The following is a 116207-nucleotide window of genomic DNA, read 5'->3' as shown; positions in this document are numbered from 1 at the left end:
GGGAAAAGTTGGACAACTAGGAATTATAAAAATGTTTATTATTATCTATTATCTAATGTTCTTGAATAAGAACTATGGACTTTCCTGGTGGCTCAGATGGTAAAGCATCTACCTACAATGTGGGAGACCTGGGTTCAATCCCTGGGTCGGGAAGATCTCCTGGAGAAGGAAATGGCAACCCACTCCAGTGTTCTTGCCTGGAAAATCCCATGGACGGAGGAGCCTGGTAGGCTACAGTACACGGGGTCGCAAAGAGTCGGACACGACTGAGCGACTTCACTCACTCACTCATTGTAAACTGACTTAAGAAAAGTCTTGGAAGAATTGCTGCACCTGGAATTGAATTCAATTTATTACTCAGTTAACTAAGAAGTTCGCATATATATAAGCCAATTTTCTACATACTAGTTTCATTTCCTTGCCGACACCCCCCCCCCCCAACTGTCGTTAGGTTTTAACAAATATGATCGCTTCACAGACTGGGATGAAATGTAACAAATACCCATGAAACTGAACGAGAGAAATAAAAGACTATGGACTTAAGTGGTAGATTTTAACCTTAGCAGTAGGGGCCTTTTGAAACAAACTATTTTATTACTTGTACAAATATAAGTGTATTTCTTATTATGTGATTCCAGTGTTATGTTCAAAGACCCTTTAAGACTTAGATGTAAAATAGTGTGTTTCAACATTCTGATTTTAAAGGTAAGTTTAAATCTCTCATACAAAAAGGTATGTACTAAGTCTATGAAAATCAGTTTAATTTCATGACTCTGAATTGGCCCATTGTATATATGTGTATATACAGCAACCCCATGGACTATAGCCCACTAGGCTCCTCTGTCCAGAGAATTTTCCAAGCAAGAATACTGAAGTGGGTTGCCATTTCATTCTCCAGAGGATCTTCCCAATCCAGGGATCAAAACCGAATCTCTTGAGGCTCCTGCATTGGCAGGCTGATTCTTTCAACACTGTGCCACCTGTGAAGTCCCATATAAATAAATTTATATTCACTGTTTTTGTGTTTGAATATAAAGTCTTAAAGGGACATTTCTAGTCCTAGTTTCAAGATAAAGTCAAAACAACTAGGGAATTAAAAATATTTTTAAACTACATATTTTTAAATTATCTTTTAATTGGTGGAAAAATGCCTTCCAGTTTTGTGTTATTTCCTGCCATACAACAACATGAATCAGTCATGATTATTTTAATATATATCCCTTCCTTCCTGAGCCTCCGCCCCCATCCAACCCCTCTAGGTTATCACAAAGCTCCAGGCTGGGCTCCTTGTGTTACTTAGTGATGTCCCACTACCTACTTATTTTATACACGATAGTATATATATGTCAATGATACTTTCTCAGTTTGTCCGACCTTCACCTTCCTCTGCCTCTGCTATGTCCACAAGTCCATTCTCTACGAGATTAATCAGTACCATTTTTCTAGATTCCATATATGTGTGCTAATATATGATACTTGTTTTTCTGACTTACTTTACGCTGTATAAGAGGCTTCAGGTTCATTCACCTCATTACAGTTAACTCAAATTTGTTCCTTTTAATGGCTGAGTAATATTCTGTTGTATAAATGTACCATTGCTTCTTTATCCATTCATCTGTTGATGGACATCTAGGTTGCTTTAATGTCCTGGCTGTACAACTACATATATTTAATATTCCCTACAGGAAACTATTTGGAGAAGGCAATGGCACCCCACTCCAGTACTCTTGCCTGGAAAATCCCATGGATGGAGGAGACTGGTAGGCTGCAGTCCATGGGGTAGCTAAAAGTCAGACACGGCTGAGTGACTTCTTTCACTTTACACTTTCATGCATTGGAGAAGGAAATGGCAACCCACTCCAGTGTTCTTGCCTGGAGAATCCCAGGGACAGGGAAGCCTGGTGGGCTGACGTCTATGGGGTCACACAGAGTCGGACATGACTAAAGTGACTTAGCAGCAGCAGCAGAGGGAACTATTATAAACTAACTTTAGATAAAGCTGAACTGGCCACAGCTGGAATTGAATACAATTTATTACTCAATTAACTAAGATATATTGCATGCATAGCTTTAACTAAGGATCCAGGGACAGCATGTTCTGCTGACTAGGAATGAAACTTAAAAAAAACCAAAAATTTCTGAATCTTAAAAAATTATATTCACTGTTACCTTAGAATTCTCCATCAGTCTTTCATGTTTCTGCATATCTTCTCATATCTTTTTGATTTGGACTATCTTTTCAAGGATATTTGTATAGCAAATATTTTTTAGAAATTTAACATCCCTCTTTGGGGTAGAGGGCAGATTTGTTGACTCGTCATGACAGTAGAAGCAATTTCTCCCACTGAAAAAAGATGAGGTTTTCAGAAAAGATGAGGGATAGGTTGGAGGGAAGCTCATGGGTGGGGCTACGAGCTGAACAGATTTAGTCATTCTACCCCAGTCTTTGGGAAGGTGCGAGACAAGGACCCTCTTTCAGGTTCAGGGGAGGTGAGTTCCCAGAGGGGGAGAAAAGATAGGGCTTTCCTAAATAGGATTCCTCTCAAGCTCAACAAGCTCAGCTCTACTCTACAAGCATCAGCTGGCCACCATTGCTTTGTAGGAGTCAGGGCTTTGGGAACAAGCACAAGTGTTACTATTCTGGCTGCTGATATTGCAATGATTAATAAACTTTCCTTTGATTCTGGCACAGGAGTCTCATAGCTTCTGCCAAGATCTATGATACTGTGGTATGCTGACTTGTTTTCTAACGAATAAGCAAAACTGTAGACCCTTCCCAGTTGTTGGCAGTTTCAGTGACAAAGATGGAACAAGACATGACTTCCTGGAACAGGAAATATAAGAACCTCTCCACAGTCCATTTAGTCCATTTAACATGATTTGGATTCCTAGGAGATCAAACCAGTCAATCCTATAGGAAATCAACCCTGAGTATTCATTGGAAAGATTGATGCTGAGGCTGAAGCTCCAATACTTTGGCCACATGATGCAAAGAACTGACTCACTGGAAAGGATTCTAATAGTGGGAAAGATTGAGGGCAAGAAGAGAAGGGGGCGACACAGGATGAGATGGTTGGATGGCATCATCAACTCAATGAACATGAGTTTGAGCAAACTCTGGGAGATGGTGTAGGACAGGGAAGCCTGGTGTGCTGCAGTTCATGGGGTCTCAGGGAGTCGGACACGGCTTAGTGACTGAACAGCACCAGCATGATTTGAAAAAAGTCCTTGGATTTAGTAACAGCTATATTATTCAATCCAGCAATAAATAATCTCTACTCTCACTGAGGAGGAACTAGGGATAAGGCTGTGAACTGAGCACTGGGAAGCAGGTTCAAAGACAGCTGCCTGAACAGTGACTTGATTGTTGTTATCCTTGGTATGAGGGCTAGAGGGTCCATATGATCATATGATCAGCCTCACACCCATCCTAACCAATGCTAAGCTTCACCCTGGCTTAGAGGAAAGTTCTGATCCTTTTCAGACAATAATTACAGAGACACTCACCTATGCCAAATGCAAAAAGAGGGAAATTTATGTCTGCTCTAAGTAGAAATCTTGCAAATTTACAGAACTTTGACTGATTAGCTTGGGAGATATTCATACTATTCGTTAAGGAGTCAGATGTGTGAAAAGGAAGGAGTAGCTCTTCCTAGGGTGCTGTAAGAGACAGTTTGGTTCAGCACTCTAGGCAGAACTATTTCTTTTCACAAGCTATTTGATGGGAATAGCTTGGCCCTCTTAACAACTCAACTTCTCCTGAATTCTATCAAGCCAGTATCAGATCCTTTCAAAGATGACATTAAAAAGCCTCAAAGTTGTTGTTGTTGTTGTTGTTGTTGTTTGAAGTGGGTTTTGGTCATAAGGGCACTCTGGTCCTCTTAGTAATAAAAGTTCCCTGAGATAGAAAAATCCATGAGAAGTCACAGATGAAGCACTGCATAGTATTTGGGCATATATTGTCCTGTCTTTTGCCTATATGCTCCCCTATACTGGCCCTCATGGGCTGAAAGACAGAGACATAATGGATCTTTATAAGTTTTATAAAAATCCTCTTGTCGCTCTTGCTCCTGACTAATTCTTCCAGATAAAAACTTGAGTAACAGTAAAGGATTATTGGAAAGACGTAGTTATAGTTCCTGGAATGGGACACATGAATTTTGTGGCAATGGAAAGATAGGGGCAAAAAAAAATAAGCATCTGGGGAGGGAGCAACTTAAGCACTGAGAAGTAGAGAGAAATGAAGGGACATTAATATTTTTTTGTCTTTTAGAACAACTCTAGGACTCTTCCCCACAAAGGAAAATGCCTTAGTGCATCGCTCCCAAACTACTGCAAGCTCCTTGAATTTAACTGACTCCTGGGTTGCTGTCTGTTAGACAGCTTTGATTTCAGTTTGACCGCCGTTCTCTTAATCTTACTTCTCGGTATTGGAAATAGCAGCAAATGGCCTGTTTCTTCACCTCCCATGGTATCTTTAAAACTCCATTTTAGCTCCTTTTTACTTTTGAGTCACTGGTTACAAGTCTTTTCTGTGTTATTTTATGGTTCACCTTAGGATCGGCTAGTAAAGACCCTGCCTGCAATGCAGCAGACCCAGGTTCAATCCCTGGGTTGTAAAGATCTCCTGGAGACGGGAATGGCAACCCACTCCAGTATTCTTGCCTGGAGAATCCCATGGACAGAGGATCCTGGTGGGCTACAGTTCATGGGGTTGCAAAGAGTTGGACATAACTGAACAACTAATACTTAGGTTTTAGAGTATCTGTCTTTAACTTACTACATGTATTAGTTTCTTATAGCTTCTGTTCCAAATTATTACTTGGTGGATTAAAACAAAATAATTTCTCATGAAATGTGAAATATTTAACTGGGCTAAAGTCATTGTGTTGGCAGGATTACACTACCTCTAGAAACTCTAGAAGGGAATTTGCCTCTTTCCTCTTCCAGTTCCTGGTAACTGGTGACAATCTTTGACTTATGAACACATTGCTCCAATCTTTGCCTCAATGGTAACATTGCATTCTTTTTTTTCTACGTCAAATCTCCCTCGGCCTTTTATTTCCCCCTTGGCCATGCCTGGCGTCATGTGGGAACCTTAGTTCCCTGAACAGGGATGGAACCCACTGTGCCCCTTGCAGTGGAAGAATAGAGTCTTAACCACGGACCATTAGGGACGTCCCCCTTTGCCTCTTTCTCACTTGCTGACACCCAGATTATCCCAGATAATCTCCTCATGTACATGTACAGTGATCATGTACGGATGTGAGAGTTGGATCATGAAGAAGGCTGAGTGCCAAAGAACTGATGCTTTTGAATTGTGATGCTGGAGAAGACTCTTATTCCTTGGACACCAAGGAGATCAAATCAGCCAATCCTAAAGGAAATCACCCTGAGTATCATTGGAAGGACTGATGCTGAAGCTCCAATACTTTGGCCACCTGATCGGAAGCGCCAACTCATTGGAGAAGACTCTTCATGCTGGGAAAGATTGAGGGCAAGAGGAGCAGGGGGGTGACAGAGGATGAGATGGTTGGATGGCATCATAGACTCAAAGGACGTGAGTTTGAGCAAATTCTGGGAGATAGACACCACTCTCCTCCATCCGGGCAACTTTTGATTGCATACTTGACTGATTTTGACCTTGTTGGGTACTGGATGTTTTAATATGCCTGTAAATATTCTTGAGCTCTTAGTCAAATTATTGAAAATATTTCACTCAGGTATTACTTTGAAGATTCATTTTTGCCAGGTCGAGGGAACTGTTTAGTGTAAGACTAGTTTTGACCACCTCCTGAGGCAAAATTCTTGTGAGTACTTAATGAGTACCCATAAATTATATGCTTCTCAGGCTTCGCTAGTGGTAAAGAACCCGCCTGCCAATGCAGGAGATAGAAGAGACATGGGTTCAATTCCTGGGTGAGGAAAATCCTCTGGAGGAGGGCATGGCAACCCACTCCAGTAGTCTTGCCTGGAGAATCCCCATAGAGGAGCCTGGCTGGCTACAGTCCATGAGGGGTCACAAAGAGTCGGACATGACTGAAGTGACTTGGCAGGCAAATCAGTTATTTCGCAACAAAACATTTAGTGGTCTAAAATAGATAAAGGCGTGGCAACTGACTCCGCAACACCTCCCAGTGAAAACTTTAGCTAGTGCCAGAGGAGGGCCTGGGACTCAGGTTTTGCCAGTTAAGCCCAAGCTGCCAAAGCACCACATAGGAGGTGTTTTAGCTCTCCAGGCCGAAAGCCTAGAAGCAACTGCGCACAGGAATCACCTGAAGGAATCAGCTAGGAAAGGGGGCGGGGCGAGCGAGTAGGGGGCGCGGACGCCCTCGCCTCTCCCGCTCCCACAGGTGATTCTCGGCTCGCGCCGCCGGCGCTGCTACTGGAGCGACAGCGTCGTGACGTAGCGTCAACGGCCGTCGGGCGACGGCTGGCGTTCGGCGCTGGTAGCTGCTGCCGCGGGTCGTGGGAGCCCGCCCTTTCCTTCCATCACAAATGTCCGTTTGTAAAACAGCAGGGCTGGCGTCTGCAGGATTTGCGGGCTTCAGTCCTGCAGGAAGTGCGGGAGGCTCAGAATTTCCAACGTGTTCACCTTAGAGCCAGCCAGGGCAGCGCCAGCCCACCCAGTAACCTGAGTGCCCGCAGCGTCAGCAGCTACACCGAGGGGTGAGCTACCTCCCTTGTCCTCTCCAAGCGTTTCCACTAGTTTCTCTGGCAGAAGCATCCTTGTTTTTCTCTCCGTTTTCTTATCTTGATGCAGACTTTAAGGCCAGTCGTCCATGGGCTGTACCCACATCCCGCCTCCCCTCGCTCCCCCTTTTCTATAATGTCTCTTTAAAGTATCAAGGGAATCCTTGAAGGAACACCGTACATTTGTCTTCGTGGTGAAAAGTGACTGGTGGTGGTTGTTGCTCAGTCTGACTCAGTGTGACCCGGTGGGCTGTAGCCCGCCAGGCTCCTCTTGTCCATGGGATTCTCCAGGCAAGAATACTGGAATGGGTTTCTTTGTCCTCCTCCAGGGGATCTTCCAGACCCAGGGATCAGACCCGCATCGTCTTCATTGGCAGTTGGTTTCTTTACCACTGAACCAACGTGACTGGTAGCCTTGGGTAAATTTCTGGTGAGACAGAATCAACCTCCTGGCACTGTTCAGTTCAGTTCAGTCGCTCAGTTGTGTCCGACTCTTTGCGACCCCATGAATCGCAGCACGCCAGGCCTCCCTGTCCACCACCAACTCCCGGAGTTTACTCAAACTCATGTCCATCGAGTCGGTGATGCCATCCAACCATCTCATCCTCCGTCGTCTCCTTCTCCTCCTGCCCCCAATCCTTCCCAGCATTAGGGTCTTTTCCAATGAGTCAGCTCTTCACATGAGGTAGCCAAAATATTGGAGTTTAGGAGGGTTAGATGGAACAGAAGTGTAAAATTCTTAAGTATTTTCTTGTAAGTATTCGCTATATGTAACTTTTAAAAAATTATGGTGAGCTTGATGGAGTGGTTAGGTTAATTAGTAGCACCTGCTGAATTTCCCATCCTTTTCTGTTGGTTTCTTAAAGTAACCCATTATCTCTGCATTCCCGTCTTCTATTTTAGGTGAACTTACCCTGTTCCCTCCTCTAAAGTGTGTTGGCCCATTGTGCCTTAAAACTCTTTTCTTTTTGTTTACGCAAGGACTTCTTCACAGCAGTTCCCTCTCAGTCATACTTTTTTCTTTCTATTGAATCATTTCAGTCAGCAAATTACTTTCTAGGACTGTGGTACCAAAGTGCCACAAATAAGGTGACTTAAAACAATTTATTAAAATTAGTTTAAAATTTATTTGGTTGCGCGGGGTCTTAGTTGTGGCAAGTGGAATCTTTAGTTGCTGCAGGGAGAATCTTTCATTTCGTCATGCAAACTCTGAGTTTCAACTTGTGAGATCTAGTTCTCTGACCAGGGATTGGGGAGCACAGAGTCTTAACTGCTTGGGCCACCTGGGAAGTCCCTGAAACAATTTATTGTGAGAGAAATTTATTCTTTCACCATTCTGGAGCCTGAGTCTGAAATCAAGATGTTGCCAGGGCTATGCTCTGCTTAAAAGTTCTAGGAAAGAATCCTCTCGGTTCTTCCCAGCTTCTGGTAGATGATGGCAATCCTTAATATTCCGTGGCTTGCGGCTGCACCCCTCCAATCTCTGCCCTTGTCATTTCATGGCTTTCTTCCTTGTATGTCTATGTGCAAGTGTCTTCACATTCCTTTCTTACAGTGAAAGTGAAGTCGCTCAGTTGTGTTGACTCTTTGCGACCCCGTGGACTGTAACCTACCAGGCTCCTCCATCCATGGAGTATTCTCCAGGCGAGAATACTAGTGTGGATTGCCATTTCCTTCTCCAGGGGACTTTCCCAACTCAGGGATCAAACCCGGATCTCCTGCATTGCAGGCAGACGCTTTAACCTCTGAGCCACCAGAGAAGCCCCCTTTCTTATAGTAACACCAATCAATGGGTTTAGGGCCCACCCTAATCCAATATGATTTAATTTTAACTGGATCATTATCTACAAAGACTTTTCAAATATGATCATATTCCCAGGTATCAAGGGTTAGGACTTGAACATGTGTTTTTAGAGGACATACTTCAGATCACAACTCTGAGACAAATTAGGTGTGGAGTGCTTCAGACAACAGGGAACCAATGCTATTTCATCTTAATTATGCCAGTCTATCAGACAACTCCCAGGGTCAAGCACATGCTTTTAAATGTTGGGGAGGAGGCATTGTCCTGAATGTTAATCACCTTTGGACAGAGAAAAGTAGGCGGATGAAAATTTAAGGCCTGCCTTGTCTTACTTCCTTACTTATTCCAGCATGACTTTGGTGTTGCCCTGATAATTGCTCTGCTGAAAGGCTATTACTTTCTGTGGAAATAATAATATGCATAAAAGGCATGTGTTAGCTTAAGAATGGGAAAGAGGTAAAAATAAAATTTTTAAGTTTTCTAAATACATTATTTCACTGTTGCCACTGTCTTCTCCTGCCTTTCAGCACCTGTCCTAAATGCCCACTCATAAATCACACGTCTAGGGGTTTTTCACAGGGGTTTTAGTTGTTGCTGTTAGGAATGTTTCCCTCTCCATTTTGTAGTTTCTCCAGAGTTGATTTTAGGATTCACCATCTTCATGTCAGTTGATAATCCTGCTACCCTTTTTGTTTCTTTAAAAATTTTTTGTTTTATATTGAAGTATAATTAATTTATAATGTGTTAGTTTCAGAAAGTTAGCACTTAGCAAATTGATTGAGTTAGTGTGTACATATATATCTATTTTTCAAGTTCTTTTCCCATTTAGGTTATTACAGAGTATTGAGTCGAGGTCCCTGTGCTATACAGTAGGTCCTCGTTATTTATTTTAAATATAGTAGTGTATACATGCCAATCCTAAGCTCCAGATTTATCTGTTCCCCCCACCTTTACCTTTTGGTAACCATAAGCTTGTTTTCTGGTGATTTTGCTTCTGTCTTGTAAATAAGCTCATTTGTTGTTTTTTTTTTTTTTTTAAGATTCTGCAGATAAGTGATATCATATGGTACTTGTCTGTCTGACTTACTTCAGTTAGTATGATAATCACCATGTCCATTCATGTTGCAAATGGTATTATTTCATTCTTTTTAATCTGCCATTATTTTTAATCTGAAATCTTAATGTTTTATTCACAGGGAGGAATACAAATTTTTCATCCATAATTCAGAAGCTAAGTAAATAACAAAATGAAGCCAGTAAAGCGTGTGTTGACCTCTAGTAGTAAATTGGTAAACGTTCCAGAATTAACATTTAAAAAAGGACTATTTAATTCACCATTGTCACCTAAACCAAAGGAAAAACATAGTGCAAAATTAGCACGTGAGAAACTTGAACCGATGGTCTTAAGATCTCCACCAACAGGAGAATCCATTGTAAGGTATGCTTTGCCCATTCCATCAAGTAAGACAAAGGAGTTAATAGCAGAAGATGAATTGATCAGGAAAATTACCAAACATCTGAAGATGGTAAGATACTTGTTGATGCTTGATCCCCATAACCATTTCCAGGTTTAGTGATTTCCTGAGAAGACTCACTGGACTCAGCATATGGTCATATTGATATCTAAGATATTGTGAAAGAAAAGGAAAATCAGCAAAAGGAAAAGGCACATGGGATGAAGTCTGGAGGAAACCAGGTCCAGGCTTCCTAGATTTCTTTACCTTTGGAGTCACACAGGACATGCTTAATTCCCCCAACAGCAAATTGTGGCCACACATGTGAAATGTATACCAGAAGAGTTTATTAGAGACTCAGTGCCCAGGGTTTCACTGGAGATTGGTCACCTTGGTACTCTCTGCCTTTTTGTTGTTAACTAGCTCAGTTGTATCAGATTCTTTGTGAGTCCATGGACTGCTGCACACCAGACTGCCTTGTCCTTCACTGTTTCCCAAAGTTTGCTCAAACTCATGTCCATTGAATCAATATGCCATCCAACCATCTCATCTTCTGTCGCCCCCTTCTCCTCCTTCCCTCAATCTTTCCTAGCATGAAGAGTCTTTTCCAATGAGTTGGCGCTTCCCATCACGTGGCCAAAGTTTGGAGCTTCAGCATATGTCCTTCCAGTGATTATTCAGGGTTGATTTCCTTTAGGATTGACTGGTTTGAACTCCTTGTTGTCCAAGGGACTCTCAGAATCTTCTCCAGCACCATGATTCGAAAGCATCAATTCTTCAGTGCTCAACCTTCTTTATTATGGTCCAACTCTTAGATCTGTACCTGACTATTGGAAAAGGCAGAGTTTTGACTCTGCAGATCTTTGTGGGCAAAGTGATGTCTCTGCTTTTTAATACACTGTCTAGGTTTGTCATAGACAGCAAACATCTTTTAATTTTGTGACTGCATGTACCAAAATTCTATACTCCCTGAAGGAAAGCAGGTGTTCAGCATAAATCATACAGTTTGTACAGTGAATTTAGGGACAGTGAGCCATTATCATCAGTCAGTAAACAGTGGGAACCCTTCTGAAATACAGGTTCTGAGACATAAGCAGGTCTTTCTAAGAATAGGTCTTTCTAAGTTTCATGCTTGCTCTGTTAGCTCTTCTCTGCACTTTAGAAACTCTAGCTCTCAGTGATGGGGAGGGAGGTGGTGGTAATCTCCCTTTCTCTGAGTTTCTTTTTTGCACATTGATCCAGAATTGAGTTGTACATGTACCCAATACCAAGTGAGAACAGTGAGGGATAGCACAAATAGGCAAAAAGTATAGATCATCAAACTTCCAAAGTACAAGTTTGCTCAAAGTTCAAAGGGTTATCTCAGAGAATTTCCTTTAAAAACGTATTGCCTTGTGGTCTCCATCTCTCTATTTTCCCTACTCCAAGGAAGAAAGGAAAGTCAAGTCAGATTTTGAGGAATACATTGCTGGTAAGTAAAGTTGATGCTTCAGCTGTTCATAGACTTCCTTCAGTGCAGAAATGGAAGAGTCATAGGGCCTGTCTTCATTGAGAGGAATCAAGGACTATGGCTTATACTGCTTCTTCAGGATGATATGAGGTGGGGCATGAGATGGAAAATTTAAGTGTATGGCACTGGCAGAAATAAGTCTTACTGCTAAAATGATTCTGACATGGTTGATTAAGTACATTTTTATGTTTAATGTATTAATAACATTTTTACACCGTAAGTACATAATTTGCTTTGATTTTTCTCATAGGTGGTTTCTAGTTTGGAAGAAGCCTATGGATATGGCACTCAAAATGGAGAAAAAGCAGTTGTGAAGCCTGAACTTGAAGGATTAACCTTTTCTGTAAGTGTATGTAATGCTAATGTAGAGACATTAATGCTGTAAAGGGCTGAGATTTTCTTTTAGAATCTGTGTATGTTCTCAGAATGAATTCTCCATCCAGGAAAATGATCGTCTTCGGAAACCTGAAAGTACTGTACTGATTTTTTCCATCCTCTGCCAAATACTTAAAGTTTAATTAAAGCATATCTGTATCTTGAGCTTGCTTTTGATGCTAATGTATCTCCTGCTTAATATTTAAGCTTTGGTTGGAGTTGATTTGCAAATGTATAGTCTTAATTGGGTTAAGAAATTATTTTTCTATTTTTTGGTTTGCTAAATAAAAGAATCCCGAATATTGAAAAGGTTATTGAATTTTAACAAATATCTTTGTTGTATATATTGAAGTGATGTAACTATTAAGGTGATTCAATTTTATAATTAATTTTGTTAGTTAGGGATTGGGTTTGGCTTCATGTAATAAAACAACTATGTTGGATCTTTCAAACCCAACCACTGTGTTGGGTCTTTCAAATACAGTATGTTTCTTGGTTTATTTGATTTCTTGTTTGATTTATTTTTTCAGCATTCTGTATTTTCATCATACAGATCTGGTATATTTTTCTTGAGATCTACACATTAATATCATGCTGCTTGGAATGATTTTTAATGGCATTGTGTTTTTAATTTTTTCCTTGTTTGTTATTAGTGTATATAAATATGATTGATTTTCGTGTGCTGATATATCTTGCACACTTGCTCAATGTACTTTTTTTCATTCTAGGATTTTTCTATAGATACTTTGGGGTTTTGTACATAAGCAATTATGTCATCTTCAAATAAAGACAATTTTACTTCTTGTCCAATCTGAATGTTTTTATTTCCTCCTTTCTCTCTCTCTTTTTGGTCATGCTATATGGCATGCAGGCTCTTAGTTCCCCCACCAGGGATTGAACCCCACATCCCTTTTATTGCAAGGCAGATTCTTAACCACCGGGAAAGCCCCTATTCCCACTTTCTAAAGAGTTTTTTTTTTTTTTTTTTAATCATAAGTAGATGTTGAATTTTATCAGAAATGTTTTCTGCATCTGTTGAGATTATCATATGGTTTTTATTCTTCAATTTGTTAATATGGTGTATCACATTGATTGCAGATACTGAAAAACCCTTGCATCCCTGGGATAAATCCCACTTGATCTTATTTTATGGTCCTTGTATTGTTGGAGTAGGTTTGCTAGTATTTTGAGGATTTTTTAAAAAATTTTTTATCTATGTTTATCAGTGATACTGTCCTATAATTTTCTTTTTCATGGTGTGTCTGATTTTTGTATCAGGGTGATGATGGCCTAGTAGCATGAGTTTGGAAGTATTGTTTCTTCTACAGTTTTTTGGAATATTTTCAGAAGGATAGGTGTTAATTCTTTAAATATTTGGTAGAATTCACCTGTGAAGTCATCTAATCCTTTTGTTGGGAGTTTTAAAATTGCTCTTTCAATTTCATTTCTGATAATTGTTCATATTTTCTATTTGTTTTTGATTTCTTTGAGGTTGTCCATTTTATTGGCATATAGTTGCTCATGGTAGTCTCATAATCTTTTGTATTTCTATGGTTTGGTTGTAACTTTTGCTTTTTCATTTCTGATTTTATTGATTTGTGTCCCCTCCCTTCTTTTCTTGATGACTCTAGCTAAAAGTTTATCAATTTTGTTTAATTTTTCAAAGAACTAGCTTTTAGTTTCATTGGTCTTTTCTCTTTTTTTTTCTTTTAGTCTATAATTTATTTCAGCTCTGATTCTTTATGATTTCTTTTATTCTACTAACTTGGGATTTTATTTGTTCTTTGTAGTTGTTTTAGGTATAAGGTTAGGTCGTTTGAGATCTTTCTCCTTGCCAGAGATAAGCTTGTATTACTATAAACTTCCCTCTGTAGAACTGCTTTAGCTGCATTCCATAGGTTTTGGGTCATAATGTTCTCATTTTCATTTGTCTCTTGGTATTTTTTATTTCATCTTTGATTTCTTCAGTGAACCATTGGTTGTTTAGTAGCATATTGTTTGGCCTCTATGTACTTGTGTTTTTTGCAGTTTTTTTTTTCCTTGTAATTGATTTCTGGCATCATAGTGTCAGACAGTTTGCTTGATATGATTTCAGTTTTCTTATATTTAGTGAGGCTTACTTCGTGGCCTAGCGTGTGTCCTGGATAATTTCCATATTTACTAGAAAAAGAATGTGTATCTTGATCAAATTTATCTTCATCATCTCTTTGTGACCTTAATGTAGGTGGGAGGAAATCCCCAAGTATTCAAATGGTCTCATTTTCTATTGGTGAATAGTAATTCTGGTTAATTCATTTTACCACTCTCCTGAATGACTAGTTTCCCCCTCTGTCTCCTATATGACTGTAGGTTTTTACCATGATAAAAAGTATGAACTTGAGTGTGTTTAAAATGTAATGTTGAGGGAACATATTCCTCCTGGAGAACATTCTGTTGAGAATGTTGTAACTGTGCATCTGAGATTTTTAAAAAATCTTTGGTCAATTGTCTGATTTATAAATCAGTGCTCTACTAAAAGAGATTCAGTCATTGTGACATTTTAATATATAACTTTTTCTTCAAAAATTTCTATTGCTCATTAAGAGAGGATGAAAAACTATACCTCTTGGCAAGTATACTTATAATCAGAAGTCATAGTCAGCATTCATTTTTAACACAAAGCATTATTACAATGCATATTTAAGTGTATATATATTTTTTGCTACCCCTAAATTTCAGGAGTCTGAGGCTGGAATGCCTGATTTTCTGCATCTGTGTAGAGGAAAATGTAAGGAGAGGCATAGTTGGGTTTATGTCATTATTGAACCACTTCTCAGAATGTACTTTCTTTGCGAGAGAATTTGCTTGTGTAGTGAACATGGTTTCCTATCTTGATGCATTTCAAGGGACATAACTTACACATACAAAACTATTTTCAAAAATAGTTAAATGTACTGAAATATGGATGGATATGCATATGAATTCCGAAATAAAAATGACTGTGTTTTGCTGCTTTTTTCATAGGTTGGGGATGATCTGACTTCATTATTAATATGTTGTTCACAATTTGCAACTCAGTTAGAAGCAGCAGCTAAGGAAGAACATAATGTATGTATTCTGTGTAAATTGCCAAGTATAAGATATTACTTAATATTTTAATCATAAGTTAAAAACAGTATTAATAATAAAACAATATAAACTGATAATTACTAATTAAATTATTCGTTATTAGTAACATTTTAGTAAAAAAAAATACTTAGTTATATTTGCTGTTTGATCTTAAATATGACAATCCAGTCAGCAATATTAGTCTAGATATAGTGCCTTTAGTTCAGTTCAGTCGCTCAGTCATGTCCGACCCTTTGCGACCCCATGAATCTCAGCATGCCAGGCCTCCCTGTCCATCACCAACTCCCAGAGTCCACCCAAATCCATGTCCATTGAGTTGGTGATGCCGTCCAACCATCTTATCCTCTGCCGTCCCCTCTTCTTCCTGCCCCCAATCCCTCCCAGCATCAGGGTCTTTTCCAATGAGTCAACTCTTCGCATGAGGTGGCCAAAGTACTGGAGTTTCAGCTTCAGCATCAGTCCTTCCAGTGAACACCCAGGACTGATCTCCTTTAGGATGGACTGGTTGAATCTCCTTGCAGTCCAAGGGACTCTCAAGAGTCTTCTCCAACACCACAGTTCAAAAGCATCAATTCTTCAACACTCAGCTTTCTTCACAGTCCAACTCTCACATCCATACATGACCACTGGAAAAACCATAGCCTTGACCAGACGGACCTTTGTTGGCAAAGTAATGTCTCTGCTTTTTAATATGCTGTCTAGGTTGGTCATAAAGCCTTAAGCTATTATAAAAGGCATTGGAAAGCATTATTTGTTATCATAGGCATTTATTTCTGTGACTTTTCCTTTGTGAACAGCATTGACTGGGTCATTAGTATTTTCATATGTAGTATTTACATTTTATTGTTTTTAAAGTAAGTATGGACTGCCAGGAAAGTCCCTATGCTTATTCTGATTTCTTTCAGTGAAGCAACTTTTCTTCTGCCTGAATGTATGTAATAAAATTTTTCTTTAATAGTGTAATTCGGAAGTTTTACTTGGTTGTGATTCACTTTGGTTGTTTTTTGTGGCAAAGGTTATCAGTTTAGCATTACATTTTGAAAGTGGTAAATATTGGTATTTTAGACTGTGTGACGGGTTTTGTGTATTCATTTTCTCTCAATCTCCCAAACTAGTTCTTTGCGTTTTCCACTAAAGAAAAAGCAAGTAGTAGTGTAGTATTTTATATCTTGATTCTTAGACCTTTTAGTATAGCAAAGTTATATTTAAGAAATAGTGATGATAAGATATGCTTTTCATTGTTGTACTATCTGCTCTGGGGAAAAAAATAATGCTTTTTTGAGAGGAATTTAAATTTTATTTCTTACCTATATTAAGAAAATAACATGAAATCATAAATGTGAATGGAGTTTTTTAAATATAGATCTATAAGGATGGAAAATTCTTTTCTTAGAACTAAATTGTCTTGGCAAGATATGCTAAAAACCATCTGTAAATATAAAATTGTTGTGATTTGGATTTGTTTGTGATTGGATTATAGATTTGTTTGTGATTGGATTATAGATTTATAGGTGTATTTTAGTAACTAGTGTATTTTGGTGATTAAAAATTTCAAGAGACTTGAATTAGATATTTTATGTTGTGAGAATTTTATTTTTAAGTGTTTTAATTAAAACTTTATTTTCCAGATTTTGGAATCTCTGTTTAAGGTATGTTCAATATATTGCTTACTATAATTTAATACAGAAATGCATATAAATGAAAGAGTTTTCTAAGTTTTGAAGAAATAAAAAATAAAAGCTTGCAAGCTTGCTGCTATATATATTTAAAAATTTTATGTTTCAGTTTTGTGTGGCATCAGCGCCATTCTGAACACTAGGATAAAATGATATTTGATGTAGGGCTAATATTTGATACACAGACACACACATACACATAGATATATGGACTCATTTATTTCACTGCAAAAATTAGGTTGTCAATATTTCTTTTTGTTTTTGTTTTTTTTTTAAAGTGGTTTCAGCGACAGGTCAATCAGATGGAAGAGGTAAGCATAGCATTTCTTATTAATTAAATTAATATTTTGTCTCATTTGAAAACCAGTGTGAAGTATAAATTTAAGAATTTTAATAACCATTGGTTATAATCTTTTGACTTAGAAAGAGGAGGAATAAATAGGTAGAATACAATGTTTTTTAGTGATTTATACACAATATTCTTGCATTGTCTGGCCTACTCTGAACTTGACATTATTTTTTCCATAATTTACTTAAAATAGTAAATAAGTGACAAAAGGCCTTATCAACTTAAAGATTTCTCCTGTGTAAAAATTAATTCATAGTATGATATATGCTTATTCATAAAATTTTATATTTGTTTTTCTTTGAATTTAATGTTACTTTAATGATTTTTTAATACTTTCATTTTCACATTTTTGCCACCAGTTTGAAGAATATTGGTCCCTGTCCTTATGGGCTTTAAATTCTACTTTGAAAAAAGATTTTATATATGTTATTAATACAGCAGAATGATCTCCTGGGTAGCTTTAGGTAGTTAGAGAATTATACTAGTTCTACCTTGGCTGTGTTTATTGTTTAGTCCAGTTAAAGTTCTGAGAGAAGATGCCTGTGGGGAATGTGTCATACCAGGGACCTGCCAGAAAGTCATCCATGGGGGTGGGTGCTGTTAAAACTTGCTGTAGGTGAGTACTACTAGTTACCCTGTGTACTGCCCTAGGATTAAGCAGAGAGAGATGACAGAACTTGGAAGAAAACCTTCTTCCTCCTCTTAAGTTTTCAGGACCCTCTGCTGACAAAGGTTAATATCATGTTGCCTGTCAAGATAGAGATGTTCCACTGCTATAAACAGGGACAATGGAGAGTGGATTTTTGATGACAGGCAGTATATGGATAATTGTAGCTGATTGCTTTGTCACTTTTTAGGTTAGTTTATAACTGGTGTCCTCTTATTTGGGATCTTGCCTTTGTCCATAAGGTATTTATCTCCTGCTTCCCTTCCATTTATTCTTCATCCCACAATCTCAGACTTAGAGTACATTGCCTGGTACTTGCTTCGTGCTGTTACATCTTTAATCCCCTTCCAGGTAGCTGTTACTAGGTGAAGTATCTGTTTTTAAGTTCCCAGGGTTAGAATTTCTCTTTGCTATGCCCCCAAAACTATGGCTTAACTACTTTTTTCCCAACTTATCCTCTCATCACAAGGATTAGCATTCTTTTTTAAATATTTTGAGTTGCCTTTAACTGATCCTGCTAAAATTGTTATTTAACATACTTAAAATCCCTATATATTAAAAAAATAGAAGATTGGATTTGAGTTTTGACATATTAAAACCAACACTTACTGTAGTTCTGTTGCTAGGCAGTTGCTCATATATTTGTAAAATTAGTATTTGATTATAGCTATAGATTGACAATATAAAATTTACTTAGATAAGTGATATGATGAAGTTTTTTGAGTATGGGAGCAAAATGTGTATTTCCCAAGTAACTGGATAATTTTATTATTTTTAGATAAGCAAAGATCAAACTTTTTCAGAAGCAGAATTTCCAACTCCTGATAAAACAGTCAGTTTAAGCATTGCACAAATAGTAAAGCAGGTACACAAACTTGAAGAACTGAAAAATCGCCTTAAAGAAGGGTCTAAATACACCTTCAGAGAACTGTTGTCTAAACCCAAGTAAGTAAAATGTTAAAAGCGTTAAAAGAATTGAAAACAGTAAGAGTAGGTATATAATTAGTAACACATATAAGATAATGTTTCGGGTATTATACTGTACATAGAGCTTCTAAATCAAATTAGAAGATATAATTAGCTTGCTCCTACTTGAAATTTTTAGTAGTTTGAAATGGTTCTAGGCACCTGTGCCTATTAAAATTCAGTTTAATTAAAAAACCAATTTTTTAGTCATACTTGCCACATTTCAAGTGCTTAGTAGCCACATACAGCTATTGTTTGACAGTTCTGTTGAACGCTGCTGGCTTTAAAATATCTGGTTTATAATCTCTTTTCTCAGTTTGATTTGGTAGCTTCCATAATATATTTAAGGCATAGTGAAATATTTCATTGTTCAAGAACACCATCACTGGTGTTGCTTACGAACAGGGATATGTTCCAAAGAATGAATTACTACTGTTTAGTTGAGAAAAATCCTTTTTTTCGGTAGGTGGGAGGAAGATTAAAATGAATGATTACAAGAATATTTCTGTTGTCTGAGGTTTAGCTCTCTTGAAATGAAATAGATGAGTAAATCGTCATATAATATCTTCATAAGGTATCTTCATAGAATATTTTATACCTCTGTGGTTATTATTTTTCCTTGAGAACACTTCAGATCTACTCTTTCAGCAATTTCAGGTATAAGATAACAGTGGTATTATGAACAGTAAACACCATGCTGTACATTAGATCTTTAGAACTTTTTCAACTTATAACTGAAAGTTTGTACTTTTTGACCAACATTACCCCATCTTCCTAACCCCCTTCATTCCATGGCAGCCACCATTTTACTTTCTGTTTCTAAGAATTTGAGTTTTTAGCCTCTACATGTAAGTGAAGTAACACATTAATCATCTTTCTCTGACTTACTTCACTGGGTGTAACATCATCCAGGTTCATCCATATTGTCACAAATGGCAGTATTTCCTTCTATATTTGACATAAAATATTTTTACTCTGCTTTTATTTCCAACCCAAAATATAATTTTCCTTTTTAAAATTTTTTTGGTACTAGAAAAAAGTGTGCATGTGTAATTTATATTCTTTAGGCACATACTGTTTTGTTCTTGGTGGTAGTGCTAAATATGTGAAGAACCAGGATAATATGGGCACCAACTGATTATAATAGATATCTTGTATGTGCTAAGGATTACTCCTTTAGGTGCTGGATCCTGGGAAGGTTGAAGGGCCAGGGCAGTTGGCAGAAACTTGAATGGCTCAGGGCAGAGCTGTTTTCCAGTTGGGTCAGTGGAATTCCAGTGCTACTGTTACATATTACCATTGTATGAATATCAGACCTTTTCTCCCTTAGTGAGAAGTTAGCTTGAACAAAGTTCCAGTTTTGAGATATTTCACTTAGTATATCTGATTTATAATCTTCAAAAACTTCATAATTTGCCCAGTTATATCCAATTCATTCTGCTAAACTTCCTCAGTACTTTCTATCCCCTTTCACTGTAGCTTAAAACTATTTTTCAAACATACCTTTGTTTACATTATTGCAGGCAGCCCTGAAGCAGCAGCACAGTGGTAACTATGAGATTGGCTTATCATACTTCGGAATGTTAGGGTAGTATGGAGACAGTGGGCACAAATGGTCTTGAATTACTTAGGCCAACAGCAAGAGCAAGATCAGCACGGTGTCAGCTCCCTGTATTCCTTGTTCCACAGGATGACACAGAGCAGAAGGGACCAGATGGCAGGCTAGAGAAGCAATTTGTTGCTGAAATAAAGGAGCAAAGTCTAAACTAGAGCCATGCATCTTGATAATGTTTTTATTTTTGATTATTTTTTATTGGAGCATGGTTGATCTGCAGTGTTGTGTTAGTTTCTGCTGTTTGCATCTTTTTAGTCTTAACGAAAGCCTTCAGGTGGGAAGGCTGTAAGGAAGAGAGGGATAGAAAGCCCGGTGTTCAACTGAAAATAGGGGATAGATGAAAAATGAGTTTGTGTCAGTCTTCCATGAGACAGGAATGAGAAGCTCTTCACCAGGCTTATCTTCTCTTTCTCTCACAGAAGTTTTAGGGCATTCTACTAAGATTTGGATCTGGCTGCTGTCAAGTCTTATTTATGTAGATTTTATAGACCTGTGTAATGTTGATAGAGTGCCCTGGTAGAGCTTCTTTATAGCACTGATTCTCACATGGGGGCTGTTTTGTTCCCCAGAAGATACTTGTATGCAGACACTTTGATTGTCACAACTAGGGAGTGGGAGAATGCTCCTGGCACTTACTAGGTACAGGTCAGAGATGCTGCATTCTAAAATACACAAGACAGGCCCCTACAACAAAGAATTATCCAGTCTAAAATGTTGATAGTAATGGGGTTGAGAAATCCATCCTGTAGTGATCTCTTCTTTTTTTACTTTTTTCTTGTCCCCTATTGTTTGACAACAAATAATATACCTAATAGTTTTATTGTGAATTAATCAATGATTAGCTACCAAGTTAACTTCAGAAGTTATTAATTTGATTATTCATATATAAGTTTTCCTGTCAAGATTGTTAACTTTCTTAAGATCAGAACCAGTCATGCTTGTCTACATATTTCCTATCACATGTAATAAATAGTAAAGAAATAAAAGTTTTTATGGATACCTGAATTCAACTCATTTGTTCTCCATCCCTAACCATATCTGGTATAGTAACTTATCCTAGTAAAACTTTCCGTTTATCAACAACCATTTTTTTTTACATTAAACATTAACAATACCCTTTCACTTTACAATGTTAAAATAGAAAATATCCATAATTTGGAGAGGCTACTATTTATTATGCAGTAACTTCATCGATATCTCCATCTGTCAATGACTAGACTTAAAGGAATGAAGGGAATGATACTTGTGTTGGTTGACTTCAATGGGAACTGTATAACAGAGCCTTGGTTCTGAGGTTCAGTTATAAATTCACCTGTGCTATCTATTGTGAAGCATGGGACTAATTTCATATGTTACTATTAGTACTTCAAATTTAAGCATCAGATGTGTGCTAGGTATTTTCCTAGTAACTTTATGTGTGTCTTTTGGTCCTACAACTACTTTATGAAATACGTACACTAATACCCAATTTTGATAGATTAAGAAACTGAGGCTCAGGTTAAATAACTTACCCAAGATCACATAGTTAGTAAATGGATAAAACAGGTTTTGAGCCAAGCTGTCTGACTCTAGAAGTCTGACACTTGTGCTCTTAACAATTGATTACATATTAATAATACACTGTTACAAAGAAATCTCATGCTTATACCAAATATATTTTTACTGGTTTCATTTATGTGGTTGTTGGTATACCTAATTATATTCATGGAATACATCATATACATGGTATGCCTAATTATATTCATGGAATATGCCCAATTCATGGAATACATTCTGTGAATATATAGAGTTCATAGAATTACATAGTTTGATACCTTTTACTTATTTACTAAGTAATTTACCTTAATGTCTGAATAAAGGTTAAAGAAAACATTAAATTTTACTTTACTAACTGCATATGTCTAAAGCATGTATTCTGGTTCTTAAGTGTAATTTAAATTGTTTGATAATATGTTTTATTTATTTAAATTTTAACAGGGATAGGGAAATGCCACCAGAAGATGTGCAAACTTATGAAACTGTGAAGCAGAAAATTGAAGGTGATAATATTTTGTACAAGTCGAGCCTTTATAGGGTTTCCTAAATACACTAACATTTTGAGATTTAAAGTGTAAAAATTTATAGCCATATAAATTATACAATGATAAATTTAAAGATGTTCAATAGTAGTTGACCTTTTCAGTAAAAGTTTATGTTTCAGATTCTGGGAGTATACAAAAATAATAAAACTTGGTTTTTACCCTCAACATCCACAACATGATCTGGATACAAGCACATTGTGTATTATCTTAATATAGTGTAATGCATGAAAAAGATATGTGTTATTTGCAGTGATTCCACAGATAAGAGCCAACTTGTTCAGCCTGAGAGACTTAATGTTTTATGCAACCTTAAAGGGATTCCCTGGTGGCCTCAGTGGTAAAGAATCTGCATGCCAGTGCCGGAGATGTGGATTTCTTCCCTGGGTCTGCAACATCCCTTGGAGAAGGAAATGGCAACCCACTCCAGTTTTCTTGCCTGGGAAATCCCATGACAAAGGAGTCTGAAGGGCTACAATCCATGGGGTTGCAGAGTCAAACACAACGTTGTGACTAAACAACAATAATAGATCGGTAAGATTTTGTCAAGTTGAGAAGGGAGATATTTGGTATTTTAAGAAGAGGGTATAGCATGAGAAACAGCATGAATAGGGAATTACTGCGTGTGCATGCTCATTTGCTTCAGTTGTGTCCAACTCTTTGCGACCCCATGGACCATAGCCCTTCCAGACTCCTCTGTCCTGGGGATTCTCCAGGCAAGAATACTGGAGTGGGTTGCCATGCACTCCTCCAGAGTATCTTCCTAACCCAAGGATCAAACCCACGTCTTCTCTGTCTCCTCCATTGGCAGGTGGGTTCTTTATCACTAGCACCACCTTACTACTGGTATGGTATTCAAGTATGGAGTAATAGGAAGGGATAAGATAGGAGAAAGCCAATGCCAAGGGATTAAATGCTGTGCTAAGGAACAGTTTCTCCCCCCCCCACCCCCATATTTAATTAGGGAATCATTGAAGACTTTTTTTATAGGGAAGTAACATGTTGAATTTTAGATTATTCTGGCCACATTGAAAAGCTAGATTTGGGGGCTGGGAGTAAGAAAGGGAAGCTAACTGCTGTATCTTAAATCTGTGATAACTGCCTGTATTAGAAAAAGGGGGCAGATTTGGATATGAAAGGAAGGGAGATTAGATGATGGTAACCGTAACTGGGAGAATATTAGAGGAAAACCAGGTTTTGTTGAGAAAATTGTGAGTTCATATCACTCAGTTGTTAATGCACATTTTTTTAGATGTTACAATTTGTTGCCTGATTTAGAGCGTCTACAATATTGGCAGCTTTGTTGCTTTTCTTAGGCTTTTTGTGTTCTCTTTTTTAAAAAAATATTTACTTAAATTTGGTTGTGCTGGGTCTTTGTTGCTGTGCAGCATTTTCTCTAGTTGGAGAGAGCTAGGGCTGCTCTCTAGGTGCAGTGCACAGGCTTCTCTCTGTTGCAGAGCGTGCTTGGGCTTCAGTAGTTGTGACTCACAGGCTCCTGTGTTCAGACTCAGTAGTTGTGGTGCAGACTCAGTTGCTCTGCTCCATGCAACATCTTCCCCAACCAGCAACTGAACCTGTGTCTCCTGCACTGGCAGGCGGCTTCTTTCCCGGTGAGCCACCAGGGAAGCCCAAGAATTTTCTCTTGAATGAGTTATTAAAAAACTATGAAATCTAAATTCAATTGATGTATATGATTGATATTGAAACTTATAACTATTAATTATTTCAGAATTCATGAAAACACACTCAACTGAAGAAATTACAGATGTTTCTGTGACTGAGCCACGTAAGTTTCTACTCATTGAACATCACTCTATTAATAACCTCTTTATGTATATTAATTTCTATAATTTTCTATAATTCAAAATAATACTTGTTAATTTAAAACATAAATTCCCTGGAGTTTGGAGTCATACAGTTGAGCTGGCTATCAAGTAAATATTGAAATTCCTAGTTAGCTGCTGCCTACCAAAAATACTGTTTTTTTTTTAACAGACTCATTTTTAAGGAGTTCCATGTTATTACTTGGAATGGAGGATTTTTAATTATGATTAGACTATGCTACAAAAGTGTTGCAGAGGTGGTAGACCTTTGAGGAAGGAGCAGTGATAAATTTAAGAGGTCATTTGTAGACTCTGTTACTGTGAATTATAGATCATCCCATATATACTTATACTTTGACTGTAGCTGAGTACCTATCAATTCATGAATATAAAGATCTGCTAGAACTCAAACTTCTGACTACTTATCAACAGAAAGGAGAAACTGCCTTTTTTTATGTCTTAATACTGGGGAGAATTTTCAAACAATCATGTGTGCTGTGGAATACTGTTTTGAAAGTGGAAAATAAGACTTGGTTAGAAAAAGTTGATGGTAATCCTGTTCTCTTTCAGCTTCAGCTATAAACTCTAACAGTGTCATGTTTAAATGAAGGCCTGCTATACATTCTGCGATATTCCCAAGATCTATAGAGACTTCTGATGTGAGGCAGCCCTGACTGACTAGGTTGGACAGAAAGATATCTAGAGCTTTGGAGTAGACAGTAAAAGTCTCTGTCTGCTTTAGGGGGAACCGTTTGCATGTCTGTGGAGCTCTGTCTTCCTCAACCTGTGCAGCTGCCTTCTGTCTACTACTGCGCCCTGTGAATTCTGGCTGCTTTGGCCTCTCCACTCTCTAAACCTTGTCTCTGAACTCAAGGAGACCAGTAGTTTATCTGGGTTTCCCTTCCTTATGCTGTGGTCTGGGACTTCAGGCAGTAAGGTAGGCTCGTCACTGAGCAATTCCTTGTTTTCCTTCTGTGAGGGATTACTGCCTTGTCCCTTCTGTTTTCTGGTGTCTGAATACTATATCATATATTTGTCCAGTTTTTAATAGGTTTAAAGTAACTCTGGTCCCTGATGCACCATCATGGACAAAAACAGAGGTCTCTGTGCCCACTTGTAGACCAGTGGAACACATCTTCTAATCATAAAACCATTCTAAAATAATAAAATATACAAGTAGAAATTTTACTCATAATTTTTAAGGAAAAATTTGGCTGCTTTAAAATAACTTTTAAACCACTTTGTTAACCAGAGACACTCTGCTCGGAAAAGGGTCTTAACTATAATAGAACAGTTCAATGAGACTTGGATTCTCTGATCTTTTTTGTTCTGTTTTAAGGTCATTCATAATGAGGTCTTGAGGAAGATCAATTGAATGATTTCCCAAGCTGTTCCATATGGCAATGGATGTGTAATATTCCCATCTACATGTTCTATGCTACTGAGTTGAAATTCCTGAACTAGTAGAATTGTAGATATGGGCCCATTATAGGGGCTGCCATAACAAATTGCCATAGACTGAGTGGATCAAGCAATAGAAAGGTATTTCTCATGGTTCTGGAGGCTGAGAAGTTCAAATCAGGGTTCCATCCTGGTCAGGTTCTGGTGAGAGCTTTCTTCCTGTATTGCAGATGGACATCTTCTTGCTGTGTCCTTAAATAATGGAGAGACCATGAGGAGAGAGCAAGCAAGCTCTCTTGTGTCTCACATGGCTCTATTCTCATGATTTAATTGTCTCTCAAAGACCCCGTCTCTAATTATTATTGTATTGGAGATTAGGATTTTAACATGAATTTGGGTGAGCACAAATATTCAGTCCATAGCAGGGTCCTTTTTCCCTCTTGAGAACTGTTTTTCAGATTGTGGCATAAATAATGCTTCATTTTTTGTAATCTTTTACTGTATACAGTACATAATTTAAAATTATGTGCTATGCTTTTATTGGATTAATTTTAAAATATTGTTTGTTACACCATATTACTTTCTGTACAAGCATTATTAAATACTTTCTTACCTATAAGAAATTCTGAATTTTATCTTCTGAAGCTGACTTCTCTCAATATACTCTTTGAATAATCAGGGAGCTAGGTCTCTGGTTTACTTAGCTTCTTGATATACTTGATTTATTTGGTCCCCTTGTTATGTGTTGCATATTTCTGCTGTTTCCTCATTGTTTGGTTCTCACATATAGCAGTAAGTTTTGTCAGCATATACATATAGCCTCTGCCATTTGTAATACCTTTAAATGTTTTCCTTTTTTTTTTTTTTTCACAATAGAAACTTCTCCTGTAACAAATCAATTGAATACCATGTTGAAAATATTTGAAAATCAGGCAAATAAATTAGAAAGGTAAGCTTCTAAAATAAATCCTTTTCCTCATTATAAATATAAGTGCATATTTATTTCAGATAAATTGGAAACATAGAAAATGAAACTACTGTTAAACATTTTAATTTTGTTAATTTTTATGATATGTTTAATTTTGAAGCTTAAAATTATAATCATACAGATTATGAAGCTGTATGACCACAACAGAAAATAGTATGTCAATTCCTTAAAAAATATGATTAGTTTTTTTGGATCATGAAGTGGAGATACAGCAATTTCATTTCTGGGAATGTAACACCCCCCCAAATTGAAATTACAGTCTTGAAGAGATATTTGTACAGCCATGTTCACTGTAGCATCATTCACAATAGCAAAGAGGTGGAAGCAACCCAAGTATCCAGTGATGGATGAATGGATAAAGAAAATGTGTCGTCTACATACAGTGGAATATTATTCAACCTTAAAAAGGAAAGAAATTCTAACGTATGGTACAACATGGATGAATCTTGAGGACCTTAATGCTGAGTAATTATATGCCAGTCATAAAAGACAAAATTGTGTGATTTCACTTATGAGGCATTTTAAGTAGTCAGATTCACCCAGAGAGAAAATAGAATGGTGGTTGCCAGGAGGGATGAGGAATGGGAAGTTCTTTCTTTATGGGTATAGAGTTTCAGTTTTTCAGGATGAAAAGAGCTCTGAGAACTCAGAATAGTCAAAGAAATCTTAAGAAGAACAAAGTTAGAGGTCTCATACTTCAGTGGTTTTAGCTCTGTATACACTTATAGTACTCAAGACAATGTAATACTGGTGTAAGGATAAACCTATATAGATCAGTGGACTAGAATGAATGGAAATAATGTCCAGAAATAAATCATTACATTTATGGTTAACTGATCAACATGGAGGTCAAGACCATTCAGTAAGAAAAGAATAATTTTTTTTTAATAACTGTGCTTAGAGAACTGAATATCCACATGCAAAAGAATGAGGTTAGATCCTTTTCTTTGTGCCATACACAGAAATTAATTCAAAATTACCAGATGTAAATTTCAGAGCTAAAACTAAACCTTTTAAATACAGGAGTAAATATTTTTACTTAGAGTTAGCCAGTGGTTTCTTAAGATAGCAAAAGAACAACCAACTAAAGAAAAAATAAATGAACTTAAAAACTTGTGCTGCAAATAATACCATTAGGAACATGAGAAGACAATCATAGAATGTGAAAACTGTTCATAAATCATGTATTTGATATGGGACTTACACCCAGAATATACAAAAGCACTCTTAACCTCAATCATAAAAAGATAATCATATTTGACAATGGGCAAATAATCCAAATAAGTATTTTCCACACAGTATACACAAAGGGTCAATGAGCACAGGGAAAGATACTGAACATCATTAGTTACAGGGAATCAAAACTATAGTCATATACCTCTTCATATCAACTAGCACTGTGATGGCTATAATATCAATGAAAACAATGGACAGTAACCAGTATTGGCAAGGAGGTAGAGAAATTGGGACCCTCATACATTGCTGGTGGGAATTTAAGTGGTACATCTGCTATGGAATAGTTTGCCAGTTGCTCAAAATATTAAATATACAGTTGACATATGACTAAGAAATTCTGTTTCTATGTTTACACCTAATAGAAATGAAAATATTTGTCCACACAAAAACTTGGGCAAGTATATTCATAGTAGCATTATTCATAATGGCCCCAAAGTAGAAACAACCCAAATGCCTATAAACTGACAAATGAATCAATAGAGTGATTATATCCATACAATGCAATGTTATTTGCAATAAAAGGAACGCGGTACTAATACGTGTTACAAACATTATGCTAGGGAAATAAAACAGTCTCAAAAGACCACGTATTTTGTAATTCTTTTTATATGAAATATATAGTGACAGAAAATAGACTTGTGACTGCCAGGACCGAAGTAGTGCTGGGAAAAATGGCCAGTGAGTGCTAATGGCTACCACATTTCTTTCTGAGGTAATTAAAATGTGCTAAAATTAGGTAGTGGTAATAATCACTGTTGGGCTTTACTGGTGGCTCAGCAGTAAAGAATCCACCTCCAATGCAGGAGACACAGGTTCAATCCCTGGGTCAGGAAGATGTCCTGGAGAAGGAAATGGCAACCAACTCCAGTATTCTTGCCTGGAGAATCCCATAGACAGAGGTACCTGGTTGGCTACAGTCCATGGGGTCGGAAAAGAGTTGGACACAACTTAGAAACTAAACAACAACAATTGTTACTCAGTGAATATATTAAAAGGTATTGAATTGTATACTTTTAAGTGAGTTAATTTTATAGTGTGTTAATCATAATAAAACTTAAAAAAAATTCTGATTATAATTAATAAAAAGCTCATTAGTCCAAAAAATAGTTTATCTGTACTATGGAACAGTTGTCAGCAAGCTGCAGTCCATGAGTCAAATCTAGCTGGCAGCCTGTTTTTGTTTATAAAGTTTTGTTAGAACACAGCCACATCCACTGCAGAGCTGACTGGTAGTGACAAGACCAACTGGTTTGTAATGTGTAAAAGACTCACTATCTGGTTCTTTATGGAAAAAGCTTGCCAAATCTTGATATGGAATCAGAAGTTGTATTTAAAGGGAGTGAGAGGAATCTATATTTACTTATATAAGTAGATCTCAGAAGTTGTGTTAAGTGAAAAAAATGTTGAGAACAACATATCCAGTGATGTCATTTATGTGAAAAAGGAAACAAACATCCAGCTCATTAAGAAAAAGTATAGAATAGGAATGTAAAGTATCATATAAATCCATGGAGCAAGTCCTGGAAAGATACACAGCAATCGAACAGTGTCTCTGGGAAGAACATTGAAATTTTGGAATGCTAGTCAAAGTTTATATTAATTTTTTTGCATAGAAAATACATGATATTACATAAAAATAAAATTTTAAAATTATAATACATTATAGGTATTTTTGGTTTGTTTTTCAGAGCTATGAATGAGCAACTGATGTTAGAGGCTGTAAGTATAGTGCTCTCAGTTTGAATTTGCACTTTGTCCTTGATGTTGCTGATAGATTCTAGAAATTGTCAGGATATGTAATGTTAAATAAAGATCTAATGCTTAGTTTATTCAAAAGTTTTATGCATGTGACAGCTGGAAATTTTTGTCTATTCTTTTGATTTTAGTAGACTTTATTATCACTCAGAAACACTTAACTTTTGAAATACTGAACTATAACATCCCACAGTCTGAACTTCCATTGTCAATCATATTACCTTTGCCTCTTTCAGCACCTCTTATAACTTCACTATGCAGATTAATACCAGTGGTTCATGATTTCTATGAGTTAATAAAGACTTTTTTTACTTTAATAATTAAGCACCCAAATAACCTCTCCATATTAATATGCTTGTTTTTCATTATTAATGAAATTATAATATTTGTTTTTAGAAATACACACAGATTCAAAGTAATCTCCAAGTATTATCAGAGGAGAAACTAATGCTGGAAACTGAACTACAAAAGTTGAAAAGTACAGAGGTTGGTTAACTTTAGTGTCTGAAAATGGCTTACATACCAGTACTAATAATTGGTAGCCTGTGCTCAGTTATCTCCAACTCTTTGCAGCCCCATGAACTGTAGCCTTCTAGGCTCCTCTGTCTGGAATTTTCCAAGCAAGAATACTGGATCCGGTTGCCATTCCCTACTCAAGGGGCTCATCTCGACCCAGGGGATTCAACTTTGGTCTCTTATGTCTCCTGCATTGGCAGACAGATTCTTTCTTACTAGTGCCACTTGAGAAGCCCTATTAATTGGCAGCAGCTGTGTTTTGAAGAAAAAAAAATGCTGTGTTCTAAATTACCATCAGTCAGTTCAGTCGCTCAGTCGTGTCTGACTCTTTGCGACCCAATGGACTGCAGCACGCCAGGGTTCCCTGTCCATCATCAACTCCCAGAGCCTACTCAAACTCATGTCCATTGCGTCGGTGATGCCATCCAACCATCTCATCCTCTATAGTCCTCTTTTCCTCCCACCTTCAATCTTTCCCAGCATCAGGGTTTTTTCCAATCAGTCGGTTCTTCGCATCAGGTGGACAAAGTTTCAGCTTCCGCATCGTCCTTCCAGTAAGTCAGGATTGATCTCTTTTAGGATGGACTGGTTGGATTTCTTTGCAGTCCAAGGGACTCTCAAGAGTCTTCTCCAACACCACAGTTCAAAAGCATTGATTCTTCGGTGCTCACCTTTCTTTATAGTCCAACTCTCACATCCATACATGACTGCTGGGAAAACCATACCTTTAAATAGACGGACCTTTTTTGACAAAGTAATGTCTCTGTTTTTTAATATGCTGTCTAGGTTGGTCATAACTTTTCTTCCAAGAAGCAAGCGTCTTTTCATTTCATGACTGCAGTCACCATCTGCAGTGATTTTGGAGCCCCCCAAAATAAAGTCAGCCACTGTTTCCGTTGTTTCTCCATCTGTTTGCCATGAAGTGATGGGAGCAGATGCCATGACCTTAGTTTTCTGAATGTTGAGTTTTAAGCCAACTTTTTCATTCTCCTCTTTCACTTTCATCAAGAGACTTTAGTTTTTATTTGCTTTCTGCCATGAGGGTGGTGTCATCTACATATCTGAGGTTATTGATATTTCTCCTGGCAATCTTGATTCCAGTTTGTGCTTCATCCAGCCCAGTGTTTCTCATGATGTACTCTGCATATAAGTTAAACAAGCAGGGTGACAATATACAGCCTTGACAGAGACGAGATGGTTGTATGGCATAATGAACTCATTGGACATGAGTTTGAGTAAGCTCTGGTAGAGGGTGAAGGACAGGGAAGCCTGGCATGCTGCAGTCCATGGGGTCGCAAAGAGACACCACTGAGTGACTGAAAAACAGTCTGCTGACTCCTTATTTATTCCTTTCCTGTTATCACCTGACTTTCTCCTATAGCTTCCTAAATAGGATCTCCTAGATATGTATGGTTTGGTATGATGTTGCTAGAGAGTATCACTGCATAAAAAGATCTGTTTCTGCTCTCTGTATTCTTTTCTGTTGGCCTTGTCTCTTCCTATACCAATACTTGAGACCTTTAATGATTTCATATTTAGAGTAAGTCCTGATATTTTGTAGGGCAAGTGGATCCACCTTGTTATTTATGAGAATTTATTTATTTTGGGCCTTTGCACTTTCTTGTAAATTTTAGAATTAACTTGGCAAATTCTACACTTGCACTGAAGTTATACATCACATTCGAGAGATATATAGGCTATCAATATACATCTTTTCATTAACAAATAGTAAATGTCTCAATTGTTTCACAACGCTTAAAAGGAATATTATGATTTTCTTCTTAAAGGTCTTATTTGTCTTTGTTATCTTAATGTTAGGAGCTTTTATTTCTGTGCTAAGTTAGTTGGTATATTAAAATATTTTAAAGCTATTGCTAGGGAAATGTATCAAATTTTTGTGTATTGTATTTTGCATCTACAAACCTAGTCACACTATCATAATGGTTAGATTTTTATTTTCTACTTGCATAATTGACATATCTTTATTCAGAAGATATGGGTAAGCGATAGCCCAAATTTTCTTTCTTACACTGGCAAAGTTCTCTAGAATAATACTGAATGGACATGTTGAAAGTGGGCATTTTTTATTCCTGATTTCAAGGGGAATTTTTTTTTATTCTTGTGATCAGTCAGCCTGCCTTTCTCTTTCTCTCTCTGTCTCTCAAAACAATGTATCAGGTTAAAGGATTTTTTCTTTTGTCATATTATTTTTTCATGAATTTCTTTTTAACTCCATAAAATTCCTCCAACCTCTGCCCAATGCCTTATTTCAAAACCACTTCCACAGTTTTAATTGTGTTGCAACGGCACCCTGCTTTCAGGTAGCATTGTCTGTATTACTTTTTAATTTGCTGCTCAGTAGGTTGCTTTATTGATTGCTTTAGAGTTTGCAATCTTGTTTTTAACTTATTGTAGTCTCTATTCATGTGATATTAAATTACTTTATGTATAAGAACCTTAAAACATACTATCATTTGTCTCTTTCCAGCTTTTGTGCTATTGTTTTTAAACATTTTACTACTGTACAACACGTTGTTATTAGTTTTGTTGTAAAATATTGCCCTTTAAAGAGATTTAATTAACAGGAAAATAGTGTTTATATTTACCCAAATAATTATCATTTATTGTATTCTTTATTTGTTGATTTCCTTTATTTCCATCTGATATCATTTTTCTTCTCTTTGAAGGATTCTTTGTCATTTTGTTGTGCAGGGTTGCTGCTCTTTGCTGGACAAAATATTTTGCCTTCAGTTTTGAAAGAGATTTTTACTGAATAAAGAATTCTAGGTTGACCTTTTCCCCGCTTTCCAGTGCTTTAAAGATGTTGTTCCTATGGCAGTTCTATTTCCAGTTTTTTAAGAAATCTCCACACTGTTTTCCATAGTGGCTGTACTAGTTTGCATTCCCACCAACAGTGTAAGAGGGTTCCCTTTTCTCCACACCCTCTCCAGCATTTATTGCTTGTAGACTTTTGGATAGCAGCCATCCTGACTGGCGTGTAATGGTACCTCATTGTGGTTTTGATTTGCATTTCTCTGATGATGAGTGATGTTGAGCATCTTTTCATGTGTTTGTTAGCCATCTGTATGTCTTCTTTGGAGAAATGTCTGTTTAGTTCTTTGGCCCATTTTTTGATTGGGTCGTTTATTTTTCTGGAATTGAGCTTCAGGAGTTGCTTGTATATTTTTGAGATTAATCCTTTGTCTGTTTCCTCATTTGTTATTATTTTCTCCCAATCTGAGGGCTGTCTTTTCACCTTACTTACAGTTTCCTTTGTTGTGCAAAAGCTTTTAATTTTCATTAGGTCCCATTTGTTTATTTTTGCTTTTATTTCCAATATTCTGGGAGGTGGGTCATAGAAGATCTTGCTGTGATTTATGTCGGAGAGTGTTTTGCCTATGTTCTCCTCTAGGAGTTTTATAGTTTCTGGTCTTACATTTAGATCTTTAATCCATTTTGAGTTTATTTTTGTGTATGGTGTTAGAAAGTGTTCTAGTTTCATTCTTTTACAAGTGGTTGACCAGTTTTCCCAGCACCACTTGTTAAAGAGATTGTCTTTTTTCCATTGTATATCCTTGCCTCCTTTGTCAAAGATGAGGTGTCCATATGTTCGTGGATTTATCTCTGGGCTTTCTATTCTATTCCATTGATCTATATTTCTGTCTTTGTGCCAGTACCATACTGTCTTGATGACTGTGGCTTTGTAGTAGAGTCTGAAGTCAGGCAGGTTGATTCCTCCAGTTCCATTCTTCTTTCTCAAGATTACTTTGGCTATTCGAGGTTTTTTGTATTTCCATACAAATTGTGAAATTATTTGTTCTAGTTCTGTGAAAAATACCGTTGGTAACTTGATAGGGATTGCATTGAATCTATAGATTGCTTTGGGTAGAATAGCCATTTTGATAATATTGATTCTTCCAATCCATGAGCACGGTATGTTTCTCCATCTGTTTGTGTCCTCTTTGATTTCTTTCATCAGTGTTTTATAGTTTTCTATGTATAGGTCTTTTGTTTCTTTAGGTAGATATACTCCTAAGTATTTTATTCTTTTTGTTGCAATGGTGAATGGTATTGTTTCCTTAATTCCTCTTTCTGTTTTTTCATTGTTAGTGTATAGGAATGCAAGGGATTTCTGTGTGTTAATTTTATATCCTGCAACTTTACTATATTCATTGATTAGCTCTAATAATTTTCTGGAAGAGTCTTTAGGGTTTTCTATGTAGAGGATCATGTCATCTGCAAACAATACCACTTCTAGGCATACACACTGAGGAATCCAGATCTGAAAGAGACACGTGCACCCCAATGTTCATTGCAGCACTGTTTATAATAGCCAGGACATGGAAGCAACCCAGATGCCCATCAGCAGATGAATGGATAAGGAAGCTGTGGTACATATACACCATGGAATATTACTCAGCCGTTAAAAAGAATTCATTTGAATCAGTTCTAATGAGATGGATGAAACTGGAGCCCATTATACAGAGTGAAGTAAGCCAGAAAGATAAAGAACATTACAGTATACTAACACATATATACGGAATTTAGATAGATGGTGGCGATAACCCTATATGCAAAACAGAAAAAGAGACACAGAAGTACAGAACAGACTTTTGAACTCTGGGGGAGAACGTGAGGGTGGGATGTTTTGAAAGAACAGCATGTATATTATCTATGGTGAAACGGACCACCAGCCCAGGTGGGATACATGAGTCAGGTGCTCGGGCCTGGTGCACTGGGAGGACCTTGAGGAGTCGGGAGGGGAGGGAGGTGGGAGGGGGGATCGGGATGGGGAATACGTGTAACTATATGGCTGATTCATGTCAATGTATGACAAAACCCACTGAAATGTTGTGAAGTGATTGGCCTCCAACTAATAAAATAATATTTAAAAAAAAAAAAAAAAAAAAAAAAAAGATGTTGTTCCTTTCTCTTTAGGCTTGCATTATTTGTTACAAGAAGTCTGTGTTCTCCTTATTGTGTCTGCTTTTCTCCTCTGTCCACTTTTAAGATTTTCTTCTTATTACTGCTTTAAAGTAATTTGATTATATGTGTCTTGGGGAGTGGTTTTCCTTATACTGTTGTAGATTTGCAGATATATAGTTTTCATAAAATTTGAAAAAAATTGGCCATTATTTCTTCAAATATTCTTTTCCCACCTGTTTTCTCCATCATGAACTCCAGTTGTAAGCATATTAATCCATTTGAATTTATCTCATAGCTCACTGATGATATGTTCATTATTTTTTAGTTCTTTTATCCCTTTCATTATTTTAGTGTGTTTTGATTGCCCATATATTAGATTTTTCTAAATAGGAAATACATACCAAAACTCTGATTTAAGCTGGAAAACTATTTGGCAATATTAACAATTTTCATTAAAAATGTATTATTATACTAACTTTCTGTGTTTTATGGAAATTATCACACTTGGTGTTTAACTTGTGAGAACTTTGCTATGGTGAATTTCGTATCTGTTGGAAGTTGTGGTCTGAAATAGGAAATAACCTCTCAGTATCATAATAGGTCTCTATTATTAAGTTTGTCTAAAATTTTTAGTAATCTAATTTTCAAATTTTTTATACTTTCTTGTATAAAATAACCTGGTACTACATAGTAGTTCAAAAATAGTTTAAAACATGTCAGTTCTGCTATAATATTTGTTTTGAAATGCAAAACATGTTTGGTTTTCAACATGACCGAACAGTTTGAGCATAATGTGAATTTTACAATTGCTTACACACAAATTCATCAGCAAATAGTACTAGGTGAAAGTAGAAAATAGCTTCTGCAAGCTTCCTTAGTTTACCAGGTATAGAGTGTACCGCACCAATCCAGGCATTAGAAATTTTTGTTCAATTTCAGATAAGCTTCCTTCCAATACTGCTTAATATCTCTTAACTTGAAATATGTTTGATGCTCATTTCCACAAAGAAACTTGATTTCTTTTTCAAGATAAAGAGCTATGTTTCTCACAGTATCTTATTTCTTAATCATTTAACTATGTAAAACTGAATGAAGCAGTTCTAATGAGATGGATGAAACTGGAGCCCATTATACAGAGTGAAGTAAGTCAGAAAGATAAAGAACATTACAGTATACTAACACATATATACGGAATTTAGATAGATGGTGGCGATAACCCTATATGCAAAACAGAAAAAGAGACACAGAAATACAGAACAGACTTTTGAACTCTGGGGGAGAACGTGAGGGTGGGATGTTTTGAAAGAACAGCATGTATATTGTCTATGGTGAAACGGACCACCAGCCCAGGTGGGATACATGAGTCAGGTGCTCGGGCCTGGTGCACTGGGAGGACCCTGGGGAGTCGGGTGGGGAGGGAGGTGGGAGGGGGGATCGGAATGGGGAATACATGTAACTATATGGCTGATTCATGTCAATGTATGACAAAACCCACTGAAATGTTGTAAAGTGATTGGCCTCCAACTAATAAAATAATATTAAAAAAAAAAAAAAAAAAAAAAAAAAAAAAAAACTGAAGTAATGTTCCTAATAGGTTTTGATTTTTGACATGTATCATTGACAGTGTTTTTGCATAACCTAGACTCTTCCCCCCCATATATCCTGCAGTTTTTATCATATGATTTTTCACAGGGAGGTGATTTTCAAGATGGCATATACAATGTTATAGAAGAACTGACTGTAATTTGTCAGAGGAATTTGTTTGATATGTATTAGCTTATTTGGTGAATTATATTCTATATAGCACTATAACAAGCATTCTGGCTATATCATTAATTTTGTTTTGCTTTTATTTGATAATTTCCCTTGAAACACAGTGTAGTGATTCTCAGAGTAAAATGGAAATCTGAATAATGTATATTATCATGTATTTATTTATGATTTATTCTCTTCCTAACTTTATTTCTGGCATATATAAAACTACACAGAAAACAAAGGCTACAAGTGAGCGAACAAAGAAAATTATGAAAACAGAGAAGAAAAAGGACAAAGGAAAATCTGAAGATTCAGAAGTGTAAGAAAAAAAGATACTTGTTAATATTTTTTACTTATAAATTTATATTTTCATTTTATACAATTTCAAGTCATATAAACATAATTTATTAACAGGTTTCTAAAAACATGTATAGTTTTATAAGCAGACCAGGATATGGGTGAGAGAAAGCTGAGAAGGGAAGAACAAAGAACTAAAAATGGGTTAGAGAGAATTACAAGATATTCAGATATAGGTAGACAAAATTAAACCCAAATAATTTTAGAGATGAACGAATTTACATTATTTCACTGATGTGTTAGCTCATGATTTGTGATTTGTATGTTAACCCCTCTCCCCAGTATGGGCTGTTCCTATTTACTGCACTTCTTACTTGTCTTATTTTATGAAGAAAAGTATCTGATTTTAATGTAGGTTATTTTAAAGTGGCCTTATTAAGAGAATATTTTCCTTATTAATATAAAATAATTTATGCCACTGGAATTTTCTTGATCAAACCCTAACATAAATATATAGTTTAAAAAGGAACTATCAATTCAATCTTTATAGAGTTCCACAAAGTCTAAAAAGAAACTTACCAGACTAATGGCCTTTTCTTAAGAGAGGAAAAGAAAATCAGAGAAGAAATAATGACCAGTGTACTTTGAAAATCCTTTTCCCATCTCAGCTTAGCATATTTTAATCATACCAATGAGATGTTAGATTGACAAATGTTATTCAGCAATTTAATATTTAAGCTTTATGAATTTTATGACTTTTAAAAGTATGAATTTCTTTTCTTAAATTGAAGTATAGCTGATAAAAATATGCATTCCTTATGAAATTTTATTTCTTTTTTATGAAGTATCAATTCAGTTCAGTTGCTCAGTCATGTCTGACTCTTTGCGACCCCATGAACCGCAGCACGCCAGGCCTCCCTGTCCATCACCAACTCCCGGAGTTCACCCAAACCCTTGTCCATCGAGTCAATGATGCCATCCAACCAATCTCATCCTCTGTCGTCCCTTTCTCCTCCTGCCCTCAGTCTTTCCCAGCATCAGGGTCTTTTCCAGTGAGTTGGCTCTTCACATCAGGTGGCCAAGGTATTGGAGTTTCAGCTTCAACATCAGTCCTTCCAATGAACAACCAGGACTGATCTCCTTTAGGATGGACTGGCTGGATCTCCTTGCAGTCCAAAGGACTCTCAAGAGTCTTCTCCAACACCACAGTTCAAAAGCATCAATTCTTCTGCACTCAGCTTTCTTTATAGTCCACCTCTCAAATCCATACATGACCACTAGAAAAACCATAGCCTTGACTAGACGGACCTTTGTTGACAAAGTAATGTCTCTGCTTTTTAATATGCTGTCTAGGTTGGTCATAACTTTCCTTCCAAGGAGTAAGCGTCTTGATTTCATGGCTGCAATCACCATCTCCAGTGATTTTGGAGCCTGGAAAAATAAAGTCAGCCACTGTTTCCACTGTTTCCCCATCTGTCTGCCATGAAGTGATGGGACCAGATGCCATGATCTTAGTTTTCTGAATGTTGAACTGTAAGCTAACTTTTTACTTTCCTCTTTTACTTTCATCAAGAGGCTCTTTAGTTCCTCTTCACTTTTTGCCATAAGGGTGGTGTCATCTGCTTATCTGAGGTTATTGGTATTTCTCCCGGCAATCTTGATTCCAGCTTGTGCTTCCTCCAGCCCAGTGTTTCTCATATGTACTCTGCATATAAGTTAAACAAGCAGAGTGACAATATACAGCCTTGGCGTACTCCTTTTCCTATTTGGAACCAGTCTGTTGTTCCATGTCCAGTTCTAACTGTTGCTTCCTGACCTGCATACAGGTTTCTCAAGAGGCAGGTCAGCAGGTCTGGTACTCCCATCTCTTGAAGAATTTTCCACAGTTTATTGTGATCCACACAGTCAAAGGCTTTGGCATAGCCAATAAAGCAGAAATAGATGTTTTTCTGGAACTCCCTTGCTTTTTCAATGATCCATCGGATGTTGGCAATTTGATCTCTGGTCCCTCTGTCTTTTCTAAAACCAGTTTGAACATCTGGAAGTTCATGGTTCACATATTGCTGAAGCCTGGCTTGGAGAATTTTGAGCATTACTTTACTGGTGTGTGAGATGAGTGCAATTGTGTGGTAGTATGAGCATTCTTTGGGATTGCCTTTCTTTGGGACAGGAATGAAAATTGACCTTTTCCAGTCATGTGGCCACTGCTGAGTTTTCTATATTTGCTGGCATATTGAGTGCAGCACTTTCACAGCGTCATCTTGCAGGATTTGAAATAGCTCAACCTGTATTCCATCACCTCCACTAGCTTTGTTTGTAGCGATGCTTCCTAAGGCCTACTTGACTTCATATGCCAGGAAGTCTGGCTCTAGATGAGTGATCACACCATCATGATTATCTAGGTTGTGAAGATCTTTTTTGTACAGTTTTTCTGTATATTCTTGCCACCTATTCTTAATATCTTCTGCTTCTGTTAGGTCCTTATCATTTCTGTCCTTTATTGAGCACATCTTTGCATGAAATGTTCCCTTGGTATCTCTAATTTTCTTGAAGAGATCTCTAGTCTTTCCCATTCTGTTGTTTTCCTCTATTTCTTTGTGTTGATCGCTGAGGAAGGCTTTCTTATCTCTCCTTGCTATTCTTTGGAACTGTGCATTCAAATGTTTATATCTTTCCTTTTCTCCTTTGCTTTTCGCTTTCTGTCTTTGTCAGCTATTTGTAAGGCTTCCTCAGACAGCCATTTGGCTTTTTTGCATTTCTTTTTCGTGGGGATGGTCTTGATTCCTGTCTCCTGTACAATGTCATGAGCCTCCATCCATAGTTCATCAGGCACTCTGTCTATCAGATCTAGTTCCTTAAATCTATTTCTCACTTCCGCTGTATAGTCATAAGGGATTTGATTTAGGTCATACCTGAATGGTCTAGTGGTTTTCTCCACTTTCTTCAATTTAAGTCTGAATTTGACAATAAGGAGTTCATGATCTGAGCCACAGTCAGCTCCCAGTCTTGTTTTTGCTGACTGTATAGAGCTTCTCCATCTTTGGCTGCAAAGAATATAATCAGTCTGGTTTTGGTGTCAACCATCTGGTGATGTCCATGTGTAGAGCCTTCTTTTGTGTTGTTAGAAGAGGGTGTTTGCTATGACCTGTGTGTTCTCTTGGCAGAACTCTGTTAGCCTTTGCCCTGCTTCATTCTGTACTCCAAGGCCAAATTTGCCTGTTATTCCAGGTGTTTCTTGACTTCCTACTTTTGCATTCCAGTCCCCTATAATGAAAAGGACATCTTTTTTGGGTGTTAGTTCTAGAAGTATAGTTGATACATTAGTTACAGGTATACAGTGTAGTTGGAGAAGGAAATAGCAACCCACTCCAGTACTCTTGCCTGGAGAATTCTTTGGACAGAGGAGCCTGGTGGGCTTCAGTCCATGGGATTACAAGAGTCGGTCACGACTTAGCTACTAAACTACCACCACCACCATACAGCATAGTAATTTGATATTTTAATGTGTTTCAAAATAATCACACCTGTCTGTCAGACAGTTATTATGATATTAATGACTATATTCCCTATTCTGTACCTTATATCTCCATGACTTTTACTGATTTTATAACTAGAAGTCTGTACGTTTTAATTTTCCTTACCTATTTTAATTATCCCTCTGTCTTCCTCCCTTCTGGTAACGACCAGTTTGTTCTCTGTATCTATGAATTTGCTTGTTTTGCTGTGTTTGTTCATTTGTTTTGTTTTTCAGATTCCATGTATAAGTGAAATCATACAGTATTTTTCTTTACCTGAGTTATTTCATTTAGCTTAATACCCTCTAGGTCCATCCATTTTGTCACAGGTAGCACGATTTCATTCTTTTTTATGGATGAGTTATTTTCTGTCATATATATGTGTGTGTGTGTGTATGTATGTATGTATGTATGTATGGATACACACACATATATATATGGGGCTTCCCTGGTGGGTCAGATGGGAAAGAATCTGCCTGCAGTGTGGGAGACCTGGGTTCAGTCCCTGGATTGGGAAGATCCCCTGGACAGCCCACTGCAGTATTCTTATTTAGAGAATCCCCATTGACAGAGGAGCCTGGCAGGCTACAATCTAAGGGGTCACAAAGAGTTGGACATGACTGAGTCACTAAGCACATATACATATGTGTGTGTGTGTGTATTTGTGTGTATATGTCACACATACATACACTACATCTTTATCCATTCATCTGTTGATGGGTACTTGAGTACTTGCTTTCATTACTTGGCAATTGTAATTAATGCTACAATAAACGTGGGACATTTTGTGGAGAGTATTTTTGTTTTCTTTGGAAAAATACTTGAAGTAGACTTGCTGGATCATGTGGTAGTAGTGGTGTTAATTTTTTGAAAAACTCTTATACTGGTTTTCATAGTGACTTCATCAATTTACTTTCCCCACATCAAAGCACCATGGGTTCCCTTTTCTTTACATTTTTGCCAGTAATAGCCATTCTGACGGGTGTAAGGATATATCATTGAGATTTTAATTTGCGTTTCCCTGATGATTAGTAATGTTGAGCATCTTTTGTCAGCTGTCTAGATACCTTGTTTAGAAAAACGTCTATTCAGATTCTCTGTCATTTTAAAATCAGGTTTGGGGGTTTTTTTATATTAAGTTGTGGGAGTTTTTTGTATTTGAATATTGACCCTTATCAGATATATTTGGAAATTCTTCTTCTATATAGTAGCCTGACTTTTCATTCTATTGATAGTTTCCATTGCTGTGCAAAGCTTTTTAATTCGATGTAGTTCCATTTGTTTACTTTTTCTTGTTTCTCTTGCCTGGGGAGACATATGCCAAAAATATGGCTAACATCAGTGTTAAAGAGTGTACCACTCGCGTTTTCTTCTAGGAGTTTTACGGTTTCAGGTCTTATATTTAAGTCTTTGAGTTTATTTTTGTATGTGGTGTGAGAATGTAGTCCAGTATAATTCTTTTACATGTAACTGTTTAGTTTTTCCAGCAATGTTTACTGAAAAGGATGCTTTTTTCCCATTGTACATTTTTGCCTTCATTGTCTTAGATTCATTGACCACATACATATGGATTTATTTTTGGGGTTTCTATTCTGTTTCACTGAATTGTGTGTCTGTTTTTGTGCTCTGATTTCAAACTATATTACCAAATCTTGGAATCTGGGTACATGATAACCACCAGTTCTGTTCTTTTTTCTCAAGATTGTTTTGGCTATTTGTGATCTTTTGTGTTACTATAGAAATTTTAGGATTATTTGTTCTAGTTCTGTGAAAAATGTCTGCAGTATTTTTACATGGATAGATTTCTCTGAATAGTATGGTCATTTTAACAGTGTTAATTCTTCTGATTCGTGGACATGAACTATTTTTCCACTTGCTTATGTTATTTTTAATTCTTTTATCATTTTCTTATGGGTATCAAGGTACAGGTCTTGTACCTCCTTGAGATTTGTTCCTAAGTACTTTATTCTTTTTTGATGCAATTGTGACTGGGATTGTTTTCTTAATTTCTCTCTTTTTTTAACTTTCTATTTTGCATTAGGGTATAATTAACAATTAACAATGTGGTTGTAGTTTCAAATGAACAGTGAAGGGAATCGCCTTGATTTCTCTAATAGTCTGTTGTTAGTGTATGAGACACATCAGATTTCTGTATGTTTATTTTGTATCCTTTAACATTACTGAGTTCACTTTAATAGTTTTTTTGATAGCATATTTAGGATTTTCTAAATAAAATATCATGTCATGTGGAAACAGTGACAGTTTTTTCTTCTTTTCCAATTTGGATTCCTTTTATGCTTTGTCTTGTCTGATTGCTGTGGCTAGAAAATACTGAATAAAAGTGGTGGGCATCCTTGTCTTGTTCTTGATGTTAGAGGAAATGTTTTCATTTTTTTCTCATAGAGTATGTTGTTAGCTTTGGGTTTGTCATATAGGACCTTTATTATGTTGAGGTATATTCCCTCTGTATCTACTTTGTTTAGAGTTCTTCTCATAAATGGATTTTGAACTTAGTCAAAAGTTTTTCTTCATCTATTGAGATGATAGTATAATATTTATTCTTTGTTGTTAATGTACTTTATCATGTTGATTGACTTTTGGATGTCAGATTATCCTTGCAACAATGGTTAGGATTCCACTTGATCATGGTGTATGATCCTTTAAAAAAAAAAAATTATCTGTGGCTGCACTGGGTCTTCATTTCTGCCTGCAGGCTTTCTCTGGTTGCAGTGAGCAGTGTCTGCTCTCTAGTTGTGGTGCACAGGCTTCTCATTGCAGTGGCTTCTCTTGTGGCACACAGACTCTAAAGCATGGGTTCAGTAGTTGTGGTGCAAGGACTTAGTAACTGCACAGCATATGGGATCTACCCGGAGTAGGGATCAGATTCATGTCACCAGCACTGGCAGGCAGACTGTCAACTACTGGGCCACCAGGGAAGTCCTGTAATCCTTTTAGTGTATTGTTGAATTTGGTTTGCTAATGTTTTGTTGAAGACTTTTGTATCTATATTCATCAGTGATGTTGATCTGTAACTTTCCTTTTTTGTAGCATCTTTGTCTAGTTTTAATATCAGGGTTTTGCTGGCCTCATATAATGAGTTCAGAGTGTTCCTTTCTCTTTAAATTTTTGAATAGTTTGTGAAGGCTAAGTGTTAATTATTTCTTAAATGTTTGGTAAAACTAACCTATGAAGTGCTTTGATTGTGGACTTTCGTTCATTGGGAGTTTTTTGATTACTGATTCAATTTCATTTCTGGTAATCATGCTGTTTGTATTTTCTATTTCTTCCTGATTTAGTCTTGGGAAATTGTCTGTTTCTAGGAATTTGTCCATTTTTTCCTAAGTTGTCCATTTTATTGTGTATAATTGTGCTAATCTCTTATAACTTCTCTTTCATTTTCTATTTGGGCCCCCTCTTTCTTTTTTCTTTTAGTTTGGGTAAAGTTTTATCAATTTTGTTTAACTTTTCAAAACCAACTGTTAGTTTTATAGAGTTTCAAAAAAATTTTTTAAATCTTTATTTCATTTATTTCTGCTCCAACTTCTTTTTCTTTCCTTCTACTAATTTTTGGACTTTGTTCTTTTTCTAGTTCCTTTAGATGTAAGATGAGATTGTTTATTTGAGATTTTTTGTTTCCTGAGGTAGGGTGCTAGACCATGCCTTGTGTAGTGGCTGCTGGCCTTCTGGTGGACAGGGCTGGGTACCCAGGCTGGGGTTCAGGGATGTCTTGGATTAGTGTCAGTTGGCTGGTGAGTGGATAAGCCAATTAGACTATTAGACTAACTACTAATAGTCTAGAGGGAAGACTCCAAAATGGTTCTGCCAGCACTTTGTCCTCATGGTGGAATGAGCTCACAAAAATGGCTGCCACCACCTCTGTGTCCTCAGAGGAAGTCTCAGCTGCCTCCTGCTTCTCTAGGAGGCTCTCCAAGATCAGCAACTGGGTCCAACCCTGGCTTCTTTTAATTTTTTAAAAAATATTTATTTATTTAATTTTTGACTGCATTGGATCTTAGTTGCAACTTGCGGGATCTTTGTTGTAGTGCTTGGCTCTGTAGTTGTGGCATGCAGGCTTAGTTGCCCCATGGCATATGGGGTCTTAGTTCTCTGACCAGGGATTGAACATGTGTCCCCTGCATTGGAAGGCAGGTTCTTAACCACTGAACCACCAAGGAAGCCCCATGGCTTCTTTTAAATTACTGCCCCTGTACTGGGAACTAAGAGCATGTGAGATTTGCATGCTCCTTGTAAGAGTAGGCTCTGTATTTCCTACATAGATTCAGCCCTCTTGCTCTCCAATATGCAAGCCCTATTGTCCTTCACAACCAGATATTCTTGGGATTTGTCTTCTCAGTATAGCACCCATGGGGTAGGGAGCCTGATGTGGAACTCAGACCCCTCATTCCTTGGGGGAGAACCACTGCAATTGTGATTATGCTGCCATTTGTGGGTCATCTACTCAGGAGTGTCATTCTTCACTATACTGAGTCTTTGCCCTTCATATTCATCTCATTATAGTAATTAACTTCATTATATCTTTGTTGGTGGAAAATCTTCTCTGCTGGTCTTCATGTCATTCTCATCAATAGTTGCTCTGTAAATAGTTCTAATTGATGTGCCTCTGGGAGGAGGTTAGGTTCACAGTGTTCCTACTCCATCGTCTTGAGTGCACCTCTCAAAATTTCTTTTCTTTAAAATGATTTAAGTACTCATCAAGAAAGCATAGTCATCAGATATCATAAAACATTATGATATATTTAAAAATATTTCTTTTTCAGGAAGAAGTCTGTAGGGAAAGAGCTTAAAGTAAAAGAAAATGTGCCTCAAGTCCAGGTAACACAGAATCTCTCCCTGTGCATCTAAATTTGATTAATAATGCTCTGATAACTGTTTATATAGCCAACATATGTATGTGAATACAGGTGTATGTGCATTTGTGTGTGTGCATGTGTACTAAATTTCTTCTTATAATGCTTCTTTACTGTTGGTTGACTTTTTTCAGCAAGTTTTAGAAAATCAAATGGTGAATTCAGATATGTTTACTGTCAAGGTTATGAAAATTACTGTTATTCACTCAATTATAGGCAATGTCACAGAGGAAAGAACACATATTATGAGTCAGAACAGACTTACTAGTTAAGTGACATTGGACAAGTCCCTTTAACCTACTTAAACTTTGTCTTTCATCACTAAAATGGGTAAAATAACAGCTGTCCCATCTATCTCAGAAAGGTGTGAGATACAAGAGGTGAATAGAAAAATATTTCGGAGATTGTTAGTATAGCTCACTCTTTTTCATGTGATCCTTGTGTATTCTGAAAAGAATACAAGTAACCCTTTATTTTATCTTCTCTTTGATAAACTATCTTTTGCTGAAAGTTAAAACTTCTTAACCATCAGAGCATCATGTCACCCATTTGGTCACTCTCTTCCAGTGAATGACTGGACTTAAGTGTCCCACAAGTATATACCTGCATGTTTCAAGAATCAAATAACATAAATTTGGAAAGGAAATGAGAGTACTTCTTGAGATACTGAATATAAAAGGAACAGCTTTATGGTATTAGTTTTCTATCCCTGCATAACAAGTTACCTCACATTTTGCAGCTTAAAATAATTAAATTGTTTTCATGGTTTGAATGGTTTAGAAGTTTGACCATAGCTTAGCTGTATCCTGTGCTCAAGGACTCACCAAACTGTAATCATGGTGTTGGCTAGGCTTTTTTTTTTTTTTCCTGGTCACTTGGGGGTCCTCTTCCAAGCTCAAGTGGAAGTGGCAAACTTAAGTTCTTTGTAGTTGTTGGACTGGGGCACTTAGCCAGTGGCCTTCTCCACAAACAGTGTACATTATAGCATCTTATATCTTCTTAAAGCCCAGCTGAGTCTCTATCTCTTTCTTCTTTTTTGCTAAGACAGTCTTATGTAATATAACATGAATAACATGATCGTGAATGATACCTTTTCACGGTAGCTATATAATTGATCCTTGAACAACATGGGGGTTAGGGATACCACCCATTCCCTCACAGTTGAAAATTTGCATACTGCTATCTCTGCCTCAGAAACAAAAGAATTGATAAATGACTCACCAAAAGGCACAAAGGTAAAATGACTTGGATAGAATCAGGACTCAAATCCTAGTTCTTTTGATTCCACGTATTGTGATCTCTAACCAGACATAAACTTCCCCCACATTTAGTTAAACATCTGTAAAGTGAAAATATGGGTACTACATTCATTGAAAAATATCCTTGTATAAGTGGACTCATGTGGTTCAAACCCATCTTGTTGAAAGGTCAACTGTATAGTGCAGTCTAATAAAGAAAGTGGCATCTCATCACTGTGCAATATTCTGTTGGCTAAAAGCAAGTCTTTGGTGGTATCCACACTCAAAAGGAGTGGATTATACAGAGCATAACCTTAGGGATGGAGATCCTGGAGGCCATTTTAGAAATCTGTCTGGTGATTTTATATAGGACAGCATTTTGTGTATTTAAAAAATTATAATTCCATCATGTTATTAAGTCTTTAAACTGGCATGTTAGTTTATTTGAGCCATGTCTTAATCCCTTCAGACTGCTTTAACAAAATATCAGGGATTGCAGTGAACATAGAGGTGCATATATTATTGAATTAGTGGCTTTTGGGGGAAGGTGGTAAGTACCTAGAAGTGAAATTACTGGATCATATGGCCATTCTATTTTTAATTTTTTGAGAAATCTCAATTCTACCTTCCACAATGGCTGTACCAATTTACATTCCCCAACAGTGTATTTGGATTCACTTTTCCTCATATCCTTCCCCTTGTTATTTCTTTTCTTTTTGATACTCATGATTCTGACCAGGAAAAGGGAGTATCTCATTGTGGTTTTGGTTTATATTTCCCAGATTATTAGTGATATTGAGTATCTTTTTATGTATTGGTTGTCTGTCTGTCTCCTTTGGAAGAATGTCTGTTTAGGTACTCTGCTCAGTTTTGTTTTTTTTTTTAATTCATTTATTTTTTTAACTGAAGGATAATTGCTTTACAGAATTTTGTTGTTTTCTGTCAAACCTCAACATGAATCAGTCATAAATACACATATATCCCCTCCCTATTGAACCTCCCTCCCGTTTCCCTCCACATCCCGCCCCTCTAGGTTTGATCTTTTGATGTTGACTAGTATAAGTTCTTTATATATTTTGGATATTTATCCCTTATTGGATATATCATTTGCAGATATAGTCTCCCATTTGCTAGATAACTGTATTGTTTTGCTGATACTTTGACATGAAAACTTTTTAGTTTGATGTAGTTCCATTTATTTTTACTTTTGTTTCCTTTTGTTGAGGAGTCATTTACAAGAAATATGGCTAAGACCTATTTCAGAGAGCTAACTGCCTGTGTTTTCTTCAAGATGTTTCATGGTTTCAGGTCTTATATTTAAGCCTTTAACTCATTTGAGATTATTCTTGTATATGATGTAAAAGGTAGTCCAGTTCCACTGTATTCCAGTATTCCAAATACCAATTACTGAATAGGCTCTTTTTTCCTCATTGTATATTCTTGCTTCTTTTGTCATAGTTTAATTGAGCACATGTAAGCCCATGTTTAAGAGGGTCTTAGTTTTCTGTAGCACTTTGGGACCACTGGATGTCAGCCCTATTGCTTTTCAAAGCCAGGCATTTCAGGGCTTCCTCTCTCTGGTGTAGATCCAGGAGCCAGGGTTCCTGACGTGGACACCAGCCCTTTGCTCCCCTGGCAAAAGTGCCTGTCTGGTGAGATCTCTCTCTGTTGTGTGCCATCATGCTGGGGGTATGGTTTTTAGTGAGAGTGTTTCTTTTCCTTTACTACCTGTCTTGATGTAGTCCTTTCTATTCTTTGTTGTGGAGCATGTTTGACTAGTTCTAAGGTTCTTTTCACAGGGAGTTAATCTCTTTGCAGGTGTATATTTGTTGATCCATGGGAGGAGGTTCTTGCTATGCCCCATCTTCAATCACCTTTCCTGTAGATTTTCTTTTAAGAGTAAGTCTCATTTTCCTGTTTCTTCAAATTCGAATTACTCTTAATTATATGTTGGGAATGTCATGTTGCTGAAGCTCTGGATTCTGCTATATTCTTAGGAAAGTGACAGTGAAAGTCGCTGTCCAACTCTTTGTGACCCCATGGACTAAACAGTCTATGGAATTCTCCAGGCCAGAATACTGGAGTGGGTAGCCATTCCCTCCTCCAGGGGATCTTCCCATCCCAGGGCCAGGGATTTGAGCCCAGGTCTTCCACATTGCAGGCGGATTCTTTTATTAGCTGAGCCACCAAGGAAGCCCAAGAATACTGGAGTGGGTAGCCTAGCCCTTCTCCAGGAGATCTTCCCAACCCAGGAATTGAACCGGGGTCTGCTGCATTGCAGGCAGATTGTTCACCAGCTGAGCTGTAAGTTGTCTGTCATTGTGCCTAAGAAGTATGTAGTAAATGTTTGTGCTCAAGTCATCATCTTGGCTATCTATGGGTTTTAGAAAGATAATAATTATGACAATAAATTAGTTAAAAAAAAAAAAAGCAAATGAATACTTTTCTCCCTCACCCCATATTACATCCTAGAAAGTAGCACATGCTCTGGAAATTGAGAACAAAGTTCTTCGGGAACAACTGAAACAAGCTTTACAGGTAAAAGATGTCATGTTCCTTCGTATTGTGAAAAATTGAAGAAAATATCCTTAAACAACTTTTTAAATGAATAATTTTTAATTTGTAAACCAAGAATCTATATATTGTATTGTTTTGCCAGTTTATAGTATTTCCATTTAATGTAGTAGAAATATATTGATAAAATTTGATGTTTATTTTCTCCAAAATAGTAAGCTAGAGAGAAAACTGATATACACACTTAAAGCAATTTATTTCTAGGTATAGGTGGAGTCTTTTTGAGCTTAGCAAAATTATAAGATATATTGAGATAAGAAACTGGTTATTTTACAGAAGAGCAATTATGATTTGCTCATCAAAAATTAATATAAGACATAAAAATATATTACTAAAACAGTGTGGTTCTAGATTTGGTACTGAATGAAAAGTCCAGAAACAGATTCAAATGAATTTGATAATTTTGTATTTTGTTGTTTTGCTTATTAAAATTTTTATAGAAGGATAAAAGTCACAAAAGTAAACTACTATGAAAAACTTATGATTTCTAGTTGATTTAATATACTGAAACAAATTACAAATTGATTTAAGATCTAGGCATAATAAGTGAACTATGTATAAATTGGAAGAAGCACTGAATAACAATTACATGTCTTGGCTAAAGCAGGGCATTCTAAGCGTTATACCAAAAAGAATATGTGTATATATTTGGCTATAAATATATAAAATAAAAATTTTTTATGGTTAAAATTTTGTAAGATATAAAGATAAATGGAAGATCTTTATAAAATGTTCCATATCAAGGTCTTTTATATATCTACAGAAAATATGGATAGTCTTCCTCCTCAATAGACAAAGGACATAGGCAAGTCAATTGAGAAACATGCATTGCCAATAGACATACAAATATATTCAGCTGTATGAATTACCAAGTAAATGCAATTTAAAAATAACAGCAAGAGGGTGGTTCAGTGGTTAAGCCTCCATGCTTCCAGTGCAGGGGGCCTGGGTTCAATCCCTGGTTAGGGAACTAGATCCTGCAGGCTGCAACTAAGAGCCCGCATGCTTTAAAGATCCTGCATAGGGCAATGAAGATCCTGTGTGCTGCAACTAAGACTCAGTAATAAAAAACGTTAAAATAGCAGCAGTACAGATATATTTTACCTACTATTTTTTTTTTAAATTGAAGGAACAGAAATATTTAATATTTGTGGACTTATGTTGAGATGAGCAGGTCTTTCATATACTTCTATTGTCAGTATGGATTGATAGTTCTCTGGAAGAAAATATATAGCAAAAGTCTTGGAAAAACAGTCTTTACAGTGAAACATTCCACTTCTAAAAATGTATTGTAAATAATAAAAAGGTGTACTAAGTTTGTACAAGTATGTAGAATAGGAAATTTTTAATAGCAAAAGTTTTTAAATTACCAGTGTGTCCACTGATAAGCAATTTGCTAAATTAGTTAAGATATATTATTAAAATTTACTTGTTACCTAGGGCTTCCCTGGTAGCTCAGCTGGTAAAGAATTTGCCTGCACTGTGGGAGACCAGGGTTCAATCCCTGGGTTGGGAAGATCCCCTGGAGACGGGAAAGGCTACCCACTCCAGTATTCCGGCCTGGAGAATTCCATGGACTATATAGTCCATGGGGTCACAAAGTCAAACAGAACTGAGTGACTTTCTTTCTGTTATCTGTTCTAATTTGGATGCATATTTATCATCATGGGAATCTTTCTCTCTCTTTAGCCGCTAAGTCACATCTGATTCTTGCAACCCCGTGGACTATAGCCCGCCAGGCTCCTCTGTCCATGGGATTCTCCAGGCAAGAAAACTGGAGTGGGTTGGCATTGCCTTCTCCAATGAGAACATACTGTGACAGTATTTAATGAAAAGAGCATATATGCGTGTGTGTATAGTATGATCCAATCTGGATAAAAATTAAAAATTCATATATACATATGCACTAGCATATTTAGAAATAATTAAAAAGTATATATGTCAACAGTACATTTTCTGTTTGTGGGGAGATTGTGAACTTTTTTTTTATTGATTTATATATTCTTTTATACAAGTAATTTTATGAAACTAAAATTTATTAAAAGTGACTTTTAAGGAAAGATTTAATTCTAGAAGAAATAAATTGTTTTTCACATTTACTATTTTATAGATCTTAATTATCTTGGGTACATTCTATCACCTATAATGCATGCATTTTATTAACTTTTATTGTGCCTGTATTATAACTAGAACCTTAAACAGTGGTCAGGAGAACCTCTTGGGTATAAAAATAGCTGTTTAAGTAGAAGAGATTCCTTCATAGTTTTTAATTTTAATTATGGATCGTTCAACTATGTACTATACCAGTGGTTTAATTTACCTTTCTTTTACTCTGTAAAAATAAAATTGAGAATTAGTGTGGACATGAATATATGAAGATTTCTGAAAATTATAATATTGGCAGGAAAATGTCACAGAAATGATACTTGACAGTTACTCTTTTAAAAATAGGAAGCTGAAAGAGCTAAGCAGCAACTTGCCTATTTCCTAAATCAAGAAAAGGAGTTACTTAAAAGTGAGGCAAAGACCAAGACAACCACAGAAATGGGTACTGGTAAATTAAAAGTTAAAGGTGAAGATTCAAAATATATACCATTGGAAAATGAAACAAGAAAAGCAGTAGTGGGAGATGCAGGTGGACAAAAAACAAATGATAAAATTACACATCCACAGGTAAGGAAATAACCAAAATAGAAACAGTAATATGTGCAGTAAGAAATATATCCTTTTAATATATTAACTTCATTTGTATATTATTTTTTAAATTTTTCTATGCTTTCTTTTGTTTTTACAATTCTAATTATTCCTTTTGGATATATCAGTTCATTAACATCTTGAATTCAAATCTAAATTAAATGTGTATTGATTTCTGTGGGTTTTTGGTAATCCAAATATTTGCATTTTTCTTCAGGATAGTTGATATAGTAGACTTGTCAGATATAAAATTATGTTTTATATTTTAAAAATTTTATTGAGATATAATTGACATATTTTCAGGTATTGAAAATTAATGAGTTAGTATTTTGTATATACTGTGACTGAATCACCACAATAAGTCTAGTTAATAATATTGTACATAATTACAGAATTTTTTTCTTGTGACAAGAACTTTTAAGATTTGCTGTAGTAGCAACTTTCAACTATGCAATGCAGTATTATTAACTGTGGTCACTGTGCTGTGCTTTACACCATTTGGAATTGTTTAAAGTAGAAGTTTGTACCTTTTGACTCCTGTCACCCATTTTCAGTTCAGTTCAGTTGCTCAGTCGTGTCCGCCCCTTTGTGACCCCGTGAACCGCAGCACGCCAGGCCTCCCTGTCCATCACCAACTCCCGGAGTTTACTCAAACTCATGCCCATTGAGTCGGTGATGCCATCCAGCCATGTCATCCTCTGTCGTCCCCTTCTCCTCCTGCCTCCAATCCCTCCCAGCATCAGGGTCTTTTCCAATGGGTCAACTCTTCGCATGAGGTGGCCAAAGTACTGGAGTTTCAGCTTCAACATCAGTCCTTCCAATGAACACCCAGGACTGATCTCCTTTAGGATGGACTGGTTGGATCTCCTTGCAGCCCAACGGACTCTCAAGAGTCTTCTCCAACACCACAGTTCAAAAGCATCAATTTTTTGGCACTCAGCTTTCTTCACAGTCCAACTCTTACATCCGTACATGACCACTAGAAAAACCATAGTCTGACCAGACAGACCTTTGTTGGCAAAGTAATGTCTCTGCTTTTTAATATGCTATCTAGGATGGTCATAACTTTCCTTCCAAGGAGTAAGCATCTTTTAATTTCATGGCTGCAGTCACCATCTGCAGTGATTTTGGAACCCAAAAAAAAGTCTGACACTGTTTCCACTGTCTCCCCATCTATTTCCCATGAGGTGATGGGACCAGATGCCGTGATCTTAGTTTTCTGAATGTTAAGCTTTAAGCCAACTTTTTCACCCATTTTGGCCACCCCCAAATCCATGCCTCTGGCAACTTCCAATCTGTTCTCTGTATCTATGAGCTTAGTTTTCATTTTGTTTTAGATTCCACATATAAGTGAGATTGTATGGTATTTGTCTTTTCCTGTCTGACTTATTTGACTTAGCACAGTGCTCTCAAGATCCATCCTTGTTGTCACAAATGGCAAAGTTTCATTATTTTTCATGTCTGAATAATATTCTACTGTGTGTGTGTGTGTGTGTGTGTGTGTGTGTGTGTTTGTGTTAGTGTTAGTTGTTCAGTCATGTCTGACTCTTTGCAACCTCATGGACTGTAGCCTCCCAGGCTCCTCTGTCTATGGAGTTTTCCCGGCAAGAATACTGGAGTGAGTTGCCATTCCCTTCTCGAGGAGATCTTTCCAACCCAGGAGTTGAACCCAGGTCTCCCACATTGCAGGCAGATTCTTTACTGTCTGAGACACCAGGGACTTTATGTACATATATGATGTTTTCTTTATCCATTCACCCATCAATGGATGTACAGACTGTTTCCACATCTTCACTAATGTAAATAAATAATGCTGCAGAGAACATAGGGTACATATATCTTCTCTAGTTAGTATTATCGTTTATTTTGGAAAAATATCTAGAAGTGGGTGTTGCCTGGATCATCTGGTAGGTCTAGTTTTAGATTTTTTGAGGAATTGCCGTACTCTTCCAATTTACATTCTCATCAACAGTGTGCAAGGGTTCCCTTTTATCTACATTCTTGCTAATACTTGTTATTTCTTGTTTTTTAGTTAATAACAGTTCTGACAGGTGTGCAGTAATATCTTGTTTTAGTTTTGATATATATTTCTCTGAGTAGTGACGTTGAGCATCTTTTCATGTATCTGTTGGCCACCTGTATGTTTTCTTTCATAGAATGTCTATTCAGATCATCTGTTCATTTTTTACTCAGGTTGATTCAGTTTTTTGTTTGTGTTGCAATTGAGTTGTATGAGTTCTTTATGTATTTTTGGATATTAACCCTTTATTAGATAAGTGATTTTTAGATGTTTTCTCCCATTACTAGGGTGCCATTTCATTATGTTGATGGTTTCCTTTGATGTGCAGAAGCTTTTTAGCTTAATGTAATTATTTTTGCTGTTGATGTCAAACACTCAATTTCAATAAGACCTATGTTTAGCTTATTGTCTTATGTTTCTTTTAGAAGTTTTATAGTTTCACGTCTTACACTGAAGTGTTTAATTCATTTGAAGTTAATTTTTGTATATTGTTTAAGAAAATGGTCTAGTTTCATTCTTTGCATGTGATTTTCCAGTTTCCCAACACCATTTATTGAAGAGATTGTCTTTGTTGTATATTCGAGGCTCCTTCATCATAAATTGATTGACCATGTGTATGTGTGTTTACTTCTGGTTCTCTACTTGGTTCCATTAGTCCACATGTTTGTTTTCCTCCCCACATCTCAGACTGATTTGACTGCCATAGAATATGACAACTATAATATGAAATTGGGCACATGATACCTCCAGCTTTGTTGTTGTTTCTCAAAATTCCTCTGACTATTCAGGGTCTTTTGTGGTCCCATACAAATTTGAGAATTATTTCTTCTGTTTCTGTGAAAAATGTCATTGGAATTTTGATAGATTGCTTGGATTCTATAGATTGTTTTGTATAGTATGGACATTTTAACAGTGTTAATTCTTCCAATCCATGAGCATAGACTATCTTTACACTTATTTATGTCTTCTTCCATCAGTATCATATAGTTTTTGGTGTATAAGTCTTTCACCTCCTTGGTTAAATTTATTCCTAGGTATTTTATTCTTTTTGATGCAATTGCAAATGGGATTGTTTTCTTGACTTCTCTTTTAGATAGTTCATTTTTACTATGTAAAAATACAATAGATTGCTATTCATCAGTTGTATATCCTGCAACTTTATTTACTCCAACAGTTTTGGGGTAGTCTTTAGGGTTTTCTCTATCATGCCATCTGAATATGGTGACAGATTTATTTCCTCTTTTCCAATGGAGGCACCTTTTGTTTGTTTTTTGCCAAATTGCTCTGTCTAGGAATTCCATTAATATGTTGGATAAAAGCAGCAAGAATGGGCATCCTTTTCTTATTCCTGATCTTAGAGAAATTGCTTTCAGCTTTTCACTTTTGAGTGGGATGTTGTCTATGGGTTTATCATACATGGCCAGTTTTATGTTGAGTATTTTCTTTCCCTCTGTACCCACTTAGTTGAGAGTTTTCATCATAAATGTTGAATTTTGTGAAATGCTCAGTGTTTTGTTTTTTTTTTACAGTTACTGAGATGATCTTCCAAATTATTCATTTTGTTAATGTAGTATATCTCATTGACTGATTTCTAGATATTGAATCATTTCTGCACCCCTGGTAGAAATTCCTCTTGCTCATGTTGTATGATCCTTTTAATAGATTGTTAAAATCGGTTTGCTAAATTTTGTTATTTTTGCATCTTTGTTATCAGGGATATTTATAATTTTCTTTTATTGTAGTGTCTTTGGTTTTAGTATCTGAATAATGCTGATATTGTAAAATGAGTTTGGAAATATTGCCTTCTGTTCTATTGTTTGAAAGAGTTTCAGAAGAATTGGTATTAATTCTTCTGTGAATATTTGGTGGAACTCAGCGGGAAGTGTCCTGGTCCTGTACTTTTGTTCATAAGGAGTTTTAAAATTACAGATTCAATATCCTTAATAGTAGTAATGAGTGTGTCAATTTTTGTTTCCCTCATGATTCAGTCTTAGAAGATTGTATGTTGTAGTTATTGATTAATTTATTCTTAATTGTTAATACTATTGCTGTATAATTGTCATACTAGTCACTTCTGATCCTTGTATCTCTGTGATATCAGATGTCATATTTCTTTTATTTATTTGAGCCTTCTATCTTTTTTCTTTGTGAGTCTAGCTAATTGTCAGTTTTGTTTATCTTTTCAAAGAGCCACTTCTTGGTTTTATTGATTTTTTTTTTATTTGTTTGACATCTTGTTAGCCTCCATTTCACTTATTTCTGCTGTAATTCTTTATGATTTCCTTTCTTCTGCTAAACTTGGACTTTGTTCTTTTTCTAATTCCTTGGAGTATAAATTTGTTACTGGTTTGAGACTTTTCTTATTTGTAAAGTAGGCATTTATTACTATGAACTTGTGAAATAGCTTTCACTGCATCCCATAAATTTCAGTATGTGGTATATCCATTTTCTTTTGTCTCAAGGTACTATTTTAATTTTGGTTTTGATTTCTTTCTTGATCCATTGGTTGTTCAGTAGCATGTTGTATAATCTCCACATATTTGTAAATTTTCAGGTTTTCTTCTTGTAATTGATTACTACTTTCATAATATTGTGGTCAGAAAAGATAGTTAATATGATTTTAATCTAATCCTAAATCTGTTAAAACTTGTTTTGTGGCCTAACATATAATCTAGTCTGGAGAATGTTCCATGTGCACTTGAGAAAAATCTGTATCCTGTTTATTTTGGATGGAATGTTCTATCTATTTATATATATTTGTCAAGTTAATATGATCAAATATGTCATTTAAATATGATACTTTCTTATGGGATTGGAATGAAAACTAACCTTTTTCAGTCCTGCGGCCACTGCTGAGTTTTCCAAATTTGCTACCATATTGAGTCAACACTTTAACAGCATCATCTTTTAGGATTTAAAATAGCTCAGATGGAAATTTCATCACCTCCACTAGCTTTGTTCATAGTAATGATTCTTAAGGCCCACTTGATGTCACTCTCCAGGATGTCTGGCTCTAAGTGAGCAATCACACCACCGTGGTTATCCAGGTCATTAAGACTAATAGTTAGTAGCTATTAACCCACTAATCTTATGTTGCCCCTCCACCCTTCCCTCTCCCCACTGGTAACCAGTAGTTTGTTCCCTGTGTCTGAGTCTGCTACTTTTTTCTTATATTTACTAGTTTGCAGTATCTATTTATTTAAGCATTTTTCTGTTTCCACTGGTACTTTTTAAAAAATAAGAAAAATTTAATGCAATTTTAAAGGTTAGACTCCATTTACAGTTATTACAAAATATTGGATGCACTGTACAACATGAGAAATAAAGCCAATATTGTATAATAATTATAATTGGAATATAACCTTTAAAAATTGTGAATTACTGTATGGTACACCTGTAACATATACTGTATAATAGTATACATCAATTTTAAATAGTATACCAGCTTAAAAATTGGTATATAATAGTATACATCAGTAGTAGAAAACTATATACTTCAATTTAAATATTGAATAAAGCAACACACACACATATATATCTATAAAATTATAAATCACCTCTACCTAGGGGTGGAATTATTGAGTCATATGGAAGTTCCGTATTTACGTTTTAGGAACTTTCCATACTGTTTTCCACAGTGGCTGCAGTGCTGTTTTGATAGGGATTGCATGGAATCTGTAGATTGTCCTGTATTGTATGTTCATTTTAACAATATTAATTCTTCCAATCCAAGAACATGATATATCTTTCCATGTCTTTATTTCATTAGTGTCTTATAGTTTTCCTAGTGAAGTTCCTTTGCCTCCTTATGTAGGTTTATTCCTAAGTATTTTATTCTTTTTGATATGATGGTAAATTAGATTATTTACTTAATTTCTCTTTTTGATAGTTCATTGTTAACATATAGAAATGCAACAGATTTCTCTATATTAGTTTTGTATCCTCCAACTTTACAAGATTCATTAATGAGCTCTAGTAGTTTTCTGGTGGCATGGTTAGGATTTCCTGTGTATAGTACCATGTCACCTTCAAACAATCACAGTTTTACTTCCTTTCCGATTTGGATTTTTTAAATTTATTTTTTATTGAAGAATAATTGCTTTACAGAATTTTGTTGTTTTATGTCAAACCTCAACATGAATCAACCACAGGTATACATATATCCCCTCCCTTTTGAACCTCTTTCCCATATCCCACCTCATCTTACCTCTCTACATTGATACAGAGCCCCTGTTTGAGTTTTCTAAGCAATACAGCAAATTCTTATTGGCTATCAACTTTACATATGGTAATTAAGTTTCCATGTTACTGTTTCCTTATGTCTCACCCTCTCCTCTCCTCTCCCCATATTCATTAGTCTATTCTCTATGTCTGTATCTCCATTCTTCAGTTCAGTCGCTCAGTCGTCTCCGCCTCTTTGCGATCCCATGAACCACAGCATGCCAGCCCTCCCTGTCCATCACCAGCTCCCGGAGTTTATCCAAACTCATGTCCATTGAGTCGGTGATGCCATCTAACTATCTCATCCTCTGTCGTCCCTCACTCCTCCCTCCTGCCTTTAATCCTTCTCAACATCAGGGTCTTTTCAAATGAGTCAGCTCTTTGCATCAGATGGCCAAAGTATTGGAGTTTCAGCTTCAACACCAATCTGTCCAATGAACACCCAGGATTGATCTCCTTTAGGATGGACTGCTAGGATCTCCTTGCAGTCCAAGGGACTCTCAAGAGGATTCTCCAACACCACAGTTCAAAAGCGTCAATTCTTCTGCACTCAGCTTTCCTTATAGACCAACTCTCACATCCGTACATGACCACTGGAAAAACTATAGCTTTGACTAAACAGACCTTTGTTGACAAAGTAATGTCTCTGCTTTTTAACATGCTGTCTAGGTTGGTCATAACTTTCGTTCCAAGGAGTAAGTGTCTTTTAATTTCATGGCTGCAATCACCATCTGCAATGATTCTGGAGCCCCCCAAAATTAAAGTCAGCCACTGTTTCCACTGTTTCCCCATCTATTTACCATGAAGTGATGGGACCAGATGCCATGATCTTAGTTTTCTGCATGTTGGGCTTTAAGCCAACTTTTTCACTCTCTTTCACTTTCATCAAGAGACTCTTTAGTTTATTCTCACTTTCTGCCATAAGGGTGGTGTCATCTGCATATCTGAGGTTATTGATATTTCTCCCGGCAATCTTGATTCCAGCTTGTGCTTCCTCCAGCCTAGCATTTCTCATGATGTACTCTACATATAAGTTAAATAAGCAGGGTGACAATATACAGCCTTGGTGTACTCCTTTTCCTATTTGGAACCAGTCTGTTGTTCCATGTCCAGTTCTAACTGTTGCTTCCTGACCTGCATACAGGTTTCTCAAGAGGCAGGTTAGGTGGTCTGGTATGCCCATCTCTTTCAGAATTTTCCACAGTTTAATGTGATCCACACAGTCAAAGGCTTTGGCATAGTCAATAAAGCAGAATTAGATGTTTTTCTTGAACTCTCTTGCTTTTTCGATGATCCAGTGGATGTTGGCAATTTGATCTCTGGTTCCTCTGCCTTTTCTAAAACCAGCTTCAACATCTGGAAGTTCAAGGTTCACATACTTTTGAAGCCTGGCTTGGAGAATTTTGAGCTTTACTTTACTAACGTGTGAGATGAGTACAGTTGTGCAGTAGTTTGAACATTCTTTGGCATTGCCTTCTTTGGGATTGGAATGAAAACAGACCTTTTCCAGTCTTGTGGCCACTGCTGAGTTTTCCAAATTTGCTGCCATATCGAGGCAACACTTTAACAGCGTCATCTTTTAGGATTTGAAATAGCTCAACTGGAGTTCCATCACCTCCACTAGCTTTGTTCGTAGTGATGCTTCCTAAGGCCCACTTGACTTCACATTCCAGGCTGTCTGGCTCTAGGTGAGTGATCACACCATCGTGACTATCTGGGTCATTTCTCCATTGCTGCCTTGTATATATATTCTTCAGTACCATTTTTCTAGATTTCATATATATGCGTTAGCATACGATATTCATCTTTCTTTTTCGACTCACTTCACTTTGTAGAATAGGTTCGAGGTTCATCCACCTCATCAGAACTGACTCAATTGCATTCCTTTTTATGACTGAGTAATATTCCATTGTGTGTATGTACCACAACTTCTTTATCCATTCATCTGTCAGTGGACATCTAGGTTGCTTCTATGTTCTATGTTCATCCCACAATGAACAATGGGATACACGTGTCTTTTTCAACCCTGGTTTCCTCAGGGTATATACCTAGGAGTGGGATTGCTGGGTCACATGTTGGTTTTATTCCTAGTTTTTAAGGAATCTTGATACTGTCTTCCATAGTGGCTGTATCAGTTTACATTCCCAGCAACAGTGCAAAAGCATTCACGTTTCTCCACACCCTCTCCAGCGTTTATTGTTTGTAGACTTTCTGATGATGGCCATTCTGAACGGTGTGAGGTGATATCTCATTGTAGTTGTGATTTGCATTTCTCTAATAATGAGTGATGTTGAGCATCTTTTCATGTGTATTTTAGCCATCTGTAATGTTTTATTTGGAAAAATGTTTTTGGTTGGGTTTTTTGTTTGTTCTGGCATTGAGTTGTATGAGCTGCTTGTATATTTTGGAAATTAATCCTTTGTCAGTTGTTTCATTTGCTATTATTTTCTCCCATTCTGAGGGTTGTCTTTTCACCTTACTTATAGTTTCCTTTGCTGTGCAAAATCTTTTTAAGTTTAATCAAGTCCCACTTGTTTACTTCTGTTTTTATTTCCATTACTCTTAAGAGGTGGATGATAGAGGATCTTGCTTTTTTATCAAACACTTGTCATCAAGTGTTATGCCTCTGTTTTCTTCTAAGAGTTTCCTAGTTTCTGGTCTTACATTTAGGTGTTTAATCATTTTGTGTTTATCTTTATGTATGGTGTTAGGAAGTGTTTTAATTTCATTCTTTTACATGTGGCTGTCCAGTTTTCCCAGCACCATTTATTGAAGAGGCTGTCTTTGTCCCATTTCTGCCTCCTTTGTCACAAATAAGGTACCCATAGATGCATGGATTTATTTCTGGGCTTTCTGTCTTGATCCATTGGTCTATATTTCTTTTTTTGTGTGCCAGTTCCATACTGTCTTGATGACTGTAGCTTTGTCTTATAATCTGAAGTCAGGCAGGTTGATTCCTCCATCTCCATTCTTCTTTCTCAAGACTGCTTTGGCTATTCAGGGGTCACTTGTGTTTCCATATGAATTGTGAAATTTTTTGTTCTAGTTCTGTGAAAAATGCCACTGATAATTTGATAGGGATCACATTGAATCTGTAGATTGCAATTGGTAGTATAGTCATTTTCACAATACTGATTCTTCGAACCCAAGAACATGGAATAATCTCTCCATCTGTTTATGTCGTCTTTGATTTCTTTCATTAGTGTCTTATAATTTTCTGTGTACAGTTCTTTTGTCTCCTTAGGTACATTTATTCCTAGATATTTAATTCTTTTTGTTACAATGGTAAATGGGATTTATTCCTTAATTTCTCTTTCTAATTTTTCATTGTTAGTATACAGAAATGCAAGTGATTTCTGTGTATTGATTTTGTATCCTCCAACTTTTCTAAATTCACTGATTAGCTCTAGTAATTTTCTGATAATATTTTTAGGACTTTCTATGTACAGTATCATGTCATTTGCCGTGAGAGTTTTACTTCTTCTTTTCCAATCTGGGTTCCTATTATTTCTTTTTCTTTTCTCATTGCTCTAGCTAGGACTTCCAGAACTATGTTGAATAAAAGTGGTGAAAGTGGACATCCTTGCCTTGTTCGTGATCTTAGGGGGAATGCTTTCAGTTTTTCACCACTGAGAATAATGTTTGCTGTAGGCTTATCATATATGGCCTTTCCTATGTTGAGGTAAGTTCTTCTATGCCCATTTTTTGAAGTTTTAATCATAAATCAGTGCTGAATTTTGTCCAAGCCTTTTTCTACATCTGTTGAGATTATCATATGGCTTTTATCTTTCAGTTTGTTAATATGGTGTATCACATTGATTTATTTGCATATATTGAAGAATCCTTGCATTTCTGAAATAAACCCAACTTGATAATGGTGTATGAGCTTTTTGATGTGTTGCTGAATTCTGTTTGCTAAAATTTTGTTGAGGATTTTTTGCATCTATGTTCATCAAGGATATTGGCCTGTAGTTTTCTTTTTTTGTGTTTCTCTGGTTTTGGTATCGGGGGATAGTGGCCTCCTAGAATGAGTTTTTAAAGTGTTCCTTCCTCTGTGATTTTTTGAAAGAGTTTTAGAAGAATAGGTATTAGCTCTTCTCTAAATATTTGATAGAATTCTCCTGTGAAGCCATTTGTTCCTGGGATTTTGTTTTTTGGGAGATCTTGGATCACAGCTTCAATTTCAATGCTTGAATTGGGTCGTTCATAATTTCTATTTCTTCCTGGTTCAGTCTTGGAAGATTGAACTTTTCTAAGAACCTGTCCATTTCTTCCAGGTTATCTATTTTATTGCCATATAGTTGTTCATAATAGTCTCGTATAATCCTTTGTATTTCTGCATTGTCTGTTGTAACCTCCCCTTTTTCATTTCTAATTTTGTTGATTTGATTCTTCTCTTTTTTTCTTGATTAATATGGTTAAAGGCTTGTCAATTTTGTTTATCTTCTCAAAGAACCAGCTTTTAGTTTTATTAATCTTTGCTATTGTTTCATTTCTTTTTCATTTATTTCCACTCGGATCTTTATGATTTATTTCTTTCTACTAATTTTGGGGGGTTTTGTTCTTTTTCCAGTTGTTTTAGGTGTAAAGTTAGGTTGTAAATTTGATGTTTTTCTTGTTTCTTGAGATAGGATTGTATTGCTATAAACTTCCCTCTTAGCAACTTTTTCTGAATCCCATAGGTTTTGTGTTGTTGTGTTTTCATTGTCATTTGTTTCTAGAAATTTTTTATTTCCCTTTTGATTTCTTCAGTAACCTGTTGGTTATTTAGAAATGTATTGTTTAATCTCCATGTGTTTGTGTTTCTTACAGTTTTTTTCTTGTAATTGATAGCTAGTCTCATAGTGTTGTGGTCAGAGAATATGCTTGATATGATTTCAGTTTTCTTAAATTTACTGAGGTTTGATTTGTGACCCAAGATGTGGTCTATCCTGGAGAATATTCCATGTGTACTTGAGAAGAAGATGTATTCTTCTAAATTTGGATGGAATGTCCTGAAGATATTGATGAGATCCAGCTCATCTAATGTATCATTTGAGACTGTGTTTCCTTATTGTGTTTAGATGATCTGTCCACCAGTGTGAGTGGGGTGTTAAAGTCTCCTACTATTAATGTGGTACTGTCAATTTCTCCTTTTATGTCTGCTAGTGTTTGTCTTATGTATTGAGGTGCTCCTCTGTTGGATGCATAGATATTTACAAATGTTATGTCTTCCTCTTGGATTGATCCCTTGATCATCATGTAGTGTCCTTTCCTAGCTCTTGTAGTCTTCTTTATTTTCATGTCTACTTTGTCTGATATGAGGATTGCTACTCCAGCTTTCTTTTGCTTCCCATTTGCATGAAATATAGTTTTCCATCCTCTCACTTTCAGTCTATATGTGTCTTGAGGTCTGAAGTGGGTTTCTTGTAGACAGTATATGTGGGTTTTGTTTTTGTATCCCTTCAGCCAGTCTGTGTCTTTTGGTTTGAGCATTTAATCCGTTTACATTTAAAGTAATTATTGATATACATGTTCCTATTGCCATTTTCTTAATTGTTTGGGGTTCATTTTGTAGATCTTTTTTCTTCTTTTGTATTTCTTGACTGTATAAGTCTCTGTAACATTTGTTGTAAAGCTGGTTTGGTGGTACTGAATTCTCTTAACTTTTGCTTGTCTGAAAAAGCTTTTTATTTCTCCATCAATTTTGAATTAGATCCTTGCTGGTACAGTAATCTTGGTAGTAGATTTTTCCCTTTCGGTACTTTAAATATATCCTGCCATTCCCTGCTGGCCTGCAGAGTTTCTGCTGAAAAATCAGCTGTTAAGCCTATGGGATTTCCCTTGTATGTTACTTGTTGCTTCTCCCTTGCTGCTTTTAATATACTTTCTTTGTGTTTGCTGCTGCTGCTAAGTTACTTCAGTCGTGTCCAACTCTGTGCGACCCCAACCCTGGGATTCTCCAGGTAAGAACACTGGAGTGGGTTGCCATTTCCTTCTTTGTGTTTAGTCTTTGTTAATTTGATTAGTATGTGTCTTGGTGTGTTTCTTCTTGGGTTTATCCTGAATGGGATTCTTTGTGCCTCTTGGACTTGATTGACTATTTCCTTTTCCATGTTGGGGGAAATTTTCAATTATAATCTCTTCAAAAATTTTCTCATACCCTTTCTTTTTCTCTTCTTCTTCTGGGACCCCTATAATTTGAATGTTCGTGCATTTCATATTTTCCCAGAGGTGTCTGAGACTTTCCTCAGTTCTTTTCATTCTTTTTATTTTATTCTGCTCTTCAGAAGTTATTTCCACCATTTTATCTTCCAGCTCACTGATTCATTCTTCTGCTTCAGATATTCTGCTATTGATTCCATATAGAGTGTTTTTAATTTCAATAATTGTGTTGTATGTCTCTGTATGTTTATTCTTTAATTCTTCTAGGTCTTTGTTAATTGATTCTTGCATTTTCTCCATTTTGTTTTCAAGGTTTTTGATCATCTTCACTATCATTATTCTGAATTCTTTTTCAGGTGGTTTGACTATTTCCGCTTCATTTATTTGGACTTCTATGTTTCTAGTTCTTTCATTTGTGTAATATTTCTCTGCCTTTTCTTTCTTTTTTTTTTTTTTTTCTTAACTTACTGTGTTTGAGGTCTCCTTTTCCCAGGCTTCAAGGTTGAAGTCTTTCTTCCTTTTAGTTTCTGCTCTCCTAAGGTTGGTCCAGTGATTTGGAAGCTTCATATAGGGTGAGATTTGTGCTGAGTTTTTGTTTGTTTGGTTTTTCCTCTGATGGGCAAGGCTGAGTGAGGTGGTATTCCTGTCTTCTGATAATCGGGTTTGTATTTTTGTTTTGTTTCTTGTTTAGATGAGGCATCCTGGAAAGGGTGTTACTGGTGGTTGGGTGATGCCAGGTCTTGTTTTCAAGTGATTTCCTTTGAGTTCTCACTATTGGATACTCCCTAGGGTTAGTTCTCTGGTAGTCTAGGGTCTTGAAGTCAGTGCTCCCACTCCAAAGGCTCAGAGCTTGATCTCTGGTCAGGAACGAAGATTCCACAAGTGGTTTGTTATGGCATTAAGTGAGATTAAGCAAATATCCAAAAACGAGAAGCCAAAGATGAACCCCAGACACATGACAGTTACAAAATCAGGCAAATAATAATTAAAATAATGGCATATACACATATATACCCATGAGTAAAGTCAAAACAGTCCAACAAAAATAATGTACAGTAGACTGACCTTGCGAACAAAAGAAATCAAAAATTATATTTACCAGTTAAGAACAAAACTAACTAAAGCAGAAACTGGAAAACAACATTAAAGCAAGGTGCCAAGTGGGGAATAAAACAGTGAAAACACAACTAAGAAATATGTTGAGAGGAAAGGAAAGAAAGAATAGATATGCAAAGTTAAATAGAGGTAGATGAATAAGATTTATATACATTAGTGATTAAATGCAAGGGGAAAAGAACAGTAGGAAAAGCAAACAAAGGAATAAATGTAGAAAAATAATAGGTTTAAAAATTTTTAAATTAAAAAGAGAGAAAAAAAGGGAAACTCCACAGAATTGCAAAAGCCCAGTGTTGAGGCAGAGGTTTATAACAACAATAAAAAATGTGACTGAGAAAAAAAAATGCTCAAAAGCTTAATTAGAATTCATAGTACCTACAAAATCAACAACTACAACAGAGGGGGACAAAAAAGGAAAAAAGAAAAAAATCCAAAAGAATCTACAGAACAAGTCAAAACATAGTAATAAATGTTTTTCTTGAGTCACTGCTGTCAGAGTCCTTTCCCTCGCTGGGAGTCACCATCCACCTCACTACCCTAGGAGGCCCTCCAACACTGTGCTGGTCTCTGGACCTGCTGTGGGGGCAGCTCAGGTTCTAATCTGGTCCTCCTCCTGTGTGTTCTTGCCTCCAGTGTCCACAGCTATCAGAACTAGTGCATTTTCTTTTGTGGAAGCTCTAAGTGACCTTTTATATATTCCATAGACACAGAGTCTTCCTAGTTGCTTGTTTGGATTTAATCTTCATCTTGTACAGCTGGTGGGAAGGTTTTGGGTCTTCTTCCTTAGCCACACTGGCCCTGGGTTTCAATTGTGGTTTATTTCCCCCTCTGCATGTGGTTCATCCACTGGGGTTTGCTCCTGAGGCTGCCTTGGAGGACTTGGGTTTGCCCCTCTGAGACCCAGGTATGGAGGTGATACAGCTGCTTGGATTGCAGTGGTTCTGGCAGCACCAGGTACTCAGGGGAGTTTGTGGCTAGGGCAGCAGGAAATATAGTGCTCTAGAAGGGTATGACAACCAGTATTGGCCAATACGCGCCAGTATTCTTGCCTGGAGAAACCCCTCCCAGACAGAAAAGCCTGGCAGGCCACAGTCTACAGGGTTGCAAGGAGTCTGACACTACGAAAGTGATCCTGCGCGCATAGATGTAAGACTTTTTTTGCCTGTGGCAGCTATGCCTCAATGAGAGTTTAACATGAAGGTGGCACAGCTGCTTGGCTTGCTGGGACCCTGGTGGCTCCAAGTGTTCAGGGACATGGACTGCCTCCACTGCAGAAGTTATGGCCCTATTAGAGTCTTTTTTCTAGCCCCTTGGAGCTGGCCATCAGAAGGCCTCTTTGGCCAGTCTTTCTCCATAACTCTGCCTGTTCAGGCACATAGAGGGGGCCCCCCCTGGCTGGGGTCCTACTCTGTAGATCAGTGCATCAGGCACTTAAAGGAGCACCCTGGGTGGGGTCCTACTTTGTAATTCAGTGCCTGAGGTGTTTGATGGGCCAGCCTCTCTATTGTTCAGCTGCCAATGCTGGCATGTGGGTAGAGAGGCTAGGGCGATGAATCCACCCCCTACATGTGACTCAGCAGTATCTCCTTGCCTCCATGGCTGCCGGGCTTTCCTCTACAGGCATTTCCCACCACAGTCTCCTTCCTCACATCCCCTCGATCATCTCTGCACAGTCAACAGCAGCCCTCACTCTGGGATTGCTCCACAATTCCCAAACTCCAGCTTCCAGCTGCTGCACCTTCCAGGGGACCTGCATTCTTGTCTGAGATATGTATGGCTGCAGCAAGGGCTGTCTGGTTCTCATTCCATTTAGGCTGCCACAAATGAGCTGTTTCACTCTCAACTTGAAATGTTTCTCCTCTGACTCAGTTGCCCCGATGGGGGGATCGGACCCCTGCTTCAGTTCCCTCACCTGCCGAGTTCAGGTCCAGTCCTACTAACACTCCTGTTTTTCCCCATAGTTCCTTCATCCTACCAAGTTTTGCATGGTTCTGTATCTTCTTTTCCTCTGGTCAGGTACTCCTGTCCGCTCTCAGCTGTTTTTTTGCATGCACTTCTGTGTCTGAAGGTGTATTCCTGATGTATCTGTGAAGAGAGATGTACTACACATCCAGATACTCCTCCGCCATCTTGTTCCTTCCAATTTGGATTTTTTTAAATTTCTTTCTCTTTTCTGATTGCTGTGTTCAGGACTTCCCAGACTGTGTTGAACAAAAATGGCAAAGTGGGCATCCTTATTCTTTGCCTAACACTAGAGAAAATACTTTCATCTTCTCTGTTGAATATAATGCTAGCTAAGGTTCTCATATATAGCCTTTATTATGTTGAGGTATGTTCCCTCTAAGCTCATTTTCTGGAGAGTTACTTAATCATAAATGGATGTTGAATTTCATCAAAGGCATCTATTGAGGTAATCATATGGTTTTTATTCTTAAATTTTTTAATGTGTTACATATCACACTGATTTGCAGATAATGAAAAATCATTGGATTTGTGTTATCAGTATCAGTTCAGTTTGCTCAGTTGTGTCAGACTCTTTGAGACCCCGTGGATTGCAGCACACCAGGCTTCCCTGTCCATCACCAACTCCTGGAGTTTACCCAAACTCATGTCCAAGTCGGTGATGACATCCAACCATCTTGTCCTCTGTCATCCCCTTCTCCTCCCGCCTTCAATCGTTCCCAGCATCAGGGTCTGTTCACATAAGTCAGTTGTTCGCATCAAGTGGCCAGAGTACTGGAGTTTGAGCTTCAGCGTCAGTCCTTCTAATGAATATTCAGGACTAATTTCCTTTAGGATGGACTGGCTGGATCTCCTCGCAGTCCAAGGGACTCTCAAGAGTCTTTTCCAACACCACAGTTCAAAAGCTTCAATTCTTCTGCACTCAGTTTTCTTTATAGTCCAACACTCACATCCATACATGACTATTGGAAAAACCATCTCTTTGACTAGACAGACCTTTGTTGGCAAAATAATGTCTCTGCTTTTTAATATGCTATCTAGGTTGGTCATAGCTTTATTTCCAAGAAGCAAGCGTCTTTTAATTTCTGCAGTCATCATCTGTGGTGATTTTGGAGCCCCCAAATTTTTTGAAGTCCCCCAAAATAAAGTCTGTCACTGTTTCCATTGTTTCTCCATCTATTTGCCATGAAGTGATGGGACCAGATGACATGATCTTAGTTTTTTGAATGTTGAGTTTTAAGCTAGATTCCTCTGATAAATCCCACTTAATCATGTATTAATGTATTGTTGGATATAATTCACTAGTATTGAGGATTTTTCCATCTATATTCGTTAGGGATTTTGGCCTGTAACTTTTGTTTTTTGTGGTATCTTTGTCCAGTTAGAACTGGACATGGAACAACAGACTGGTTCCAAATAGGAAAAGAGGTACGTCAAGGCTGTATATTGTCACCCTGCTCATTTAACTTATATGCAGAGTACCTCATGAGAAACTCTGGGCTGGAAGAAGCACAAGCTAGAATCAAGATTGCTGGGAGAAATATTAACAACCTCAGATATGCAGATGATGCCACCCTTATGGCAGAAAGTGAAGAGGAACTGAAAAGCCTCTTGATGAAAGTGAAAGAGGAGAGTGAAAAAGTTAGCTTAAAGCTCAACATTCAGAAAACTAAGATCATGGCATCTGGTCGTATCACTTCATGGCAAATAGATGGGGAAAGAGTGGAAACAGTGGCTGACTTTATTTTGGGGGCCTCCAAAATCACTGCAGATGGTGATTGCAGCCATGAAATTAAAAAACACTTACTCCTTGGAACGAAAGTTATGACCAACCTAAACAGCATATTAAAAAGCAGAGAAGGTGAAGAGAGAAGGTGAGGGAGGGATGATTCAAAAGAACAGCATGTATATTATCTATGGTGAAACAGATCACTAGCCCAGGTGAGATGCATGAGACGAGTGCTCGGGCCTGGTGCACTGGGAGGACCCAGAGGAGTCGGGTGGAGAGGGAAGTGGGAGGGGGGATCGGGATGGGGAATACATGTAACTCTATGGCTGATTCGTGTCAATGTATGACAAAACCCACTGAAATGTTGTGAAGTAATTGGCCTCCAACTAATAAAATAAAAATAATAATAATAATAAAAATAATAATAAAAAGCAGAGACATTACTTTGCCAGCAAAGGTCCGTCTGGTCAAGGCTATGGTTTTTCCACTAGTCATGTATGGATGTGAGAGTTGGACTGTGAAGAAAGCTGAGTGCTAAAGAATTGATGCTTTTGAACTGTGGTGTTCAAGAAGACTCTTGAGAGTCCGTGGGGCTCCAAGGAGATCCAACCAGTCCATCCTAAAGGAGACCAGTCCTGGGTGTTCATTGGGAGGACTGATGCTGAAGCTGAAACTCCAAAACTTTGGCCACCTCATGCGAAGAGTTGACTCATTGTAAAAGACCCTGATGCTGGGAGGGGTTGAGGGCAGGACGAGAAGGGGATGACAGATGATGAGATGGTTGGATGGTGTCACCGACTCAATGGGCATGAGTTTGAGTAAACTCCGGGAGTTGGTGATGGACAGGGAGGTCTGGCGTGCTGCGATTCATGGGGTTGCAAAGAGTCGGACACAACTGAGCGACTGAACTGAACTGAACTGTCTTGTTTTGATGTCAGGTTGATGCTGCCTCTTACCATGAATTTGGAAGTCTCCCTTCCTCTGCAATTTTTTGGAATAGTTTTAAAAGCATAAGGGTTAAGTTTTTAAGTGTTTGGTAGAATTCACCTGTGAAGTCTCTGAAGCTGGATTTTTGTTTGTTGTGAGTTTTAAAATTATTGATTCAGTTTCAGTACCAGTAGTTGGTCTGTTCATATTTCTCTTTCTTCCTGGTTTAAGTTTAGGAGATTGTACCTTTCCAAGAATTTGTCCTGAAAAGCTAGGTTGTCCATTCCCAAAGTGGTCAAGAATCTACTTGCCAATGCAGGCTCTGCAGGAGAGGCAGATACGATTCCTGGATTGGGAAGACTCCCTGCTGTAGGAAATGGCAAGCCTTTCCAGTATTCTTGCCTGGAGAATCCCATGGAAAGTGGACCCTGGTGGGCTACAGTCCATGGGATCTCAGGAGGGTTGGACACAACTGAACACTAAAGAACAGTAGCAAGTAGTCTCTTATGATTCTTTTTATTTTTGTGATTTTGGTTGTAACTTCTTCTTCATTTGGGATTTTATTGATTTGGATACTTCCTTTTTTTCTTGGTGAGTCTGGCTAAAGGTTTATTCATTTTGCTTATCTTTTCAAATAACCAGCCTTTAGCTTCATTGATCTTTCTTTTTAATTTCTATTTTATTTACTTCTACTCTAATCTTTATGATTTCTTTCCTCTGACTATCGGTTTTATTTGTTTGTTTTTTTCTGTAGCTCATTTAGGTATAAGATTAGGTTGTTTATTTGATGTTTTTCTTCTTTCCTGAGGTAAGTGTGTATTGCTGTTACCTTCCCTCTTAGAGCTGCTTTTGCTACATCCCACAGGTTTTAGATTGTCATGTTGTTGTCTTTTGTCTCTAGGTATTTATTTCCTCTTTGATTTCTTTAGTAATTCATTGGTTGTTTAGTAGCATATTGTTTAACTTCCACATGTTTGTGGGGTTTTTTGCAGTTTTTTTTCCTTGTAGTTGATCTAGTTCATAGTGTTGCAATCAGAAAAGATGGTTGATATAATTTCAGCTTTCTTGAATTTGCTGAGATTTCTTTTGTGGCCTTACATGAGATCTTTCCTACAGAATATTCCATGTGCAGTTGAAAGAATATGTATTCTGCTGACTTTGTATGGACTGTTCCATGTATATACATAATGTGGTTTAATGTGTGATTTAAGTTAGTGTTTCTTTATTGATTTTCTGTCTGGATCATCTGTCCTTTTGATGTGAGTGGGGTGTTAAAGTCCCCTACTATTTTTGTGTTACTGCCAGTTTCTCTTCGTGTATTATTAATATTTGTTTTATGCATTTAGGTGTTCCTACAGTAGTATTCTTGCCTGGAGAATCTCATGGAGGGAGGAGCCTAGTAGGCTACAGTCCATGAGGTTGCAGAGTCGGACATGACTAAGTGACTTCACTCACTCAGTCACAGTGGGTGCATATATAAAGTTTCATGTTCTTGTATTGATCCCTTTTTTGTTGTTTAATTCCTTTCTTTGTTTCTTATAATAGTCTTTGTTTTAAATCTATATACTTTTTTGTAAGTATTGCTATGCCAGGTTTCTTTTGATTTTCATTTGCGTGAGACATCTTTTTATATCACCTCACTTTTAGATGGTTGGATGTCTTAGGTCTGAAGTGAGTCTCTTGTAGGCAGTGTGTGTGTGTGTGTGTGTGTGTGTGTGTGTGTACCTTGTTCTATATCCATTCAGTCACTCTGTGTCTTGATTGGGTCATTTATTCTATTTACATTCAATGTGGTTTCGATTGGTATGTTCTAATTGCCATTTTATTAATTGTTTTAGAATTTTTTTATAGGCCTTTTTTCCCCTTTCTTTCATTCTCTTGTGTTTTGACGACTGCCTTTAGTGTCATGTTTGGATTCTTTTGTTTGTGTGTGTGTATCTAGAGTAGATTTTTGGTTTGTGGTTACCATCAGTTTTATATGTAGGAATCTCTCAGTATACATGTGATTATTTTCAATTGCTGATTTCTGCATTTCAGACATTTTAACAACCCTGTGTTTTCACTTCTCTCCACCACCCCCCCATGATTACGGTTTTTGACATCGTCTTTTAGATCTTTTTGTGTCTCTTAACTGCTTATTGTGAATATAGAAAAGTTTACTAGTTTAGTCTTTTAATCTTCCTACTAACTTTGTATGTGGTAGATTTACTACCTTTACTGTATATTTGCTTTTAACAATGAACTTTTCACTTTTGTGCCTTTCATGTTTCTAGTTTTTGCCTTTTCTTTTCACTTGGGAAGTTCCCTTAACATTTCTTGTAATGCTGGGTTGGTAATGCTGAACTCTTTGCTTTTGCTTGGTTGTATAATTTTTGATCTTGCCATCAAATCTGAATGAAAGCATTATGGGGTAGAGCATTTCTTATTGTAGGTTTTCCCTTTCATCATTTAAAATATGTCATGCCACTCCCCTCTGGCCTATAGAGTTTCTGCTGAAAAGTTAGCTGATAGCCTGGCCTTATAGGAGTTCTCTTTTACCTAACTTGTTGCTTTCCCTTGTTTTATTGTTCTCTCTTTATCTAAAATTTTCTCATTTTAATTATGGTGTGTCTTGGTGTGGTTGTCTTTGGGATGATTGTATTTGAAACTCTCAGTGCTTCCTGGACCTTGATACCATTTCCTTTCCCAGGCTATGGGAGTTTTTCAGCTATTTTAACGTCAGATATGTCCTCTTCTCCCTTTCTCTCACTTCTTCTGAGATTTCTGTAATGCAATATTAGGAGGTTTGATGTTGGGCGGGTTCATGATACAGCTGGCTGCAGGATCAGTGGTTATCTGAAGCTTGTTCCAGCCTGGTTAGGGGTGTGGCCAAATCCCTGGGCAGCTGGCTGACGGGCCCAAAGTGTTTAAATACTTGGTATTGGCCTGCTGGTGAGTGGGCTGGGTCCTACCATGGCAGGCTGCAGGCCACAGTGGTCCTGGGGCTGGTATCTGACTGCTGGTAGATAGGGCTGTGTCGCAGGGTGACTGTGGGCTCAGGTCCTCTGAAGGCAGCTACTGAGTAAGTCCTTCCTGGCTAGTTGCTTGGCCTGAGGGATCCCAGTTCTGGTTCTGACAGACTGGGCAGGGCTGAGTCCCAATAAGCTAGAGGGAGTATTCCAGAGTGGAGTTTGGTTTGCCGGTGACCATGTGTTAGAAAGAACTTTCGAAATTGCCTGCCACCAGTGTCTGTGTCCCCATGGTGAGCTCCAGTTGCCTTCTGCCTCTCTGGTAGGCTCTCCAAGAGCAGAAGGTGGGTGTAATCCAGTCTCCTTTTAAATGACTGATTCACTATGACTCTTAGAGTGTGTGAGATTATGTGTGTGTTTTCTTAGAAGAGAGTCTGTATTTCCCATGACATTCTGACTTTCCTGAAAGTAAGTCCCATTGACCTTCAAAGCCAGATGTTCTAGATGCTTGTGTTGGTGTAGGATTCCTGGGCTGGCAACCCCAGTGTGGGACTTGGACCTCTTGCTCCTTGGGGATAACCTCTGCAATTGTAATCATCCTCCCTTTGTGGGTTACTCACTTGGGGCTGTGGATCTTGACTATAGTGTGACTCCACTTCTTCTCCCTATCTTGTTGTGAGATCTTTTCTGCTAATCATCCAGTTTTTCTTATCAATAGTTGCTCTGCAAATGGTTGTAATTTTGGTATGCCCATTAGAGGAGGTGGGCTCAGGGTGTTCCCACTCTGCTGTCTTGGCCAATTTGAGACTCTTTGTATTTTAAAATCCATAAGATATATTATCCTTAGCTTGTTATCTAGCATCAATTTTACATTTGTGTTACTATTAATTAGTGAATAATTATAATTGCTCATTTAATATTCTTATAGATTATGCAAATGATTCTTTAGTTAAAAATAAAAAGTGTTGTTCATATAATCTAATACCAGATGTTTTGTAATTCTAAAGCTCAGAGAAGGAAAGAGCTAGCCCTGCTATTTCAGATCTTTCACAGATCCTCAAGTCTCAAGATGGATCACCTTTTTTAAAGACTCCAAGTGAAGGTTTAACTGATGAAGATCTGTCCCATATACTTTCATCAAATAACTATGATAAAACATTCACAACAATGTTATGGCATGAAGAAATTAAAGATGCACAGTCTGTTGGAAAATTGCTTCAAGGGAATGAAATGTCTGCAGCATCATTTATCTCACCCTCTGTTGTTAAAAGAAGGATACTGGGTACTGACATCTCAAAGGTGGTAATGTACAGCATAATAAATTGAAACCTTTTTATTTTAATTGCTATACTTCTTCAATATTTTCAATCAATGTTAATTTAAAACATCAATATTTTCTTATTTAAATGGAATTTTAAATTTGCCATTTGATTCATTATTTTTAAAACTTATTTTGTTTTGGAGTACAGCCAGTTAACAATGTCATGATAGTTTCCGGCGGACAGTAGAGGGACTCTGCCATACATATACATGTGTCCATTCTCCTCCAAACCCCTATCCCATCCCGGCTGCCACATAACATTGAGCAGAGTTCCATGTGCTATACAGTAGGTCCTTGTGGTTGCCCATTTTAAATATAGCAATGTATATATATTGATCCCAAACTCCGTAACTATGATAAAACATGTTATATATGTAGAATTTTAAAGGGATATTTGAGGATCAATATTTTAATGTAAAAGTTCTAATCTGTACCAACAAAGAATTTGTGGCTAGAATTATAATTTTAATGATAAATTGAAAGATACGTGATTTCTGAAACAGAAATTATTTCATGTTCATCTATAAAAATTTTTGTATATTAAGATAGTTGTGAGAGCATAGTTGTTTTGAAATAATTTTATATACCTTAAGCATGTCTTAGAAAATTACTAGAATTGTCTTTGCTAAAAAACTGTTCAGGAAATTCTTAGTTAAAATTCTGGGAAAAAGAAAAATGATAATGATATTTGACATATATTCATATATATAAATGACATTTAACATTCACAATATTTTTTATCATACAAGCTATTAAGTGGCATTATAAAAATAATTTTTAAAGCCATTTGAGTTTGCCTAGAGATTAAATTAGGTGAAAATATAAATCTAAACTAGAATCATAATTTTAAAATATTAACTTGATTTGTTTGGAATTATTTATGAAGAAGATTCACAATTTTGCTTGGGAAAGGTCCTTCCATGCTATTAAAAGTGTTCCCAAATGTCCCTCAGATCCATTAATTGTTCTCATTTTAAAGTTTGATACATTTAAGAAATAATAAGAGATAAAAAATTTCTGTAATGACATTGTAGATATAGAAGAAGGTAATTAGAGTTCTGTGATTATAATTTGTAATTACTTGTTTTAACTTTTGTGATTAAGGCTGATAGTATAGAAGAGAATTTACAAACTAAGATTGAAGAACAAACTTACCAAGAAGCAAGAGAATTTCAAGGTAAAAAGATTTTTTCTTTTGTAAGAAAAAGATGTTAATGATTTCGTGTTCCCATGTTAAAGTAAATGAAGTGAGAACATTACTAAGTATAGAAATAACTTCTTAGACAGTCATGAGAGAATATCTAAATATACTGACCAATGTGTAAAGATTAATTTGGTGAGTTAACATACTGCTCAGTTTATCTTAACTAAATTTTGTGTAAAAGGAAAGTGATAGCTTTGTCTCAACCAAATAACAGTATTTGGCAACATAATATTATACACCAAATTCAACAGAGTATAGCAGGAAGAAAATATGCTTTGTATTATAAATAATTAATGTTTTAGCTGGGTTTTTGGGTGTTCAGTGTATATTTTATAAAACATCAGTTTATTCTTTTTTCCCAACATACATAGCTTTTATTATAACCCATCCATATCTTATTGCATTGACTGAAACTTCCAAAGTAAATTTTTTTAAACAGCTATGATGCAAGGAGATCAAACCAGTCAATCCTAAAGGAAATCAGCTCTGAATATTCATTGGAAGGACTGCTGCTGAAGCTGAAACTCCAATACTTTGGCCACCAGATATGAAGAACTGACTCACTGGAAAAGACTCTGATGCTGGAAAAGATTGAAGGCAGAAGGGGAAGGGGACAGCAGAGGATGAGATGGTTGGATGGCATCACCAACTTGATGGACTTGAGTTTGAGCAAGCTCCAGGAGTTGGTGATGGACAGGGAAGCCTGGCATGCTGCAGTCCATGGTGTTGCAAAGAGTTGGACACGACTGAGTGACTGAACTGAAAGTATGGAAGTATCGCTCTTCTTTTGTGCTTTGAAATGAGAGTGTCTCTATGGTTTCACTATGATGATTAGTTACCTGAGATAAATATTTTTATTATAGTCAGGATGTTTTCTTTTGTTCAGAGTTTATCATGAATTTTTAACCAGTAGTTGAACTCAATTTAATCAATTGACACATTTTTTTCATTATGATAAAATATACATACAATTTGACATTTTAATCATCTTTAAAGTATAAAATTAAATAGCATCAACTGCATTCACAGTGTTGTGCAATCATCACTACATCTATATCCACAACTTTCATCACCCTGAAAAGAAACTTGTTAGGAAGTAACTCCCATTCCTGCCTCCATCCAGCCCCTGGTAACCTCTCACTTACTTTCTGTCTCTGTGAGTTTGGCTATTATGTTTCATGTAAGTGGAATTATGTATTTGTCCTTTTGCACCTGGCCTGTTTCATGTAAGTGGAATTATGCTGTTTCACTTAGCATGGTAATATTTTCAGGGTTCACCCACAGTTTAGCATATGTCAGAATTTTGTTTCTTTTTATGAACTGTGATGTTGGAGAAGACTCTTGAGAGTCCCTTGAACTGCAGGGAGATCCAACCAGTCCATCCCATCCTAAAGGAGATCAGTCCTGGGTGTTCATTGGAAGGACTGATGTTGAAGCTGAAATTCCAATACTTTGGCCACCTGATGCAAAGAGAGGACTCATTTGAAAAGACCCTGATGCTGGGAAAGATTGAGGGCAGGAGAAGGGGACGACAGAGGATGAGATGGTTGGATAGCATCACCAACTCAATGGACATGAGTTTGGGGAAACTCTGGGAGTTGGTGATAGACAGGGAGGCCTGGCATTCTACAGTTCATGGGGTCACAAACAGTTGGACATGACTGAGTGACTGAACTGAACTGAATGTATTATTGTATGTGCATACCACATTTTGTTTATCCATTCATCTGCTTATGGACATTTAGATTGTTTCCACTTTTGGCTACTGTGAATAATTCAACACTGAACATGGTATAGGATATCTGTTTAAATCTCTGTCTTCAATTGTTTGGGTAGGAGTATATTTGCTGGATCGTAAAATAATTTTAAGTTTAGCTTTCTGAAGAACTGCACAACTGTTTTCCACAGTGGCTGCACCATTTTCTGTCCCCAGTAACAGTGTACAGTGGTACACACCCTTGTTTTCCTTTTTGTTTGAATTATATTTATTCCAGTAGGCATGAAGTGTATCTCATTACAATTTTGATTCACATTTACTTAATTATTAAAGATTATAAGCATCTTTTTGTGTGCTTATTGGTAATTTGTATAGCTTCTTTGGAAAAAAAGTCTTTACAACTCCTTCACCATTTTTTTTAATATTTAAAGTATTTATTACCTACTGAACTTTAAACCAAGTCTCAATAAAACACAACAAAATTGTGCCACCATATAAATGATATCCTCTTATCAAAATTAAATTAACTTGGAAATAAATACTTTCAAATCATGTATTTGGTCATTCAAAATTTTTATATAATTTTTCTAAATTGTATATAATTCATTAATCAAATAAGATATAAAAATGGAATTAGAAAATAGTAGAACTTTTAAAAATAAGGAAAATATTATATATCCAAATGTGAAAAATGTTGTTCAAATGTTCTTAGAGAAGAATTTCAAACTTTAAATATTTATATTTTATTTTTTATTAATTTATTTATTTTAATTAGAGGCTAATTACTTTACAATATCGTGGTGGTTTTGGTCGTACATTGACATGAATCAGCCACAGGTGCACATGTGTCCCCCACATCCTGACCCCAATCCCTCCCCATCGCATCTCTCTGGGTTGTCCCAGGGCACTAACTTTGAGTGCCCTGCTTCATGCATCAAAGTTGGACTGATCATCTATTTCACATATGGTGATATACATGTTTCAATTCTAGACTGTCAAATCATCCCACCCTCACCTTCTCCCACAGAGTCCGAAAGTCTGTTCTTTACATGTATGTCTTTTGCTGTCTTGCATATAGCATCATCATTACCACCTTTCTAAATTCCATATATACTGTATTGGCGTTTTTCTTTCTGACTTACTTCACTCTGTATAATAGGCTCCAGTTTCATCCATCTCATTAGAACTTAATGAAATGCATTCTTTTTAATAGCTAAGTAATATTTCATTGTGTATATGTACCACAACTTTCTTATCCCTTCGTCTGCTGATGGACATCTAGGTTACTTCCATGTCCTTGCTATTGCAAACAGTGCTGCAATGAACATCGGGGTACATGTGTCTCTTTCATTTCTGGTTTCCTCAGTGTGTATGCCCAGGAGTGGGATTGCTGGGTCATATTTCCAGTTGTTTAAGGAATCTCCACACTGTTCTCCATAATGGCTGTACTAGTTTGCATTCCCACCAACAGTGTAAGAGGGTTCCCTTTTCTCCACACCCTCTCCAGCATTTATTGTTTGTAGACTTTTAGATGCAGCCATTCTGACCAGCATGAGATGGTACCTCATTGTGGGTTTTGATTTGCATTTCTTAGATAACGAGTGATGTTGAGCATATTTGCATGCGTTTGTTAGCCATCTGTATGTCATCTTTGAAAAAATGTCTGTTTAGTTCTTTCGCCCAGTTTTTGATTGGGTCCTTTATTTTTCTGGTATTGAGCTGCATGAGCTGCTTGTATATTTTTGAGATTAATTCTTTGTCAGTTACTTAATTTGCTATTATTTTCTCCAATTCTGAGGGCTGTCTTTTCTACTTGTGTATAGTTTCCTTCATTGTGCAAAAGCTTTTAAGTTTAATTAGGTCCCATTTGTTTATTTCTGCTTTTATTTCCATTACTCTGGGAGGTAAGTCATAGAGGATCCTGCTGTGACTTACATCAGAGAGTGTTTTGCCTATGTTTTCCCCTAGGGGTTTTATAGTTTCTGGTCTTTCATTTAGATCTTTAATCCATTTTGAGTTTATTTTTGTGTATGGTGTGAGAAAGTGTTCTAGTTTCATTCTTTTACAGGTGGTTGACTAATTTTCCCAGCACCACTTGTTAAAGAGATTATCTTTTCTCCATTGCCTATTTTTGCCTCCTTTGTCCATATGGACACCATAAGGTGTCCATAGGTGCATGGTTTTATCTCTGGGCTTTCTATTCTGTTCCATTGATTCAGATTTCTGTCTTTGTGCAAGTTCCATACTGTCTTGATGACTGTAGCTTTGTAGTATAATCTGAAGTCAGACAGGTTGATTCCTCCAGTTCCATTCTTATTTCTCAAGATTTCTTTGGCTGTTCGAGGTTTTTTGTATTTCCATACAAACTGTGAAATTATTGTTCTAGTTCTGTGAAAAATACCGTTGGTAGCTTGATAGGGGTTGCATTGAATCTATAGATTGCTTTGGATAGTATATTCGTTTTCACTATATTGATTCTTCCAATCCATGAACATGGTATATTTCTCCATCTATTTGTGTCCTCTTTGATTTCTTTCATCAGTGTTTTATAGTTTTCTATATATAGGTCTTCTGTTTCTTTGGGTAAATTTATTTCTAAATATTTTATTCCTTTTGTTGCAGTGGTGAATGGGATTGTTTCCTTAAATTCTCTTTCTGTTTTCTCATTGTTAGTGTATAGGAATGCAAGGGATTTCTGTGTATTAATTTTATATCCTGCAAATTTACTTTATTCATGGTAGCTCTAGTAATTTTCTGGTGGTGTCATCAGGGTTTTCTGTGTAGAGGATCGTGTTATCTGCAAACAGTGATGGTTTTACTTCTTCTTTTCTCATCTGGATTCCTTTTATTTCTTTTTCTTCTCTGATTGTTTTGGCTAGTACTTCCAAAACTATGTTGAATAGTAGTGCTTCACCCATTTTTTAATTGGGTCATTTCTTTTTGTTGATGAATTGTAGAGGTTCTTTATATATTTGGGCTATTAAACCTTTATCAGATATATGGTTTGCAGATGTTTTCTGTCATTCTATAGGTTTTCTTTTCACTTTGTTGATAATATCCTTTAATGGATAAGAATTTTTAATTTCATGAAGCTCAACTTATCTTTTTTTTTTATTCCTTGTGTTTTTGGTGTTATATGTGAGAATCCATTGCAAAATCCAAGCTAATAGAGATTTATGAATTTAGTTTTGAGTTATTGTTTTATATCATATGTTCTGCAAAAGTATCAGTATATGGTTTTCACTCATAGATAGCAACTCATACCTATTAATGGTTGGTCAGAGCAGTGACTTGGCATCTGAAATGGGATGTAGAGCAGCAGTTCCAGTCCCATAAATGGTAAAGGTGCTGTAGAAGCCTGATTCTGGAGAGCATTTGGGGCCAGTGGGGTTAGTCTCACTGCACTGCCAGCTCTAGCCCCTGGTAGAAGTTGCAGTGGCAGGAACTCCAGTTATCTCTGAAAGCTGGCTACAGTGTCTTCCATATGCATTTAAGGAGTGTACAGACTTAGCTGTTGTTGGATGGAATATTCTATAGAAATCAAAAACCTCTGCAGAACTCTTAATTTATAGTTTTGTTCAATTCTGTTACCCTTTTGATCTTAGTTGCTTTATTCATTGTTTAAATTTGGACTATTAAATTCTCTGAATATTATTGTTGTAATGTCTGTCTGTAATTGCATATGGTCGGTCATGAAATATCACACATAAGATTTTAGTCTGGAGGTGGACTCCTCAATATACATACACAAATATAGATACACATATTCATACACATATATACCCACATAGACATAAATGCATATACATAGATATATCTTGAAATCGTGAGTTCTCATGAATGTCTTCGATTCTGATTTATCCTCTCAGGTCTTATTTTTTCCTTCCTTTGTTTTGTATGTGTATGTCCTTTCTTCTAGTGTTAACTTGACTCTAAACAACAGCAGCACATTTACTCATTTGATGTATCCTATAATGCTGCTAAGTTTCTTTGAGAATTCTTTGCCATTTTACTTCAATTTTAGTATTTTGTTGATTTTATTTTGCAGGCGATACGTACATTAACCTACTTCCCAAAGTATAAGCATGCAAAAGATGTGCAAGTGTCCCATGGTACCCACAAGGGATTGGTTCCAGGACCCTCCTAGATACCAAAATCCAGAGATGCTCAAGTCCCTTATATAAAATGGTGCTATATTTGCATATAGCTTATGCATAGCTTCCCAAATATTTTAAATCATCTCTTGCTTACTTATAGTACCTAATACAATGTGAACACTATGTAAATAGTTGTAACTACAATGGAAATATTATCTAAGTAGTTGCCAGCACATGGCAGAGTTTTCCTTTTTGGAACTTTGTGGAGTTTTTTCTGAATGTTTGCAACCTGAATTGAATTGATTGAATTGCAGATGTAGTACCCACAGATACAAATGGCCAACTGTACTTAGAGAACTATCATTCCTTCTGTACTCCCTGGACCTACTGTCACCCCCTTGAAGGCAAATAAGTATATTGTTTTCTGGTTTAGCTTTCTAGTGTTTTGTTTTGTAGATTAGTATCTCTGTTTCTCTCCACTTTACCCCCTCATTTCCCATGTGTTCTTACTCAAATGGTAACATACTGGATATCTTCTTTTTCTTTTTTTTTCATTTAACATTATGTCCTAGAAATAATAAAATACAACCCCATTAAAACTATTTTCATGTCAGACCTAGCGTTATCGTAATTTAGTTGTTGCTGTTCAGTCACAAAGTCAGGTACGACTATCCACAACCCCATGGACTGCAGCATGCCAGGCTCTTCTGTCCTCCTCTGTCTCCAGCTCCTGGAGTTTGCTTAAATTCATGTCCATTGGGTCGGTGATACTATCTAGCCATTTCATCCTCTGCTGCCCCCTTCTTTTGCCTTCAATCTTTCCCAGCATCAGGTTCTTTTCCAGTGAGTCAGCTCTACCCATCATGACCATAGCCAAAGTATTGGAGCTTTAGCTTCAGCATCAGTCCTTCCAATGAATATTCAAGGTTGATTTCCTTTGGGATTGACTGGTTTGGTCTCCTTGCTGTCCAAGGGACTCTCAAGAGTCTTCTCCAGCACCACACTTTGAAAGCACACTTCAATGCTCAGCCTTATTTATGGTCCAACTCTCATGTCCTTACGAATACTGGAAAAATCATAGCTTTGAGTATATGAACCTTTGTCAGCAATTTAGTTATAACTTTTAAAAAATGAGAGAAAATTTGCTGTATATTTGTTTTAAATATAGAGATTTCACAATAGTTCTATCTATCTAGTAGACTAAAATGTATCTCTTTATGTAGCTTCTGGTAAAGAATTAGATGAAAATCCTCTGCTTAAGAATGAAACACCATCAGAAACTAAAACTCTGTTGTTGTATCAGGGAACTACTAGAGCAAATAGACGCAATGGTAAGAATTATAGACATCTTTAAATTATTTGGGCTTCCCTTGTGGCTTAGCTGGTAAAGAATTAGCCTGCAATGCAGGAGAGCTGGGTTCAATGCCTGGGTTGGGAAGATCCCTTGGAGAAGGAAAAGGTTTCCCCACTCCAGTATTCTGGCCTGGAGAATTCCTTGAACTGTATAGTCTGTGGGGTCGCAAAGAGTAGGACATGACTGAGCAACTTTCACTTTAAATTATTTGAAGTTAAGCTCATTAAAAGATTTTTTCTTTAATTTTCATTAAATAATGGATAAAGCAACAAAGATCAAGAAAGAGAAAAAAAATTGAACACGTTATAAATATTTGTGCATATATTTTATAGAAGTTTTATGCTTTGATGTAAGTGTGAATACCCTAAGATAACTAGAAAACTAAATGAAGCCTTTGATCAACTCTTGTTTGCTATTTGCATGATTAATGACTAGTATATAACAAGACTGCCTCCATACACACTCATGAAAACTGCTCACACAAATTGCCTACTTCCCTTCCAGAGTCTGTTTGAATATGTATTATAATTCACTGCTTTGCAGTCCTCCTCCTTTAGTGTTGCATGAATTAGAAGAAATTTTGCTGATTACTTGGTATATTCAGAAGTTTTATAATAGATGCATTTTTCTGTTTAGCATTTCTTATAACTGAACCAAAAGCTATGACTATTGATGGTCAATTGCATGAGGATATAGCTTCAATTTTAAACAGGCAGTTTCAAATTAATCGTGAAGCTTCAGGAAGTGGGAGTTTTAACAGTAAGTAATTAATTTAAAATCTTGAAAAATATTTTCAGTTAAATCAGGAGAGCTTTGATCCATGGTTCATGAATGTATCTATAAGTATTTTGTTCATTGATTATTTGTGTGCTCTATAATTCCTGAGTTGGATGGGTTAAATTTCCTGCTCTGATTATGAATTACTCTGTTTTGTTCTTATGTTATGTCAAGTCTTGTCTTATGATACTTTATCATTAACGTTCATATAAGTTAAAATCAATATTTTTCCTAGAATTTTGAGGCAAGAGTACTGGAGTGGGATTTCCTTCTCCAGGGGATCTTGCCAACTCAGGGATCAAACCCAGGTCTCCTGCATTGCAGGCAGATGCTTTACCATCTGAGCGACCAGGTAAGCCCCAAGAGGACAGACCCTTTTCTAATAAGGGACCCACTTTTATCATTTTTATAGTTTGGGTTTTTTTTGGCCATAAATAACTACCATGCCTGCTTTTAATGTGGCTTTAACTTCTGACTGGTATTTTCATGACACATTTTTTTTCTGTCCTGTTGTTTTAATCATTTTTTATCATTATGGTTTTTCTGTTTCTTTTAGTGTGAAGATTAGAACAGTATTTTTCAAATTCAGCTTGATATGTTTGTCTTTTTTTCTTTGCATATTTGTTTATTTGGCTTTGTTGGGTCTTAGTTATGGCACATGGGCTTAGTTGTACCATGCGTGTAGGATCTTAGTTCCCTGACTAGGGTTCAAACCCAAGTCCCCTGTGTTGTAAGGTGGAGTCTCAATCACTGGACCGCAAGGGAAGTCCCTATATCTTTGTCTCTTAATTAGCATTCATAGTCACACTTCATCAAATTTTGATGATTTGAGATTTAAGTTATACTGTTTTCTTTGTGCTTCAATTCTTCCTACTTTGTAAGTTTCTTTTACTCTCTTTCTGATGTATATTTTTGTATCATTACATATTTTTTCTTAGACATATCTAACACTGCAAATTTTAACTTTATTCTAAAGTGTGAATATGCCAAGAAGGTGAAATAATATTTTAAATAGTGCTAGCCAATATTAAATTATTATTCACTTTAGATTATTGATATCTCTGAATATCTAAACAAGACTGATTCTATTTACAGAAGTGAAAAATGTAGTCACATATGTTTATTCTTCGATAATCTTTTTTAATACTTTATTACCACAGAGTTGATTTGTTTATATTTTAATAAATGAGATAAAATATTGTTGGGTAATTAACATATATTGCATATAGTGCTTACAGCACAAATCTGGTTGTCTAGTGCATATGAAAATCATCTTATAGCTCAGAGTATGCATGAAGTATCAGATAAAATATTTTACATAGTACTTAGAGTTGATAGAAAAAATTCAGTAGTAAATATTATTATTAAAATTATTAAATTATTTTAATTGAATTAATTGATTTTAATTAAGTGGAATATGTAGCCTGATTCAGACTTATAATATCACTGCAAAATTTTTAAAAGTTATATTAAAAAATATTTTTATTTCTTGGTTTTCTTGAATTTTTGGTTCATTTTACCATTTGCTGAAACATGCATATTGAATTCTTTTGCTATAATTTTGGATTTATTTATTTTTGTATTACTGGCCTCCTTATACTGCTGTTATTAGTATATACAGTTTTTTAAAAGTTCATGTTTCTGGTGAACTCAACTTTTTATTAAAGAGACCATCTTAATCTTTGGTAAGTTCCTTTGACTTAAATTCTGTATTGTCTGATGACATAACTATAGCAGATTTATTTTGATTAATATGTGCATACATATCTTTTTTCATATATTTGCTTTTCACCTTTCTGTATTATTAAACTTTGGTGTGGTATAATCTTATAAATAGTTTATAGTCAGATTGTTTACAAATCCAATATTTTTTCCTGTATTCCAGGAATACATAATCTATAATTATTATAACTATAAATATATTGGATATAAATATCCTCCGATACTTTGTTTTTCCCACCTGTTCCATTTTTCATTTTTACATGAATGTTGAATCATTATTTTTGTTTATTTCAATTTTAAAATCAATCTCATGGTTTAAAATGTGAAAACTTAAAAAAAGTGAATATGCTTAGAAAAATGAAGTTTACCTTCAACTTTTAAGTATATGTATGAAATAACAGAGTGCCTACACATTCTTTCAGTAGAAACACTGTCATGATTATACTAAACATCATAGTCCTGTCTTATATTATGATCTTTTAAAAAATTGTGGTCATTTGCTTAAATTGTTACAAAATTGAAAGGAAACTTTAGGTGATACTTGGTCTATCTTAATTCAGAAGCTTCACAATAAAAGTTTCCTGTTTTAGTGAATTAAAATCTTCTTTTCTTATAGTTGAGGAAATGGATATCAGATGAAAATATGTCACTTGAAGATGAAGTTTTAATCTCAAAAATCTCACCTCAAATTCAGAATGTTGGAAGTTCTAGGAAACTTTTTGATAGCTTGACAATGATATGTGCATGTGTGGATCTCATTGAGTATGCTTTACTTTGGGCTTGTTGAGCTACTTTATGTGCAGATTACTGTTTTTCATAATATTGGGGAAGTTACTGATCATTATTTCTTCACAGACTCTTTCTTCTTTCTCTGCTTTTCCTCTTTGTTGCCCATTATGCTTATGTTGATAGGCTTGTTTCCATCAATCTCTGAGGCTCTGTTTATTTCTCCTCATGGTCCTCAGACTGGATAATCTCAATTTACCTCTGTTCAGTTTCACTCACGAAGTCTTTCCCTTTTTAACCCAACCTTTAAACTTCTCTTTCCATTTCAGTTATTTTTCTTTTAATTCCAGAATTTCTTTTTGATTCTTTTAAAAAATCTCTATCATGTTATTGATATTCTCTGATGGAGTGAAATAACATTTATACTTTAATTCTTTAGACATAGTTTTCTTTAGTTATGTGAACATATTTCAGAAACCTGGTTTAAAATCTTTGTCTAGTAAGTTCAGTGTCTGGGCTTCTTCATTGAGAGGTTCTATTGACTGCTTTCATTCTGTCCTGTATACTAGCCACTCTTTTGTGTCTTTGCATGTCTCATATTTTTTTGATTGAAGACTAACCATTTTAAATATAATTGGCAACTCTGGAAATTAGATTGCTTTTCTACAGAGTTTGTGTTATTTGGTTGCTTAATAAGTTTATTGGGGTGGCCTGTAAAGGCTGCATTCTTCATTGTGTGTGGCCACTGAAGTCTCTGCACAGTTACCTTAGTAGTTAGATATGACTGAACAGAGATTTTCTTAAGTGTAATTAAATCTCTCTGCTTCTGTTGAGAAGCTCTTATTACTTTAATGATTCTGTCAACTGTAATAGTTAATTATCTGGGAAATTTAGATGCAAAATCATATAAAGTTGATAGTATAGTGTTGTTAACTAGAAACACAATGTTTTACAAAAGTTATCTAGAACTCTCTTATCTTGCATACCTGAAATTTTATACTTAATAAACAGCAACTTTCCATTTTCCCCTGCTTCCAACCCATAGGATCTACCATTCTCCTCTTTTGTTAGGAGTTTGACTACTTTAATACCTCATATAAATGGAATCCTGCAGTATTTGTTCTTCTGTGATAGGCTTATTGCACATAATATTCATGAGGTTCACCTGTGTTGTCCTTATAACAAGATTTCCTTCTTTTTAAATATTGAATAATATTCCATTGTATATATGTACTACATTTTCTTTATCCATTCACACTGATGGATATTTAGGCTGCTTCCCCATCTTGGCTATTGTGAATAGTGTTACAGTGAATATGAAAGGATAAATATCTTGTCAATCCTGATTTCAGTTCCTTTGGATATTAAACACAGATGTTGGACTGTTGGATCATATAGCAGTTATTAATTTTTGAGATACCACTGTACTGTTTTCCAAAGTGGCCATACCCTTGTACATTCCTACCAATAGTGTATATCCTCACTACAACTTATCTTTTATCTTTTTGAAAATGGTCATCCAAATAAGTGTGAGATGATGTCTCATTGTGGTTTATTTGTATTTCTCTGATGATTAGTGATATTGAGCACATTGTTAAAAACCTCTGGGCCATTTTTATCTCTTCTCTGGAGAAATATCTATTCAGGTATTTTGTCTATTTTTTAATTAGTTTGTTTTATTGTTGTTTGGTGTTAGGAGTTTCTTATGTATTAAATTAAACCCTTATTGCATATGTGGTTTGCAAGTATTTTTCCCATGCCAAAGACTGACTTTTTACTCAGTTTACTTTGCCATGCAGCTTGTTAGTTTGGTGCAGTTCCACTTGTTGATTTTTGCTTTTGTTGCCGGTACTTAGATATGATGTCATATCTAAGAAATAATTGCCAAGACCAATGTCATACAGCTTTTCTCCTATGTTTCCTTCTAGGATTTTTATAGTTTTGGGTTTTACGTTTAAGTTTTTGATCCACTTTGAGTTTACTTTTTCTGGTTTGGGTATCTCATTTCATTCTTTTTCCTGTGGATATCCAGTTTTTCCAACATTATTTCTTAAAGAGATTATCCATTCCCCGTTGTGTATTATTGGCACCTTTGTCACTGATCAGTTGACTATATATGCTTGAGTTTATTTTTTAGTTATTTTCTTTTTTGGTCTGTGTGTCTGCTGTTTTGCCAGTATCAACTATTTTAATTAGCATAGCTTTGTAACTTGTTTTGAAATCAGAATATGTGATCAAGATTGTTCTGGATATTCAGGATACTTAGTGTTCCACATGAATTTTAGGATCATTTTTCTGTTTAAAAAATACCATTGAAATTTTGATAGGAATTGCATTTAATCTGTAGATCTCTTTGGGTAAATGGACATTTTAGCAATGTTAAGTCTTCTGATCCATGAACACAAGATGTCTTTTCATTTATTTGTATTTTCTTATTTCACCAATACCTTTTATTAAATTTTAAAAATTAATTTAAAAAGTTTTAGCTGTGTTGGGTCTTTGTTGCTGTGCATGGGCTTTCTCTAGTTGTGGCGAGTGAGGGCTTCTCTCTAATTGCGGTGCACGGGCTTCTTACTGCAGTGGCTCCTCGTTGCAGAGCATGGTCTCTAGGGTGTGCAGACTTCAGCAGCTGCGTGCATGGACTGAATGGTTGTGGTGCACAGGCTTCAGTGCATGGGCTTTGGTAGTTGCAGTGTGCAGGCTCAGTTGCCCTGCAGCATGTGGGATCTTAGTTCCCAGACCAGGGATTGAATCCATGCCCCCTATGTTGGCAGGTGCATTCTAACCACTGAACCACTAGGGAAGTACCTGTATTATTTATTTTCTTGACAGATTTTCTTTCTTTATTTGTTTTTCAGGTATGATTGACATATGAGTTTTGTTTCCTTTTTTCTCATCCCGTCAGATCCCCCAGTTTTATTGAAGTATACTTGACATATAATATTTTGTAAGTTTAAGGAATGTAACATGTAATTATATACACAATACTACAAAATAATTACCACAATAAGGCTAATTAAACACGTTCATCATTTTTGTGGTAAGAATTTTTAAGATCTATTCTTTTAATAACTTAAATATACTCATCAGGCTGTACATTAGCTCCTTAGAACTTATTAATCTTCTAGCTGGAAATGTTTACCTTTTGACCATTATCTCCCCATTTCTCCCACTTGCAAGCCCATGGTAACCACCATTTTACTTTTGGTTTCTATGAGTTTGGTTTCTATAATATTATATAGGGTTGTCATATAGTCTTTATTATGCTGAAGTAAGTTCCTTCTATGCTCAATTTGTTGAGAGCTCTTATGAAAGGATGTTGAATTTTGTCAAAAGCTTGTTCTACATCTTTTCAGACGATCATATGATTTTAATCTTTTATTCCATTAATATGTCATATCACAATGATTGATTTGTGTATGTTGAAATACTCTTGCATTCCACAGATAAATCCCAGTCGATCATGGATTATTATCCTTTTAGTGTGTTGTTGAGTTCAGTTTGCTAGAATTTTTTGAGTATTCTTACATCTATGTTAATTAGAGATACTGGCCTGTAGTTTTCTTATCATGTTTGTATCTGGCTTTGCTATCAGGGTAATGCTAACCTCATAAATTGAATTAAGGATTGTTTTCTCCTCTTCATTTTTTGGAAACTTTGTGAAAGATTGGTATTAATTCTTTTCTAAATGTTTTGTAGAATTAACTAGTAAACCATCAGACCCTAGATTTTTCTTTGATGAGAGTTTTTTTATTACTGATTTAATTTCCTTAGTATTATTGATTTATTCATATTTTCTGTTTACCATGATCAAGTATTGGTAGAATGTATCTTTCTTGGAATTTATTAATTTCTTCTTGGTTATTCAATGTTGCTGTAAATTTTTTATTGTAGTCTCTTATGCTTTTTTCCCTGTGGTATCCATTGTAATTTTTCCTCATTAATTTTTATTTTATTTGAATTTTTTTATTATTTCTTAGTTTTAAGTTTGTCAATTTTAACTTCAAAACTCAATAAAGTTTTTTTTTTTTATTTTGTTCTCCCAGTCTACTTCTACTCTGATCATGATTTCCTTTCTTCTGATAATTTTGGGCTTGAATTTTTTTCTTCTTTTTCTAGTATTTTTCTGTAAAGTCAGGTTGTTTGTTTGAGATCTTTTTCTTAATAAAGACATTTATTGCTGCAAACTTTCTTCTTAGAACTGCTTTTGTTCATACCATAAGTTTTGGTATGTTGTTATTTTCGTTTATTTCCATATAATTTTTTATTTTATTTCCATTCTTTTACTCACTGGTTATTTGGGAGTGTATTGTTTAATTTTCACTTTCCTGTGAATTTGAGTTTTTCCTCTGTTATGGATTCTTTTCTAGAACTCCTGGGTTTGGAAAACATACTTGCTATGATTTCTGTGTTCTTAAGTTTGCTAAGATTTGTTACCTATTATATGATCTACTCTAGAGAATGTTCTGTGTGTGCTTGAAAAGCATGTGTATTCTGCTGCTATTGGTAGAAAGTTCTGTGTATGTCTGTTAGAGCTCCTGGTCTAATGCATAGTTCAAGTTCAATATTTCCTTACCCATTTTCTGTCTAGATGGTCTATCCATTGTTGAAAGTGATATATTGAAGTCCCCTACTTCTGTAGGAGTATTTTCTCTTTTTCCCCTTCAGTTCTGTTATTATTGCTTAGCGACTTATTGACCAGAGACATATTAATACATCTTTTGTTACCTGAACATTGACTCTCGATGTTTCAGTATTTTCACTTACATAACAAATTGCTGGCCAGAGGAATTTAGTTTCTGGTTAGTTTCTGCAAAAATCCCCCAGTTAATGTGTTAATGTGTTTAGATGCTTTGATGTTGGGAGCATTTGTACTTAAGGTTGTTATGTTTTCTTGATGAATTAACCCCTTTATCATCATATAATTACCTTCTTTGTCTCTTATTACAGTTTTTTATTTAAAGTCTGTTTTTTCTGATAGGAGTATAGCTCCCCTGCTCCTTTTTGGTTTCCATGTGCATAGAATGTCTTCTTCATGTTTTCAGCCTGAGTCTGTGTGTCCTTAAAGATGAAGTGAGTCTTATAGAGACAGTGTGTATTTGGATCTATTTATTTATTTATTTATTTTTATTCAGCCACTTTAAATTTTTTATTGGTGAATATATTCCATTTACATTTAAAATATTTACTGAGGGGTAAGGACTGGGTAATGCTTTCTTATTATTTTCTGACTATTTTGTATTTCCTATGTTCTTTTCTTCCTCTCGTTCTGTCTTCCTTTGTGAATTAATGATTTCCATAGTGGTACCGTTTACATCCCATTTCTTAATTTTTTAAGTATCAACTGTAGCATTTTGCTTATCATTTTCACGAGGCTTACATGAAACATCTTGTAGATGTAACAATCTATTTAAGCTGATAATGTCTTAGCTTTGATTATATATAAAAATGCTACCCTTCTACAACCACCCAATATTTTGATGTAGCAGTTTACCTCTTTTTATGTTGTGAATCCATCATCAAATTATTGTAGCAACTTACTTTTGACAATTTTGTCATTTAGCTTTCATACTCAGAGCTGAGTGATCAACACATCACTATATCACAGTATTAGGTTTTTCTGAGTTTGCCTATATATCTACCCTTACCAGTGTGTGTTACATTTTCAAATGCTCATATGTTACTAATTACCATTCTTTCATTTCACATTGAGTAATTTTAACATTTCTAATATAACATTAGTCTAGTGATGAATGACTTTCTCAGCTTGTGTTTGTGACAGTCTGTCTCCCTATTTTTTTTTTTTTTTGGACAGGAAAGTAGGATTTACTGATGGGCATCAGTAAGGAGGGGACAGTGCCAAGACTTTCATGAATGTGAAGCCCACAATTTATCCAGAGGGTCATGATTGGGGATGTATTTGACCCCCACAACCATCTGGGATGAGCTGCTTTTCTGCCACCATGTTTTCAAATTTATCTGCATTAAACTAGTAAATCCCCACTTCTTAGAGATGAGAATCTTCTAGTGGCCAGGGAACTTGGCCCTGTGAAAAAGTGAAAGTTGCTCAGTTGTGTCTGACTCTTTGCGACCCCATGAACTATAGAGTATATGGAATTCTTCAGGCAAGAATACTGGAGTGGGTAGCCTTTTCCTTCTCCAAGGGATCTTCCCCACCCAGGGATCAAACCCAGGTCTCCCACATTGCTGACAGATTCTTTACCAGCTGAGACACAAGGGAAGCCCTGTAGAGGGCCTCAATTGCATGCTTCTTGTTCTGTAACTTGGTGCGGATGGACGTTATGAGTTGCCCAATGCAGACCCTGGCCACTGTGCCCTGGGGCTTTCCAAAGTCACTGCATGTACCTATCTGGAGCCTGAACTGGGGACAGCCTGCCATTCATGAATGTTCACTGGAAAGGGCTGACGCTAGGGTCCCTTAGGGCAACCTCTACAGGCAACAGGCTATATAAACTACTGAGGAGGCTGCTGTTTGCAGCCACTGCACACTGAGTCCCCCTGGGAAAAGAGTGCATTTGGCTTACTTGGCTGCAAAGTCTCCCTCTTTTTTGAAGGATACTTTTACCGGTTAAAATATTCTTGATTGAAAGTTTTTTTTCCCCTTTCAGCCCTTTCAACATATTATCCCACTGTCTTCTGGCCCACAGGGCTTTTGCTGAGAAATCCACAGATAGACTTAAATCTCCCTTGTACATGAGGAATTTTTTTCTATTGCTGATTTTAAAATTCTCTTTGTCTTGGATTTTAGACATTTTTTATAATGTCTTGGAAATGTTCATTTTGGGTTGAAATTTTGGGGTAACTTATTTGCTCATGAACCTAGATGTCCAAATCTCTCTTCAGATGGAAGTTCTCAGCCATTACTTTTAAATAAACTTTATACCCTTTCTCCCACTCTTCTCCTGAAATTCCAATAATCTAGAGATTGTTTCTTTTAATTGTAAACCCATAGTTCAGGTAGGCTTTGTTCACTCTTTCATATTCTTTTGTTGTTGTTTTCCTTTTACTTTATAATTTCAATCCATCCATCATCTACTTCACAGATTTTTTTTCTTTAACTTGATGCATTCTGATAGTGATGTTCTTTCTTGCATTTTTCATTTTGTTAATTATATTCTTCAGCTCCATAATTAGTTTGCTTCTCTACTATGCTTTTTTAATCTCTGTTAAACTTTTTTGTTCATGTACTATTTCCTGATTTTATTGGATTGTCTGTGTTTTCTCAGAGATTCCTTAAACATCTTTTAAAATTATTTTTCAATCTAAGTACAGAAATGAATTTCTTTGGGTTTGGTTACTAGAGAATTATTTATTTCTTTGATGATGTCATGTTTCCTTGATTTTTCATGTACCTTGATATCTTTTTTTTTTTTCATATAATAAATTAAGTTTATTGCTGAATTTTCCCGTATCATAGAAATTTTTTTAAAAAACACTGAAATTTCACAAATTATTGAGAGCCCAACAGTTACATACTTTATTAAAAAAAAGTACAAAAGTGACATTAGAAATGTTTTTTGAAGAAAAGTATATCCTTAATAGCAAAGAAATACGAGTCCAGACAATAAATGCCACAAAGCCAGCGCTTAAAGGGGCATTCAGTCACCACCCACACATCACTGTCTGAGTTTCTAGATAGATTCAGTTTGAGGAGTTACACAGTCTGTTTCTGAACTAGCCTGTCTTGTTTTTGCCTCCCTTTTGTAAGAAAAGAGCTAGGTCTTCACTGCTGCGGGGACTAAATACTGCACATGCCTTGCAGAATAAGGAGGGGCCAACCCTTCTCCCCTGGTACCTGAACAAGAGAACAGTTAGTACAGAAACGGCTTTGGCACTTTAACCTGTAACACAACCCCAAACCTCACTAATCAAATATTGCAGCCTCGCATGATTTTTTTTTTAACACCACATTGTCTCCATACTATTGTATGGACGTTGTTATATATACAGTAATAAAAACCCTTCATTCCAAACAGGTCACATTAAAACTCATTCACATAGCTTTCTTCTTAATTCTTAGACCAGTTTCTGTTTTTTAAATCTACCTTCTGAAATTGACTTAAGGCTCTAGTTTAATATAAATGGTTTAGTCTCAGTAGGAATCTCTCTTGAGGCTAACGTCACACACCGATGACTCTCTCTTTTGAATCTGTTTCTCCTTGTTGGATGGACGTAGTGTCTTGTCTGGGTAATCCATAGAGATATATAGAGACACAGACAAGAAGAGTACCCAGAGCAAAGGTGAGTGTTATCTGTAATCCGAACAGCATCACTGAAGCAATGGTCGAAAGGACGATGGCAGCTGCCGCAGAAAAGCCTTTCATGATGTTGTCTGTGTATTTGACCACAGTGGACGTGTAGAGGCCTCCAACGCTGGCGAGCACCAAAGGGAAGTGTCTGAACTCTTTAAAACTTTTTCAAAATATACTCCTGCAAATCCTGAGCACAGTACAGCAACAGCTATAGCGCCGAATCCTAACAGTGGGTTCTGTTCCACCTAGCTAAGATGCCCACGCTGAGCAGTAACTTGATCACCTCTGTGATGCACATGGCAGTGGTTGAAAAGTAGAGCTCTCCGTCTGACGTCCTTGTGTACCTTAAAGCCACGGTGTAGGCGGCGGCCACCAGCGTCATCACTGCCAAGCAGTACAGCTTGAACAATAAATTGACATTTTCTCTCGGGGCGGCCATGGCTCCCCGACCGCGCCGCGCGGAACTGCGTACCTTGATATCTTGCTTTCCTGGCTCTGTTGTTTGTTGAACTGAAGGCGCATCTTTCAGTTTTTACTTATTAGCTTGATGACAGAAATACCTTCATCTGTCCAATCTCCTGGGTATTCTGGGACTTTCTCAGACCTGTTCTAGGGATGTGCCTACTCCACACTTCTTGTCATTTTTCAGTTCAGTTCAGTCGCTCAGTCGTGTCCAACTCTTTGCGACCCCATGAGCTGCAGCACGCCAGGCCTCCCTGTCCATCACCAACTCCTGGAGTCCACCCAAACCCATGTCCATCGAGTCGGTGATGCCATCCAACCATCTCATCCTCTGTTGTCCCTTTCTCCTCCTGCCCTCAGTCTTTCCCAGCATCAGGGTTTTTTCAAATGAGTCAGTTCTTCCCATCAGGTGGCCAAAGTATTGAAGTTTCAGCTTCAACATCAGTCCTTCCAGTGAACACCCAGGACTGATTTCTTTTGGGATGGACTGGCTGGATCTCCTTGCAGTCCAAGGAACTCTCAAGAGTCTTCTCCAACACCACAGTTCAAAAGCATCAATTCTTTGGTGCTCAGCTTTCTTTATGGTCCAACTCTCACATCCATACATGACCACTGGAAAAACCATAGCCTTGACTTGACAGGCCTTTGTTGACAAAGTAATGTCTCTGCTTTTTAATATGCTGTCTAGGTTGGTCATAACTTTCCTTCCAAGGAGTAAGCGTCTTTTAATTTCATGTTTGCAGTCACCATCTACAGTGATTTTGGAGCTCAGAAAAATAAAGTCAGCCACTGTTTCCCCATCTATTTGCCATGAAGTGATGGAACCAGATGCCATGATCTTAGTTTTCTGAATGTTGAGCTTTAAGCCAACATTTTCACTCTCCTCTCTCACTTTCATCTGGAGGCTCTTTAGTTCTTCTTCACTTAATGCCATAAGGGTGGTATCATCTGCATATCTGAGGTTATTTATATTTCTCCCGGCAATCTTGATTCCAGCTTGTGCTTCTTCCAGCCCAGTGTTTCTCATGATGTACTCTGCATATAAGTTAAATAAACAGGGTGACAATATACAGCCTTGACGTACTCCTTTTCCTATTTGGAACCAGTCTGTTGTTCCATGTCCAGTTCTAACTGTTGCTTCCTGACCTGCATACAGGTTTCTCAAGAGGCAGGTCAGGTGGTCTGATATTCCCATCTCTTTCAGAATTTTCCACAGTTTGTTGTGATCCACACAGTCAAAGGCTTTGGCATAGTCAATAAAGCAGAAATAGATGTTTTTTCTGGAACTCTCTTGCTTTTTTGATGATCCAGTGGATGTTGGCAATTTGATCTCTGATTCCTCTGCCTTTTCTAAAACTAGCTTGAATATCTGGAAGGGATGTTTTTTAGGGAGGGGGAATTCTTAAAGATGTGCCTTCTCTCCGTCCTGCAAAGTCATGCTGAGTGCTGACAGACTTCTGTTTGTTTGCTTTCCCTAAAGTGGTGCTGCATGCTAAAATTTTTTGTGCTTCTTCCCATAACATTTCTTTGATACCTCCAAGAGTCCTGGATACTGTTCTCCAAACCCCCTCTGTACTTTATAATTTTTAGGGCACCTCACTTTTCTGAATAGAGTAAGAAAGAAGTTGGGCTCTTTGGTTCATCCTGAATAGCTAGTAAAGCCAGTCAGTCAGTCACATGCTCTCACTTTCTCCCATGAGAAAAATGATAGGCCAAGAAAGTCTCTCTTGGGACTGAGCTGTGCTTCCTTGGGGTGATGTGGGTAAGGAAAAGGTCATCTTTTTACCCTCTTTATTGCATCAAATCTTGGATTTTTGTTGTTGTTGTCATTGCTCCAACACTGTGCTGGAAATTCTCTGCTATATTCCCAGAATTTCACAGAAACTTTCATCTGAGTATAATTGTAAAAATTAGTGTCCTTTGGGGAAAAGGGTAGAAATGTCCTATTTTGCCATTTTGACATCACTCCTCATTGATAGTTTGCTTGGATGTTCTATCTGTTATTGAAAATGGGTATTGAAATTCACTGTTGTTATTATGTTACTGTTCCTTTTTTCTATCAGTTCTGTCAATGTTTGCTTCATTATATTTGGAGGTTCTGGTATTGGGTGCATGTATATTTATAAGTATTATATCTCCTTGGTGAATTGGCCCTTTTTACTATTATATGATGTCCTTCTTTGTATCATTTGGCAACTTTTGTCTTAAAGTCTGTTTTGTCTGATATAAGCTCTCTCACTCTTCCTCTCATTTGGCTAGCATTTATGTGGAATATCTTTTTAATTCCTTCACTTTCGTGTGAAGGAATGTGAAGGAAGGAATGTGAAGGAAAGTCTGCGTGTAGCTTTAAGCATGAAGTTAGTTTCTTCTAGATGGCATATAGATGGATCTTTAAAAAAAACTGATTCAGATATTAAAAAAACCAGTGTGTGTGTGAGAGAGAAATAGAGAAATAGGTATCTTTTGATTGGGAAGTCCTTATTGATAGGAAAAGATTTACTGTGATCATTTTGTTTTTTTTAATCTCTTTTTAGCTTTTTGTCTCTGTTTTCCTCTTATTCTTTCCTATTTGCTTTATTGACTTTTTAAAGTTTTCACTATATTTTCTTATTTTCTCTTATATCTTTTATAGGCATTTTGTTTGTGGTTGCTATAACATAAGGCTTACATAAAGCATTCTATGGTTATAAGTCTGTTTTATACTGATAATTTAATTTCAACTTCACACAATTTTACTCCCCTCCTTTTAGCATTCTTCTTGTTACAAATTATATCTTTTTATATTTTGTATTTATTAATATATTTTATAGTTTATGTTTAGTATACTTTTGTGTTTATGTTTAGCTTCTATTAATTTCAATTTGAATGACTCCCATTGGTATTCCTTGTAGGGCACGTCTAGTGCTGATAAGCTCTTGAGTTTCTATTGGGAAATTCTTTATTTTTGCTTTGTTTTTGAAGAATTGTTTTGCTGAATATAATATTCTTAGTTGACAGGGTTTTTTCCTTCTGTGCTTGTATCTTCCCTCAACTTTCTGGCCTGCAAAGTTTCTGTTGAGTAATCTGTTGGTAGTATTGTAGGGGTTTCTTGTTTGTGAGAAATCATTTTTCTCTTAGTGATTTCAAAATTCTCTTAGACTTTTTTACTTCAATGATAATGTGCTTTGGTGTTAACTTCTTTAGGTTCCCTTTTGGGAAGCAGTTAGACTTTTTCAATTTGGGTATCAGTTTTGTTTTCCAGATTTGGTGAGTTTTAAGCTATCATGTTTAATAAACTTTCTGCCCCTTTCTCTCTTTTCCTTCTAGGATTCAGTAATATATACATATATCCTGGTCTGTTTTATGATGTCCTATTACTACTTTGTGTTCTTTACATTTATTTTTATCCGTTTGCTTTCATGATTAGATGAAATCAGGTCACCTGTCTTCAAGCTTGCTGATTCTTTCTTCTGTTTTAACAAATTACCTGTTGAACCCCTCTAATAAATTTTAAAATTTCAATTATTTTATTCTTTAGCTCCAAAATTTGTGTGTGTGTTTAAAGTATTTCCTCTCTTTGTTGAAATGCTCACTTTGTTCTTACAACATTGTATTCAGGTAGCTGAGAGCTTTTATAATGAGCATTTTGAAATCTGTCGGGTTATTCATATACATACATTTTTAAAGATATGTTTCTGAAGCCTTTTATTGGACCATGTTTCTTCCTTCTTGTCCCTTGACACTTGGTGTTGACATCTGAACAGCACAGCACCCAACTCTTGGTCGTTGGTTGTGCCTTCAGAAGTCCCCAGGAATGTAATGTATGTGGAGGCCTGTCAGTGCTCTGAGAGACGCAAGTCAGACACCAGTCCCTCCATAGTTCCGTGAAATGTCTGAACACTAGACATACACTTGAGTCTCCTCCTTCCTTCTCCAGAGAGACTCTGGTAGCTCTTTTCCCAATTGTGTTGCCCTGAGCTCTGGAGAGGAGCTTTGACTTTGAGTGCCTAGTGGTCTAAAGTGTCATATTTGTTCTCAGTACTCCCTAAACAACCAGAATATCCTGAGTCTTATCCATACATCAAGACAGACAATACAGAAACTAGTGCCTCAGGCATTCCTTTGAAAAACTGAAATGTGGATGAATGTTACACTTCTTTTCCTCCCCAGGAAGAACCTGGGAATTTGGGGTGGGAGGCTTGCCTGCTTGCTTTTCACTGAGCTGGGAGAGTGGCTGTGACCACTGAGTGTGGACTAGGCCATATTATCACCTTTGTTCTTAGCAGCTCCCAACCTTGGGCCCTTTCCTGCCAGTGTTGAGATTGAAGCCAGATAGAAATCAGTCCCATAGATAGCCCCAACTTTGAACACACAGTTTAGTCCCATTTTTTCCCTTTGCATAGGCAAGTTGGAAGTTGACATTCTCCTCTATTTAGTGGTGATGGGAGAAAGGATTATTGCCAGAGGGTTTCACAAATTTACCCAAAAATGCAAAGGTTTTGTATTGTTAGGGTTTCCTATTCTACCATTTTCCTGATGTCACCCTCCTGACTTCCTAACCTAGATGTGGCTTTGTGATTTTCTAAGGTCAGTGAAGCATGAATCTGTCATGTGTGGAAGCTTTAGGAGCCAGTTTATGCTTCCCTTCACTCTCTCTTTTCCTTTACTACTAAAGCTAAGAATGTTGCAGATTCTAGGATTTATATCAACCCGAGTTCCATAACGATCATGTTAAACAGAACCTGTAGGTAAATTTTAATGGAGTAGGAGCAGGAAATAGATGTTTGTGTTTAAGCCACTGGAATTTCACAAATGTTTGTTACTTCAGCATAATCTAACCTCTCTCTATTTATACAGCTTGTAATGATACAACTGTAAATGATATGGCCAAGTTTTTTGTTGTTGTTGTTCTATTCTTCTTTAGTTTGGGCATCAGGGTACTATTAGCATTGTAAGATGAAGTGGAGAAAAATATCTTTTTCTAAATTTTTTATAGTTTATATAGCATAGATATTCTGTTATCTTTAATGATTTCATAGAAATTTTCCCTAAGAGTCTTTAGCCTTATAACACTTTTAGCAGTAGATTTTCGATATTTTCCCCTGAAGGTATTAGTCTATTCAAGTTTTTTTTTTTTTTTTGCATTTCATTCAGTTTATTTATTTAATATAGACTTTATTATTTATGATACATATATATTATTAAATATAGTCTTACAATTTTAAAATATCCTCTGTTTTTTATAGTTGTATTCTTTATATATTTCCTTTATTCATTAGAGGAAGTAAAAGTAGTAGTTTGGAGCTCAGGCCTTGGAGGTAAACTTCTTGGGTATGAATTTAAGCTCAATTATTAATCATATGACTGGTCAAAGAGTACTTTCTCTGCCCTTCAGTTTTTTCAATTACAGATGAGGGAAATAATATTATGTGCTTCAAGGAATCATTTTGATAATTAAGGGATACAGTATAATTTTTTTTTTTTTGGCACCAAATTAGAACAGTTTTATTATTTAACATACCAATGTATATACATTGTCCTCCCAAATAAGAAACAATTTTGATTCCAAAGTTTAAAATGTGATTTCCAAAATGAATAATTAACACACATCATTTTGATCCTTGACTAAAATATGCACACTGTACTAATCACATCTCTCATACAAAGTGTATATTATAAATAAAATCTTCAAAAAAGATCTCAGACGTTTACTGCGTAGAGAATGCTTACCACCACCTGAAAGGCTTTAAGCCCTTCCCTTTATTAGATGTTTAAAACAGATACTCAAATCTGTATGAAAACAACACTCTGTAGGTATTAGCATATCTAGGATCATATATGATGCTTATCAGAAAAAGGAAAATATAACCTTGCTGGACTGCTTCTGTTACTTTTTCTAAAATAAGAATTACTCTTTCCTACTGTTTTAAAAGCAATGATAAGAGATGTGAACAAATTAGAAGCCCTGTTCAAATGTCAGTTTTCTCTTTTCTTGATCCTTAAGAGATCAAGATACAGTATAATTTTTAAAGTGGTCCCAGACAGGCATTTTCACAAGTTTCTGATGGAAGCCAATGCAACTCCTTCCATTTAAAAAAATTTAGCTTTTTATAAAACAACACTAATAAACAATAGCACTTGGTTATTGACAGGCTTTTAATGCTTCTTCAAATCCCAGAGCAGTCGTTCTCTTAAAATTGGAGTTGTTCTTCAGTTGCTCAGTCATGTTTGCGACTTCATGGACTGCAGCAGGCCAGGCTTCTGTGTCCTTCATTATCTCCCGGAGTTTGCTGAAACTCATGTCCATTGAGAAGGTGATGCCATCCAACCATCTCATCCTCTGCCCTCAATCTTTCCCAGCATCAGAGTCCTTTCCAGTTATTCAACTCTTTGCATCAGGTGGCCGAAGTTTTGGAGCTTTAGCATCAGTCCTTCCAATGAATGTTCAGGGTTGATTTCCTTTAGGATTGACTGGTCTGATCTCCTTGCAGTCCAAGAGACTCTGAAGAATCTTCTCCAGCACCATAGTTCGAAAGCATCAATTCTTCAGTGCTTAGGCTTCTTTATGGTCCAGCCCTCACATCCATACTTGACTACTGAGAAAATGGAGTAGACAGAAATAGTGAATTCTAACTGGTAAAAAGAGGGACTGTGCCCTTGACACTCCCTTCTTTTAAACTTCTAATTAAATTACTTTGTATGACTACTTTTAAAATTATTAAGTATAACATCAATAATAATAATAATAAAAGAATCAGACGACCCCCATAAAATGAAAAGTTAGCTTTTTAAAACTTAAAGCAAATACAGAAAACCATACAAAATAATGTGAAACTTAATGAAGTGTTTAAGGGTGGTACTATTGAACTGTTACCCAAATCAAGAAATACAAGTTTACCAGTCATTCCAGAATACCCTTCATATCCTGTCTTGTCATAGTCCTCACATCTCCACATCAGTTACCACTCTTCTAATTTTTATATTAAATTACTTCTTTGCACACGTTGACACTTTTATGGCCCAACTGTGTCTTTGTTTTTTTTTTTTTTTAATTTTTTATTTTTCAGTGGGTTTTGTCATACATTGATATGAATCAGCCATAGAGTTACACGTATTCCCCATCCCGATCCCCCATCCCACCTCCCTCTCCACCCGATTCCTCTGGGTCTTCCCAGCCCACCAGGCCCGAGCACTTGACTCATGCATCCCACCTGGGCTGGTGGTCTGTTTCACCACAGATAATATACATGCTGTTCTTTCTGTGTCTTTGTACATACTATAATGTATAACTTGTCATTTAAATTTTATATATCTTCTAAGATTTTTATAGGTTTGTCCTCTGTCTCTAGTCTTAAAATTTTTGAGTTGCATAACTCTGGGCATTTGCCCTATAGGGTTATATAATTATGATGTAATTTTTCCATATGTTCTCTGCCTTCTGGCAGTTGGATCCAGAGGATTGATCAGATTTTTTTTTTAGTGTAATTAGATTATTTATTGTTCCTGGCTGAGCCAGTGAATGTACTATAATTATACTTTCTTGAAAAACATTTTTCTTTTTTTCTAGAGTAGCTAATTTCTTTTGTATCTCCACAGTCTGGTAGTGTTAAAAGTTCTTTCACTAGATCTGCATGCATTCAGTAATCTGTCGATTCTACAATCTTTTTCTTGACACATACCTCCAGGAGCTTTTTGTTCCCAACTCTAACCTGTACTGCTTTTTCTTTGGGTTCATTGAATAGCTCTGACCTGGGATTTTCCTTCACCATTACTCTTGGCTTTCCCTTTGCCTTTTTAAAAACCTTGGATCCTTTGTCCTTTTTTTTTTTTTTTCCATTTGTTTTTATTAGTTGGAGGCTAATTACTTTACAATATTCTAGTGGTTTTTGCCATACATTGACATGAATCAGCCATGGATTTACATGTATTCCCCATCCCAATCCCCCCTCCAAGCTCGCTCCCCACCCCATCCCTCTGGGTCTTCACCATGCACCAGCCCCGAGCACTTGTCACATGCATCCAACGCTGGCTGGTTGGATCTGTTTTACCCTTGATGATATGTATGTTTCAATGCTGTTCTCCCAAAACATCCCACCCTCACCTTCTCCCACAAAGTCCAAATTCTGTTCTGTACATCTGTCTCTTCCTGTTTTGCATATAGCGTTATCGTTACCATCTTTCAAAATTCCATATATATGCATTAGTATACTGTATTGGTCTTTATCTTTCTGGCTTACTTCACTCATATAACGGGCTTCAGTTTCATCCATCTCATTAGAACTGATTCAAATGAATTCTTTTTAATGGCTGAGTAATATTCCATGGTGTATATGTACCACAGCTCCCTTATCCATTCGTCTGCTGATGGGCATCTAGGTTGCTTCCATGTCCTGGCTATTATAAACAGTGCTGCGATGAACATTGGGGTGCACGTGTCTCTTTCAGATCTGGTTTCCTCGGTGTGTATGCCCAGAAGTGGGATTGCTGAGTCATATGGCAGTACTATTTCCAGTTTTTTAAGAAATCTCCACACTGTTCTCCATAGCAGCTGTACTAGTTTGCATTCCCACCAACAGTGTAAGAGGGTTCCCTTTTCTCCACACCCTCTCCAACATTTGTTGCTTGTAGACTTTTGGATAGCAGCCATCCTGACTGGTGTGTAATGGTATCTCATTGTGGTTTTGATTTGCATTTCTCTGATAATGAATGATGTTGAGCATCTTTTCATGTGTTTGTTAGCCATCTGTATGTCTTCTTTGGAGAAATGTCTGTTTAGTTCTTTGGCCCATTTTTTGATTGGGTCATTTATTTTTCTGGAATTGAGCTTCAGGAGTTCCTTCTATATTTTTGAGGTGAATCCTTTGTTGCTTCATTTGTTATTATTTTCTCCCAGTCTGAGGGCTGTCTTTTCACCTTGCTTATAGTTTCCTTTGTTGTGCAAAACTTTTAAGTTTCATTAGGTCCCATTTGTTTATTTTTGCTTTTATTTCCAATATTCTGGGAGGTGGGTCATAGAGGATCCTGCTGTGATTCATGTTGGAGAGTGTTTTGTCTATGTTCTTCTCTAGGAGTTTTATAGTTTCTGGTCTTACATTTAGATCTTTAATCCATTTTGAGTTTATTTTTGTGTATGGTGTGAGAAAGTGTTCTAGTTTCATTCTTTTACAAGTGGCTGACCAGTTTTCCCAGCACCACTTGTTAAAGAGGTTGTCTTTTTTCCATTGTATATCCTTGCCTCCTTTGTTGAAGATAAAGTGTCCATAGGTTCGTGGATTTATCTCTGGGCTTTCTATTCTGTTCCATTGATCTCTATTTCTATCTTTGTGCCAGTACCATACTGTCTTGATGACTGTGGCTTTGTAGTATGGTCTAAAGTCAGGCAGGTTGATTCCTCTAGTTCCATTCTTCTGTTTCAAGATTACTTTGGTTATTCGAGGTTTTTTGTATTTCCATACAAATTGTGAAATTATTTGTTCTAGTTCTGTGAAAAATACCGTTGGTAGCTTGATAGGGATTGCATTGAATCTATAGATTGCTTTGGGTAGTATAGCCATTTTGACAATATTGATTCTTCCAATCCATGAACACAGTATATTTCTTCATCTGTTTGTGTCTTCTTTGATTTCTTTCATCAGTGTTTTATAGTTTTCTATGTATAGGTCTTTTGTTTCTTTAGGTAGATGTACTCCTAAGTATTTTATTCTTTTTGTTGCAATGGTGAATGGTTGAGGAATGCAAGAGATTTCTTTGTGTTAATTTTATATCCTGCAACTTTACTATATTTGTTGATTAGCTCTAGTAATTTTCTGGTACAGTCTTTAGGGTTTTCTATGTAGAGAATCATGTCATCTGCAAACAGCGAGAGTTTCAGTTCTTCTTTTCCTATCTGGATTCCTTTTACTACTTTTTCTGCTCTGACTGCTGTGGTCAACACTTCTAACACTATGTGGAATAGTAGTGGTGAGAGTGGGCACCCTTGTCTTGTTCCTGATTTCAGGGCAAATGCTTTCAATTTTTCACCATTGAGGGTAATGCTTGCTGTGTGTTTGTCATATATAGCATTTATTATGTTGAGATATGTTCCTTCTATTCCTGCTTTCTGGAGAGTTTTAATCATAAATGGATGTTGAATTTTGTCAAAGGCTTTTTCTGCATCTATTGAGATAATCATATGGTTTTTATCTTTCAATTTGTAATGTAGTTTATTACACTGATTGATTTGTGGATATTAAAGAATCCTTGCATTCCTGGGATAAAGCCCACTTGGTCATGATGTATGATTTTTTTTCATATGTTGTTGGATTTTGTTTGCTAGAATTTTGTTAAGAATTTTTGCATCTATGTTCATCAGTGATATTGGCCTGTAGTTTTCTTTTTATATGGCATCTTTGTCTGGTTTTGGAATTAGGGTGATGGTGGCCTCATAGAATGAGTTTGGAAGTTTACCTTCTTCTGCAATTTTCTGGAAGAGTTTGAGCAAGATAGGTGTCAACTCTTCTCTAAATTTTTGGTAGAATTCAGCTGTGAAGCCATCTGGTCCTGGGCTTTTGTTTGCTGGAAGATTTCTCATCACAGTTTTTATTTCCTTGCTTGTAATGGTTCTGTTAAGATCTTCTTTTTCTTTCTGTTTCAGTTTTGGAAAGTTATACTTTTCTAAGAATTTGTCCATTTTATTGGCATATAGTTGCTGATAGTAGTCCCTTATGATCCTTTGTATTTCAGTGTTGTCTGTTGTGATTTCTCCATTTTCATTTCTAATTTTGTTGATTTGATTCTTCTCCCTTTGTTTCTTGATGAGTCTGGCTAATGGTTTGTCAATTTTATTTATCTTCTCAAAGAACCAGTTTTTAGCTTTGTTGATTTTGCTATGGCCTCTTTAGTTTCTTTTTCATTTATTTCTGCCCTAATTTTTAAGATTTCTTTCCTTCTACTAACCCTGGGGTTCTTCATTTCTTCCTTTGCAAGTTACTTTAGGTGTAGAGTTATTTATTTGACTTTTTTCTTGTTTCTTGATGTAAGCCTGTATTGCTATGAACCTTTCCTTTAGCACTGCTTTTACAATGTCCCATAGGTTTTGGGTTTTTGTGTTTTCATTTTCATTTGTTTCTATGCACATTTTGTTTTCTTTTTTTATTTCCTCTGTGATTTGTTGGTTATTCAGCAGCATGTTTTTCAGCCTCCATATGTTGGAATTTTTAATAGTTTTTCTTCTGTAATTGACATCTAATCTTACTGCATTATGGTCAGAAAAGATTCTTGGAATGATTTCAATTTTTTGAATCTACCAAGGCTAGATTTATGGCCCAGGATGTGATCTAGCCTGGAGAAGGTTCCCTGTGCACTTGAGAAAAAGGTGAAATTCATTGTTTTGAGGTGATATGTCCCATAGATATCAATTAGGTCTAACTGGTCCATTGTATCATTTAAACTTGTGTTTCCTTGTTAATTTTCTGTTTAGTTGATCTATCCATAGGTGTGAGTGGGGTATTAAAGTCTGCCACTATTATGGTGCTATTGTTAATTTCCCCTTTCATACTTGTTAGCATTTGCCTTACATTTTGCAGTGCTCCTATGTTGGATGCATATATATTTGTAATTGTTATATCTTCTTGGATGATCCCTTGATCTTTGTGTAGTGTCCTTCTTTGTCTCTTTTCACATCCTTTATTTGAAAGTCTATTTTACCTGATATGAGTATTGCAACTCCTGCTTTCTTTTGGTCTCTATTTGCATGGAATGTCTTTTCCCAGCCCTTCACTTTCAGTCTGTATGTGTCCCTTGTTTTGAGGTGGGTCTCTTGTAGAGAACATATATAGTGGTCTTGTTTTTGTATCCATTCAGCCAGTCTTTGTCTTTTGGTTGGAGCATTCAACCCATTTACATTTAAGGTAATTATTAATAAGTATTATACAATTGCCATTTACTTTGTTGTTTTGGGTTTGAGTTTATAAACCTTTTCTGTGTTTCCTGTCTAGAAGAGATCCTTTAGCATTTGTTGGAGAGCTGGTTTGGTGGTGCTGAATTCTCTCAGCTTCTGCTTGTCTGTAAAGCTTTTGATTTCTCCTTCATATCTGAATGAAATCCTTGCTGGGTACAGTAATCTGGGGTGTAGGTTTTTCTCTTTCTTCACCTTAAGTATGTCCTGCCATTCCCTTCTGGCCTGAAGAATTTCTATGGAAAGATCAGCTGTTATCCTCATGGGAATCCCCTTGTGTGTTATTTGTTGTTTTTCCCTTGCTGCTTTTAATATTTGTTCTCTGTGTTTGATCTTTGTTAATTTGATTAATATGTGTCTTGGGGTGTTTCGCCTTGTGTTTATCCTGTTTGGGACTCTCTGGGTTTCTTGGACTTGGGTGACTATTTCCTTCCCCACTTTAGGGAAGTTTTCCACTATTATCTCCTCAAGTACTTTCTGATGGTCTTTCTTTTTGTCTTCTTCTCTTGTGACTCCTATGATTCTAATGTTGGGGCGTTTAACATTGTCCTAGAGGTCTCTGAGGTTGTCCTCATTTCTTTTAATTCTTTTTTCTTTTTTCCTCTCTGCTTCATTTATATCTACCATTCTATCTTCTACCTCAGTTATCCTATCTTCTGTCTCCATGATTCTATTGCTGGTTCCATCCAGAGTGTTTTTTTTTTTTATCTCATTTATTGCATTATTCATTATATATTGACTCTTTCATTTCTTCTACGTCCTTGTTAAGCATTTCTTGCATCTTCCCAATCCTTGTCTCCAGGCTGTTTATCTGTAACTCCATTTTGTTTTCAAGATTTTGGATCATTTTCATTATCATTATTCCGGAATTCTTTATCAGGTAGATTCCCTATCTCCTCCTCTTTGGTTTGGTTTGGTGGATATTTAACCTGTTTCTTTACCTGCTGAGTATTTCTCTGCCTTTTCATCATGTTTAGATGCTGTGTTTTGGGTGGCCTTTCTGTCTCCTGATAGTTTGTGGTTCCTCTTTATTGTGGACGTTCCTTGCTGTGGGTGGAGTTGGACGGGTGGCTTGTCATGGTTTCCTGGTTAGGGAAGCTTGTGTCGGTGTTCTGGTGAGTGGAGCTGGATTTCTTCTCTCTGGAGTGCAATGAAGTGTCCAGTAGTGAGTTTTGAGATGTCTGTGGGTTTGGTGTGACTTGGGTGGCCTGTATATTGAAGCTCAGGGCTATGTTCCTGCATTGCTGGTATGTCTTGCTCTGGAACTTGTTGGGTCTTGGGTGGTGCTTGGTTTCAGTGTAGGTATGGAGGCTTTTGGATGAGCTCTTATTGATTAATGTTCCCTGGAATCAGGAGTTCTCTGGTGTTCTCAGGTTTTGAACTTAAGCCACCTGTCTCTGGATTTCAGTCTTCTACTTACAGTAGCCTCAAGACTTCTCCATCTATACAGCACCAATGATGAAATATCAGGTTAATGATGAAAAGTTTTTCCACAGTGAGGGACACCCAGAGAGGTTCACTGAGTTACATGGAGAAGAGAAGAGGGAAGAAGGAGACAGAGGTGACCAGGAGGAGAAAAGGGGGAATCAAAAGCAGGGAGACAGATCCAGCCAGTAATCAGTTCCCTATGTGTTCTCCACAGCCGGGACACACAAAGAGATTCACAGAGTTGGGTAGAGAAGAGAAAGGGGAGGGAGGAGATAGAGGCGACCTGGTGGAGAAAAAGAAGAGTCAACAGGGGGAGAGAGCAATCAAGCCAGTAATCACACTCCCAAGTAAAATGGGTACTGAAGATTGGGTTTTTAAAGGTACAAAATTGATAACAAATACCAAAAAGCAAAGACTAAAAATCTAGAGTAGAGGTTAGACTCTGAAAATACAGTATTAAAAGACAAAATAAAGTCACAAACATTGTAAAATATATATGAAGTTTGCTTTAAAAATAGGGGTTTTTTTGGCAAGGTATCGTAGTGAACTGAATAGTAGATTATAGAAATGAAAATTAAAGGAGTAATAGAGGACGTAAAAAATGATAATAGTAAAAATATATCTAGGAATTTCTCTGAAGCTGTTGCAGATCCGGCTTATACTTCTCAAGGTCTGTAAGCCCCTTCCAGTATAGTAGATGCTAACTACAGGGTTTTAATCTGTTGTACCTGCCACTTCCAAAGTGGTTCCCTCTGTTTATTTTGGCTTCTGTTTGCTGGTCTCTTCATTGTCTACTTTCTGCCCTGACACAAGGGGGCGGTGGTGGTCACTCATTTAGGCTCACTTATTCAGTTGTGCTGTGGGGAGGGAGGAACACTCCACACAAATATCACTGGCATGTGTGGGGAACGCTCGCATTGTCTCAGCCACACTGGGTTTGCCCCCGATCATGGCGTCTGTGCTTTCACGGTCTACACTTCTCAGGCTCCAGGTTGCTCTGTCGGAAACTGTCTTGAGGCGGCCCTGGGTTGCCTGCACTTCCCAGGTCTAAGCTGCTCAGGTTCAGGTTCTCAGGACTCCCCAAAGGCGCAGACTCAGTTGGGCCTTCGTTTTGTGCCCTTCCCAGGTCTGAGCAGCTCAGATGACCAGGTGCTTGGCGAGCGCAGTCACCCCCAGGTGGGGGTGCGTCTTATCGCCTCCCCCATCCCAGTGACTCGGTTTTCTGGGTGTACAACAGTCGCGCTTTCTCAGGTGTGCCATGAGTCTCTTCTGGGGGGCTGATCTCTGGCTGCAACCCTCCTGGAGGATGTCAACCCTCTAGAATCCCAAGAAGTCTTGGTTAGCAACGGAGCCTTTTTGCAGTTTGGTGGAGGATGCCTCTCTGGGGCCACAATTGCCCCTTTCCGGCTCTGGCTGCCCCCTTCCTGCTTGTCTCCGGCAGGGGATGGGCCGGTCTGCAGCCTGCTAGATCTCCTCTGGTATTTGCTCAGTCCTTTGTTCTGTGAGCTGGCCTGGCAGTGCCTCAGATTAGGGCTTTTCCCAGGTTAGTTCTCTCTCTCTCTCTCTTTTTTTTTTCTCTCTCTCTGGCTATCCCACAGTTTGGGTTGCTATCTCACATTAGTTCCCTCAGATTGTCCTCAGGGCATTCCGGCCCAGTCCTTACCCTAAGCAGCGCAGCCCACGCCTCCCTGTTCAGCCCCCACTTGCTGGTGGCAGCTGCAATCGCTGGGAGTTGTCGTTAGGCACATAACCTGTGGGTTTTAATTATTTATTTATTCATTTTTCCTCCTGGTTATGTGACCCTCTGAGATTCCAAGATTCCTCACAGACCTGCTGGTGAGAGTGTTTCCTGGTGTTTGGAAACTTCTCTTTTAAGACTCCCTTCCTGGGACAGATCTCCATCCCTACCTCTTTTGTCTCTCTTTTTATCTTTTATATTTTGTCCTACCTCCTTTCGACGACAATGGGCTGCCTTTCTGGGTGCCTGATGTCCTCTGCCAGCATTCAGAAGTTGTTTTGTGGAATTTGCTCAGCGTTCAGATATTCTTTCGTTGACTTTGTGGGGGAGGAAGTGGTCTCCCCATCCTATTCCTCTGCCATCTTAGGACAGCCCCCTTAAGTTGCTTTCAAGTTTGGAATATATAGAATATCAACCTACTTCTAAAAGAGATTGCAAAAGATCATGTTTTCCTGAATCCCTTCCCCTGTGTGCCTCAGTTTACCCCTTCTGTTGTAAATAACTATGTATTATATTGTTCTCTGGTTTATTATTTCTGTAGTTCATTTGTAAATGTGTCTATTTTTCTTAATTTTCCCCTTAACTTCCCCTTCTTTCTTACCTCAAAGGTGATATCCTAAATGTATACTTTTTCACTTTTATTTTTTACTTAACATTCTTTCTTGGAAATTCTTTCATGTCTGGATAACTTTTTCATTCATTTTACAGCTGTATGTACAGCTGTTTGTGTCACATTATAAACATTATTTATATTGATTTATAACATATCATTGTTTATGGTACATATCTTAGATTATTCAAGCAATGATCTATGAATATTCAGGTAGTTTGAATATTATGCAATTACACATGATGCTATTGATGAGTAATCTTGTACCTATGTGTTTTCATTGTTTGACCTATGATTGATAGTAACCTAAAGTATAAATAACCCAAGAAAACTAGTCTGATAGAAATATATTCAAAACACTCACTAAAACTTTTCTCACAATTTTTATGTCATATCTAGCATTATGATAATTTATTTTTTATCACAATGAAAGAGAATTCTGCTGTACACTTGTATAAATCTGATGTTTAGATATTTCAGAGTAGACCTGTTTTTTTTTCTATTCAGTGGACTAAATGCATTTCTTTATGTAGGTTATGATAAAGAATCATATGAAAAGGTTATGCTTAACCATCAGGATTCTGTGTCAAAAACCGAAATGCAAGTAAAGAAGCAAAGAACTCTCAAAAAGGAAAGACTCTCGAGTAAGCATGATAATCATAAATAACTTCATATCATTTTAAATTAAACTTATCATATCTTTTTTGTTTCCTGAAGATATATCTCAACATATGTTTTGTATGAATAGAATTTTACATTTTGATTTAAAGTTTGAATACCTTAAGGCAACTTGAAAACAGAAATGAAGTTCTTGATACAGTTTAGTTGGAATTTCTGACCTTAAGACTATTTCATGCTCAGTATCCATTAAGGACAATAATAGATCAGTAGTTATCTCACTAAGGTTAGTTTCAGCCAACCTGGGACATTTCTGCTCCGAAAGACCAGTTGCTGCCTCTGACCTCTGTCAGTGTCATTTTGCTATAGGCTACAATGTCAGTAAGCTACAAAGAGATCAGTAACTCAGAAAAAAAGTGGGGACTCAGAGGAGTCCAGGGAAGGAGATTGAATGACCTATTGGAAGTCTTCCATGGCATCTTTTGGGCTGGGTCTCCACTCAAAGGGGATAGCTTTTATGGTAACTCCTTAGAAATGCGTCATCACATCCCTGTGGGCAGCATGCAAATGTGTTAGTAGTCAAAGAATCCCATCAAAAGTCCCATCAATACAATTAAAATAAATAATTTGAGGAAGGGAGGGCCCGAAGATTTGCAAACATCTCCTCTGGAGTAAGATTTTTATCTGCTACAGGTCACACACTGGAATTTCACTCGGATACTAGGTCCTTGTCTAGATTAATGGCCCAGCTGTGTTGTCCCATATGGATCAACAGAATGTTCAGTCCTTGTGGGATGGTGCTTGTCTGGGCCCACCAGAAAGACGTCATCAATATAGGAAATTCCCTCTGTGAGTGGGACTTGATTTCAGTCATGCTCTACCCATTGAAGATAGGCAGATGGGGAATTGAGAGATCCCTGTGGAAGGACATTAGTGGCATATTTCAATTAATTCTACATAGTGGTAAATTGATCATCATCATTGGCATGAAGAGAGATGCTGAAAAGTATTCAAGTTGTTGGTTGTTGTATACCGAGTTCCTTTACCTCGGGTAATAGCTTCTGTGACAGTCACAGTACCAGTGTGAGGTTGGTACTTACACTTTGTGCAGCCGTAATCATGTTAGTCTGTAGGCACCTGAGGTTTTGTGCACAGGTCTGATGGGGCTATTTTTTTTTTTTCCTGATTGGGTTATTGAATGCAGGTATAGTCTGTGGAAATTGTTGGCTTCTTTAAGCCCAGCAACAAGGGCAGCTATTTATTTTTTATACCCAGCATGTCAGTATTGTTTTTAGTATTTAACAGATAAGGGTTCTAGGTTCTGGTAGTTGGGTGGCTCAAGATCTTCCTGCTGCCCTATTAAAATATCCTAACATTATGAAATCCTGTCACAGCTTGGGAGTGAATACGAGTGATGGGTCATCTAAATAATACATCTCTACCAATAATACATTCAGCAGTGAAGGCAATAACAATGCAGCGTACCATAGTCTGGCCTGGAAAAGGTTTCTGTTTGTAGTGGTGCCCCAAAACAGACAGCATTATCTGTTTCCCCCTCATTCTACCACCAGGGCTTATGAGGATTACAGATATTAGTGTACCACAATCCAAAAAGCCCAAGAAATGTAATTTTCCTCCAACTGCCTTTTGAGCTTTGTCCTGGAATAGGCTCTCATATCTTCACCGGGCAAATAGGTGCTTTGGTATAGCCCTATTTTGTTTATTTTTGACAGCTGAAAATCGGGATAAGTGTATATGCTAGTTTCAGATCTATCTCAAGATTCATTGATAAAAGTATAGAAAATAGCACTTGTTTTATTCATAGCGGCCACCACAAAGTGGACCGTAGTGGGGCTACATGTTAGGTCCTCATGGCCCATAGTATAACAAGAGTACGTTGGTGGAGAGTATTAATTTATTCCTTTGATACCCCGTTGTATGGAAATCAGGGCAACAGATTTTATGTAAGGTCATTGCCCATAACATCCAGTAGAGGGAGCATTATTATATCACTTTCTGGCAGTCACCAATGTTTGGATGCCTGAAAATTTACCAGTTAAGATCTGACTATGTGACAACTAATTGACACAAACTTATGAGGAAATTTGATTGAGCTTGATAACCAATAAGATTCACAAAAGTGAAACCTGAGTCTGGTAAGACTTAAGTCTCTGAAGATCTTTTCAAGTCACTGGGCAGTGATTGGAAAGTCCTTTACATCCTTTTTCATTAAAGTCATCAGTCTCTGTCAGGACTTAGAACTAACAATAGTCATAGAGTATATAACTCAGCTTTCTGGGTCTCTGATGACTTTTATGTCCATCTCTGGCGAACCATAACCATGAGCTCAAGAATTATTTCCCTAGCTCTCTTAGAGTCCCTCTGTTCACTCTCTAATTTGATTCATTGGGGAAACTGATGCGAGTTTGGAGGCTAAAGTGAAGGACCAATATTTCCCTAAAACTAAAAGTCTTAACAATTTATTAGAACCTTCTAAGGGTGCTCTGTGGCCTCCACCAGCACTTTCTGAGACTCATTGGCATTACTGGCTGAGTGTTCCATTGGACAACCTTGCAGTAATCCACTTACATAGTCCAAGAGTGACCCAAATTGTCTCTAACACCTTCTAAAAGGGCTTTATGGGATCTAAAGAGATTTCACTTTTTCAAGAAAGCATTATGTTTCATTGGTCACTTTGCTCACTGTGCCAGTTTCTCAGAGAAAGAGCTGTCAAGTTGGCCAATTAAGATAACAAACTGTACAAAGTAAAATTAAGCCTTTTTTCATTTACTCTGATAGTATAAACAATAATCTAAACAGAAAATGACTGAAGCTCCACTAGTCTTCCATTTTCCCCACAGAACAGCACTGGGCAAGGGTCAGGTGTGTCATTATAGACAGGAGAGAGTGGAGGCAACATCTCACTGCCTCCAACAAAAGGCTCCCGCTGTTTTAAGGACCCTGGGCCCAGGGAAAGGACAAGGAGGCAGAGTTTGGAGTGGATAAGTTCTTTACACTGAGTCAGACTGAGAACAGTGTTTTCCAGGTATACCTAATAAGATGGTCTTGGTAGGGGCATCTGAATAGTACAGTGTCTCAAGGAAGCATCTGTATGGAGGTTTCTGGGCAGAAAACTAAGATCATGGTCAGCTGGAAGTGTAGGTTAAGGGTCAGCCTGACTGTAACTGTTTCTAGTACCTGGAGCTGTACATTGTTAGTGTGGAGTTGGAAGCTTTCCCAAATAAGGACTGACAGTTCTGTAATTCCTTATGGTATAAAGGGTCATATATAGTGTTTTAACATAGAATTGAAGGATCAATGTGTGTACACACACACGTGTGTGCATTCATATGTAGCTAAACTACATACATATAAAAGTAAATATATATATATATATATATGCATATACCCATACATAGACATATTTGGAAACTGAGTTCTTACAGACCCCTTCAATTCCAGGTAATACACTTAGGGCTTGTTCTTGCCTTACTTCATTTTTTACATGTATGTCCTTCCACAGTGTAGATCCTGACTTTCAGAAACATCAATACATTTATATATTAAGCCATGTTAGAATACTTGTAAAACTGTTTCACAATCAATTAACTGATACAAATAGAAGAAAAAAGCCTACTGAAATTTTTGTGAATGTTTTTGTGCCCACTTTCGCCTAAGATGGAGCTGTTGTTCAGTCGCTCAATCATGTTCAACTCCTTGCAACCCCATGGACTGCAGCACGTCAGGCTTCCCTGTCCATCACTATTTCTCTGAGTTTGCTCCAACTCATGTTATTAAGTCGATGATGCCATCTGACCATCTCATCCTCTATCGCCCTTTCTCCTCCTGCCCTCAATCTTTCCCAGCATCTGTGTCTTTTCCAATGAGTCAGCCCTTCACATCAGGTGGACCAAGTATTGGAGCTTTAGCATCAGTGCTTTAGCTCAGTCCTTCCAATGAATATTCAGGGTTGATTTCCTTTATGATTGACTGATTTGATCTCCTTGCAGTCCAAGGGACTCTCAAGAGTCTTCTCCAGCACCGCAGTTAGAAAGCATCAATTCTTCAGTGCTCAGCCTTCTTTACAGTCCAACTCTCAAGTCTGTACATGACTACTGGAAAAACCATAACTTTGACTAGAGAAACCGTTGTCAACAAAGTAATTTCTCTTCTTTTTAATACACTGTCTAGATTTGCCATAGGTTTTCTTCCAAGGAGCAAGCATCTTTTAATTTCATGGCTGCAGTCACTGTCCACAGTGATTTTGGAGCCCAAGAAAATAAAGTCTGTCACTGATTCATTTTTTCCCCCATCTATTTACCATGAAGTGATGGGACCAAGATGCCATGATCTTAGTTTTTTGAATGTTGAGTTTTAAGCCAGTTTTTTCACTCTCCTCTTTGACCTTTATCAAGAGACTCTTTAGTTCCTTTTCACTTTCTGCCATTAGGGTGGTGTCATATGCATGTGTGAGTTTATTTGATGTCTCCCAACAATCTTGATTCTAGTTTGAGCTTCATCCAGCCCAGCATTTCGCATGATGTACTCTTCATGTAAGTTAAATAAACAGGGTGACAATATATAGACTTGAAATACTCCTTTCCCAATTGGGAACCAGTCCATTGTTCCATGTCCAGTTCTAAATGTTGCCTCTTGACCTGCATACAGGTTTCTCAGGAGGCAGGTCGGTTGTCTGGTATTTCTATCACTTTAAAAATTTTCCACAGTTTGTTGTGATCCACACAGTCAAAGGCCTTAGTGTAGTCAGTGAAGCAGAAGTAAATGTTTCTCTAAAATTCTCTTGCTTTTTTTATGATCCAATGGATGTGGGCAATTTGTTGTCTGGTTCTTCTACTTTTTCTAAAACCAGTTTGTATATCTGGAAGTTCTTGGTTCATATACTGTTGAAGCCCATCTTGAAGGATTTTGAGCATTACCTTGCAAGCATGTGAAATGAGCACAAACGTGTGCAGTAGTTTGAACATTCTTTGGCTTTGCCCTTCTTCTGGATTGGAATGAAAACTGACCTTTTCCAATTCTGTGGCCACTGCTGAGTTTTCCAAATTTGCTGACATATTGAGTGCAGCACTTTAACAACATCATCTTTTAGGATTTTCAATAGCCCAGCTGGAATTCCATTACTTACACTAGCTTTGTTCATAGAAATGCTTCCTAAGACCCACTTGAATTCACACTCCAAGATGTCTCACTCTCTCCTGGTCATTAAGACTTTTTTTTTTGTACAGTTCTGTGTATTCTTACCACCTCTTCTTAATCTCCTCTGCTTCTGTTAGGTTG

The 116207-nt window shown here is 36.8% G+C and overlaps 1 protein-coding gene and 1 non-coding gene across 2 annotated transcripts; one reads left to right on the top strand and one right to left on the bottom strand.

Annotated features, from left to right (window-relative positions):
- Positions 1–9744: 9744 nt before the first annotated feature.
- On the top strand, positions 9745–94248 carry CCDC7 (coiled-coil domain containing 7). Its single transcript, XM_065919143.1, has 16 exons — positions 9745–10023; positions 11712–11804; positions 14840–14923; positions 16573–16593; positions 16899–16931; positions 18415–18581; positions 22195–22256; positions 24025–24081; positions 26396–26468; positions 29432–29462; positions 29895–29984; positions 36929–37014; positions 45286–45340; positions 49086–49151; positions 51639–51860; positions 94087–94248. The coding sequence occupies exons 1-16, from the start codon at positions 9745–9747 to the stop codon at positions 94246–94248; spliced, it is 1581 nt and encodes a 526-aa protein (XP_065775215.1).
- LOC136162220 (small nucleolar RNA SNORA70) lies at positions 92288–92421 on the bottom strand. Its single transcript, XR_010662038.1, has one exon. It is a non-coding gene; the product is annotated as a small nucleolar RNA SNORA70 (small nucleolar RNA).
- Positions 94249–116207: the final 21959 nt, after the last annotated feature.

This window comes from Muntiacus reevesi, chromosome 2 (genome assembly GCF_963930625.1).
Source record: "Muntiacus reevesi chromosome 2, mMunRee1.1, whole genome shotgun sequence".
In the NCBI taxonomy this organism is placed as follows: domain Eukaryota; kingdom Metazoa; phylum Chordata; class Mammalia; order Artiodactyla; family Cervidae; genus Muntiacus; species Muntiacus reevesi.
The sequence above is the reverse complement of the archived record's forward strand: the minus strand, read 5'-3'. Positions and strand labels throughout refer to the sequence as shown.

What these genes read in the sequence shown, in the direction of transcription:
- CCDC7 (XM_065919143.1), top strand. Translation starts at nt 9,745, where the DNA reads ATGAAGCCAGTAAAGCGTGTGTTGACCTCTAGTAGTAAATTGGTAAAC. An exon ending in AAAAGTTGAAAAGTACAGAG is followed by an intron (nt 29,985 to 36,928) that starts GTTGGTTAACTT and finishes AAAACTACACAG; the next exon opens with AAAACAAAGGCTACAAGTGA. An exon ending in AACTGAAACAAGCTTTACAG is followed by an intron (nt 49,152 to 51,638) that starts GTAAAAGATGTC and finishes TTTTAAAAATAG; the next exon opens with GAAGCTGAAAGAGCTAAGCA.